Here is a 121,896-nt window from a genome sequence, read left to right as displayed (position 1 = left end):
GTTGCTCACATGTAGTTCAAATTTTCCCTATTGGTGACACAGCTCAAGAGGCTCATGTGTTTTGTTTAGTCCATAATTTAGTTTGGAATAACCTATATTTGGGAATGTATTTCCAATCCAGTCATTGAGTCTGCAGAACATAAATAACTCAGCAGCTTTTTGTTATTTTGAAGATACCACATTTGATCTGTTGAAGATTTTTGGAGGTCCTTAGTGCACAAATGCAGTAAAGAACTAATGGTTTTGTAGTCCTTCTTCAGGTGTGTGTGGTTTTGTGTTTTTCTGTTGAATACCAAGTTCTTATGGAACCATAGTTCATTATATATTCCTGTTGGCCTTTTGGATGCACAGATCATTATGTCCTGGAGCAATATGCTTCTCACAAAGGTTAGACCTTTTGGGTGACAAAATACACCTGCAGTGCAGTTATGTAGTGAAAGGACAGATGTGTATTTTGTGCAATTATATACCATAAAAATATGAATTCCAGATGGTTAACTAAAGAACTTTGTCTCTTGCAACAGTAGTAACTTTTCGCCTGTGGTGTTCTTTTTTGTTTGTGTGGGTTTTGTTGTTTTGTTTTGTTTTGTTTTGCTTTGTTTTGTTTTTTTGGTTGGTTTTAGTCTTTCTTGTTTGTTTGTGTTTATTTGGTTTTGTGGTTTTTTTATGGTCACTTACATTTCTTTAATTTTACTAACTTTTACCATGTGTGTTTTTAATATATGATGCACCTCTATTACAGGAACCAAAGGTGAGAGACCTTGTAAAAGAACTAATTAAGGTAAAACCACAGTTTTCAGTATCTTGTGTGTAGTGAAGAATGATGTTTTGGCTGTCATCACACCTGATGTGTATTCATTGCAGAGAACAAATATTTATTTGAATATAATGGAGAAAAAAAATGCCCCTTTATTAATCTGATATACACTAAATAGCTTTGCATTTGTTACAAGGATGATAAATATTTGGCAGATAAATTTATAAACACTTCCACATTTTATAGATTTATACTTTACACAGTCCTCCTACACAAAGCATGCCCTTTGACAAGTATACAGACAGTTTTCCTCAGGGGACTTAATCAAAACACTTGGTCAAACATTTTGGAAGTTGGCAATCTGACACAGAGGAGCATACTGGAAAGAGGATTTCACAATAGTACCAGCTGGACTTGAAAAGAAAAATTCAGAACTCCAAACCAGAGAATTTATCAAGGCACACACATGCAAACACATGTATACGATAGTGATGACTGTAACCCGCTTTACAGGAGATCACACACAGCAGTAAAGAAAACAAAGAAAGAAAGGAACAGAGAGGTAAGGACCATTGCCAAGATCTTGTTGTAGATTAGCAGATCTGGAAGTAAATACGTATAAATGGGAATTTGACTTCAAAGTAGCTCATTACTGTATATATAATATGTACATGTTTCCTTGCATTAAGAAATGCAGACTGTCAGAATGGTTATGATTTTCTCAACAACACATGCGCACTAATACACGTGTACTTTTGTACACTAAAGACGGTTTGAAGAAAATGTGCTCCCAGTTGACTCATACCAGTTGGCAATCTGAGTAGAAGTTTAGCAGGAGAAATTTGGAACAGAAAATAGCTCACAAAAAACCAGGAAAGAATATTTGCTTCCCTTTTGTTGATCAATATTAGAAGACGCTAACAAGTTTTTAAGAAAATCAGTAACCTGAAAACACCAATAAATTACAGTGAAGGCAAAGAGCCCTACTGTTAGTAGGCCTTGAAACTTGACTTCTGCACGTATGTCATTACATTGCAAAGGAAACTGTCTACTTAAAACAAAAAAATCTAATTATGTACAGTGCACTGTCACTGGTGTTTGAGACCAAGCACCAGATACAATTCTACTGTCACAATGTTACACAGCTGAAGGTAATACAGCAAATTTTTTGAAAGCTTTCATTAGGATTTTTAATACAATATTCTGTAGAAAATGGCTAAAATAACCTGTCAGTTTATTAATTAGACTTGCAGCATGGGATACTATTAAAATCCCTTTTACTGCTTGTGGAACATTGCATTCATAGGAAATAGCCAGTTTAAAATTAACATCAAAAAGAAGGGCTAAACGAGCACCTTTTTCTCACAAGAGCAATTCCAGTGTGACAGTATACACAACCACATATTTAATATTGTTGACCTAGAGAGCTAATATCCTGATCCTGCAAATTGCTCCACTGATTTAAACAGGAATCAGCTTACCCACACAATACTAGTTCCATATAACATTTTGTAGAATCCTAAACCACTACGAAAGATAATAAGAGCAGCCACTAGCAGGTTGGTGCATTTTTCTTTAACTCTTTGTAAATGAGCTAGCTTTCCTACAGTGCTGATTTTATGCCTGCTCTCATCTTTGTTGCTAATGTCAGTAAAACCTTTTATTTCACTAGTGAAGTGCTGATGAAATCAGTCACCATGTCAGAAGAGATCTGTGGAACAAAGAAACTGGGAAAAAACTGTAGGATTTGTCTAAAAAAGGTGGTGGGAGGTTGTTTTTTGTAAGATCACTCTCAAGATTTTAATATTATCTTTTTCCTTCTAAGCCATTGTTTTTAATCTCTGTTTAAAAATTTCTTCATAGAATGTAGTATTATCTACTGCTACTTTGAATCTGAATGGCAATTTTCTACTTAAGACTGTCAATTTGTGATCACAGTTAGAAACTATATGCTATAGTCTCACTCAGTGAGTATGTCTTCCTTTTGGAAAGACCCACTACTTTCCAAAAGTACTATCAAGTGAGCATTGCTACCCTTTCATAGTCTTCTCCCAAAGGTTTGGTATAAATTGATAGTCAGTATATCAACTCATGGAACACATGGGGAAAAAAATAATTAAAAAAAAAATTGCAAGCTGCTTAGGTGGGTTGGTTGGTTGGTGTGATTGTTTGTAATTATCTTAATATAGAGTTGACACTCCCATAGCAAATACACATTCTTAAGTTTTGTGGAAAGAATATACCCTTTCTTCTACTGCTTTCTTCACCTGTAGCATGTATGCATGCCACCCACCAGAGGAAGCACACTGCAAAGTGCGAACACCCTGCAAAGAGCGAAGAAGAAACGTAGTAGATGCCAGAGCTTTTGAAAGAACTCTCTCCACCCTCACCGCTCTGTGTGCATGTGCTGCTCTTTACACCCTGGACTTGCTTGAATTATAGACACAATTACTTTATACAGCACTAATTACTTTAGAAGATCTTCATGGGTGTTAATCATTAACAGACATCCTGGCAATGGCTCTGTTTCAGGCTGGTCAAAGGACGCTGATAAGAACAGCAGCAAACAATTGTTTAGGCACATTACTAGAACAACAGCAGCTATGTATACAGTAACAGTGAAAAACATACAATACAGGAAGACACAGACATTTTCTCATATATACATATGTACATACACAGCAGTAAAACTGCTGAGATCCCCATGAAATATTTTGAAGGACTTCTAATTGAATAAGACAAAATTAATAGCTTTTAGGATTTTATGTATCTGAGAGTGCTTTGTCTCCTAGTCACTGGAATATGACCAGTGCCTTTGCATGATGTGCTGTTTTGCTGTTTGGCACAGTGTGGCAGAGTGAAGGATACAGCTAAGTCAGAGCTGATTTTTCAGACCATTTCAGGATTTCCCTTCCAGTGATTGAAAGCTAATGGTCAGCTAAGAGGAATCTTGTCATCCCAACAATTTTGTACATTAATAAGTAAAGAGTTCTGCATAAGACCTGGAGCAGGATGTTTTTTGTGTTCAATTAATAATGCATAGTGCAAAAAGTAACAGTGACATAAAGAATGAGATAAGAATATGGTTCGTAAGTCTTATATACACCTGTGTTATAAGAAGGTGTGTGTGTGTGTGTATATGTGTGTATTACTTACCCACACATGTCTCTATATGTGTTCACCTCTAACCATGCAGTACTTCTTTACAGTGTACAGTATTATATCACTGCAGGCTACGATTTAAGGAAAACAGCTGACAAAAATAAAATTGATGCCTAGGTCTTGAAATCCTTATCTTCATGGTTTGCATTCAGTTTGATCCTATCTGATCCTCGCCCTCTTCTTGTGAAGGATCACATTTATCTGGGTGAGACAGGCCTACACAAGATCCACAAATGTATTTTTTTAAAGAGCCAGTGGGGGACAGGCATATATTTACAAAGCAGACATTAAGAGGATAGAAAACATATATTACAGATTAGAAAAGATGCAGAAAAGATTAGAAAAGATGCAGAGAGAAACGCTAGGTGTCAAATCTAGCTCTAGACAGCAGATGAAACTGAAAGAACACATCAAACTCAAAGAGTACTGTGTTTGGGATGAGTTATGGGTGCTGCCCAAGTAAGTAAGTAGCTTCAACCTACTTGGTCAAGATTACTGGTGAAAACTGAGTGGCAGGTGGTAGATGTCCAAAATTAGAAAGTAAGAGGCTGAGCAAAAAAGCAGATCCTTAGGATCCCAGAGAAATGAGCTTAGGTGGCTAGCTGTGGAGAGAGTGACGAAAACCAGCCTGCCAGCAATTTCTCTGTCTTTCTTGCAGACTGATGTGTCTGGTTACAGCTCAGAAATGTTGATGGCCAGAGTGGGGGCAAAATCTCTACAAATCTTCTTGTTATGTGACGTTAAAATATGCATTCATTAATACCCTGGGGGGAAAGGACAATACTTTTGTGTCGGGTCATCTTCATCCAAATGCTTTTGCTAAATAATCTCCAATCTTTAGTTATTGGACTCTGTACTGGTCAGAAGTGAGCAATATGTTCTAGACCTTTGTCAAACATGGAAGATGATTAAAACTGCAACCCTAGAAAAATATTACACCTGTGTTTTTCCCCATTCTTTTCCTAAGCCTTTTGGTCCTAGTAAACATAGTGTTTGTGTATGTTGTAGGAGAAGCATGCCAATAGTTACTGCTTTATTATTTTTCAGTTGGACGGGATGTAGTCTGAGGGCTAGAAAGCATGCCTACTTATTACAGGCCAAACTCTTTGGAAATAATTTAACCTGCTATTGAAAAAGAAAAGTTAAGCAATCGGGACCATTTTGTCTTTTTTTCCTGTTTCTGACATGCTAAACCACTGCACCAAAGAAAAGTCCTGAATGAGGATGAAGTTCGATATAACACTACACATCTAGAGCAGAAATTAATATTGAACGATCTTTACTTTGCAGGAAGAAGTTGGGTATTCATCATTGCAACAAAAACAAAAAATGTAGATAATGGATCAAAAAATATTTTGCATAACTGGGTTGAAATTATCAACGTTAGAAGAAAGCAAATGAGGCTGATTTCAGCCTCTGGGACTGGTTGTAGACTGGATGAGGGGACATCTGCAAATAGCATTGCAAATTGGTGCTTTCGGTGTAATTCAGGTTCTGAACTGAGTTCCAGATTTTGTGGCTATCATGTCTCTGCTAATTCTACATCACTATCTGATCCCTGTCTTTCTTCCATACTGCAGGCAAAAGTCTGTCTTTTTATGATGCATTTGCTGAACTAGGATCATTACAAAGAATTAATTCAGGCAAATACTTAATATTTTACAGTGAGTTTAATGAACAAGAAGGCAGGAAGCGCAGAGGAAAAGCAGTCTCTTGGATATGTTTTCTTCTGGAATATGATTACCCAACACGTGTTTTCTTTCAGGACTCCACAGGAAGTGGAGTGTTTCCACTTCTTGAGTCTTTGACCCCATGAGTGCAAGGATTCATTTTTTAACATTGTGATGGAAATTTCAATTGCATTTCCAGGTTATTAAACAGGAAATATGGCTTGTAGGTTGTATTAGCATGATATCATCTTGTTTAGGTAAAGAGGTTTGACTGGATGTAAACATCTTTCTCTGACTAATGAAGATTGTTTCAAAACTCACAGTGGGGAAGCCCAGCACACAGAAACTGTCTATATGGGGTGTTGAGGATTATATTATGTTGTTAAGAATGTGAATCATCGGTTGTGCCTCAAAAGCAGTTGCACAAAGATAAGGCTCCATAGTGGTAGAAGAAGAAAACAAGAATAGAGAATAACATCTCCTCAAAACGGAGCTGAGCTGGGTACACAGACAATAAGATTCCCACATACCTGTACCCAGAGCAGAGGGACCCCAACAAGGGCCATTCTGAGAGGAGACCACTACTTGCATCTGTTCAGCCTTCTGGATATGTAGGAAATGTGGAGTCTGGCTGCCTTAAAAGGGTGAGATTCTCTGCAAGACTTTTGAATTCACTTTCCATCTTGGTTTAAAAAGGCATGACCAAGTTAAGAAAAATATGTGGCAAACCTTATTACTGAGTATAAGTCAGAAGCAAGTGAAAGCACAAGCAGTGGGTTTTAACACTGGCCCTCTGGTGAGAAAAGCAATTTGGGATGGCACGAATGGAATGGCACAAAGAGAAACAGAGCAGAGCTTGAGTTAGCAGACTTACTCTGCCCCACTTTGCTAAGTTGATGAACAAAGAGTAGACTACTGGAGCCATCAGGAAGGAGAGCTAATGTTTTTCCACCTGTGTCGCAGTTTTGTTGTATACATTTCTGGAAGGGCACTGGCTAAAATGAAGCATAGAGGAAGAAGACTTCCTAATACACCATTCATTAGCCATCCCCTTCATCACTCCAGAAATCTTGAACACCTAGGCCTGACTCCCTTGCTAGGAGTCCACACTCAGCAATCAATGCAATGCATATGACATGTTGTAATGTATGCTTCCAACCAAGAAGGGACTAACATGAACATAGCAAATCTGGTTAAAATGTGCAAACACCATGGATAAGATTCTTTCAAGAAACAGGAGTCTGCTAAGTCAAGCTCTACTATCAGACAACCTGTAATGAGTAAAACTAATTAAAATAAGATTTCTTTGGCAAATTTTAAATTTTACAATAGTTGACCATCATTGTTAATACTATTCTAATAGTTGTTGGTCTTCTCTGTCTTCAGGGGCTATTGTACTTCTTGTCATTGCTGCCATTGGGATGAGCCTTTCAGCTTTACTGAATGGCACTAGACCCTAAATCCTGCTTCAATTTAGACTGAAAAGAGTTTCTGATAAGTGGTCAGTCAGTTCAGTGACCCAAACAGATAAACAAGCAGTATTGATTATATCAGTTTGATAGCTCTGACACACACATGTTATCAAGTTGTGTTCCTTGTGGTGTATAAGAGATCTAAACCGGCCACTAAGTGACTCTCTGTGTTAGATATGAGTAGATGCAGAAAGGAAGTGCAATTCCTACTGGGAATTTTGTTTGTCTTTACCAATTCCTGTTGTTTCTATATTCCACTTCATCCAAATTTAATGACATGATTTAGGATAAGAACCAGCATTAAAATTCACATAATTTTACATGTGACGAGATTTTAGTGTGTTAGCCTTGAACCATAGCCTGCAAAAGTTGAACCTTATTTTTCTGTTGCCCATTTCTTCCACACTGGCCAGGTGGTGTGAAGTGTTGGATCTGGATGTTCTTCAGAATTACATACAGAGATGGACAGAATATACTACTTTTAAGTGGATAGTGCATAGCAAGACAATGTAAAATATTACCATTGCTGTTTATGTTTACTCCAAACACATACAGAGGCTTCAGATTTCAAAATAAGTTGTGCAGTACATACAAGGAGGTGGACACAAGCTACTAATGAATGGCACAGAGAAACAGGGCTCAGATATTATTGGAGAAAAGAGCCTTGAAATAATATTAAGCCTATGACAAAAGCCACAGATGCAAAACTAAGGCCAGTATTTTGCTCTTAACTTGGAACTTGCTGAAAAATAATTATTTGTCTTTTTTTTCTTTTTTTTAAAAATTTTTTAAACATAGTTTAGAAATTTAAAAGTCATGTTTAAGTCAGATTTAAATATAAAATATTTCATCTCAAATATCTTGACTGCTTATATCACAAAATAAACACACTTCCTAAATTTTTTTTCTAACTATATCATATTTAAATTACCAACATCAAAAAAATCCCCACTAGTTTTCCATACTCATGGAATTCAGTCACTTATCTCATTTGTAAATAGTAGCAAACCACATCTTGGGCTAACATTTTGGTGCTGCAATGCATAGCACAGGCATTTGTTAATAACTGAAAAATGTAACTTCTAGAATTGTTAAACTAAACAATGAACTTTAAATTTCATGAATTGTCTTCTTATGTGTACTTTTACTGACTCTTTCAATACCACTAAGATGATGACTGACACAGAATGTAGTGATAGATATTACTACCCAAGCTAAGTTCATATATATGAGCAAGAGAAAAATTCATGAAAAAAACCTATCCTACTACATAACGACCTTATCTGAAATCACAATTTCTTTGGCAATGATTCAATCACTTAATAAATGTTGTCAGACATAATTAGGAAAAAATACTGATAAATTTTCCCTTATGTTTTATACCAAATTTTTTCTTTGAAACTTGAAACTTCAGACAGCTCATCAGCTGATACAAGCTGTCTTAGTTCCACTGAAAGCAATGCCAGTTTCTGTCATCAAAGTATCTGCCCCTTTTGTCTGCTAATTTTATAGGTGTATTTCTGTTTAATTTTTAATGCTAACATTTTAAAGACATCCCATAACCTTTTGCACAACAGTAGGACTGGTGAGGAACTCTTTACTGTAATCCAAAACAGTCCACAGCATATGGCTTAGAAGAAATATATTTACTACCATTTACTCTCCATCCTTGCACTTGGTCTAATAAAGACATTACCACTCCCTGCAGCCTTGGCATGGCTTCATTCTTAATGGCTTTCAGAGAGATATTTTGAAAGTCTTAAATGGTGATACATCCCTGGAACTGTTAAAAATCTGAGAACAACAGTTAAATAAAGTATAAACTGTGAGAATAATGAAATCGATTTTGATTATTGCTTTTCTTTGTTTTGATATTATTAAAAAACAAAAACAAACCAAACCACTTTTGAGATGTTTTAATTACATTATAGCCTATATTGAAGTTTTGACCTGACTAAATCTACTAGGTGGCATTCTACAGCCACATGTGTTTATAACCATTCTGTGACAAAGAAAAATGTATTACAAACATACATATAAACCAAACTTTTCTGGAAGTATTTTATTTTTCACATAGTATGCTGTCCTGATTCTTGCTTTATTCTTACTTGCAACAGCATAAACATTTGTATTAATTCAGACCTGCATTAAGAAAAATTCACTGTTTTAAAATGGCAAAGATATTCCAGATGCCCCAGATGAGAATAAAACATTTTTTTTACGGAGTGTCAGCACCAAAGAGTAAAAATACTTATTTTGTTATTCTCTTTGCTGCCCACCCATATGGGCTTTTTATCTTCCTGTAATAGCTGCTACCTTCTCCTCAGCAAATATAGGTTATAGTTAGTAATCTTAAGATTCAATCTACCTAAAAATGTTTCCCAAGAAAGAGGCATTGCCACAAGTTTTTACCATCTAAGCACATCTGCCAAAGGTCAGTATTCTCAGTAATGATGTGGTCTGCAGAGTTTCTTGATTAATGCTGCATGCATTATTATGTTAAGATTAACATTCTCTGCGTCAATACTGCTAAGTAATTGATTTGCGTGTCTGTACTGTTACAAAAGCTCACAATGCCATGGCCAAATTTAGCATGTAGTTTTGAATAATATGACTGCTTGCATTTTAAATATATAATTATCAGTATGGTTTTAACCTTCCTGGACATGCCACTGAAAGTGTTTTAAGAGGTAGCTTAGCAGTTTGAAGTTGTGGTTTTGAGTAGCAATGTATGCAAGCAAACAAAAGTGAAATTTAAAACTTTCATAGAGAAGTTTCTAAATCTCTGCCACTCCAAAGTATCTTTTGAGTTTGATTTTTGACATCTGAGCACTCTACTAAGTGTTGAGAATCTGAAGCCTTTGCACCATCAGTCAGGAGAGTTGACATTTGTACAAAGAAGGAAATAAAATGGCTTTTTCCAGTTACATCAACACCTGGGTTCTTGTGTCAGGAAGCCGAAGTCCTACCAGACCTCCACATACTAGAACAGTAGAAGCAAGGAGAATAGGGATTGCTTTGGTGATACCAACAAGAGAACCGAATATTAAGTTTCCAAGTACAGCTGCTGCTTTGCATAGTGCATTCAAAAATCCAAAACCTGTTGCCCTAGAAGAGAAAACACAAGAAAGTTTAAAAAATTGGTCAAAGAGAGAGAGAGACAAATCCTCAGTGGGAATAAATCACTATAGCCCCAATATCCTACATTGAATGAATCTATGCAAAAAAGAATTCTGTCCTTGTCTTTATCAAAAAAAAAAAAAGAAAAAAAAAATCAAAGCTCAGCTGCTACAGCATTTTATTGAGGCAAATTCATTTGACTGCCTGAGGAACCAAAATGTGAAATGAATGACTGAACAGATAACTTTAGACCTCTATAGTAGAACAAAGGACTTGCAAATAGAAATTCAGTAACACTTAAAATGCGGGACTGGGACTCAGGAGGTGGGAAATCTTTTGAGAGCTACTTGGTGATTTGGGAAAGAAGTCACCAGAATAAAGGATGATCATCTTCAGATACTGGATAGAAATTGATTTCTTACAGGTAGTGCACATGTGGAACCAGTGCTTTTTCAAATGGCTAACGAGATCTCCAATAATAATTAATGTTTGTCTCTTAGAGCTAAAGATACTTTAAAAAAACCCTAGTTGGTGCAGAAGAGAAATCTGAGAAACTGTTGTGGTTTAACACCAGCTGGCAACTAAGTACCACACAGCCACTTGCTCACTCTCCCACTGTGGGACTAAGAGGCCAGTTGGAAAATAAAACAACAACAACAAACCCCAACAAAACAAAACGAAAACCAAACCACAAAAATTCCCCACAAAACCTAAAAAAATGATGACAACAACAAACAAAGACCATTCAATAAGACAGCAAAAAGAGTGGAAGCAACAATAATATTAGAATATACAAAACCAGTGATACACAGTGCAAGTGCTCATTACCCATTAATCAATGCCCAGCCTGTCTGTGAGCAGTGATCCTCTGATTAACTTCTTTCCTAATTTATATACTGAGCCTGACATCATATGTTATGGAATATCCTGTGCTCAGCTGGGGTAGCTGTCCTGGCTGTGACCCCTCCCAGCCTCCTGTGCATCCACAGCCTTCAGCTGGGAAGTCCTTGGCTTGGTATAAACATCACTTGGCAACAGCCAAGCCATCAGTGTATTATCAACATCCTTCTCACTCTAAATCCAAAACACATCACTATACCAGCTACTAGGAGGAAAATTAGCTCCATCCCAGCCAGAACCAGGACAAAAATTTTGGAAAAAAAGGGAAGATAAATAAGTTACTCAGAGGGGTTTTTGCATTGCAGTGGTGTGATTTTAGTAGTCTGAATTAAGTATTTTGGATGTTTGGTAACCCATGCATAGGTGTGTTATGCAAACTGGCATCACTTTAATAATTTGTGTTTTGATATGAGTCTGTAATTCATAGTTGCAGGAATAACCTTGTCCTACAAAAAACATCAGTATAATAACAGATTCTCTAACATTTCTCAAATCTCTTAGAAGCAAAAGAGGGAAGGACTATGTCGAGGTGACTGGGATAAAATAAGAAGAATCAGGAGGTTAGAAACTTTCTTTCAGAACAAAATGTTTATTGTTAATGTGAAATATTTCTATGAGAAGGAAAAAGCCCCCAGTCTAAACAGCATGGATTAACAAAAATGCTAATGGCCTGAGTGACTGAAAAGAGCCCTAGTTGTTGTATTGAAGTAAATGGGAAGGAAAGGGAGAAGCCCTGTACTCAGATGTAGCCTAAATTCCTGGGAAGTATGAAAAATTTCTACTGGAGCTCCTAATGAGCAACCCAGAGAATCAACTTGAAGTAAGCAGAATTGATCCCAGCTGAGAGCACGGATAGAAACTCCTGATGTTCTTCATAGAACAATTTTCTTATTTTGCTGATGGCAAACTATGGTATCAAAGGAGAAGCAACTGATGGAAATGGCCACAGCCCAGAGTGTCACTAGCTCATCTCTTTTGCTGTTCTGCAAACCTGGCCTCTAGATCTCAATAGTGTTGTGCAATCAGGCTCTTTGGTGTCCTACATCCAAGGCTTATACAGGGTGAGAGGTAAAAGCTTCTGTCTAGTGTAGCTGACCAGGATACCAGGAGTTTCATCCTTGTTCATGACCTATCTGACATGATGTGCTTCAGAATTATTCCAGTCCTGTTATATATGAGGACCTGCAGCAAAACAATGATGAAGGCATGTCCAGATCCTTCTCACATATTTCTAAATCATTATAGTTTGCTCTAAGAAGCAGAACTCTAGTTGACCTGCAGAGTAAACTCCAGAACCTGAACAAGATTCAGATATGTGCTAATTTTAAATAATGGTACTTTGACTATCAAAGCCTTTAATTAGTTAAAAGGATGTTTGCGGAACAGAATTAAGACAGGTTAGTCAATTATGTTAATTAGTTAAGTTAATTAAGACAGGCTAGTTTATATACCTCCAAAAGTTGTTTTGTTTTTTTTTTTTCTGTTAATGTTAAATACTTCATGGTTGCAGACCAAACTCCAACCTCTTTGACTAAAATATTATGAAAGTAAGATCAGAAGAGTTGACACTTTGTTCCAGTGCCATCTCTGTGTACTACACACCTTTTCTGACTCCATGATGAGACACAAGTTAAAATCTTTTGCTGCGTGATTATAATCATAATACAGTTATTATTAGTTTGGCTATATGTCTCTCACAGTTGACAGCAATGTTTCTGTCTTTTTAGAATAGCTGAGATTTAACAAAGTAATTATTATTTTGCCGGAAGTGATAATAATTCCTCCCTGTGCAAAACATGGCAACCATCCAGGTATCGCATGACAATAAGTATCAGCGATATCTAAGGAAGAAGATACAGGACATTCTGATGGCAGAACAGAAACTACCCAAAAACTACTACTGAAAAAATAAGCAGAAGAGACACAGGTGCACATCCTGAATGTTCCAAGCCCTTACATTTTGTTTGGTCGTTTCATTGTTTTGTTTTATTTTAATTTCATAAAATCTGCAGTACTTTTACATAAAACTTTGTGCCAAGAAAAGCTAAACGTCCTGGAGATAACCATCTCCAAAATGACATGCTCTGCTGTCCAACAGTGCAGACAACCGAGGGCTGCCTGAGAGCACAATGCTGAGAGCAGATGTGGAAACTTCAGAAGTGTTGCTTGTGAAGCTTTCTGACAGAGAAACATTTGCAGCAGATCCTTGAAAATGCCCTTCTCAGAGGAGGAATGAGAAAGTTAAAATTCACCCATTTTAAGGAAGACTTTTGGAGGAATCAGTCCAAAGGAAGACTGGGGGGATACACTGAAGGAAGAAGCAAAGAGCCACCCTACTGGAGTAATTTTTCAAAGGTTATGAGAAGAAAATAAAATTTCTACCATAGAAACATCTATAACACAAGGGCAGATAGAGTGGAGCATAAGAATAATATCTGGAGGAAGCTGACTGGAACAGTGAGAATCTCCCGAGAGGGAAGGAGCTCCAGACTCCCACGTCTTCTAGGGTGAACAAAAGTGCAGATAGGGTGGAGGAGCATGAAGAGGAAAGACTGTGGTAAAACAGACTTTTTCATAAACTGGTAGGAACATGTTAAAGACAACACAGCCAATCTGGAAAACAGAGTTTATGTGATAGGATAATAACAGGCTGCAGGTATTTTGAATGAGTCAGGGGAAGAAGGAGAAGAAAAGTCTCAGAACTGTTGTAATTTTGGCCTCGTTTATGCACAGAAAGTATTTATAAAGTTGTGGTGGTGACTGGTTGTGATCAGTGTCTGCATAGGTAAACACAGTATCTTTGACTGCCAGTACTGATGTAAAACCAAACTTGCCTCCAAATAACGGGAACATGAAAAATGAGCGTTCACATAGGGAAAACAGATACTTAGTCATCAACAGCCTCAATATATTCAGAGACATATCAGAATTCCCTAAAGAATACATAGATCTAGCTAAAGTAAATTCAGATAGATACAGCCAGGAAATCTTTGGAAAGGCAATAGCACAAAACATATGGGGATGCTTTACTGATATTCAGTGTTTTATAATGCCTTATAAAGTTAAGCTGTTTCACAGATGTTATTTGCTTATATTAACTAGATATAACAGGGGTCTGAACATAATTTTCTGAGCAATTTGGACCGTTTCTTTTCATGTGCTGGGGTCTACAGATAGCACCTTCAGGGCTTCCACTGTGATCTAGTTCTGTTATAGATTATGTATCCGATACTGTCCTACTAAGGTTTAAAGTAATTTTGTAATACAATATATCTTATATCTGAGCAAAATTAGGTGTTTCTTTGGCACTGAAACACTGTTTCTCTTTTATAAAATGGACTTATTCAATTTTCCCAATTGAAAGGGGTCATTATTACACTGAACCCATTAATGTTATCATATTATCAACAAAGAAGAGTAAAACAAAGTAAGCCCATTTTTACAGCCTTTAGCTGTCCTGATGATATAAAATGAACAACACAGCAGAAGTTCAATCTCTTGATTCTTAAGCAGTTTTCAGGCACATCCTTTTGCCTAAAATATGCACATCCTCGGCAGGACCACTAAGATTTTTATAGGCTTAAGCTGTTACAACCTGTACCTAAGAAGCATTGTCACTGTTCAACTTTCTGCCTTCATATCCTTCAATTTTAATACTTTGTTTGAATGTGAATTCATTGTGTGCTAATAGTCAGAATGAAGTCATTGACCAAATTGTTGAGCTGCAGGGATAGCAAATTCAGACTTGTTCTTTTAAACAAGCTAAAATCTGTATTAATTCATATCTTTGTAATTAATTCCACTGAATCCAGGGGAGAAAAAATAGCAGGTAATAACATACTGCAATTCACACACATGTACAAGCATAGTTTTCTCTTGCAGTCTTTGCTACAGTGTTTCAGGAAAGTGCTAGAGTGTACGGAAAGTCTGCAAATGATCAAAGATATTTGATGTTCCTTCTCAGCATCATTAATGAAGTTAAAAAAATCCAAAGGCATAAGGCCATTAATATATACACCAATTTCCATTATGTCATCAGTTACTGGGTGAAGCACTAGTACAAAAATGTCTTTCTGACTTCGTGAGCAATTCTTATTACTGGTCAAGGGAATCTGGTAGCAAGAATCCCTTGTCCAGCTAGAGAACGTCCTTAAGGCACATCAGTAGGATAATGCTGGTGAATCAATTTGGGATTGCCTTAAAAAAAAAGAAAAAAAAAAGTTACAGATTTTAGTATTGATAGGAGAAAAATGCAGAAGTCCTATAAAGTTATCAGATCTGAGAGAAAGCTGGATGTTAGAGAAAAGGAATTTTCCCTGAAGTACTTTTCTTCTGTTGCTAGGAAAGCTGTGACAAAGAAAAACAGTTAGATCCCTTTCACCCAAGCCCCACATAAAAATGGCAAGAGTCCAAAGAGTTAAAAATAGAGGGATTATCCAAGTCTTTAGATTAAAGGAGCTTGTTTCCTGGTTGCCACATATGGTCCTTCTTGCACCAGGTGCTTGTATTCCTATATAAACTACTTCAGGCCCACATCTCAATTTCTGACAGCCAGAGCACCTGAAAACTTCATTGTCGTGCACTGGAGTGCTGCTGGATGTGTAGCACCGATATTTGACCACCCTCTTACCAGAGTAAGTGCTAAACCTGTCCAATACTTTACAAAAACCTCTGAATATAACTTCTCTGGGTGTTGATGATAGGCAAAGGCAGAAACAGAGTTTCTGTATGTACTGCAGAAACCAGACCTTTTAAGATCTTTTTAAAAATAAGTACACAGATGCCTGTAACAGCCTGGCCAATTACATCACTTAGTGTGCAAGTAAAGCTGTGGAATTTGTCTTCCTGCCTTGAACTACTGCCTAAGGCATTGCATAGGTTAGGTGTGTCATGCCTTAAAAACATAAACATGGAATTTCAGCAAAATGCTTTTGAACAACATCCACAGGGTGGCAGCAGAAAATAGGTGTCAGGAAGTCTAAGTTGATGGCTGCTGTTATGACTCAAAAAAACAGAAAACTCCTCCTCTGACAGCCACAACAATAAAAAGTCAGACTTAAGATATTGTGTGAATGATGTTTTTGTTACTCTGAGGATAGATTTGCAAGGCTCAAGAAGAACAGAAAGATATAAATACCATGAACTGAAGATAAGTTACTTATTTCTTAATTATGACCAAACACTTATGAACTTATTGCTGAGATATTAAAAATAGGCAAAACAGGATGACTTCACTTCTACAGCACACCTTAAATTCTAAATATTCCTGGCCAAGATTCAAACCCAAATGTAGTAAAACTGATGAATTGTTGGTTATCTGATGCAATCTGACCTTGATTTACTGTGCATGAGATGAACTATTTTTATTCCATTTTCTGTTTAGTTTTGGCTTATGTGTTGTATCCACTACTTGACAAGAATCTTGGCTTATAAAGTTGGCACTTCCCAAGTTAGTTCATAAGAAGATATTTATCATTTATGTGAAAGTAACGATTGCATTTTAAAGTCATTAAAATCTCCTGTTACTTCTTCAGAGAATTTTAGCTTTCTTCTATTCATATTTACACTACAGGCAGAGCTAGGAAACTGTGCAATGTTATTGCAAGACCCTTGGGTACACACATTACAGTACAAGCCATAATTACCTCATAACACAATATTTTTTTCCATTTCACTCTGCTGACGAACAGAACAAAAAGAGCTTGAGGGGTAAAACATAAATGTAGTGAAGAAAACTTGGTTTCCCTCATCTGCTGTCAAAGTTGGAAGGTGCAGTGTGAATAAGGTAAGTGACTGTAAGATGAAAAAGCAGAGTCCTGTGGTTAAGGTACTTGAGTGCTGTCCAGAGAAAGGATATAAGCCCTGACCCTGCCACAGAACTCCTATATGCTGCTAGCAAGTCACTTAAAGTGAATTAAGCAGTCATTAAGTATACATTTGATATTTTCTGGGTGTTCAACTTAGCACCTTCAGGTTTGTGTTGGTGAAGTGCTGAGGACTTTTTACTGCAGTGGAAGTCGTACTTTCAGCCCATGCCCTCTTCTAAAATACGCTTGCCTTAATTTCTACATCACCTCCTTTCAAAGCAGTGTTTGGAAAATATGCAAAGTTTCTAAAAGAGAAAAAAAGCAACTAGAAGCACCCAAAACCATTCTCTCCTTCAGAGCAGAGCTTCCACAGCTATGGAATAGTTTGGTTTGGCTCCCAAGACCAGTCAAAGACTTGTCAGGACCTGCTGACTGCTGAGCAGTTCAGGATACCACAAGCCATCAGGAAGATAAGACAAGAGACAAGAGAACAGACAAAACAAATCATGAGTTAATACAAGTTCTTTACATTATGGAGTTGGTTTAATTTAGTAGTTTATTGGAAACAAGCTAATTGATAGCTAGCCATCATGAGTGTCCTTTAAAATCTGTGTATTTGAAAGCAAAAAAAACCCCAATTAATTAAACAATTATTCCTCACCACCGTATGTGTCATCTGGAAGACAGAAACCTACCTACGGCTAGGACTGGTAGCATAGCTTCACCTTTTAACACAACTTTGTGAACTTTTTGAAATCTATATGGTCCCTGACATCTATATGGTCCCTCCCATCTCTTATCTTAGCAGCTGTACAAATCAGCTGAGATTGTATTAAGAATATGCAGGCAAAAGCTATGCTATAATGGCACATAATTTGAAAATACTCATCAAGAATTTAGGACAAACTACTGAATTACTTCAAACCCAGGAATTAGTAAATTAAGATGTAAACAGGTAGATGAATGTGATTACATGCAGAATCCAAATCTGTTAAGATTTTGAAGCAAATTTAACTCTGCCCTGTGGGCAACTGATGAAAAAGAAACTGAAATGTGTCTTGTGTATCATATATGCTGCACATTTCCAAATTGCTTACAACACCCCTACCTGGCAAAAAGCCAGTATGATCCCTAAATAACCTGCAGTACGATTTATGAAACACCTTTTGTATTTCTCTGCATGACACTGGCACAGACCCAGCGGTTTGGCAACTGGCTGGTCTCCAAAAGGAATCATGCAGGAGGAAAAGGAGGGGCTGTGCAGCCTGGTCTCTTGTGTGGGGTAGCATGAACTGGCCTCCTTCCATACATTTTTCTTCCAGCCCAACCTCCAGCTGCACTTTGTTGCTAGTTTGTGGTCACTTACCTGGTTGGGAATAAGAAAAAGGTGCATATTGGAATGGTAAAATAGTGACAAAGTGGGGAAGTTGTGCCTAGATTGCCTTTTGAGGAAAAACTGGGAGCTGTTTTCAGGACCAGATTCACTCTGAATGCAGCTTTAAAATGAAAGAAGAGATCATCTTAAGTTTGAAGGACCTTGTATGCAAAAACAAATCAGGCAGCTTCCTGTACCATATATGCCTGGAAAGGCTGTTCAGCCCTACAGTCTCCTGCAGAACCTGGAAATTCCTGGTAAACTGTGGCAAGTCATGACAGGCCATGGAGATCAAAGGGGTCTTAGAAGGAAAGACAGGACAGTCACACATGGTCAGCTGTAGGTGCTAAATTGTAACTGCTCTAGACTAAAAAAAAAAAATCAGATAAAAAAGTGTGGGATACAAATTGAGTCTCTGCAGGTATTAATTTTCAAATAGTTCTATGAAACATGAAGAAGCCATGTCCCAGTCTAAAAACCAAATGTCTAGGAAGTGACTTCTAGTGTAGTCCATTTCTTTATAACCCAGTTCTCAAAAAACTGGCAGTGATGTTTCCATCAACTTCAGAAAAAGAAATCTCATCTACAGTATATTTCAGCAATGTCTTTCCTGACACAGGCATATTTGGCCTATCAGACTTTTTATACTGATAGTATAAAGTGACAAGTTTTCTATCTGAGTTTTTGCAAAAAACTCTAACAACTCAGCTGCAAGTAAATTTCTGAGGTGGAATTCAGATAACTGTTATTGCACATATAAGCTTTTTAGAAAAGAAAAACTGGGAAGAATTTACTACAACCCCAAAACTAGCAGAAACGATTTTTGCTTCCATTAACCTCCATGGCTTTTTCTATTGTTTTTCTTTACTTAATTTTAAGAGAATATTTGTGGCTGCTACATTCAGGAATACCAAAAGACAGGCATTTCTAGAGAATATTTATTAGAATCATATAATAGAGTTTTGCTGATGGAATCATTCTTGCCCAAACAGCAATTTCCTGAGGTGTAATAAAAACAGTAGTACTTAATACTAAAGCTTACTGCTTTGGATTCATAACTCCGTGGTGAGTGAGGTTATTGGACACAACCAAAAGAACGGACATCAATTTCTCGTGTAAGTAAGAATACATTTTTTTAAAATGCCAGTGTAAAGAAAACAGAGAAACCAGTCTAGAGTCTTCCTCTCCTGATGAACAATAACAAAGTCAGTTCACCTCTGTCTGAAAACTTATACTTGCCAACAAGGCATCATGCACTTATAAACTAGAAATCTTTTTCACCATATTTGAAAATTCTAGTGAATGACATAGTGAATAGCGCTGTGACAGGATAAAGGACACACTGGAATGTGGGTAATTTTAGATCAAATTTATTTAAGGGAAGGAAGGACAAGAAATATCCTAGTCTATTGAAGAAAATATGGCTTTCACATTTTTACACTCAACATAAAACAGAGTATGACTGGAGTGTTCTTCCTTCAGTTCATTAAGTGACATAAGATCAATATTAAAAAGTATCCTGTATCTCAAAAAAAAAAAAAAAAACCCACACAAAAAAACCCCACGTTGTTGTCTAGCAGCAATGCTTGCAAGACATGAAAATTGTCCTGATCTTTTCTGTGAGAGCCCTGAAGAGTCAGGAGCAGTGCCTGAGACATTTTTGTATCTGTTCTGAGTATGTACAGTCCTAGTGACCCTGCACACATGTTTTTAGCAGACTGATTAACAGCTCAGCATAGTTCAAGTTCACAGTCTCCTTCAGAAAATGCTGTTCAGATCCAGACAGTGATTTTTATTATCATCCCCACCATTTCACAGCAAATAGACGAATGCACTTATATTGCTATTTTGGACCAACTACTGCCTTCATAGCCAGTTGCACTAGGGGAAACCCAGAAATATTCCATTACTGTTTTCAGAATTCCTAGTCATTAGATGTGTTTTAAATGAGATTAGGAGTTAGACGTTCTTTTTCATATGAAAATACATTAGTTATATGTTCCTGATTAAGTGATAATTGATGCAAAATACGTACCAAATAGCTCAAAAAGTATCTTTTTTCCCTTTACCATTCACAAAAAAAATATTTGTTGAGCCCGCTCAAGATATCGCTACTGCTGTAAAGCTCATACTGAATCATTTCTATTTACCATTTCTGCTGGTACATTTAGTGCCAGTGAGGCTAGGGAAGGTGTATCTGCACGTACCTTCTGTCCGTAGGATACAGCTCCACAGTAATGACATCTAGAGAGTTCCATGCTGAGATGGTGAGGCCATTGTAGAGGCATAGCATACCTATCATCATGGATTCACTGGTCCCAAACCACAGGAAAAAACAGCTGATGCCAGACAGAACCATAGAACCACCTAGGTATGAGACAGTTGAAATGAACACTAATTTGAGCTGTATTTAAAGAATGGTCTTTGCTTTGTCGAATGTTTCTGTTCATACAGTGTAGATAAATAACTGACCTATATATTTGCATTAAAAACTAGAGAGACCTCCTTGGCTGGTAAGACTGGCCAGGCAGACAATTGTAAGTGGCTTATTAAAAAACCAAACAAATACACAAACAAAAAGAACCAAACCACCGCCCCTGCACCCCTCCCCTCAGTAGCAAACACCTAACTCCTCAAATACTGGGATATATCATGAAGTATCATGCTGGAACCCTCTCTGAACTCCCAAAACAAGCTGCTAGGGGAAAACTACCCACATTCTTCCTTGTTCATCCTTTTCTGCAATTGCATGAATCTTATTCATATATTGTAGCAATAAAAACAGTGAGTGGGAATTGCATTTATATTCTCCTAGCTATTCTCCTAGAAAATTACCACAATGAACTACCACATAGTTATTTAAGCAAATTGAAAACAGATTTGTCATTGCAGATAATCCAGAGGAAATAGTTTTCAACTATGTCACTTTGCAAAACAGATAACAGGGAAAGGACTGCTGAATTTTCTGAGGAGATGCTCCACTACTTGAGTGTCATTTCTATACATCTCACTTTCTTTTCAGCTGGAGCAAAGACAAGTAAATGGTCAGCACTCTCAAAAATCTCATCCCAAATGCCTAAATATGTATTGGTCTTGTAGTATCAGTGCAAAACAGCAATGACTTATAATGTGGCATAGCAGAATCATTTTTGCCTAGGATTTCTGAATCTGAGGCTTTTTAAAACTGCACTTCAGATACTGCATAAATAACATATCTGCAGAAGAATGTTTTGCACCTTTCTGAACCAAATAGTTTAAAAAGAAAACATGTTACTTTATTGGGAAAGCTTTAGGTTTTTATGTTCTTCTGCATTTTAAAGCTAAGCCCCTACCTAGCATCGTTAAACGTCCAATTCTATCCATGAGGAGAGCAGACACAATATTCCCTGGTAAGACTGCAAGCGTTCCAAGGAAATTAACAAAGTAGATCCAGTAGGCACTGTAGTCATCATCGAAAGAAATCTGACATCCTGTTCTGATATGGAAAAACGTGCAATTTATCAATTCACTGTCAACAAATTTATATTGTTCAAGATCTGTGGAAAGAAGAAGAGGAAACATTTCAGCTAACAGCCATCTCCATGTGCAGCTTTTGATTAAAAGCATTTCAAGTTAAGGCAACTTTAATGACAAATCATGGCTTTCACTGCTTCGTAAAATGGGATTAGTTATTGCTATTAATTTTGATACATTTTTATCTTAATAGAAAAATTTTCAAAGCTCATGGAAAAGAGAAAGTAAGACTTGCAACCAGGCACATTATATAAATATATATCAGCTCTAATTGGACTGTATTTGGTTAGGATTTTTCAGCACTAGCTGGTCTTGCATAAAAAGCACTGGGTATCTGCAATTTTCTATCACTTGGTCTTGCTTGGTATGAGGCCTTCTATTTCCACACCAGACATCCTTTCAGATGAGACTGTCGATCATACCCACTTTGGTTTGACTTCTTTCAAAGGTAAATACTCCTACAGAATTCAGTTTAAACTAATTTTCATTTCCGAGAAGGTATCTTGGTCTTTAGCTTGAACATGGATGAGTTACTACATGCAAACATTGAGGCCATTCTTCTTTGAATACCATTTTAGAGATCTCTTGTTATACTTTCACTTTCTTTCTGTTCCTGTCAGCCTTATAACCCTGAATCAAGAATATCTTCCTTCCAGGCAAAGAAAGATAGGCACTGCTTCCTCTGAATCCTAACTCTCTTACTATTAATATTATGATTGCTGGTGCTAGAGGAAAGCAATAAGAAGCACCCCATCTTTCCAACAAACTTAGTTGGCCATGTTCTACTTTCATTTATGTTTTATTAAACTAAGAAAAAAAAGAAAAAAAGAAAAAAAAAAAAAAGAGTCTTCTGTTTAAACATACAAAAACATGCATGCCTGTTTTTGCTAGAATACTTTGGGGACAAGGAACGATTACAAATTAGGTAGTTTGAATCCCACACTCAGATTCTCATGACACAGCAAGTACAACGAACAAAGAATTTAACAAGTCTCATTTAGACTAAATAAAAATGCACTAGTTAAAGTTACCAGTAAAGCAGTAAATATATTTTCTCCTCTTCAGACTGAATCTCTTTAGAGATTATTAAAATCAAAGTCATGTTGACTATTTGAGTCAATATTAGGCCTGCAGCCTCATGTGTGTGTGGGTATGATCCTTTCACTTTTCTGCTATAACATCACTGAGGTCTATTGTTTTTTAAAACTTTAATGCTCTACAAGAGAGATTCTTGTATGCCTTATTAGAAATCCAGAAATTATAAATGTAAGATGAGAACATGCAGCTGAACAACGGATGTTCAGAGTTTTTTTACTTTTATTACCTGTGTTGTAGAAGGTGGTATTCACAAAAGTACAGTTCCTGAAGTATGTGTTCAGTGAAGTAATGTCTTCAAACACACAATTCTTAAAAAGGGAATCTTCAAAGGTCACTGATTTAAACTTCATCATAATAAACCTGCCCAATACAAATATTTTTTGTCAGTCTGCCTTCATAGGTTAGAAAGAGCAACAGGTGAAGCTGATGTAGCATCACAGGTCTAAAAAATTTCAACCCCAGAAAAAGTGATTCCTTAAAGGCATTCTTCAGTCACAATTAACAATTAGGTGATTCTAGAACACTATCATTCAGAAAAAGCATTAATAAGATGAATATCTCTACATAACTTCCTGCCACAGCCAGTAATATAATTTCTTTGACAGTATTTCAGTTATTACTTGTTCTTGATCATAAACTAAAACCAACGTCATGACATCCATAGAAAAGCCTTGCAAAATCACTATTGCAATTTGACATTACAGTCAGAAATTGGGAGGTCAGGCTCCAGAAACTCAGTCTCTTGGCACAATCAATCACCTGCTGGTATCAACAAGCTAGAAAGAAAGAATTTTTCAAAGAACCTTTATTTCTCCAGATGAATACACTGGGCTCTGTGTCAGGCTCAAATCCAAAACATACCAATCCAAGTGTTTAAAAAGGGTTTCACAAAATGGTTTAGTGCGAACACAAGAATTACGTTAGTAGTTAGATATATAGATATCTAACTGTAAGTATGTGTCTGTTACTCCTGTGTCTTTGGATGAAATGGTAATTAGTGTGTTCATAACAGGCATAAAAAAACTGTCAATAGCTTTTCTTATTTCTGAACATAGAATCACAGAACAGTTTGAGTTGGAAGGGACTATCAAAGGTCACCTAGTCCAATCCCCCTGCAATGACCAGGGACATCTTCAGCTAGTTCCGAGCTCAGAACCCCATCCAGCCTGGCCTTGAATGTTTCCAGGGATGGGGCATCTACCACCCCTCTGGGCAACCTGTTCCAGTATTTTACCAGCCTCACTGTAAAAAATTTCTTCCTCATGTCTGTCCTGAATCTCCCCTCTTTTAGAGAGGGAGAGGGAGAGGGAGAGGGAGAGGGAGAGGGAGAGGGAGAGGGAGAGGGAGAGGGAGAGGGAGAGGGAGAGGGAGAGGGAGAGGGAGAGGGAGAGGGAAGGGAAGGGAAGGGAAGGGAAGGGAAGGGAAGGGAAGGGAAGGGAAGGGAAGGGAAGGGAAGGGAAGGGAAGGGAAGGGAAGGGAAGGGAAGGGAAGGGAAGGGAAGGGAAGGGAAGGGAAGGGAAGGGAAGGGAAGGGAAGGGAAGGGAAGGGAAGGGTAATGGTATTCACAGGAAAAGACCTATTACCTAATGAATTGCCTTGTGTATTGGTCAGAAGAATGGTGTTTTAACACATTGGTTTTTAGTTACTATATAATTTCTCATTTGCCACAGACTCCAATTAAAATAAGACTGGAATTCTGTGTCAACTCATTAACATTTTTCATATAGCACTTTCCATTTTAAAATGTTGCTTAATTCCAGAGGAGAATAGAGAGAATTTAGCCATTAAACTAGTTAGTTGGAACAGAAATTATAGAGTATGTGTGCTACATACTTCTGGTGCACTTTTTACCTTTGGACAGGAAATATATTTTGACTATATTAAAACTGGTGTTGCAATGATTTGAATTAAAACCCAACAGAAATGTAATTAAATAAAACGTCGAGTATTTCTGGATCTTCTAGTTAAGAAAGAACATGAAGAAAACACTGACCTTAAGTGTGAGTGGAGTACTGAAATGTTTGTGGAGGAAAAATATCAAATGAGGTCATACTTCCATGGAAAATGCTTTGTGAATCTCAAATATCTGACACAAGTCTATTTAATTTGCACGTTTCAAAGAGTAAATTAGTGGTTTAGAGTATAATACATTAATGCTAGATTTAGAGTTCTACAAGAATTTTCAGGTCAAATTGAGAAGACCTCAGCTGACAGAATTCTGTTGGTTACTAGCAGTAAATGGTTCTTTCTTCTTAGGAGAATATCTGCCTCCTGGTAAGAAGCAGAACTGGGAAGCTATGACTAGTTTAAAAATGGCATAACTCCTTGTTTTCATCTGTAATGCATAAATCTTAACTGTGTAAAAACTTTTATGAAAATAACAAAAAACCCTTATGAAAATAATTTTAAACCCCAATATTACCAAAATAATTAATTTTATGCACTTAGATACAAATTTTCCTATGGAAATAATAGTTACTTAGCACCATGACATCCACAAGACCATTAACATGGTTGTTCTACATATTTCTTAAAAAAAACCAGATACCTAAACCAGCTCTGTTTAATTTCTCCCTAAGTTATCTTGTTAGCTGTCAAGTTCAGATACAGCATTAATATGTTTGGATTCAGTTAAAAAACATGAAAGGCATTGCCAATGTGTTGATTCCTGGTTTCGAGCTGTTCATACTATTTATTGATTTATGGCAACATTTAGCTTTTATTTTCCTGTGCTAAGATCCTAACCTCTCTATGCACAGCATTTTCACCGAAGCATCTTTCATCGATATAAAAAAAGAACCAACAACAGAGATGAAAGTATGTCCTTCCCCACCTCCCTGCAACAAGCCACATGCCTTGAGTCTGAAAACCTTTGAATCACACTGTGAAAGGAAGTATCATTAACTTATGCTTTTTGATCTGTTTTTCAGGGGGGCAAGGAAGCATGGGAAATCTTCACACAAGACACACTAGGTCATGTACAGGTTCACTTCTCCCCATGTTCCTCAAGTCATAAGAAATAAAGAACTGAAATAAATTTCCATTAAAAAGTATCAAGACCATATATTATTAGCTAATGGACAAAATATTAGATTATTAGGACATGCTTTAAAATGATGTGTTTGTTTATTCCAACAAAATCAGAATGTTAGGAGGTCTCTAAACCTGTCGTTGATGTATTCTCCATTGCTGTGAATCTGATTTTCCAATGTGAAGTTGAAGACAAAATGGGAAACCTCCTCATTGCGGAAATGTTTCACTCGTGATGCATAGTCATCTGATTGCAGGTGTTTAATGACATCAGGAAACCAGACAGATAAGCCATAGTAGCTGTGGAAAACAGAAAAATCTCAGTCACCAATCTCACTTATTTGGAAATCTGTGCTAGATGAGGATGAGCAGCTTTTTTGGCCACATATGTGATGGAGCAGTTGCTCCATCATAATAAAATCCTCTATAAAATGAAAATATTGAAAGATGTTGCCCCTAGAATATTACAGTTTTCTGTAATCTTGGTGAGTCAGGCTTGCAAGCAAGAACAAACTAACCGATAAATACAATGTTTTGTGCAAAGATACTGAATAAAACCTTTCCAAATAAAAAAGATAATCATAGTGGCAGAGATTTGCATGCATATGATCTGTCTGTCAAGTCTGTCAAAAATGGTTTAACATCTCAACCGCTCTTACCCAAAAGACAGGGTGAACCATACAGCAGTAAGTTTGATTGTATTATCCTTCACTGGATAGTTGAAGCACCTCATAAACGTCAACCAAATCTGTAAATCATTAGGAAATACATTTATTTTAAATCATATTTGAACTATTTTCTTAAATTATAGAGCTTTTTGATTCTGATTTGCTTGCTTTTTTAGGACATCAGGAGAGCTGATCAGCTCTTTGACAGGTCATACCTGTACTTCTCATACAAGAATGTTAATCTTCAGCTATAGCCAGTTTGTTCTCTTTCTGTTTTTTTCCAGCTTTTTTTCATAGAATCACAGAATAGTTTGGATTGGAAGACATCTTTAAAAATCATCTAATCCAGCCTTCTTGTGATGGGCAGGGACATCTTACACTAGACCAGGTTGCTCATCCAATGTGACCTCAAACACTACCAGGGACAGGGCATTCATAGCCTCTGGGCAACCTGTTCCAATGTCTCACCACCCTCATCATAAAAGATTTCTTCGTAATGTTCAATCTAAATCTATCCTCCTTCAGTTTAAAACCATTCTCACTTCTGTCACTACAGGCCTTGGTAAAAAGATTCTCTCCAACTTTCTTTTACCTCTCCTTTATATATTGAAAGGCTGCAACAAGGTGTCTTTGGAGCTTTCTCTTCTCCAGCCCGAACAACCCCAGCTCTCTCAGTCTTTCCTCATAGAAGAAGTGTTCTAGCCCTCTGATCATTCTTGTGGCCTCCTCTGGACCCACGTCTTTCCTGTACTGGGGACCCCAGAGCTGGATGCAGAGCTCCAGGTGTCTCACAAGATCCTGTATCTCACAAGTGCTGAGTACAGGAGCAGAATCACCATGCTTCTTTTTATGGATGGCCTTCTGGGCTGTGAGCACACATTGATGGCTCAGATTCTTTATCCACCAGCGTAGACCGTGTCCATTTATTCACTTCTCCTCTGATCAGCACAAATTTTCCTAATCTCTAGGCAGCTTCATTTCACTATCTCAAACAAACCTGAGATCTTGTCAGAGAAGTTTTCTTCTCACTTCCTTTCTGGCAGATTTCTAACAGCTGTCAAAAGTTATTTTTTGACATTTGCAGTGTTCGTGTTGTTTTTTTTTCTTTAATTAATGAGGCTTTTCTGTATCTTCATTACAAGTTTAAATGGTTCTGCATAATTTTGATTTTACAAAAAAGAAGAAAAGGACATGGAACACAGACCAGTTAGCTTCTATTGAACTCTCTGAAACAGGTCTGAAGTGATGATCTTGTAAAACATTTTACATTATTAAAAATACATGCAGATACAAAGCCTTATAAAGGTTTTATTATCACTCATTTACACCATTCATTCATTACTTTACCATTTGTAAGTAATATGGCTGCCTCAAGAGATAATTTTTTCATCTCATCATGTGTCATCTCTTCCCATAGGTATGCGCATATAATGCATATATTTGCATTCCCAGTGCGTATTGTATTGTGGCTGGGTAACTACTTGCCAACATTTGTGTGAAAACCAATGCAGGTTTTTCCTCCTCAGAAGCTGGGACCATCCTCTCTGATTCACCTGCCCCTCTTCTGGGCCAGGAAACCAGAACACTAACTGGGTTCCCAGCCTCCTCATTGCACAGAAAACATAGCATTGCAGTTGTCACCAGGTCAATCAACCCATCCTATTTTGGAAGGCTAATCAAAAATAAGAAAGGTAACTGAAGAATGAACAGATATGTTGTTACTTACACCGTATAGCTCTGTGCGAATTCTAACAATACATCTCCTGTACCAGGTTCCTGTATCACTCTCTATTTCTATGAGCTCATCTATCTGCTTTGGAGTTTTGATTCTGTTAACCTAGAAATAAAAACAGAACAGCAAATATTTGCATTTTCTTGAATCATTGACTGCCTGTCAAGGAGTATTGGAAAGTTTTAGTAAATTCTATAAACTAAAAACAAGCAGATACTAAACTTGTGTCTACACTTGGAATGTTTTGGAAATACTATATAAAGGAATAGTAGTACACTATCATGTCTTATGGATGCAACTGTTTTGGAAAAGTTCTACCTTCAAAGCATGCAGGAAATCCACTTCCTCTGACGTAAACAGGCTGTTACTGTCAGATTTTGCTAGAGTGTTGCTGTACATACCTCTAATGTCAGAAAGGATAAAACATTATTGAAACCCCCAGTTAAGCATGTCCAGAATTTGCTGTCAACTGGTTTCTGACTTGCTATCACAACATTGTTGAAAGTCTATTGCTTAAAGACACAGTAATGAAAACAGAAGTATGTGAAACGTCAAGAATTAATAGCTGAATAATATTTTTCTTTTGGTCTTATTTCCTGTAGTGCAAGACAGAGAACTCTCTTTGGCTTTGGATGTTGACTTTAACCATCCTTTTTAACGAAGAGAGGAAAAGTTAGGTGAAATGATTTGGAACCATGCATGTTATTGCTGTTATGTGCAATCATCTACTCGATCTAAAGTGGAATGAGATAAACAGATATCAAGGAAAAATACTGAATTACTAGTGACAATGAATGTAATTATTATTATTATTATTATTATTATTATTATTATTATTATTATTATTATTATTATTATTATTATTAAACTAGCATTATATGCTAATTTTCATTTTCATTGTCCTGTGTAGTAGAACAAGAATGTGTTATATGGTCTTCTCAGCCACAGGACCTGAGAAATATATACCATTGTATGTTTTTGGTTTCAGCTTCCACTCTGGTCCCAGGTTCATACCAATATCACAAAATCAGTGTATGCACCCACAGTTTATTTAAATAGAACACAAATAGAAAGAGAATGGAAATAAAATAAACAAAATGGGAGAAGAGACTGACTTATAAGGAGGAAGGGAACAACAGACCGCGTTTTCAATGGTTGGCTGCACTTTCTGCAGGTAGCAATAGTTTGTGTTTCTTTTTAACAGAATTAGGACACCAACATCCACAGACATATTGTATCATAGTGGATTACAGGACATCAGGGAATAGCAGTACTGATGTTAAAGCTCTAGTTTTCAGCCCACTGCTTTTACAGATGTAGATTGTTTAAGATGCACCAGCAGTCTCATCTCATGAACAAAAACAAAGAAAAGCCCACTAAGTGGTTTCTGTAATGACTTTCATTTCTGAAATACTGTAGCTCAGTGTTTTGCTAAACCATGACTGTATCAAAAGCCTGTACCCTTCTTGCCATGCTTCTTCTAGTAGCAATAATCCTGTCTGCATCATTCTATTTTCTTAAACTACTTTTATGAAGCATTTTCTACCAAAGACTGAGTTGAGTCCTCCAAGATTATTTAAGATCTCATACACACAGATATCCTCAAATGTCACACCACCAGGCACAAATAGCATGCCTTTTGAATCACACTATGTAAGTCAGTACTATGTAAGTCAGTACAACTCTTGTAGGCTCAAGGGCAACCCTTTCACTGCCCTGGCCACCTGACTTGTTTGGAGCTGTGGAGGTTCAAGGAAACATAAATATACCCTAGGACGATTGTGTGTGACTGGGAACAAAAAGCACCTGGCCTTGATGTTTTTTAATGTAAGAAAGTCCTACTGAATCAAGACAGTGGTCCACTGAACCATGCAAATTCAGCTGTCAGTATATGAAGAATGAAAGAAAACACAGTAAAGAATACCTATTTCAATGAAAATGGAACTTCTGATTAAAAATAATCGCTAGAAATAGGCATTGTTTTAAATTTTACAAAATCAAGACAAGCTGCAAAGGAAAACATTTGCAGATAAATTATTAATTGATATGTAGCAATGAAGGAGTAGAAAGAATTTTTTTTAAGGGGTACAAAGTATTTTTTTTTTTTACTTAAAAATTGAAATGAACTTATCTAATGAAAGTGCATTTTAAGGACCCAGCAAGTTAACTAAGGTTGAAAAAACCTATTAACTTGGATAGTCCTATTAACAGAAGATACTATTAAAATCAACGTACTACCAGTTCTGTTACTGTCACTGCTCTCAGGAGAGGTTTTCAAAAGCATTAGAAGTCACCACCTCCTCAAATTCCATGGTCAGTAACTAGAATACATCAATTTTAGAGTTTCTGACTCTAAAACCAACTGTTCATCTATTGATTCCTTCTGTGTTCTAAAGGTTTGAAGATGAAATCCTCAATAAAGTGAATAACAAGAACAAAAGTGACTTTTGAAAAAAATTTCTAGGAAAAGATGACATCAATATAATTAGGAAAATATATAAAAGAAAAAAACACTAGAACTAGAGCAGCAATAGAGATTAAGTTGCATCAGCTAGAAGATCTAGAAAACATACTATCAAAGTTTTTCTGTTGTGACTAGTGGCATGAAGTAAAGGAAAACAGTAATGCATAAGTAAGAGAATGGTACTGGATGAAGGAATAGGGCTTAGGAGAACTGTGTGTATAAACTACTGAGACAAAACATCACAATATCCAGGACTAACCTAGAATTAAAAAAAAGGAGAGAGAGACTAAAAGGATGTCCCAAACAGATAACACATAAGCTCTTTGCTTTCTGGGTTTTATAAGATGAAGTGCTAATGTTTTTCAATTAAGAGACAGTGCATTTTCTAGTAGTGCTAAAGCAAGGTAAAATTAGGGACTTCTGTTAATATGTAACCTTGACATACAGTATAGTGTTTTTAATCCTTCAACTCCTTGATATCAGCAGCTCACCTTTCCCAATGTTCATTGCAGAAACTGGCCAAAATCCCAGGAGAGTGCTATTTTTTTCCTTATTTATGCCTTATTCATGGCTGACCAATTAACAAAAATATCTATAAATAAACCTTTCAGTTTAAAATGGTTCAGCATAACATTTTGACAACCATAAGAGGAAGACTTTTTAGATCACAAGAAACAAGAAGTACATGTTTTGTTTCCTTCTCCATGGCTGCTGAGGACATGATAATGATTATGTCAATCTGATGTGAGACTGTAGATGATCCTTCCTCTCACCTTTTGTCCCAGCACATTTCTGCCTTCTTCCTCATGCCTAAACTAGCACTGTATGCTGACAGGGTCTGTGCTATGGCTGACTGTTCAATCAGTCAATGAATAACAATGCTGGTAGAAGAAAAAACAAAAAGTGACCAGGGGCAGGCATGCTCCATCTGAAAGCAGCTCAGATCTGCAAGATCCAATTGTGAAACCACACACTAGCTGTATGATGTCAGGCAAATCTCTTTACTCATAAATTAAATCAGAAAATAAATTATTAGGCTAGGTGGGATTAGAGGTAGGTCAACCATGTATCAATAAATGTGGATTCAACATAATAGATATGCTAACCAGCCTTCTTTCAGACTACATATAGGTGTTCTTGAGGCTCTTTGTGGAAAAAAAAAAAATAAATGGAGGCAATAGAAACTACAGCCAAAGCAACAAACAACAAGTCTCAATGGCATAAAGTTATATGGTCAGATGGTTCCTCCCTTGAGACTGCCTCCAAATACAGAACCTTTGAGAGGATTTCTTAATTGAGTTATACGTGCATTAAAGTAAGAAGAAAGCCTCTGGATGAGGAAAACATCCCACATGTGGCTCTGAGAGAAAGCAGAGTGCCAGCACTCCCACAGCACAAACTGGAAAGGCAGACTGGATATCAAAGTAAGAAAATGCCTTTGGCTGTTTGGTTCTATTGTATCCAGGATGAAAAACTAGTGTATTTTCTTCACAAATAAGGAAGATACCATAAAAAAAGCTCCACATCTGAACTGCTAGTTTCTCCACCAAATAGAAACAATCTATCAATTTTTTTAATATGGCCTGCAAGTCAACAAGATGCAGTTGGATATTTCTGAAAGTTAAATATCTGATATTACCGTTTCACAGAAGTGAGATTATTGTTAAAAAATTATTATTTTAGCTGATAGAAATGGAAAAAAAATCATTTCAAAAGCTTCAAAGACAGCAACCAACTAATTTGGACCTCTACTATGTGATTACTGTCATTATTAAGGGTGGAGTAAACTTAGTAAATAAAACAAAGATGGAGTCTATTAAGTAACTTGGTACACCAGAGAAAATTATAACACCAGGTGTTCATGTACTCAAGAATATGCTAGCCGAGGGCTGGTATCTTCACATCTGCTTTATATATAACAATTTCAGTAGGAATTAAGTTCTTACACTGAGATATTTAGAGTGCAAATGATTGATTTTTGTCATGCAGAGTATTAATATTGATTGCTTAAGCACTCCAGACCTTGCCAGTCAGCAAGCTCTCTGTTGTGCTAAGCTGTGAGCTTTAAACATAATACTCACTGTGAAGACTTTCTCAGGCTGACCACGAGCTCGCATGTTTGTGTCATGAATTTGCTTGAGTATCATCCAGGCTTCATCATGTTTTCCAACCTAAATGTGTGATTGAAACATTTAAACAAAACATACAGTCAGATTAAGATATGCACTGTAGTCACTGAAGAACCTAAATGCCTGTTAAGCAGACTTAATGATGTATTATAAACACAGAAAAAATTTTGAGTGGAATCTAAAAACCATTTGGAAAGCTATACCTCCAGCAAGAACCGTGGGCTTTCTGGCATAAAGGTGAGGGCTACTACAGAAGAGACGCATGGCAGAGCACAGACGATCACAAATACTCGCCAACTGTGGAACTGGTAGGCAGAGCCCATGCTGAAACTCCATCCTATGAAAGAAGGAATTCACAAAATGAAGAGAAATAGCGGGCATTGTACAAGGAAGTCTACAGCTTCTCGGAGGTACAAAACAGTACTTGTATTTAAATGGAGTTTGATTAATTTTTTCTATTTCCACAAATATTCATGATTTCACAAATAATCATAGAATCATAGAATAATTTTGATTTGAACGGATCCTGAAGATCATAGAGTCCAACCATTAACCTAACACTGGCATGAAACCATGTCCCTAAAAGCCTCATCTACATGCCTGTAAACATCTCCAGGGATGGTGATTCAGCCACGTTGCTGTGCACCCTATTCCAATGCCTGACAATCTTTTCCATGAAAAAATTTTTCCTACTATCCAATCTGTACCTCCCCTGGTGCCATTTGAGACCATTTCCTCACATCCTATCACTTAATACTTGGGTGGAGAGACCAAGACCCTTCATGCTAAAACCGCCTTTCAGTTAGTTGTAAAGAATGATAAGGTCTCCCCTCAGCCTCCTTTTCTTCAGGCTAAACAGCCCCAGTTCCCTCAGATGCTCCTCATAAGACTTGTGCTCAATGTCTCTCTTGTAGTGAGGGGCCAAAACTGAACACAATGTTTGAGGTGCAGCCTCACTGGCGCCACCACTACAGGGGGAAGGTCACTTTTGTAGTCCTTCTGGCCACACTATTCTTCATGCACACCAGGATGCTGTTGGCCTTTTTGGCCACCTGGGCACACTGCTCATAGAATCATAGAATATCCTGAATTGGAAGGGACCCACAAGGATCATCGAATCCAGCTCCTGTTCATGCAAAGAGCAAGTCCAAAATGCACACCATGTGTCTGAGGGCATTCAATTGCTTCTTGAATACTGTCAGGCCTGGGGCCATGACTACCTCCCTGAGGAGCCCATTCCAGTGCTCCACCACCCTCTGGGTGAAGACTCTTTTCCTAATGTCCAACCTAAACCTCCCCTGGCACATCTTCCTGCCATTCCCTTGGGTCCTGTCATTGGTAGCTGAAGAGATCAGTGCCTGCCCCCTTCCTCCCCTTGTGAGGAAGCCGTAGCTGTGATGAGGTCTCCCTTAGTATCTTCTCCTCCAGGCTGAATGAACGAAGTGACTTTAGCTGCTCCTCATATGGCTTCCCCTCCAAATCCTTCTCAACTTTGTAGCCCTCCAGTAGCTTTCCACTCTCCAGTAGCTTTATATCCTTTTTATCCTGTGTTACCCAGACCTGCACATAGTGCTCCAGGTGAGGCCGCACCAGTGCAGAACAGAGAAGGACAATCACCTCCCTGCCCAGCTGGCAATGCTGTGCTGGATGCACCCAGGACACAGTTGGCTCTCTTGACTGCCAGGGCACACTGTTGGCTCATGTTCAGCTTGCCAATAACCAGAAAACCCAGATCGCTCTCTACAGAGCTGCTCTTCAGCCTCTCGTTCCCCATGCTGTACGTACAGTCAGGGCTGCCACGTCCCAGGTGCAAAATCTGTCATTTTCCCTTGTTAAACTTCATGCAGCTGGTGATTACCCAGTTCTCTAAGTGCTGACTCATGTTCAGCTGGCTGTTGACCCACACCCATAGGTCCTTTTCTACCAGGCAGGTTTCCAGCCACTCTTCCCCAAGCCTGTAGCGCTGCATGAGATTATTGTGACCCAAGTGCAGGACCTGGTATTTGGCCTTGTTGAAACTCATACAGCTGGCCTCAGCCCATTGATCCAGATGGTCCAGATCCCTCTGTAGAGCCTTCCTACCTACCCTCCAGCAGGTCAACACTTCCACCCAATTTGGTGTCATCTACAAACTTAGTGAGGGTGTACTCAATCCCCTCATCAAGATCATTGATAAAGAGATTAAACAGAACTGGCCCCAACACTGAGCTCTAGGGAACATCACTTGTGACCAGCTGTCAACTGTCTGCTCTCATCTGAAAAACTGATCCTGAGATATATTTGAGTGCTGACTAATAAAATACTGTAGAAACTATTGTAAAAACATACAGAGAAAAATGCAAAAAGAAATACTGGAATACCTATATGCAAAACTGCAGAGCTGGTACTTCAGCTTTTTAACATAGCATCTGAATTTTTGGTATATTATAATTGGACTACTGAAATGCTAGAATTGTAAGAAATCTAACAATTTCTCTTAGGAAATACATTATTTGGGTATCTATCTTGCCTTTTAGTCTGGCTTCAATACAGGAGAATTTCTCAAGTAAAGTTTTCGAGGATAACTTATTAAAAAGTGAATGTAAGATAAGAATAACAATAAATGACAGAAGCAGTTACTGGAAGAAAATGGAATCATGGCTAATGAAAGAGCTGACGCCAGATTAATCTGATATATTTCTTTGCTAACTGATTTTCCTAGATAAAAGACATAGTAAATTAAATCTGTCTGGATGTCAGTAAGCAACTAGTACAAGATGGTACAAAGTGGCCTGTTAAATAGTTTTTCAAATGAGATATTTACCTGCTAAATACATAGTGTATTTTGGAACTTAAAGATCTTGTAGTATGGATCACAAATACGTTATTGGAAAAAAAATCCTTTCCCATATTAAAGTACTAACATGTTACCATATGAAAAATACAGTCAACCAATGATTTATTTTTGCCCTTTATCAATAACTTGCTGAAATATTTGATCTGCAGATTTGGGAAACTTTTTTTCTGTTCTCTGACAAAATGTTGTGTTTCTGAAATGTGTCACTTTGTTCTACAGTCTCATTTAGCCCTGCCATCTTTACCCCAGGAAGACAGAAGTAAAATCAGTGACAGCATTGTCATTGACCTTAGAATGACATGTTAGTTTTTTTTAAATAAGGCTCCAGATAAACATACCTCCCCCCTCCAAAGTACCCTCCAACGAAAAAAAACAGGCTGTCTAAAACGTAATGTTAAATTTTATTCCAAAGTGGAACTTGGGATGAAAAGATAAGATAAAAGAAAAACTAAACAAACAAAGAAAAACCCCAATAACAACAACAAAAACACAAACCCACACCACAGTAAAAAAGGATGTTACAGTATATTAAAAATTTACTTTTTATGGATTTTTAGAAAATGTTACCTTTTATCCTTACAGAATTTCAGATCTTAAATAATATGAGCATAGTTTACATCTAAATTGGGAAGCAAAAGAAATGCAAAGCGAAAAGTTTATGGTGAGTTAATGAGGCAATTAGAAACCATTCCTGTGTTTGAGGTATTGTGTACACATTCTATTAGAATCATTAGAATAATATTCTTTGTTTTATATTTTAAACTATAGTACAAGAACACCTGATACAGGACTCACAAAACTATTTCCTTTCAGTTAAGCTGATTTTGGTCAGAGCAGTGGGCTGATGTGACTCACTGGGCAGCCATGCATCTTCTAGTGCCATGGTAAAGGTGACAAAAGACAGGGGTTTTCATTTCTCAGAACAGCACGGTAAGGGTACTGGCTCTTGTTGTCATCAGGATCTGGCCCAGAAATACATAGAGCCACTAATATATTTAGACAATCTGCCTTTCATCACTCTGGTTTATGTTTCATAAGACTGAGCTGCACAAAGGGCAATTCTGCAGTAAATGAAATCAACCTGGTTTTATACTTGTTATAAAACAACAGCATCATCTTGTGCTCTGTAGCCTGTCCTGGAAAATGCTTATGATATTTTATTTTAACATGTCATTTCTTAGTGTAAGTGAATCACACTACAAAATTAAAAGCAATGGGTGTACCGTTCATCCTGCTGTCATCCCAACAACCTGCAAAACATGCTTTTTAATCCTCAAAATAGGTAAGAAGCTTGTCAAGAGAAATATTTGGTACAGTTTTATTCCTCTTATTCATTCTTATTCTCTATGTATCATATTAGTTGCTGCAATTTTCTTGTGATTTAACACATCTGCTGAATTCAGGATAATGTCAGGATTATAAGAAGCAAATGGTAGAAACAAAAGCCAGCTGCAATACAGCTTCCTTGAGACTGCTCACCTGTCTATTCCAGCACCAGCACTGGAACAGCAAAACAAATATATATTTTAAATGTAGAGCAAGTTTAGATTTATTCCTATGGTTAATGCATCACATTTCCCTAGGTCATGAGCTAATCTGGAAAATGGAGCCATTAGTGTAACTCTGAATTTAGCTCACAAAGTGGCTTTCATTCCTACTGTACGTAAGTCTTGAAATCAAATGGGAGTGTGTTCTTGGCTGTAATTCAATTTGCTTCTCCTTTCCTTGATTTATGATACAATAGCAAAGACAGAGAAGCTCTGCATGGCTGCATTCAGAGCACTGCACAGTGACCTAGAGGTAAACTTCACCCTTGCTTCCTGGTTATGCTGTATTCCAGAGTCATTAATCTTGAAAATGGCGGCAAGTCCCAACGTTTTATGAATTGCTAAAACACTTGCTCCAAATGCATCTTGGGAATGACTTGCTGTAGAGCAATGTAAAGTCTGCAATGACCGAATCCGTACCTGCTGCAGCAACCTTTGTGCCGAATAACACCCCCTCACTCTACTGAGTGCTGGAAAAGATCAAGTGAATCAGAGAGATATGGATGCCAATTACTGATTACAGAAACACAGCAACATGCAGCAGAGCAAAAGCAAAATGTACCAAGATGCTAATCTATATCTAATCACCAATTTATATGATGAAGTCAATGTCAACAAAATCTTCCCTCCCAACACAGTGTTTTATCTGCTCCATAGTATTAATAAACAAAAAGGATATTACAAATAAAAAAAAAAAAAAAAGAAAAAAGTTATTGCTCCAAATGAAAGAAAATATTATTCTTGTAGATTTTTGGAATAAATATAGAGGCAAAACCAACCATATTAAACTGAATTTTATAAATATACATTGCATGAGAAACAGCAGGTACCTTGAAGAACAAGGATCATATTTTACAGTGGCTAGGTGAGTACAGAGCAGATTAATGGGAATGATTTGCTTAACTTTCAAAAATGAGGATTGAAAGGGAACGTGATAGTTCTGTACAAATCCATAAGGGTTACACTGAAGTGCGATGTTGACAGTGAAAAACCAGTAGTATTATAATGGCAAGACTATCCCTACAATTAGGGGCAGAGGAGAAGCATAGCCAAGATATGAGTAAGAATTAATGTACTGTATAGATTCTTCTTAAAAATCCTTTATATGATTTTATTACTTTATTTATTTCTGTTTTAAAACATAATGTTTGGTCAGAACTCAGCTTTCTAGTCTCACTTTTTAATGTTTTGTGTTTGAAAAATTTCCAGAACACGTGTGATTGCTGCAAACTGCCACGTGGTGGCACTGTTATCGCATTTAAGACAAATAATACTTGTTTAAAATTTCTGCAGAAAGAGTTCTGCTACGACATGTTGTCATTTCGTTGGGTATTTCCCAAATCTAAGCAAAATCAAAATTATAAAGAGGACCGGAAATATTTTTCAGCTGACAGCACCGAAATACATTATTATTGCATTCATAGTCTGTCCTGTCTTTATCAAGTTTAACTGTGAGTGACATGTAGGATTTGAGCACATATATTTTAGTGGTACTGGCTAGAATAACGGTAAATATCATTGAAACAGAAGAAAAAAGTCTTCAGGGAAGTTTTATAAATGAGGAAACTCTGCTAGTAGTTTTTATGATACTAGGTGAAATACATTGTTTCCAACAAATAGAGAAACACCCTTTTCAGAATTAGTCTGTAATTATATTAACATGAAATTCTGGTGACACAAAGTATAACTCTTGCCTTTCCTGTGATTAGATTATTAATATCACATGGGAACGGCAGTGATATTTTTAGCCTATATAAATAGTTAGATACCTTACAAACCAGCTGGCTCAGCAGGTCAGGTGCTGTTACATTCTGCAGAAGTAATCTTGAAATAAAATAGCTGAAGTGTGGCAGGCCATGATGGAGGTTTCTTAACAAAAGTGCCTGTAGAAGCCTCTCTAACTCTCATTTGCATCTAGCTGACTCTCTAGCTGATGCTATTAGTCCCTGAGAGCCATGAGCCATCAATAAAAGAAGGTAATAGTGTTAGACAGATGTATTTTACAAATATGTTAAACCCAGAGTTTGTGTGCTAACACTTAAAACTGTGACTAAAAGGAACAAGACATTTTTCTAATGACACATTTCCTCGCCTGCAGAGAGAGGGGTTGTCAACCCCTGACACTCATTACTTGCCATTGATCTTCATCTGAAAACCCGAATTATCAGGTTTCTCGTCACTCCAGTAACATTATAACTGCCATGCCCCAGGACAGCTGCAATAGGGATGACATTGCACCGAAAATAATTTGCTTTCTAATAACATTGTACACAATTCCTCTATCCAGTGCATGGTGCTGTTGTCTGGGTAAGGTCTCCAGCTGTATTACATCTGAATGGCGACATCAAAAATCCACTTTTAAAACATTTCTAATACTTGTTGTAGTACTTCCCAGCTTTACTTTTAATTGAGGAGGAAGTTTGTGCATAACCACACTTCAGACAACTGATATACTATGATACATGCCCAAAATTTGAGGTTTAGCAATTTTATGTCAGACTTTCACTTACTTGTACATACACTCTGCACAGCATATAGAGCTGTTAGGTTTGTTTCCTTGCTATGGAAATGCTAACATATCTGTGATAGGCCTGATAGAAAAGTCATTAAAATTAGTTTAAAGTCAGAATACCTAACAATGCTGGGTGAAACAAGACGGGAGAAGCTTGGAAGTCATTGCATGTGTGGATTGCAATGGTCTGTCTGGAGTCTGACTTTCATTCAGCCCTAAAATATGGCTGTATCAAGATGATGTGATGCACAAAAGCCAATACAGACAATAAGTTAATCTCTGAAATGGCAGAGGAGATGAACAGATGCAATCATATATAAGAATTAAAGCAGCAGTTCCTAATAAGAGAACAGCAGGTACCCAACAGCCTGGTCCTGTAATCTGTCTAATCTTGGCAGATGCTAGAGGTGGCAAAGGATATTTAATTAGAAGTCTATTTATGATTAGGAAACACTGGATCTCACTTGCTTTCCTAGCTACATAGAAACATAAATACATGTAGGAACTTGAAGCAGGCCATTGTCATAACTGAGCATAATGGGAATGACATGCCTGTACCTTGACTTCAGCAAAGGAGGCTATTCTTGCCCTTCAATTTTCTTTACTGGGTGTGGTGGTTCCAACCATGCTTCCTCTCCTGGGCCACTTGACCACCTGGATACCAGGGCAGGTCAGGCATTATTTGGGAAGAACAATTCCTGTTTTGCAAGTGCAGTGAGAAAGGACATGGAGCCACCACCCATGCTCCTAAACCTGCTGTCAAGAGTAACTCCTCATTGTGTAATGCAGTTGGGAAACTGAAGCACAAGTGTGGTGAGTCAAGACATGAAGGCATGCCCTCCAAGATTATGCCATATGGGAAAAGACCTTGTTTCTACCTGGGAAATACAGTGACCATCAGTCACTTTTGAGTTTGGTACACCTGCTTTGTGGGACTCTGCCTAAGTGAATGTTACCAGAACTATGTGATCTGGGGAGTCCTGGACCTTGCCAGAATATTACCTCTTCCCAAGAGTAGCTACAGTGGAAAAATACTGACTGAAGCCAACACTCTTGTGACCCTATAAATAGTGATCCTAAAGTGAGGCCTTTTGAGCTCTCTGGGATCAGAGTGGGCTGTGACTCTGCATCTCCCTCTAGGTTGTACATCTCACAGAGACATTTAATGATGAACTGAAGCCATAAAGCTGTTGGCAAGGACAGATTTCTCAAGCCTCAACGAATCGCCTGTTTAGAAATGCTCATGCATTGAGGTGAGTAATGCACATAACTTGAGAGGGAAATTTTGGCTATAGGTATACTTCCACTTATATTCCACATACATATGCACAAATCTATAGGTCAGTGTGTGCAAATATATTCAAATATCCATGGATTAATGCATGTGAGTATATGTGTGTTTATAGATTTGTACTTAGCTTTTCAATGATATATCTCTGTGTGTGTCTATATGTGATTTAACTTCATTTTCTAAGTACAGTGTGACCCTTGACAGCATCAAATTTTTAATCAAATCACTGTTTTAATTAAAACAAATCCCACTGAATTGCTTTAAATAGTTTTCTTAATCAGTTGTTGATTGAGCATTATTAAAAATCATATATTTAACTTGTGATCTACCTTAAGAAAACCTAAATTGCTCCTAAACCAAAACAGTGTTAACATTCCATTCTGCTTGCTGGGAAGGATACTAGGTCAACTAAATAAAACAGAGACATTAATATGGCAAAATAACTCATTAGTAGTTCACCTTTTATGAAGTCTTACAGGGCAGATGGGAAGTTATACAAAACCAGAGAGAAAGGGCTTGCAAACCAAGTTGACCATTATGGATTTTATACATATTCACCCTTATTCTCCCCTTCAGAGGACTGGTCCAAAGATTCGGTAAGTGAAAACAAGCAGGGGAAAAAGAGTAGAAGAGTCTTCACAAGACAGGAGAGAATTTAAGGGGAGAGGTGATGTCAGAAAGAGGGGAGGGGAGGGGAGGGGAGGGGAGGGGAGGGGAGGGGAGGGGAGGGGAGGGGAGGGGAGGGGAGGGGAGGGGAGGGGAGGGGAGGGGAGGGGAGGGGAGGGGAGGGGAGGGGAGGGGAGGGGAGGGGAGGGGAGGGGAGGGGAGGGGAGTGGTACACTGGACCCCAGGGAGAAGAGATCAGCACCTCCATCTTCACTCACAGTCCTCAGGGAGCTGTGGAGAGCCATGAGGTTGCCCCTCAGCCTCCTTCTCTCCAACACAGATAATATCGAAGTCCTTAGCTCCTCATAGGACATACCTTCTAGCCCTTCCACCTTTTGTTGCCCTTCTCTGAACACACTCAGGCACCTCCACATCCTTCTTAAATTGTGGGGCCCAGAACAGCACACAGTGCTCAAGGTGAGGCCACATCAACACTGAACTTTGTGACCCTTTCCTAGATTGATTCCCTGATTTAAACTACGCGTTTCTCCCATTGACTTGATACTGCATTAAAAAAAAAAAGTGTGTGTGTGTGGGGGCGGGACAACTAGGAGCAAAGTGTTTGGCTTACAGGAAAGGAACAAAGGATTCCACTGATGGCGAGTGTAGACCCTGCAGTCCTCTACTTCTGTTCGTTTAACTTTGGCCACTTAGAATTTTACATTCACAAAACAGGGAGAAACAATAGAAATGCACTTTGCTAAGATCACAGAATCACAGAATCGACTCGGTTGGAAAAGACCTCAGAGATCATCGAGTCCAGTCCTTGGTCCAACTCTAGTCCATTTACTAGATCATGGCACTAAGTGCCATGTCCAATCTCAGTTTCAAAACCTCCAGGGACGGTGAGTCCACCACCTCCCTGGGCAGGCCATTCCAATGCCTGACCACTCTCTCTGTAAAGAATTTCTTTCTAATATCCAGCCTAAATTTCCCCTGGCAGAGTTTAAGCCCATGCCCCCTTGTCCTATTGCTAACTGCCTGGGAGAAGAGACCAATCCCCACCTGGCTATAATTTCCCTTCAGGTAGTTATGAGGTGATGAGGTCACCTCTAAGCCTCCTCTTCTCTAGACTAAACAACCCCAGCTCCCTCAGCCTCTCCCCATAGGTCTTATGTTCAAGTCCCTTCACCAGTCGTGTTGCTCTTCTCTGGATCCGCTCCAGCACTTCAACGTCTTTCCTGAACTGAGGGGCCCAGAACTGAACACAATACTCCAGATGTGGCCTCACCAATGCAGAGTACAGGGGAAGAATCACTTCCCTTGTCCTGCTGACCATGCTATTTTTGACACAGGACAGGATACCGTTAGCCTTCTTGGCCACCTGGGCACACTGATGGCTCATGTTGAGCTTCCTGTCAATTAGTACCCCCAGGTCCCTTGTCTGACTGCTCTCCAGCCACTCTGCGCCCAGCCTGGAGCGCTGCAAGGGGTTGTTGTGACCAAAGTGCAGCACCTGGCACTTGGCCTTATTGAACTTCATTCCATTGGAATCAGCCCATTTTTCCAGTCTATCCAGATCCCTCTGCAGAGCCCTCCTGCCTTCCAGCAGGTTGACACTCCCTCCCAACTTGGTGTCATCAGCAAATTTGCTGATGATGGTCTCAATCCCCTCATCTAAATCGTCAATAAAGATGTTAAACAGGACTGGACCCAACACTGACCCCTGGGGAACACCACTAGTGACTGGCCACCAGCTGGATGCAGCCCCATTCACCAGCACTCTCTGGGCCCGGCCCTCCAGCCAGTTCTTAACCCAGCGTAGAGTACACTTGTCCAAGCCATGGGCTACCAGTTTGTCACGTTGACGTATATGTCTTCACCTGGCCATCACCATGCAGGATCCAATTTTGCACCTTAGCTATTCTGAACACAAACCATAAGCAATTATTCTATTGGGCTGTAAACAAAATCTCAAAGTACTCCAACATCAAATCGCAATGTCTTGATTTCATCACCATTACGGGTTTCATCTCTGTCCTGAGTCATTTTGCCAGACTTCAGATGCTGGTTGCCAGGAATCAAACCTGAATAAACTCTATGTGGCTTTATTCTGCATGCAAATATCATTATACTCCTTGGAAAGTGGGTATATCCTCACTCCCTACAGTTCCTGGGTAACGAACATAGTTTTTGAAACTTTTCCAGGGCAAACTTGCGATTTCCTGCTTAGATCTTATATCGGTGTTTCTACAACATTCTCCTCATCTGTCTTCAAAACAGCTTTCTTCCTCTCTACCACTTACTTTATAAATCCAAATCAGTACAAGAACTCTCTTAAAACTTAAGTTAATTGCCTATTTCTGAAGTTTAAAATGAGAAACACCATGTTCCAACTGAAGATATTAAGTAAGTAAATAAACGTATTCCAGACTAGAATGTATACTCATGATCCTTTTCCAGAAAAAGTTGAAATTAATGTACACAGGTCAAATTTCATCCAAGGTTCAGATGGAAAACTTGAAAAGAACTGTGATTTGTAATCAAAATCTCAGATGCTTAATTTCCCTATAACTGACTGCTTTTTTAAAATATTTCTGTATCTAAATTTGATTTGGAAAATTTTATCATTTCTGTTAAAGATCGGATCTAGATCTAAACACACTTGTAAGCAGAGATATTAAGACTCACATGACACCCTCCTCAGTCTTGTGGAAACCAATGCTTGCTGTAAGTGCTTGGATGTAAGATTCTTTTATACATACACTTGAAATCTTCCCAATACCCTTGTAATACTATGGAGTTAGAAAACCAGAAAACATCAAAAATAATGCTGGTATGCAATAGGTCAGTGGTTTGTGACCTTCCTGAATTTATGGACTAATAGAAATTTTTCAAATGGATATATAGAGTCCTATGTGGCTAGCTCACACCTACAGATGAAGGATTTCTTTGTCTTAATTATCCTTATGGGCATATAGCCTAGAAGCATTTTATTAAATTCCTGGTGTTGAAAACCCCAGCAGTAGTTGGCAGTACCTAGAAAGAAAACTAAATCAAAGAATGGTCTAAGAATTTTCTGAGCTTAACAACCAGATTAAAAAGTGAACATAAAAAACAAAATATATCTTTCCAATACAAGGAAGTTCTATTCAATTATAACACTGAGTTTATGCTATAGTTCAAAGCAGAGTGTAGACTGAAGAACTGGAAAGAAACTAGAAACTAACAAAAAAACAACTACCCTGCAGAACAGGACACTAAGGGTTAATATTTAGGTGATACCACCAAAAATCTCATTACAAGCACTGCGGTACATAATTGATCTGACTTCAGCTGACAGAGTCAGTTGCCCCAGAGATTACTGTATTTGTGCAGCTCTGTAAAGTCCTCACTTGGGTCTGGTTCTGTGCAGCTGTTCAGTGAATGCACTTCACAATTCACGAAACAAAGAGGTAAAATCTGGTAGCCATGACTCTGAAAACATCATAACTTACAGGCTTGTCAGTCTAAGATGAAAAGGCCATGTCATGTTTTCCAGAGATGATGGATCAAGTGAATGCAACTGACGTCAAAAGGAGCATGGGACAGCTCATGTTAAAAGATGCTGTTGTCAGAGCTTAAAAATATCACAGTCAGTGACAATGTTGAGACCCTGCAATCAAATGTCACTAGAATGTGCTTCAGATTTTGTTTTTATGACCTTATTTTTCATTTCTTGTTAAGATTTCTACCTCTGTTCTCCTACATGTACTTAGTGGTTTCGACTACTTTATGTTACTACACCTAATTAAGAATTGAAAAATGGTTTGTGTATGAAGTTTGAAACATCTATTCGGACAGTCCAAAAGAGTACAATAAGAGCAAATCATCAACAACACGCAAAATCTGCTTTTATAACTAGAGAGTGTAGAATTGCCAAATGCCCTGTGCAGTATTCATTATGAAATCTGAAAGAAAACACTTATCTGCAACAAAATCTGTTTAGGCTGTTGTCCTACCAATATGCAAAACACAATGATCTCTGCATATTTTTGTGTAGTGCCCACCACTGCCTACCCACAGCTGTGTGCTCACAAATTGAGAGTGAAATTGTAATGGGTTCAAACATGTACTAGGTCTACATGTGCAATCTCACCAAAAGCATAATTAAAACCTTACAATTATTTTGCTGGGGGCTTGTAAAAATGTCATGAAACTAGGCATTTTATTTGGCACGACAAGTTGTGGTAGACTCTACTAAGAGCAGATGTTAAATGTGGAAGCTAATTGAAAATGTTGAGTGTTCCTGTCCTGGTCTGGTACTTCCAGCAGTTTATGTGCATCTGGACAAAGGATATTTAAATGATGGGCTCACAGTGAAGAAGACAAGAGAAGCAATTAATCAGAGAAGTCAATGGGAAAAAAGGCACAACAAACACTGAGGTTTACGAAAAGAAAATAGGCCTTATCTATCTAGCCTAACTTTTACAAACAAAACAATCATTGAAATGCTGGAACATTTTCTGAAGAATACAGAGATGTGTCTTTTACCAGTGATGTGCATTTTACCATTCACATACTGCTGCAATGCAACAACAGAACATTATGCAATTCAAGAAACTCTTTCAAAATTTAACTTTATTATATTTTATTCATTTGAAAGTTTTTGCAAGAAAAAATATTTTTAATTATCATTTCAGTGCTGTGATTTCAGTCTGATTTTCTTTTTTTGCTATTTAATCTACTTCTGTTTTCTAAAAAAAGAAGCAATATCTTAAAAGATAGACAGAATAACAGATAGCCTATGTCATCAGATAATTAGACCAAATATGTATTCTAAGAATTATCTTCTAACCCAACAAAGGTCAATTAAAGAAACCCAGTCAGCTGAATACATGTAGCCTCTCTATTCATACCGTGAATCATGTGTCAGAAGTCCTGAATTCAAACTTTGGTCAGGCACTTTCAACACAAGTATTATTTGCACTCACAAATCAATTACTAATGATCCTCAGTTACAATCTGTCATAGCTATCCAAGGGGGAAGGATTTTCCCTACAGAGAGACAGTCACAGTGCTTGAAATGTAATTATCAAAGGTAACAAAGAAAATGCAATATATTAAAGAAACAGAGCATTATATTAAATTTTTCCTTTTATACAGCTTCATGATTTCCTTACAAAGTCTAGAATATCCAGATAACACGAAGGAATCAGATGTTTATATCAGAATTGAATTACCTAAGATTCCCATGGGAAAATAAAACAATCTGAAAGCCTTACCTTGATCTCCTTAGCTGTGATTTCACACTTTTTTATTATGTGGCAATGTTACCTCCAGGAAACAACTAGGGTGAGGGCCAAAACTTTCAATGCCCCACAACAAATAGCCCCTGTACTAGAAATGAAACAATATAATACAGACTCAACAGCAAGAGAGGAACAGGGAGTGGTAGAAAGCAGCATCTCCTCGCCTTGGCCAGCATCAAAGCTGAGGAAATCAGGAACTGAAATCTAAGCTCAGAGCTACCAAATCTTGCTCTTTCTCTTTGCCTGTTTTATCTTGTTTTCTACTTGCATCTTTGGAAAGCATAAAAATGTTGAGAATAATACGTGCAAAAACACTATAGGGGAGGCAGATCAGTTTTTTGCATGTATTTGTGCAGGTCCCTCCATTATAACTATGAGCAGAAAGAAGAGAGTTAGATGCTATACTCAGATATCCATGCATAATTGAATATATCTTGATGGAAGTACTTTCACTGAAGTAGGCATAATTCTCAAAAATAACATTTAATATTTTTCTCAGAGGAAAAGTATAAATAAACTTCCTGAAAAAGAAACGCGATGCCATTCTGCAACTGATTATGTTAATTTTATATTAAAGGCAACTGGACTGCAAATTGAAAAAAAAAAAGATATTCCAGTTGTATATCCAAGCCATACAGAAAACATAAACTTAGTAAAAGGACAACCACTAATACCTTCAGAGCAGACCATTTTATAAGCCAGACAAAGAATATGAAACTATGGTCGACAAATTTGTAATCCCACACTGTGTTCCAGAGAAAATTCATATATTTATGTATCTAAATAATCATACTGTAAGACCAGCCACCTCCCCTTTTGCCCATCTATAGAAATGACCTTGATTTTTCACCTATTACAGAATAGTCAAAAACAAACCAAAAAAAAATTGCCTTTTCAACATTAAAAAATTGACCAAAGAAAAATCTCATCAGATTAGAATCTTGTTTGTTTCTAGAAGTGAAAAGCAAGGGTTATGTCTGCCACTGCAGACATTTCTGATGGCCACTGGCCAGACTTCTAAGGCAGCTTCATGAACTTGGATGGAATTTTTCTTAATTTTATACTCAAGGTCTATTCATTGTGTGAAACTGAGTTTTCATTAAAACTAAGGGTAAGGAGTTGCCATTATTGTACTGCTATATATTGAATGACTATTACTATGGTTTCTGTGGAAAATGATGTTTATGGCAGTGGACAGTGATGTTACGGCAACAGTCTGTTCGCCTGTCTGTGAGTACCTCTGTCATCATCCCTTAGTCATTGACCTACTTCAATCAAATCTGACAGGCAGAAATAGTCTGAGAGATAATCATGTTCCCCAAATTGTTATGAAATGCACTACCCAGACAGAGGGGAGAGAACCCATCAGAGGATGAAGGAAAAGGCAGGAGAGGCCAGCAGTCTCTCAGGGATGCTGCAGCCAGCCTGGGGGCTTGGGCTGCACCATGGCCATGCCATCCATCGACTCTGGCATCGATCCAACCCATGTCAAAATGTGTTGCCTCCTCTCTGGCAGCATCCAGATCAGAGAAGAGCTGTAATACAGCAGGGACCACGGTGAGGTTGTGGGAAAATGTGTTTTTCTTGTTGCAAAAACAGCAGCTCTGGAGTCTATTGCAGAAAAGTTCTGGAAAAAGCAAGGAGAAACTAAAAGTACTGACATGGTAACTTGTAAGGGATATAGCGGAAGGCTGTGAGAGAAAGCAGTTAGCCAGAACCACAGGGACATTGACAGAAACTCCCAAGAAAGTGGGTCTTATTTCTTCTCTGCTCACAAACCAACTTCTTAGTTTTTCCACTGCATCTGTCAATAAACCAATTTCTTTTTCACAGTCACCCTAAAGAGCCCAGAAGAAAGTTATAGTTGAAGCTCACTAATGAACATCTTTAGTGCTCATTAACTAGATGTTCTAAAAGCTACTTAAGCTTCTAATATTTGTGAATATAATTTAAATGACCACATCAAACCCTGTATTGGTATACAGAAAATAGCAAACTGATAAAGTTATTTGTTTTGCTTTCTTAGCTGTATTTGCATAAGCAACTCTTCTAAATTCTGCTGTGTTCTGTCATTCCTGTTGTTCCTAAAGACGAAGACTTTTTAAAAGTATATGCATTCTAATATAATCTAATTTCACAGGATTGTTTCAAACTAAGAACAACTCATGAGCAGGAGTTTATAACTCAAGTTAACATTAAAACTGCCTCATACCCACTTTAATTAACTCAGAATTCAAAAGTATGTATATGGCTTCAGCCTGCAGGATACCAGACTAATGAAAGGGCCCTAAGTGTGGGGGGAAGCACAGCACGCTGAGGATCATTTTGCCTCTTAGTGGAATGCAGAACAGATCAATAGATGTTGCATTGTGTATTAGATGCCTTTACATCTGATCTATTCCATTTGTTCAACACAACACAGTCTCATAGCAAACGCAGACGCAACATCAACGAAGCTCCAACTTCCTTTAAATCTCAAACAGTAATTTTTATTGGTTGAAGTATCCATAGATTCCTGGATTCTGAAGACAGAAGAGGTATCAGAAAGACAATTGTATGGAGAAGGCAAAACTGCAGAGCTGCTCTTGGTTTTAAAATTTGGATAAAATGTTTCCTCCAAGTTCAAAACAAAACAAAACAAAACAAAAACCCAACAAACAAAACCAAATCAAACCAAACCACGCAATCAAACAAAAAGAAATAAAAAATATATTGATTTAAAATTCCACAAATTTATTAGTGCATTCACAGACTATTATAAACTGAGAAAAGACATGTAGCTCTTCCCCGGGCCATCTTCTTTGGCATTTCTGATCTGGACTACTAAGAGAATTTAAAGATCTTCCTCGAAGAACAGAAGCTACTGTGTAATAGAAAATGGGACTCAGCTTTTTCCAAAACATCTGCTGCCATGATTTGGACTTATTTTTAACCACCAAAAAAAAAGCAGTGTGGTAGGAAAAGGTTTGAGAAAAATAATATTTTTAAAATTGAGAATCCAGAATTTTCAGGATTAGAGAAGGACAGATTTTTTCATTTATCTTTCTACCAGTGCAGGGTTATTTATTATTTTCTGTCTTCCCTTTGGAGCTACCAGCTAGAATACCTTCTACATGCGATGGGAATATCCAATGCTGTTGTCTACCATCTCCCCTTCCTCCCCTTCCTCCCCCCACCCCCCATTTCAGAAGTTCTCTCCTAATTTAATTTTCTTAATTTGCTCTTTTCTGGCATATCCCAGCACTGTCAGGAGCAACACCATCTGTTTGATAGTTCTCTGAGAACAAGGGTGAATAAGACCTTGAGGGGGCATCTGGTGCATTCACTTGCTCCAAATCAGCATTAATGGTGTCCCCTACAATATCTCAAAACTTGTTAATGTAATCTTTTCTTAAAGACTTACAGTCACTGAGATTTCACTACTTCCATAGCAATTTTATTCAGATGCTTAACTAACACACCATTAGAAAGTCTTTTTAGTCATCTATACTACCTCCTCTTCACAGGAATTTCAGCTCATTATATTAGTCTTATCCCCAATAAGCAGTTTATTCCTTTTCTTTCTGCAGCTAATCATGCTTTTCTCTTATTTGCCTTCTACAAGATCAGAAAAGATGTCCCTGATGCACCTCTTGCATGTCCAAATCAGTGATGGCATCCTACTTCAGCATGTTCCAACTTTGAATAAGGAACCCAAACAACTGTGACCAAAAAAAATCTGTCTTCTAGTCCTTCATCTTAGTAACAAAGACACTCATTAATCATTTAATTTCTACCAAAAAAAAAAAAAAAAAAAAAAAGCTGACAAACAGAAAAAGCCTCACTTTTCCCTTATATTGTCTAAAACATATAACATATAACATTTATATACTAGAGAACAACTGTTTCACAGCATTAATCTTGGAATAATTACGATGAGAGAGGGATGCAACCTTTGGACTCCACTTAGCTGATGCAATAAACTCTTGTCTCCTTGTAATGGGAGAAGAACTGCAGATTAGACTGAGATCTCTGTACATCCATTCTTGCAGCTCCTACCACTCAAAAGGAGCTAGTTCTGCTCATCAAAAGTTGTGGAAGATGGATGGCAGCTAAGATCCTTCTGCTTGTATGTATTGCTAATCAAGTAGTCACCATGTCCTGTAACCCCACTGACAATGCGTAACATTGGCACAGGATTTTTTATGCCAATATTGCTGCTGCCATTTGCCAATGAGAAACCTTTTAGCCCAACAACAACAAAAATAGAATAAGTGAGCTTCAAGTTTTTTTTTTTCACTTCATTGCCACCGAACAGTTTTAGTCCATTGCATTCTTTGTTTAGTCTGCTGCAGACCAAGATTAACTCTTCCATTAACACTGCCTGGTGCTGTACATGCTATGAGTTGCACAATGAGCCAATACCTCTGTATCTCCTCATTTTCACAGCAGCTCTGCTTACCTCCTTGCTTATTTTATTACAGTATAGTTCACAATGGTTTCATACAGAAGGGGAATTTATTGTAGTTTTGAAGGTGAATTTGTCTTTTTTATCTCCAACAGACTGACACAAGAACAAAGCCAATGTGACTACAGAAAGTACTATCCAAAGTGCTCTTGAGCCACATATCAAGAAGGTGATAAACAGACCTGTTTGATTGCCAATTAATTTATTCAGGGAAATTGATCTGCTTTGCCTCAACGATCTTATACTGTAAACTGAGAAATGTTTTTCAGGCCACTTTGCAAGCCACTTACTCAAAATAAAAACAGATTTGTCCACTCTAACGTAAATTACACTCGTTTAGAAATAGAAATCATTTATGGTCCCCTGTGCCTAGGAAGAGACTTATGGAAAGTAGAATTAAGAATGGGCAACAGGTGTCCGGTAATAAATTTGGTGATTGTAGTGTGGTCCTAAATTACTGAGGAAATGCTGTGGTTTAATTTGCCCTTATAAACCTCCAGTAATGGAGATTCTGTAATTACATTTGAGAGTTTATGTTAGTACTTTATCTATATTTTAAACTTCTTTCCTGTTTCAACTAAATCCCAGTTTCTGTCATTTACACTCATTTGGGGATATTGGCAGAGGAAGAGTAAAAGGTGAAGATCTCCAGAGAGAAGTAGGAGCAAATATATTTTTCAAACCAGGAAAAGAATTTACAAAATTTACAGTTAGAGACATAATTAAACATTTTTAAGACAGAAGTTGCCATTATCTTTTAAATACAGTGTTTTGCAAGTCAGGTTTGGGTCCATTCTTTGAACACTTCTATATATGCACTTTTAAGTTCAGTGTTATTGTAAAAAAGCTATTATCTTCAAAAAAATTCTGAAAAAGGAAGGTCATTCTTTAGTAAATCTTAATGACTGGGGCAGAAATATCACTTGTAACTTGTCCTCTTCCAATCACAGGATGAAATACCCGTTGTTTGCAGATGCAACGGAAAAATCTGCTTAAACAGCAAGCATCTTTATACTTTCTTACTTATACCTATACAGACATATTATTGCTCGACAAGAAATCTTCTATTCTGAAATTGAATGCTTCTTCCTTACATTTCTTATTCCACTTCTTTCTTCTTCAAGTTTGTATTCTCTGAATGGTGCTAAATACCCCTTTCAAGAATACAAGTAGATAGTCCTCAGTTAAGTGGAAAGAAGATGCTACTGATGAAAAGGGAACAGTTTAGATGAAGATCTGTTATGTAATATGTGTACACCAGTCTGAATAAAATGTTTAGATAAAGACTTAAAGCTGCTTTTTGTATTGAGTGTGTTGGAAAGTAGTATGTTTTTTGTTTCCTTGATTCTGTATTATTAATTTTGTAGTCTTTTAGTGAATGATCTAGCCTAATTTAGCTGGAATTTGTTGGATATATAAGGAATTAATGTCTCTGCCTCTGAAAGCTTCAGAGTTCCGTTGCAGCTTAGGCTATAGCAGCCTTGACAGCTGCATCCTCCTCGTCATATTCCCCAGCACCTCCAGTTCTCTGCCTTGCAATCTAATTTCTTTTCAGCCATGTATTCCCCTTCTTGTTCAGGAATAAGATTTACAAATCAATTAGGTGAGTATTTGTTCATCACTAAACAAAAATCTTTAGGGAATGTTTCAAATTTTAAAAGTGTTTTTTTTTTTTTTTTAGTTTATGAAGCCAGAAAAGGCTTGTATACATCACATATGCAGAACAGAAAACTACACAGAATACCAAAGCTGATAGGTTAAATATAATGAAATCTTTATGCAGCTACCCCTGTTTTTTAGTTTGGAGATATGGCACAATAAAAAAACAGACTGATTTTTAAAATACTGCATCTGTGTGTCATGCAACTTTTGTTGTTGTTGTTGTTGTTGTTGCTGTAGAACTGATAATCTTACAACTTTATTTTGTTGTGGGTTTTTTTTGTGTTTTGTGTGTGTGTGTTTGGTTTGTGGTTTTATGTTTGTTTCTGTTGTTGTTGTTTGTTTGTTTATATTAAAGGGATAAAATGGCTCAAACAACTTGCATGATTCTTTTTGGTTCCTATCACCAAACTAACACATAAACTTGGTGCAACAAAATGGTAATATATCACTATCTGGATTTTAGACTGAAATGTAATTTCTCACTCTTGAGATCCTTCGTTATTTGAAAAATGAACCTTTTAATGAATATTGTAATACACATTTGATGCATCTGACAGCCCTTGAACTAGTCTACCTTGAAACACTATGCTAAATTTAAAGTTGCACTTGCAAAATGATTTATAAAATGGTAATTATCCTTCCTATCAAGCTTGACCTAGGCAGTGCATAAAGCAATTTATTTGTAGCAGCCTAATCTGGGACTTTGTTAATTGGCAGCAATTGGAAGCATTTCTCTGCAGATGGTCCTTCGAATAGCTTCTCCATGATCTGAACTTCTCTTTCAGAGACCCTGAACACGACTACATCCATTTTCAATTTTTAAACAAAACCAACAGCTATAGACTTCAAGAAGCTCCGAGACAGACACACTTGTCTTCCAGATGATATTAGCTTTTCTGTATGCGGTCACTGAAGAACTACATCACACTGGCTCCTTTCTTAACACGTTGATGCCAAGGTAACTGTTAGCTTCCCTTTATTTGTGTTTCAGAGTATCACTCAGGTTTCAGACACTCCTGTGCTTGCTTAAACAGAAACAGAGATAAGCTGTTACATGTAAAGAACACCATCTTTGTAGCTACACGTTCAACTGGTAAACTTGTATAGCTTCATTGGCTGCCTTGGGCTAGATAATGTATAGCAGCTGTAAAAATAGGACTTTTTAAAGTGGGTTATATAAGAGGCAGTACAAATAAAAGGAATATACATGTAAGAAAGGGAGGAAAAAATCTACAAAATTATTCTGCTCTGTTGGCCTCGCATTTTTCTATTAATTTAAGAATGATTCCACTGTGCTTAATGGAAGTTTATTGCTTTTCAACAGTTGCAACTTCATTCACTGTCATTGAGTAACTTCTGAGTTCAGCTGGGAAAAATCAACTGTTTACTTCTCATATGAGAAGCAGAGAACTTAGAAATCCCTATGCAGTATATAAATGAGGCTTAGAAGTGGTGGGCTGACTTGGTTATAAGTGTGTTTTGCTTCCTGCTTAGTGAAGATGTGAATGATAACAACCTTTTGGCTGCTATGACTTTTCTTAGTAAACTACAAGGAGTGATTTATATGGCTAACATTGAAGAATACTGTCTTTCTAAATTGTCTTTAATTTTTTTTTGTCTTAAATTATTTCATAAATATTTTTTCAGAAGGACACGCAAAAAAATCAGTGTGGCACAGCTTTTTGTTGCTAATACACTTCCACTGCTAAAGAAAGAATAAAACTATTCCCCCTAGTGACAATCCTTTTGTATGAGGAAGTGTGTTATTGTTTATTGAGATATACTGCCATGCGATGTTTTAAAAGCACCTCAGTAAAGGTTACTGTTTTATTTCTAAAAACTACAATTAAATTAGATAACCTATGTGAATCAGTCTTTCATAATGTTTGTATTTCCCACTGAAAGATGAAGAAACTAAAAATACATAGGAAGGTCAAAAGTACTTGGCATCCAAAGCAATTTATTAATTGGAAAAAAAATTAATTATCCACATTGTGCATTTTCAGCAAAAATTCCTCACTTCGATTCCAGCAATTCAAAGCCAAAAATAAGGTTGAAGACATAGGTTCAGGTTGCATGTACTGGACTCTGAAATGAACTTTAATGCAACAGTCTAGATATTGGATTATTCTGCATAATTGTAATTTATTTCTGGGCATTACCACTTGCTAAATGTTCCAATCACTTTGGGCAAACCTTATGAAGTTGTCCTTTCTTTCACAATCCAACTGTGATAAACCTCATTGCTTGGCTAAAGAAAGCTGCTTTGGATGTCAGCTAACTCACAACATTGCTTTTTTTTCTTGAAGAGTGCCAGGGAGAAGTGCTTGCAGAGGCTGATTTTGAAGAACCCCTGAGCAGTCTCAGCAAACCTGGAGACTCAGGAGTACTTAACTCTTCTAAAAGGCAAGAACAAGAGACTAAGAGTTTAATCTGTACCTCCATATACTGTTTAACAATGTCAAGGTGGTGAAGAGCTTTTTCACAAAGTAGCTTATATTGCATGTTTGTATAACTTCAGCCATTGCAAGCTTTCCATCTCATTTGCCCTCATTCACTCCTACAGCATTTAGGTGCACTCTGCTCAATTTCTCTATTTCTACACCACTAAAAAGATATACTAAGGATGAAATATTCTGCACACCTTTATATTCAGAGCTAATACTGCAAACATGAGGATACTCCTTACTCTTCTTTCTCAAGAATATACAATTGACATTTTATCTCTGTATCAAACAAACAAAAAAGGAAGCATCAATTTGGCATCTGGCATTTAAAAAGTTATTTTCCCTGATGCAAGTGTCCACATCACCTATTTTCTCAAAATTAAACAATAAGAGCAATTATATTTTCATGTGTCCAAGTTTCCAGTAATATAAAGAATCTGTCTAAGTGTGGGTATTGACTAAATTTTGCCCCTTTTAATATATTATTTGTTATTTAGGGTAAAATCTATTCTTACTTCCACCAGAAGGAAATTATTTTTTCTTAACAGCAGGGTCAATATTTTGAGAACAGACACAGAGTCTTCTCTTTAAACTGTACTTCAAGAGCTTTACTATAATACTAGATGAGCTACAAATCACAAGGAGATGTTTTTCCTACCATAATGAGGAATTATTGCCCAAGCCATTGCAGAAGCATAGATGCCACCAATCATCCAAAACATACAGAGCCAACTGAGGTGTTCGCCTCGTTTCTCCCGAGCAAGCACTTCCGAAAAGTAGGAGAAGACTGTTGGCACTGCTCCACCAATCCTAAAAGGAGATACAGATAATGGATTAAGTGAGAGAGCAACAGCTATTTGAAGTTTGAACAAGCCCATAACTGCATTAATTGAAAACTCAAACTACAAGGAGCTTGTATTGGGGAATGTTTGAGGAAACTTTCACTAATTCGTAATTTTTGTCAGATTTCCTTGAAAGCTCTGTGTACAACTTGTTGCATTCAATGACTCAAGGGAATTGTCAACATGCTGGTTGCTTGAACAAAAACCAGCACAAAGCATTTACTTTGACCATTTCAAAAATCCTGTAATCACGGCAGTCTACTGACAAGTGTCAAAATACATTGCTGAAGATATTAGTCATTTTCCCAACAAGTAATAGATAGTAATAGATATTTCTCTTAGACTTACCTCCCAAACGTTAAGCAATCAGAACTGAGTCAATGTCCACCATGCAATGAATACATTTTATTTCATGTATATTTTAAAAGACCTTCTATTCAGTTGCACTACATAATTTGCTAAGCATTAACTTTTTAATGAAAGCCCATATATTCTTATAATATTCACAGGTTTTCATATGGTAAAAATAAATGCTGTCTGAAGGTAAGCTAGACACACACACACACAAAAATGTTCAACTTGGTTTTACAAAACTTAGTATAACTCAAAATATGTGCCATTTTCAGTGTCAGTGTCTGTGTCTGGATCATCTTTAACTGCTGTTTACCTCTGTGCTACCAATGCGAGCTGTCAAATACTTCACAACAGAAGAAGTCCTTGTGGATTTTATTTTTCCTGCTGGAGAAAATACCTATGAAGCTTGAAGAGATACTCTCACATACTAGATTACATATTTAAAGCATTTATTTAAAATATTTATTATTTAAAGTATTTTTGCTGTCATCTCAATGACTGTCCAACTGGGAGCTATAAGAAAGAAGCTTGAAACAGATCTCTTTAAAATGAATAAATAAATAAGTAAATAAATAATGAATACAGCAATGGTACTTCACTTGTAAGAAAATCCAGTGCTATAGTAATACAGTTTATTTTAAGAGATCTTCATGTACAGTGATGAAATATTGGACTGAGCTGGTAAACTTGTTTGGGAATTTGATGTTTTGTCAGTTGCTTCTATACAGTCCTTCATGAAGTATCTCTGGCCAGCTCTTAGCTTCACAATGAATAGTGGAGCCTGCTAGTTCTTACACTATCTGCCAGTTCTGCAAAGGTTCATAACTTCATGAATTCTCATTAGATATACAGCTAACAAGGGCTACATCTCGTTTCTTCTCATGGGTGAAAACACTAGAAGACTTTGCTAATGAACTGCCCCATCCACAGGCAACAGAAGAGACAGTCCTCAAATGTTCTCCCGTGGAAGGGGCATGGCCAAGGGTGTGATCACAGCTCATTTTGCTGCGATGAGGAAGCCCTACTTCCTCAGTGGTGCTATGGACTCTAGGCTCTCCAGTTCCCAAAGTGTAAGTGGTTAAAAACTACTATTTCTTACCCTCCAGGACTCAGGCACAGCTTTGGATTGCATTCCCACAATATTCCCTGGATATGGTATTCATGGATCTAATTAGAGTTCCTTTTCTAATGTTGAAAATTTACTTCTAGAAACAAAGTCTTCCTTTTTCCTGCCTAAGGTGGAAAGTGCTGATGAGGACTTCGGTAAGTCAGTGCTTTTTTCGCTGGTTGCTTCTGTCCATTAAGAAAAATATACAGAATAGTAGGCAAATATATATTTGGTAATTTTCCTGTTCTATTACCCAACCTGTTCTTCTAAATTTACAATTTTATTCATTTCATACATTTTTCATGCAGTGCAGAATCTCATCTTTACTTTATAATGCAGTTACTATGGTAGTAAATGTAGCCTGAAACCATCTGTGTTATAGAGCACAATCAATAAGAAGTCACATTTAACACTTTAATAGTTTTCCTACTGCTAAGTACTTGAAAACACTCTCTGTAAAGGGTTCATTTTAGGCAAACACTGTTTTATGCTCATGAAATTCAAGACTTCACATACAATCTTCTTGAAATCTCCCTAAAATCTCCTCGTCTGGACTGCCAATTAAATGTGGCTTGTGGAGAGTTCCCAATGTGTGGAGTGTGTCATGCATCTGTAGGTCATACAAATGTTCGTGGAACGGTGGTGTAGGAAATGGGTGGACACTTAAAGTGGAAAGAACATATCCTATCTTAATACCATAAAATGTGCGGAGATCCTGGCCAAAGACAGAAAAAAAGGCATCTCGTACCTGTCAGTATGAACCCATTGTACCATGGAGGACAGGACATTGATGTTGCTTTAGCATTTAAAATTGATCCCCGTGTGTTGCCTCATATGCTGTTTCCTAAAGATACTCCAAGGCTACAGAAGAAGCATTGTCTGTACTAACCAATATAAAAAAGCAATTTTGCTAACAAATAGACTTTTTAGGCACGTAAGAGGAATTTTGGAATGAGTAAACCAATATTTTTTTAGGGTATGCAAATAGACAGAAAAAATTAATCCACTTTGAAAAAAAGAAAACAGTTTTTCTGTTTCATCTGATATGATTAAGCTGACATTTCCAGTGTACACCAATAGGCTATGAAAAGCTTAAGAGTCCAGACTGTGTTCCTATTGATTAAACAGTGACAATAATTTGTCTACTGTCTAAAGCTCCTAAAGGAGAAATAAAGAATGTATTTTCATCACACAGACAACAGCTGCTATTTAGAGTTCAGGTGTCTGTTTCGTAGCAACTGTATAGTAACTGTGGTGTGTATTTTTTGCATCTTAACCATATGAATGGAAAACTTCTGTGCTGGTGCAACTCTTCCTTTTGGTCTCATCTAAGTGCTGGGTGATACTGCTACGAATTTTGTCTACGCTGGTACCTAAAAAGCTCTTCCCATATCACTAACTCAAAACTATTACAATCACACAAACAAACAAACAAACCAAAACCAACCAACCAACCAAAGAAAACACAAAACCAAACTATTACAAAAATCTTACAGAGGCTAATTAACAGCTGAATTGGAGGAGAGGAATGAGATGCAGACGCACCCCACTGCAGAAGACTGTTAATTTGCTCTTATGCCAGACAATCTGAGGGTGGCATTAGCCATGACTCCACTCCCTAAAACTTCCTTCCAAATCCAGACCAAGTGGCAGCAGAAAGGGAGAGCAGGAAGAGCTTCAGGTGTTACCATAACAAACAACACTGATCAAACTCCTTAAAAACTTTGTGAACCCAGAGAATGTTTTTAAGAAGCAAATACACTTCTGTTTGATTCTTGCGGAAATTTTGATCTGTGCTTGGTACCACGGCCATTTACTGTTATAGAACTGATGTGGTAGCTGGTATACTGCATGTGGCTAGCACAAGCATAAACTACTTCTCAAAGGCTTGGGCAAGAGAAGATCGGAGCAAATCTGACTTCTTCCATCAGTCTCTTCTGAGAGTCTTTCACATACTTCAGCAGATATTGCACATTATGAATTCATCAAATATTTATATTAAAAATAACCCACCATATCACCCAATAGCTGCAAGGAAGAATGTGCTTTCTGTAGCAAAAAAATAAAATCTAGGCTAGATCCCACCTTCACTTACACCCATGTAAGCCCTTAATAATTCAGTGACTCCAGTTGGGCCATTCCATATTTACATGGAAGGAACAGAATTTGATCCTCAACATTTTTTCTACTATGAGTTTGTAAGCAGACTCTTTGTTTGGTATCCCATCAACATTGTGTGGAATGGATGGTGGTGTGCATAGGAGAGAAATCCTAATAAAATCAAAAGCAGAGTTGCCATTGATTTTGATGTAGGAAGACTTCATCTTTTGTTTTATGGGAAATGCAAACACTTTTCCCACAGGATACAGTATTAAGTATCCTTCTTGCAATTAATTAGTTTGATACAATGTGCTGTTTGTCCTTAATGTGTTTAAAAATTATATGGCTTAACATCATTTGTAGAAAAAAATTGATACATGAAACTACATTCTTCCCATTTTCCTCATGTGCAGGTGAAAAAGACTGTGAAAACCATGCTGACTTGAGAAGAATGTGTATTCTAAAAGATAGGAAGGATTTTAGCTTTCTTAAATAAAAATTATTCAAGCAAACTGAAGATTTTTGTATCTTATCAGTTATTAATGTATGTTGTTTCTTCAAGTCATCATAGTCAAAGCAGTGGACATAAACTTGCTATCCACAGACCATGGAGAGTAGTTCATGCAGTGCTTCCTAAAGAGTCACAAAAAGTATCTAAGAGGTGCAAATGTATTGTGAGTATGTGTAAATTAACTACACAGGGCTTTTCCACTAGAAAACTGTGTAGAGTCCTAAACTTTTTTATTAATATTATAAAAACTCTGGTCTGAAGCTCTGGGTTGAGAATAATGAGTGCTAACTGTCTCTAGAATAACACATTCATTCTGTAATTAGGAACAGTCTAATATCAGCAGGAGGCAAGACTATTTAACCTGGCTCAAGACCACAAAATAAACTCTCCCGCTCTATAAGGACCTGTCTCTGTGCCTAAAGCAAGAGAGTGTATTCTTTCAGTCTTGCTTTTTTTTTTTTTTTTAATAATAATGTAGGAATATATGCAAGACCAGGACTTAAACAGTAGGAGCCTTTTTCTACTGCACATACTGCTGCAAATGTGGAAAGAATGGTATAAATATCAGTCAAAAGAATGACAAATGTCAGTCATGACCTTTTTTCAGTTATATTTCATCTTCTGTAATAAACCCTATCAGAAGTCAGCAGAGCAAGATCAGAATGCATAATTTTTTGTATTTTCTCAGAAAAACATCAGTCAATTGGAAGTAAATATCAACTAATCAGCATATTGTTACTCTTTTTGATGCAGAAGATGAGTCAGTTCTGGAGCCTTACGGGCTACTTCTGTTTGGAGCAAAAATTAATGACTGAACATGTTATTTGATGCCATCCTGATTATACAGAATGTATACATTCTGCCCCCAAAGTCTTATTTTACTTCTTACTTTATTTTTTTTAGGATTATGTTCCCAAAAATCTTTCTAGCTACATTTTTAGTTCTTAGCTACATTTGTCTATCTGCTTTTGACCATATGCAGACTCATACACACAGAGTCCAGCCCTGTCTGGTAGCTATGCCCAGCAGCTGTGTATCTCCTGTGCAGTTGAGCTTCCACCCAGCATGCATATGGGTGGTAGGTCGCATTTACTCAGTTCTGTTACTTCAGGAAAAAAGAAAAGAGATGTAGTGCTTCTTCTATTGATTCACAGAGGAGAGTTTCTCCTTATGCATTTAAAAAATTCATTATAGATCTTAAAAGAGTAACAGTTATTTAGGGTGAAATAACAATATAGAAATAAGCAGAAATTCAGAAATAATAATTCAGAAATTTGGAAATAAGCAACTGATCTAATCCCACTTTTTGGCAAAAGAAAGTTTAATTTCTGACCTCAGGAAATCATCCAAACTGAAAGCTATGCTTTCATAATGTTATTTCTGTACACTCTCTGTTCATGTTTGTTCTATGAAATTATGGGGAGAGAGAAATCAAAAGGAGATTTAGATGGTGCACCCTCGGGGAGTAGGATTTAGTGAAACAAACAATGAACTAAGGTACATCTGCATTTTATTTGTCACAAACAAACATGATAAATGTCTGCTAATCTACCTTCAGAGCTGTGATAAGTCACAACAGATTCTGGCAACTGCACAGCATGACAGCTGGGATGAAAACACTTCAGTGAGGCATTCAGAAACCTCTGGCTTCAGATAGAAGCATTTGTTTATTTGTAGATTCACTAGCCAAAGGGGCCTGAATTGCAAAACCGTACAAAGAATTGAGATAATTAGGAAAAAATTCCTTGCAGAATACTAAATGTGAAAATGTGAAAGGCAGGATGGTGTTTTGAATATCATCTTGCTCTTTTTCAAACGAGCCCCAAACTAAAAATATAGTGTCTGTGTGAGACGATATTTGCAGATGGTACCTTGTTATCTATCATTTGTTAGGTGATAGAGCTCAAAACACAGATTTGCTAATTTGCTCCTAAGATTTGGATATGGTCCACCATCCTTTTTTCTTCTGTTCAATTGCATCTACTCTTCCTTCATTTTGTTAACAGTTCTTTACTCCTGCTACCACAAGCCTCATTAAAATAAAATAAAATAAAATAAAATAAAATAAAATAAAATAAAATAAAATAATATAAATAAAACAAAATCAAATCAAATCTTATCTTAGTGGTTTTCCTTTCAGAACTGCTGTTAGACTGGCAAAATAGCTGAGTGAGGACAGACAGAAAGTCTGTCCCAAACAAATAGAAGAAAATATTTTTTTACCATACTGCTGGTCCAATATTTGGACAGGAGCTGACAGAAGTTGTGGAATCTCCATCCTAGGATATATTGATAGCTCAACCAGACATAGCCCTGAGGAACCTGAATGAACTGCCATTAGACTGGCAAAATAACTAAGAGTGAGCAGCCAAATTAACTGGTTCACCTTCAGAACTGCTAGATAAAGGCCTACAAAACTGCAGCATGTTATAAGCATTGTTGATCATATTACCCATGTTTAATTGAAAGTTCCTCTTCAGACTATGCATACCGGCAAAGTTGTCTTTGAGGTACACACACAGCCTGTATGCTATTAATAGCATGAGCATCCCTGTGATAAAGGCTCCTAAGATTATTTACTGAACTCTGCAGTACTGTCAGTTCTGATAGAAGCTGAACTGATGAGTAAATAATTCATTCCCCAAATTTACTCAACACAGTTAAAAAAAATCAAGTCAGATTTGATGTCAAATTCAAGCAAATAATTGCAAAGACTTTAGCTGCACTACTTGTTCAGCTAGATATGTTAGATAAACTGCTTTCAAATCTGCCAGTATTGGTAATCACAAAATCATTGTTTCTGAATGCTTTCTTTTGCAGATCTTCTTCCTTTTCATTTCTCTTTTCAAATTTTTACCTTCTTTTTTGATTGTTTTCAACATGTAGGCTCTCTACCTTATTTACTTGTTTCCCTCTTCTAGTCTTTCTCTCACTTTTGTATAATCTTCCTTTCCTCGTAAGAATTGTCCTCTTCTCCTAACAGTCTTAGGACAGACTAGTTCTCTAGCAGCTATCCCAGGTTTACATTAGTCAACCTTTATCCACAGCTGCAGCTAAAAGCACTGGATCAACAATATTTGGAAAGCTCGGGCCTTGCCAGCTGCTTCCTCCCTTTGACTGAGAAACATATCTACCGTTTTGGCATACACTATCAGCTTTGAAGCCAGTCACCTGCAGAGCTATTCATTAGCTCGCAGTGTAAAAACACGGATAGCCATGGGTGGGAGACAGATAGGAGTTGGAGAGGAATTTGAGGCAGTAAGATTACAACCCTTTAAGGATGAGAGGACATGAGGTATTTTATGAGAAAGAACTGGAGCGAGTGGGTATGAAGAGGTAAAAAGTAAGTACAGCATATCAGATACTAATGACACATAATTGTAAAACTAGCCTGTTGGTCTAGAACTTAAGTTCCTGAAGACAACTGCTTGTGTAGGTCAGTCATCTTGTCCTGTGTCCACATGGTCCATGTCTCTGCTGGAACACTTTTACAGTTGTTACGCATATGGATTGCTTGTAGGTCCTTCCTGTCTTGGCCATTAAGAGACAGGGGATATACAAAATGAAGAGTTTCCTGCCACTACACCTAATGTACAAAAGTGGTGGTTAAAGTTGTCTTGGGTGGATTCGCACAGGCAATCACCTCAAAACTGCTAATGACAAGAAATTTCATCCACAGTTTTTTACTTCTGCTAACTGTTGATTCCTCACAAGACTGTGAAGAATTTGAGATATCTAAATCACAGAATCACAGAATGTCCTGAGTTGGAAGGATCCACAAGGATCATCGAGTCCAGCTCCTTTCTCTGCATATGACAACTGCACAGTGATGTGTTTAGTGCTACTACATTGACACCTGTACTCTGGTAGATCCCAGTAATGTGGAAGTACTGCAGGTAGCTTTAGAGATATTTTTTAAGGAAGGGTTAAGAAAAATGTCTGAAGGTGAGATTCAGATTTAATGAAGTATAATCTAACTTCTTCTGGAAAAGAAACACTCACTATATGATAGTACAACTCAAGACTCTTATTCACGGGGCACAACAGGCAGGAAAAAGGTTTCTTTATATCTTTTACTTACATAAGTTAACAAGATCTAAGCTGTATTTCCAAATATTTCTGTGGATTTGAAGAAATTTGGTCAACCTGGCACTTTGGGCAAATAAAATGAAATCTCTGTAGTCTAGACATATTGCCTGGTTTGCAAAATATGACACATTTAGTTAACCTTTTTTACTTTGCTCAGAAAAAATAATCACTTTCATCTGGGAGCAAACACATCAGATTGTCTGAAGAATTTATAAACCGTAGTTCATCTCAGAATATTTATTTCAACCATCTTTTTACTGCAGGAGAACTTTCATTACTTTTAGAAGTAATATTTGGACTGGAGAAGCAAGATACAGTTTCTCAAATTGTATTGTCCTTGGTAATTTCAAAGCAACCCAAATGAAATTTGCTGGGATAATACGAATATATAATTTACTTTTAAGCACTTTGTTCTAAATTTAGTTGTTGTACTTAAAATATCTGCATCTAGAAGTATCAAAACCAGTAAACTATCAGCTTAGATTACATACATTGTTTTGTAATAGAGGTCAGACAAAATACTGTACCTGAGAAAAATACTTCATAGTGGCAGTGTTGAATAAGCAACAACTCCAGTTCCATTCAAGTTAACAGCAATATTATGAGTTGTGTTCTCGTATTAGTGAAACCTTCCTTTTACAATTTCAAAGGCAGATCTAACAAGGTGCTTTTTGATTATTAATCTTTGCACATTTCCCCAATGCATAATGATGAATACAGCTCCCAGTTTCTTGTCTAGGTCTTTTTACTTTGTAGGAAGCCATGTCTAAAACCCTTTTAGACCTTTAGCAGGTTTTTGAATTCAATTTCTTTATGAGTTTTGATTTTGGATTAATCAATGGAAGAATCATAGTTATGATATTCTTTTCTGTAAAAATAAATTGTTTTGCAGGCTGTCCAACATTTCTTTATTCTTTTCACTATCTCAGCTTCACCTTTCAGACTTTCATGTCCCTCAATGTCCTTTGCCCAGCAACATCTTAAAAATATTTATAGTGTTTTGAGTGCAAGAGAATCTGAGGATAATCTATTTTAGAGCATCTTTTATAAATAAAATCTTCTATCAAACAGTATTTTTATTCTTCATGCCTCTTAATCTATTTTACATTTTCTGGAAGATAACAGATCCATTTAAACTCTATATACCTAAATGATTTTATAACTTTTGAATACTTCTTAGTATTTTGTTGACTTTTAATTATATGGAATAATCCAGATAACTCTATGCCCTTTCAGAAAGCTCTTCTCCCATCTGAGTAGCAATTCTATTTTGCTTTTAAAACATATAATTAAGTTCTCTGCTTAAAATTATTCGTATTTCATATTTGGGCTCTTTGATTCACACAAAATTACTGGAACAATGTAATTTGTTCCTCCCTTGGCAACAGAGACATATATTCAGTGTCTTTCACTAAGAAAGGGGAACTGACATCTGCTGTCCACAGACAGGACCTCTAAAAGGAGGAGAGGTTATAAAGAGAAATTAAGTTGAATGTCTATTCTCATTCAACTGACACAACTTTTTCATTTGAGCAAGGTGTGGGATGTAGCAAGGAGAGAAATAAATGCTCAAGTTTTAATTCAAACACTTGAAATTTTTGTCATACTGCAAGAAGAAATCACTTTAAAGCTGGTGCAAATGTCTCAGAGTTCCTCATTGAGGAATAACAAGAAGGACAATCTAGGTGAAAACCAACAGTGTCACAAACCCTTCTGCCAAAGGACAAGCCTTTGTGGTACAAAGATCCAGTACTGCCCCATGAAATGTGAAGACTAAGCAGGAATACAAGCTTCTGGAGTGTGTTCTCATGGAAGAGTGAAAATGCCATGTAACATGACTGATGTTTCTCTATGGAGAGTCAGGACAGAACCTGCACTGATAGTGACCTATGAAATGAAAAACATGTAAAGAAGCTGGATGGGATTGTTCTGTTTTGTTTTTCTATGATTTTTTACACATTAGAAGAGCTGCCATTTCCTCTTGATCTATTTAGAGTCTCATCTGATAATATGATGACAGAATAAGGAGATTCTTCTAGCACAAGGACTCCTCACATCTCCTTCATCTTCCCCTTTGCCCTTCCATTCCCCTTCCTAAATCAGTTTAATTGTACTTAGTGCTATGGCAATTTAATTTTTGTCTGGCCTTACCCTCCTTCAGACTAGTTCAAGGGATTTCTAAAACCACAAACATCACACAACAGTAGTGGTGCACTCTGGCTGTATAAACTACAGCCTACAAACCATCCAAGGAGTGGACTTCCTGTGCATGGCTTTAAGACACAGTGTTCTCACCAGCTCCTGCCTGTATAGCATCCTAAAGACTGATTGTGGCCTGAAACTGAAATATAATTGGGAGTTTTTATGTGAATCAAGCAAATACTAACAGTGCTAAACTAACTGCTCTACAGAACAGAGCTCTTGATGATCCAAAAATGTAGTAAAGGTAGAAGCTCTCATAGCAATTTACTTGTGTATCTCAATCTCTGCTCCTGTAAATTTAAAATGATAATCTTAATTGACCATCACCAATATCTTAAACTTTTCCAACAACTGAGAAGTAATTTAAATGAAAAGTAAAGCAAACACAGGTTCAAAAGCATCATTTTTCTGGAGAAAGCAAAATCATTTGGCACATTCTAGGGCCCCATTTTAAATTTCACAGTCTTACTGCAGTGGCAGTATAAGCAACATTATGCACACAGAGACATTAGAAACTTTACAAATATTACTAAAATATTACAGTACACCAGTGAGGAAGGTATTATTTTGCTGACTGAACAAACAATAGCAATACATAGAGAAGCTAAGGCATAAAAGAGTTAAGTAAGTTGATTAAGTTCACAAAACAAGTCCATTGCAAAATAAGAACAGAACTCAATCTTACAGTTTGCAGTCTGTGTCTTTCCCCTGAAATCATTATTCTTCTCCTTCAGTTTGTTATTTAGGAGTGTAGTAGTTACCTTGTTTAATTCTCTCACCCCTGACACAGACTGTATTTCTACATTAAATAATGTACTTTTGCAAACAAGAATATTTTATTAACACACAGAACTGTGGAAACAAACAAAACCAGAGAAGCTTACCCAAATCCAGAAAACAAGCGACAGAAGAGGAAGAAGCCATACCCCTGGACAAATGATGAAAGGAAGGCAAAGAATCCATTGACAGACATGCATATCAGGAGTGACTGTCTCCTTCCCACCTTGTCTGCCAAGCCTCCCCAGAAGAATGCCCCCACCATCATCCCAAGGTACACTATGCTACCTGCAATACACAAAAAAAAAAAAAAAGAAAAAAGAAAAAAGAAAAAGATATTGTTTCATGAGCTACATAACTGACCAAAACAGACCACACCAAAAATAGTTGATGTTCTATATTTACAAAACAACCAGTATAGAAATTAATGTCTTGTTTCTGAATGAACAGAAATTATATGCATAGCTTTGCAAATGTATCTAGGGAGAACAGATTTCCGACTATGTCCATGTCATGTTATCAGACACACTGAAGCTTCATATAATTATTAAACAAGGTGCCTTTAGCTAAAACAATTTAAATACAGGCAAATAAGACTGAATGGGAGAAAGAATGTCACTATTTCCTCAGTAATAAGCTGCATGGATGTTAAATACTGGGAAAACTAAAACTTTCCCTACAGAAACAAATTGTCTGCATGTTTCTAGAATATAAGCAGTCCTGTAGGGGATTAATCATTGGGACTGAGACGTGTAAGTCTAAAGGAAGCTCCTTGCAATATAGACATTTTCCATTTGGGATCTATAGAATCAAAGACATCCAGCCTGATTTTTCTCTTTTTTTTTTTTTCTTTTCCTCCCTCCTACTTCAGCATACTGCTTTATTTAAAAAGGTACTGTCCCAACATTTGGGGTTTCTCTTTTTTCCCCAAAGAGTTTTGGACAGATACATTACAGTTTAGCTATACACACTAAATGAGATAGGGAAAAACATTTGGGGGTGATTTTCTTTTAAAGGTAATGATGTTTTCAAAGCGAAGTACTTTCCCACAGAAAAATAAGTTGAAATATTTAGCACTCTGACCATTCATATCTCAGCAATTTGTACATTAATTCCTTTCCAGAGACAAACGCTCTGTGGGACACTTGGCAAAGATGCACAACACATTGAGCAGACTGTCAGAAACAAAAGCAGTTCCCAAGCTCTGGACAGAACCAATTAGATTTGTATTTTATTTGATAGATGTATTATTCTTTTTCCACCTATTTTCTTATTGAGCTTGACATATTGGGTTTTACTCAGCAGTTACACATCTACTACGGAGTAGGAATTAAACATAGAGTAGTTGGAAGCAGCTAAAATACTAGCAATTCTTCTCCTATGTCTCTTTTCAATCAGCCACAAGAAGTGATAAATCCTGTGGCAATTCTGCTGGGCTTTAATTGCTGTTGTGTAAAATTCTGGCATCCAAAATAATCACCTCTGCCCTGCAGAAGGTAATTGGAAGGGAAAGAAACCTTTAAAAATGAACACCTAAGTGCCTTGGCTTGGTTAACTGCACATTAATGTACCAGTCACTCTTCAGTATTTCCATGCTTGGAACCTGGAATTTCCATACCTTAACATCTGAAGCGCTGACATTTGCAGGGTCCCATGGGCCCCAAAATGTCCCTGTTTCCCCTCATGTTTTGTACAAATAGTTTCCACTGCTGTTTCCTTATGAGACATTGTTTTAAAATACTTGACAGAAAACACATTGTGTTAAAGATATATTAGCAAGATGCAGAGTTATGTTTTAGTTAGATGAGTTTCTATTACATTGATCACAACCATACACCTGTGTATATTTTCACATTGAATGACTCAGTGATATACAGATGTTGGACCACAACCCCTGAAGGCTTTCTTACATTTTAGAAATTTTTACTAAAAATGATATTATTTATTTTTCAAATATTGGAAACAATAGTATGAAAAAGATCAGTATCCACCAGTTGTTTCTAAATTCAGCATCCCTACAGAGTAAACACCATCAGATGTTGTCTCTGAAATTTTACAATTTAAGCTGTCCCTTACTATGAAAGATTTGTAAAACCACATAGGAAAAACTCTTTGAAACATAACCAGTAAAATATTCATGCACCCCATCAAGTCAAGAAAACATATTGAAAATTTTATTCTTTTGAGAAGCAGTGAGGCACAGTAATTCAGAAATACGAATGAGCATGGAACAGTCACAATATATCACAAAAGAAACACACATAATACTTAAAAACACAGACCAAATTTATATCTTCTGTATTTTTTATTTGCTGCATGATTCAGGCATCTTCTGAAACCAAAGAGCAGTGCTTCTACCAGGTCCAATGTAAAACCACATATTATGTATTTATACACCTTGCATACAGAAGATGTACACAGAGCTGATTATTCTTGTTGGTCCATTCCTATTTCAACTTCTTATTGAAAAGAAAGTGGGCTGTAACAACCTTATGTTTCAAATAATGAATTCCACATGCTTCAGTTATCTGGACCAAAAAAATATGTCAGTCCTCAACGTGGGCAATCTGAAGCAGAGGAAACAAGCCACTGATTGTGACCAATACCAGCAAAACAGTCTTTTCTGCAGCTGCCTTTTTAGTCAACATAAAATGAGAACAGGATATTTCTAGACTGTCTGTCTTCTCCATGAGTCCCTGAGGATAGAATGACAGATTCATTGCTGCTCATCAGAGGAGCACTGTCTCTTTACCTAAGCAAGACCAACAAGCTTTTATTTTCTAACTATTACTGGGGTTTTAGTCTTTCACCAAAGGATATTGATGAAGAATGCAGGTAAATCCAAAATTTGCAGAATTCCTAAGACAACTTTGTTCTCTTTCCTCTTAGCCTGAGAAGGACACAGCTGCTACAGTATTCCTTTGGTTTAGAGTCGTTTGGCAACAGAATTTTAACAGATAGCTCCTACATTCCCATGAAAAATTTTTACTCCAGTAATTGAGCTGTTTCCGAGAATGCACACATGGCTCATACATTTTCTGGGTCTAAAGACATAAATCATGGTGAGTGGCTTGGCATATTTTCTCAGCTGTTTTAAGATGTCTCTTGTGGACAAGGTTACCATACCGTAAGTACTCATAAGCAGTTTAGAGACTCCACCCATCAGAGCCGGGATTTGCTTGTCAATTAGTTGAAAGAACTGAGCAAAAATAGTTCAATAGCTGCATTGCCAGAAGACTGATTTCAAAAAGGCAAATAAAATGGCTGATTTTAACTCTTAAAACGAAATTCCTTACATTCTTTCATACCTAACCACTGTTAGCATTTCCCTATTGGCACTCTAATATTAGAAATACTCAGAGAAGGCCAGTCAAATATTTTCATAATTCTTTACATAAATATTTTTGAAATATTTTATGCAAATAATTTTGATTTTACCAAGTAACTAATTTCCCTGTCATGTACAGAAATATCAAAACACTATGAATTATAAAATAAATAAGTTTCCAAGTCTTGAGAATTTAAAAATGTTAACCTTTCTTTTTGATGTCAAGTCCTTTGGTCTTTGTACTGCGCTTTGGCCTCTCTTATACCCATGTATTTCTCCCAAAGAACATTCAAAAGATGCTGCTAAAAATAACTTATCCTCCTATCAATAAACTGCCATAAACAAGCTGCTCTCTAAGCTACACCATTAGCACATTCTTTCCCACCATATTAACTTTGATTTTTTTCCTAATTGCTTTGCAGATTCTCCACAATTCCTCTCCCCCATCAAAGATCTGTATCCTTTCTATCCTGAGCCTACTGCAGATACCAATGATACCGGTTTTAGTGTATTTTCCTATCTTTCTTCTTTTTTCTGTCTGTCATTATACAGAGCATAACGTTGCCTGCAGTCCATAAAGGTGGACCCGTTCCTCTCAGCTTTCAAGTAATTCTTTAAGATCTTTTTCCCCCCAGCAATATTCACAATAAGCCATAAAAGCGACATATTGCAAAGCAGAACTCTAACTATGAACAGTCAAAATAGCTGATCAACCACCTAATAGTGCAAGTAACCAATGACATCAGATTATCATTTTACCTTTCACCATCCCTTCCTTTTCAACCTTTGTAGCTTTCATTTATCATGTCATGTCACTGGTCAGAACATAAATCTTACAGGGAAAACCACTATATTTCTTGGTAAACATTTCATAAATCACATATGACATTTTCATAACATTACATAGGTAAAAATTAAATATCCTGCCATTGATCAGAACTTGCTTCATTTTCTCATTACCTTTAAACACTGGTCATCAATATAATAATTGTGTGAGTGTACATGTACGTATATAGATTTTAATCTAATATGTGATCCTGAAGTTGATACTCCCTTTAGGAGCAGCTACTACTCATCACAAAACTGGCTGCTTTTCTTTTCTTTCTGGTACAACACACTGGTGCTTCTAATGAAGCTGGGTTATGAAGCACAAGATACACACTAATTTGACATCCAGCATGATTCCAGAAACATACTTCTTAAAATTACAGTTTATTCTATAATACAAAGACTACAAATCATATCTGCAATGTAAGACTTTGATTTTTTCCACAAAGCAAAGTATAATCTCAAACTCTTTCATTAGGTGGAAAGGCACTGAGAAGAGGCAAGTGGCAGCTGAAAAGAAACTCATGCCATGCTAAAATGAGTGTTTTTTTCTGTTGTTCTTTTACCAAGTTTTAACAACCTGTATTTTCTTTCCACATCAGAAATTCTACATACCTCAATGATTTTTCCCATTGTGCAAATATACAAAACAGGTGCCTTTATCCTCCTCAGATGACGGGACCTGAGTTTGGAATTGGTTTACACCATGCATACACTTTGGCTATCACGTGGCTAGATATTTTTTAAAAGGATGAGCACACAGCATCTTTCAGGTTGCGAACAAAAGCTTAATATTACAAAGCAGCTAACCAATAATGCCCTCAGTATCCAAATGCTACTTACAGGCAATTTAAGCAATGGGATAAGAATACATGCATGATCAGTCACTGAAGTTTCAGTATTTTACTCTTCTGTGCTGCCATAACTTCATTACTTTCCACTGTTCATTGCAATTCATAGCCTAGTATCTAAATAATAGCCAGACCTTTCTGAGGAATCAATCTGTAAGCATGCACTTCACTGGGAGAAAAACAAAAACAAAACAAACAAACAAAACAATGCAAGACAGGCTTCTTTGTAACACAGAGACTTGAGTTATGGGACCCACTGATGGTCACCTTTTGCTTTAACACACATATTATAAGGTAGATATAAAACCAGCCTGAATTTGATTTTTTCCTGTTGTGTGGTTTAGGCCACTTGTCCGAGTGAGGAATGCACTTCAAAAAGTACTCTTATTAATAAACAAACAAAAACCACTGTAAACAAAATTTAATTATTTATATTTTGGAAAATGAGATTATAAATATGGTCCAAGAGGAAAAAAAAAAAAAACCCTCTCATAAGAATTCTACTGTACTTTAGTCAGTGTTTTATTTACTTGTACTAAGATCTTTGTGTGTGCTATTGTTTAGAATATAGCAATTCATAGTAAAAAACTACAACGCCTCTAAGTAGCACAATGAGTAATAATATCCATATACATCTTTACTTTGACCCCCATACACAGGATATTCAAATTATAATCTTCCAGAACTATACTTAATTAGTATCTGTCATTAGTTTCTTTCATCAGAAAATGCTTTGAAAAGAAAGCAACCCATGCAGCAACTAACTTCAGTGAAACATAATGACTTATTAATTTTTCATAATAGGAGATAATTAAAGCAAACACTTTTCTATTAAGATGACAAATATAAGATAGCTACAATAACTCTAGAACTGGCAGAAGAAATCCATTTTCTAACCCACTGTCTCTGGATGTCTAAAACTATCTGTGTAGTCAGAATATTAGATCTTAATTTCTTACTTGTTATGTCATTTACCTCCTCAGATGTACTAACACTCCAACATTCTTAGACAAGAAGTGCCACAAACTAATATTTCTCCATAACAACTATTTCTCCCCTTCTCTAAAGAGGAGAAAGTAGTGGAACAACAAGCTATATATTAATATTTATGGAATGGTAAAATTTGAGGTATATATCTAGATGGCTAAAAGAACAAAATATTAATTTTAATCTATCTGAAAAATATGATGGGTATTGCTTTCCAACAAATATGTGAGCCAGCCATCATATTAACTAAAATTAAATTTTGTCTTGACGTTTTGCAAGTTCAAGACTTCTCAAGCCATAGATTTCCTTTAACCAGATGCTACCTCTTTCCTACAGCAACCATTTTGTTTTAACTTCAGATATTAAATGATCACTTTTACCTAATAATATGCAATGTATGCAAATCCCCAAGTGCCACAGCATATCAGGCTCTCTATTACTACTCTTCAGATTAATTCACTCCTCCTTCATTCCCTTTCAGGACAGCTGCAGGCAGACTTCAATCTGCAATTTCATACTCTTTAGTGTAGATTCTTAATTACACATTCATGTTGAAGCTTTTGGCTCTTGTACTTAACATATATTTACAAACAGTCACGTTTTACTTACTATTACATTACTAGAATTAGTTTCAGCAATGATGGCAGTGGGGTTTGTCTGTCTAAATACATGAAAGGTATAAAGCTGTTTCAAAATGAATGCTGAAGCTCTTTGGTCTCTACATAAAAGTCAGTACAGTGTCTATCACACTGAAGTGATTCTTGGACCTTCAAGCGTGACTTGCAGCTGAGTAACCTATACGCTTAGTTCTCTAATAGTAACAGTTCCAAAGTGACAAGTCCTCACATGGCAGACCATTTGGCTTTTGCATAGTTTTTTAGCTGCTTAGTGCACAAGAAATTCTGGATATCCTCCACAGTCAGTAAAAAAAGGACAACTTTGTCTCCATAATAATTAAAGATATAAATTCACACTCATTTAGAGGGAGGAAAATACTGAATTCCAGTAAGATCTGTGAAAAAAAAAAAAAAGACAACCTCATCTACTCTTCTGAAACATGCTGAGCAGTACAGAAACGTTAATGTTTTCATGAATGAAAGAAGAATTTTTTTTTTTCAATGCAAAACAAGATTTTAAAATATTTATTAATTTCTAGTGGTCTGTTTCTCTAGTATTTACACAAAAAAACAATGCAAGGAAATGCTCTGATATGAAGGCTACCAAAAATACATAGTATATAATCCATAGCTCAAGTCAGTCAAATAAAACCCATACAACAAATAGCCCCTCTGTTTCACCAACAACAACAAATGAAAAAGAAAACAAGTGTCTCCTGACACCACTTTCAAAAATGCCTACAAAACACCTGGAGACATTCAATCTGATACCAACCCAGAAACTTCACATGAATAGAAATCAAGTTAACTGTATCTGGTTCTCAGACAAAATGAACCTGTTTTCAGACAATACTGATGAACTGCAATATTTGACAGAGGAACTCAACCATGAAAGTCAGGAAAATGGAATTGAAAGCAAAGCCAAGCTAAAGAAGATCACACTCAGTTGACCACAGTAGATAGGAAAATGAAAGAGCAAGTAACTCAATAGTTCTGCATGAAAACCTATTTGCAGTCTTTAAGATAATAGGGAAAAAAACGTGATCAGCAACACAGATAACTCAAGCAGGACAGGTTTGTAATAGTGTGACAGGCAGTCTGATGTTTGATTTAAAAAAAGGAAAACTGTGATGAGGTAGCCTAGTGCTGTACTTCTAAAGAGAAGCCTCACAAATACAAAACAAAGTCTAAAAAATGTACAAAATATTAAATTTTTAAAAAAACAAACCCTACTATCACAGTTTTTCCATATTTATTCCAGATTTAGTCCAATTTTTCCGGAGAAACGAACTTGAAAAGGGAGATAGATGTTGAAGCCCAGTATGGAATCTCCAAGGTAACTGGAAGACAACTGAAAATAGGTGAATAGGACTTCCGGCATACTCAGAAAGCAGAAGGCACCTAGTGTAAGATAAAAATTGACAATATAAACTCTTAAAATTTTAGACCGGTAAATATCCACAACATATTTTCTTGATTTGCCATAGAGACTGAAGTGAAAATGGTCTGAGAGCATGGCTACCCAAACTTGTCACCCAGCTGTGCTCTTACAAAGGTCAAAGATGACCCAGAAAGACAGATTTTTTTGTTTGGGGGCAGGAGAAGTAAGAACAGTTCTGTAATGTCCACAAAATTAAAACAAACAGACAAACAAATCTGTCTCTTCCAGGAAAACAACTTGCATGTATTTCCAAATCATTAATCTAATCCAGTGTGTGCCCACCCTGAGGGATATTCTAGAGATGAAGGCCCGTAGGTGGAAAGGATTGACCAAAGCTTTTCCAGTGCTGTACCAGAAAGACTATTCATCTGAAAGTCAAAGGGTCCTGCACCAATCGTTCATGCTTTTTTGTGTTTCCTCTGGCATGCTTAAATTAAATTTATGTGCCTAACATATCTACTTTTGATTTGTTTCCTGTATGTCAGGTGTGAGTTTACAACATGAAGTGTTTGTAAGACTAAATTGAATTCCAACAGGAAAAAAATGGCATTGTGCCTCCATCATTCCTCTCATTGGGCTAATGAGACTAATTCTGGTTGATGCATTAAGTGCAGAACAAGGTGATCTAGATCTGAACCTTTACATTATCTGCTAATTTTGAAAAACAAAGTATTTTCTTACTCTAAGTGTCTGGATGCTATTAATTCTCCTTACAGTTCTAGGGAGATTCACCTTGTAATATATCTGAAATTTACACAAGCAGGTGTGCTGATACATGTTTTTTTAATAATGAAATAATTATCTTAACAGATTACTTTCCTGTGTAGTCAGATATTATTTTAATTAAAATGTTGAAATAACAAAAGGAATAACTTCTGCTTTTCCTCAGATCCAAATTAGATAAATTAATAAACCCACAGAAGAAGCCCAGTAACTGCAGAGATTGTGACAGGTAATAGATCACTTGGGGCATTTTTTTCACAACTGTATTTTCTGATAAGGCAGCAAAATAGAGAATATGGTAAACCAGTATCTTTGCAGTACATTGTCATCATCACTTCCCCTTTAAGAATGTTACCATGTCAATAACTAAGTCTGTTTTAAAAAGTGCAGTCTTCTACCAGATGCTATTCTGTAACAGTTTTCTCAGAATAAAAGAAATTAATAAGACCTATTCCTTTCTCTTCATTAGAATCATTTACAGACCGAATACTGGTAGTGATTATTGCAGCAAGCAGCACCATGCTGTGATTTCATACTGCTATTGCTTAGCTAGCTAAATCAACAATGCATTATGGTGAAAAAGACCAAAGCACTGCTTCCTTGGTACTCACAAAACAAATAATCTATCAGCATTCCAATTTAGGTACATTGAGCTCTCAGCACCAACCAATATGCGGTATTTTTCTTCCTATATGGACAATATTATTGCAAGATGTTTGTTACCAATATGCAATATATCGAGCAGAGACTTTATCAAAAACTCAGTTAATCCCAGGTGATGATGTGAAGCTGTTGACAGATTCCCTAGGTGCTATCACTGAACATATTACTTTCATGATATCTTCTCTTTTCATCCAACAGTTCCCTCTGGCATTAGTGAGAAAATCCTAACAGACAAGCTCCGGATAAAACACACCAAGTTAAGCTGTCCTAATACCCCTAATTCCTGTTTTCTTCCACTGCAACTGCAGAGATTCCTCTGGACTTTTCTCCTTGCAGATCTCGATGCTAAATTCAATGCTCTCTTTGCCCAGCTCTGAATTGACCCTGTCATGCTAGAAATTGCTTTGACTTTGCAATTTGAAATGCACTTTCATGGCAATCGTAAGAATCAGAATGATTATAAATGTTGCATACGATCAACCAGTGCACAGTACTGTACAATATGTTAGGATTAATTAAATTTCAAAGCAAAAACATATATTTCTCTAAAGCTTTAAATCGCCCATGCAGTCATCTACATTAATCATCTAATTTCATACCAAAACCATTCATTTTAGCTACATGGTTTATTGCCTGAATGTTAATTTATTCTCTGCCCAGTCCTGCTTCTGACTCAAAGCAGAGTCCGTGAATATCACTAACTTTTAGTGCTGAATTAAACCAAAAAGCCTGAAGTATATACAGCTACATTAATACATTAATAACAGATGCCTCCAACTCAGCAAATCAAAGCATGTGACACTAAGAACTAAGGAATAAAACTGTGCTTCTAGAGAAGGTGTCTGTACAATGTTAAAGCTAACGATTGGTTATTCATTCAGTGCTTTTTCAGCCATTAACTCTCCTTACTGTAACTATATTCCAGCACTGTGCTAGCTTATTTCCTTGTAAATGGGAGGATTTGTAAATTTTATTTTATTTTTTTTTATTTTGGGGGGCAGGGGAATGAAACTCAAAAACCAAAACCAAAGACCTTCCACTACTTTCAGAAAAAGACATTGACTAACGTCATCAGGAGTACATCCCCAAAATCAATAACAGTCTGAAACTCACACCCATCTCCCCAAGTGCCAAAGAAGAGACCTGGTCTATCTCACCTAGCACAGAACAGTAAAGTGAAAAAGGAAATTCCCTTTGCTAATGGTCCCACATCTTCTTTCTGATTTCCTATTTAGAGTCAGTGAAATAGATTAATCCAATGTCAGAATGAAGAATAATGGATCAGAATAATCCTCTGTATGGTGTCAATACACCTGCAGGTGCTAGTGATGCTAAACAGGCTTTTTAATTATGTATTCACAATAGTGCCAGGAGGCACTGTTATCATGTCTAAATGGAAAATTGTTTAGATTACTGTATCTATCAGTTCATGATCTCTGTTTAGCAAGACTTGCTAGTGGCAACTTCAGAACCAACCTTGAAAATCACCCTGAATTGTAGCAGATTAGGAAAATATTTATGCTTGTCCATCACATGTTTATCCTAAGAAAAGCTTACTTGTTAAAAGAAGCTAGAATAACTTGTCATATGTCATGTGTCATCAAAAACTCTTGGTTTTGTTTCCACTAGATCGAAGCAAGACTGGTAGATGTCAGATAAAAGGGTCATTGGTTTAAGAGAACTAAGGAACAACATTTTACAGTTAGTGGTAGGAAAGAAGAATAGTTTATTCTCTTGCCCATCAAGAAGTCTGAGTAGTAAGTACAATTGGCCTGGATGTAAAATCTTAGATTCTGCAATGAAAAAAATTATGAACAGAACTTTCCTAAATTGCTTACAGTTCCAGTCACATAGTAAATCTGTGATTAATTCCTCCCAGACTCCTGTGGCCTGTTAGTTTGTTGTAGTATGTGAAACTGCAAAGGCTTACGTTTATATCATCCCATCCTACCAAGACTTACCATTCTGTAGAGGGCTGACTAAGTATTGAAAAATGGGTAGGACTAAATGAAAAATAAACTTTTATAAATGTTGGTAAATATCACTGTCCTGGACAAAGTGATGGCTGTCACTATAGCTGTTAAACAAGTTTTTGCATAAATGATTTGAAAATGTTATTTATATCTTAATCTTGTATCTATTCTAGCAGTAACTCAGTATCATTCCTTCATTTAAGTATTTATACTTGTATAGTATTGTCGCTTTGATTCTGCATCAAATATGACAGTAGTGATATTCCATACATTTGAAACAATACCAAATGGATACTTCAAACAAGGGAACTAGGTGTGTACAGTGAGAATAGATGTACCCATCACAAGGAAAGGAGTACATCCACAGTAAAGTGCAGCCACAGTAGATTAAAAAATTGTGTTCTGTACTTTTCAGCACTGCCATTCCCATAAACAAGTCAAATATCTGGAATAAGTAACTAGTGCAAACCATATCTATCACAATATACAGTTTGACTCCAAGTCCTAGAAATACTGATAGTATTAAAAAAGTCAAACCTTGAAAGTTTCTAAAATCCTTGATTGATTAAATCCATGGATAAATTGCATAGGAAGAAATTTACTCAGCTGTGACAAAGAGTCATTAAATTGTGTTTGTTCCATGTCTTAATGAAGTTCATTAACATGATTTCAAGACTCATTTCTCTGTGAAAATATTTCTTCTTCTTGCCCAGGAGCTCCTACATCCTCTCTTTCATTTCATAGCTCAACTTTTGATGCAAGATGCAAAATTCAGAGCTACAAATACATCAATAATGAAGATCAACAATTCTATAAATGAAATCTTGCAGATCACAACTTCATTGCAGAATTAGTCAAACAGGACTTGGTGGAGAGTGCATTATCATATTTAAAATGTTTGGTTTGATTAAAAAATTAGTTTGACACATTGATTTAAGAAGTGATAAATCATCAGCCAGAGATCCCATGGCAGTTGAGAGAGGGAGGAAAAAGTAGAGGTGACAGCCAAATTAAATGTGTAAAATCACTGTGGCCCTCAGGCTTTTCCCTTGGGAGGCATTTCCTTCTTTTGGCCACTTTTGTAAGACTGTAAATTAAATCACTGATCTGTGATGGGACACGCAGAGCCAGAAAATCAGCTGCAGTGCGTAAAAAAGCAGCCCAGTGATTTTTAACTGCTCTAGACACAATCAATCTTTGAGACAGAGTTTTGAAGATAACTGCAAACCCACAATGATTTCACTTTATTTTTATGTGCAAATAAATGGTACAGGCATATTGCATATGGCGGTAATGCATGTTTGTAACTGGTTAAATGTACAAGCATCTTACTGGCTACACACGCAATCCTCACAAGTACATGTTATCCCTGTTGCAGGCTGTACTCCTCGAATTCAGCTGAAGGCTGCATAGCTTAAACGTTGAAGAAATGTTACATTCTGGCAACAAATGTCTTGCTCAGAAAGTGTCCATACATACAGTGATTGATATTCCAAGCTACACACGTGTAGTTGTGTCCATTTAACTAGTTAATTAAAAAATAAATAAAGTAATATAGAAGTATTGTTTTACTTAATAGAGCTCTCAAAAGATAAGCTGGTTAAAACAGCATTTGGCTGTGCTGAAAATGCATATGAACACCAAGACTCTCAGTTACGAACTGCAAGACAGCCATCTCATGTTGGTGTGGATTGAATGTGTTACTCAGGTCGAAACTACATGACTGAAACTGGGTATTGAGGCAGCAAAACATTATCTTTAACCCCAGGCTAAATGGTGAATTTCTTAAAACAAAGAGTGAACATATAAATTAGTGTTGTCTGATAGCCTGTAGTCCTCAGTAAAGCTGCATGCAGGAACAGCATGAAAGAGGAAAAACATTTGACACGGTGCTATTGAGCTCCCTGTTAGCACCAACTTCAACAAGGTGGTTTGGGTACAACATCATCCTCAGAAAAGAAAGGCAGCTGTGAGCCTCTTAAATACTGGCTTATAATGGGAGCTTGCAACAGGGCAGAGGACTGAACACACTACATTTCACTAATGGTTCCAATCTGTGCTCCCAGTTCCTGTCGTGTGACAAGCTCATGATATTCTGTGTGATACGAGCTTAGTCCAGCTCATAACAGACAAAAATTACACGCATACTCTTCCCACTATCCCTTTTTTTCTCTTGTAAAAGAAAAACATACGTAACCATCTCCACTGGTCCACGTAATGTAGCTGCTTAGAACAGGTAAGGATTTGCCTCTTAATTTTTCTCCCTCAAATAATTGTGTTTGGAAGGCAAGCAGAGAAAGCACTGCAGTAGGAATACTTTAATAATATCACTGCAAGGGAACTGAACTGTGCCAAAGGTGAACAGCATGCATGATGGCATTTATATTTCTGGCATATCCTTCTAAAGAAATAAGACATTAATCCTACAGGCCAGTTTTCACCTTGATCTGGAATATTTAGTGCACATTTCAATGACTGCAGCTCTTTTTCTAGATCTTTCTACCACTGCTAAAGATTTATTACTACTAATAACTGTAAGTGCAATGGACTTTCTCTGTTATTTCAATGAGATTCCTCACACTCAAAGGACTGCTATACTTTCAGTAAGTATGCTTAACCTAGATGCATTTCTTGTGAATACAGTAATTTTCAAACCCATATATAAGTACCTAGCATTTTGACATCTGTGCTCTCTTCAATAACATTTACATCATGGCCAAGAGCCCACTCTAAAAAAATTAGTTCTGAACTTCTTTCTCTATTCCTGAAGCCTAAAATAATTAAAAAAAAAAAAAAGAACTTCAATGTGCTGTCTGTAATAAAAGTATGGATCTTCCCTTGGAAGTTTCAGCTCTATGGAAGCATAACTACTAGCTGCAGATAACAGTAAAATACAGAGTAACAAAACCTGCGTTTCCTTTATTTTAGATCAATTGTGATCTATTATGTCACCACAAGTCTGGTACCCTGCTAATAACTGGAATATCTCCAGTAGACTCTAATTTTCTCGTACTGTATTATATGTGGTAACATACAATAAATCTCACCTGTATCTAATGACTTACAATCATATTTTACAATGGAATAGAGCAATGCCATATATAGATGCCTACTTACAGCAGCAGGAAGGAATTTACTCACTGCCATGTGAGGATGGTTTTGTGACAATCTACAAAAATTCAGGAATTTTGAAATTATTCCTTAAAATTCAAGACTAAAATTTACAAGTAAAGAGGTGTCAAATATATGGTTTACTGTTCTTGTCTTCTATATGACAGTACGTGGAAGAACCATGGTGTCTAAACTAAGTATTACTGGAATTGACTAGAGACAACCATAATGCTTGAAGTAGATTTTTTTTGAAAGAAAATCTTACATGTCTGAATTCTAAGAAGAAATGCAAAACAGAAAATCAGCTACTCAGTATTATACTTCCATGGTTTTCAGTCACTGAATTTTGGACTTGTCCCTGAGGACAGAATTTCATTGAAGTCATAAGTGTAACATAACCTAACATAAACAAGGCTGGTTAAAAACAGTTTTAATGAAATCACAAATAGGAGTAATATTAATTGATCATTAAGATAAATATATTTATTTTTCATGGCCTTTTTCCAAGCTTTAGAAGTACTATTATTTACAACCGGCAAAAAGAATTCGTGATAAAATGTTTACTTAACCAACAATTAGCAAAGATAAAATCCTTAGCTTGAGTATTAAATCATAGTTCTCAAAAAAGATTAGCAATTCCAAGAAAGCTCCTCCTCCCCTCCAAATCATGATGTCTCTAGGTATCTGGCCTACACAGAGAATTTATAGCTACTTAATAGGTGCGAAAACAAAGGAATATCACAAGTACTGAATATGAAAGAGAACTGAACATAAATTTTTGCTTAAGTTACTTCTATTTTGAACTTCCAAAACGAGAGAAATCTCTTTAAAATGGAAGTTGCTTAAGCAATAAATTACATGAAGAAAACTTATCCAAATGCGCAAAGGAGAAACCACAGTATGAGAACAACAATTTAATTCCAGATTTGTCCACATATTTGTGCCTCTAAGGATATGTGGCCTGTGTCTAGCGATGTAGTGAGGTACCTAGACGCATTAGAGAATCACAACTATGCATGCAGATGCCTGAATATTTACAAAATGGTCCTCTCAGACTCAGGTCCTGTAGTCCTTTATTCACTGACATTTTGTCACATGCTGCCAGATTCTTGCCAGATCCAAAGAAAATACATACAGTCTCAGGAAAAAAAAACAAATAACTCAAGCCATTTGATCTTGCCCAAGCAAATATACACCCTAATTTGAGTTAAAACCAGCAAGTCTGTGTACAACCCGTAAGTTCAAGTTTAGTCAAGTGTAACACCTGCAATATCTCTTTTAGTTACAGCAAACAAGGTGGAAGTGTTATGTATTTATAGGCAGCCATTTTTAAATTTGTGGACTCAGAAAAATTTGGATTGGGAGGCACCTTTGGAGACCTGTAGTCTGCATTCCTGCTAAAAGCAGAGTTACCTTCAGAGCTTGATCACATTGCTCCTGGCCTTTTTCAGTCAACTTTTGAAAACCTCCAAAAGATTCCAAAAGTTCCTCTGTACAATGTCTCCTTCTGGTTTCCAACCTCATAGCGAACTTTCTTAGTTACACCAGAACTTCCCTTGTTACAACTTCTGATCACTTGCACTCCTCTGAGAAAAACTTTACTCCACCTTTTCTGTAGCCCTCCTCAATTATGTCACCAAACAGTACAGGCAAATCCCCTCTTAGGTCTCCTTTTTCCAAGATAAACAAGCCCAGTGTTTTTTGCTCCTTTTTATATGCCATGTATTCCAGCCCTCCAATCACCTTGCCTGTCCTTTACTGGACTAGGGCTAATTTGTTAATCTCCTTGGGTGGTTCCACAACAGGACAGAGAATCCCAGGTGCAGCCTCACTAGTGTAGACAAAGGAAAAGAATGACCCTCCTCTACTTACTGGCCACTTTTGCCAATGCAGCCCTGAAAGCGGTAAGCTTTCTTTGCTGCAAAGCATTGCTGATCCAGGTTCTACTTGTTCCTTACTAGGAGCCCTGATCCTCTTCTGCAGAGCTGTTTGCTACCCGGCAGGTCAGTGCCTAGCCTGTACCAGTGATTTGAGCCATTCTGTCCCAAGGGAAGGACTTGCATTTGTTATTGATAAGATTCATGGAATGTGTTTGTTGTTGAATAAAAAGAGGTTGCAAAAGATCAGTGCAAAATCTGAATGAAAATAAGTAGGAAAGATCTGGCAAGCCAGTAGTTTTTAAACTATGGGGGGAAAAATTTAGTAATCATCTGGTGTTAGCAGTTTTTAAGCACTTTGCATCAACTACTGAGCCTCTGGGGAGCGCTTCTTCCCATGGAAGAGCAAGGACTGTCTGGGTTGGAAGTATGCTGGGTTACATTTAGTAGGTTTTAAGAGAGAGCAGGTGTAGGAAGCATTGCATTAAACCAGCTAATATGTAAATTGGGAAATCAATGCAGAAGTGGTAGGCACATGCCTGTTGTCTCAGACTTCAGCCCAAGAGGCATAGCTAATGTCTCTGATACTCTTCTTCATACAAATGTTATACAAAATGTGATTATTATATTCTGATAATATCAGGGAAAACTCTTACCTCAAGGCATTATTTGACACTAAACATGAGGTTTCAGAAAAACCTTTCATTTTCAAAGAAAGCTCTTTGTTGCTATTCATATTTACAATACCTGCTTACCAGTAGAGTGATTTACCATTATATTGAATTTATTAGATAGAAGAAACTGTCTTTATGGCTAATCAATAGGAGTATCTTTTAGATATAAGGATTATTGCTGGTTTTGTTACTGTACTACGAGGCCTTATGAAGGACTTGGATAACACACTGCTTAACAGAATAGTAACACAGATAAGAAAAGAATATTCATGATCAAGAGATCATTCATCTAAACTTCATACAGCAAATGATCTAGGGACTCAAAACAGGCCAGGAAGAACATGAGAAAGCAATGAAGAACCACTGACCTCTGGAAAGGATGGCAGGCAGAGCATACAAGTGACTATCCAGTTGTCAGGTTTTGTTGGCATGAATGAAGATAAAAAAAAGGTTTACAGAAGAAAATAATGTAATCTTGGGACCTTTTTGTAATTTTTTTCTAGTGCTAAGGTGATAAAGCACAAAAAAGGGATGGAGGTATCTGTGTGAGAAAAGTACCAACTGGGGCTATGAAGACTGGCATCATGTACCAGTCAAGCAGGAGTGAGCCTCTATCCACTGCTAGCAGTGATGACTGCAGTGCAGTTGTCCAGAAACTTGTACATGAAGGTGAGCACTTAGAGATGCCATGGGAGAACCAGTGAGGTCAGCAGCGACATGGCGTCCCGAACAAATATAGCTGGGAAAGGCTACTGTTGCCTAGCTTAGGGAAAAGATGTCCTGATTTCAGATAAAACAAGACCAATTCTCTTTTTAGGGTATTTTCATTTCAGCTAAGTTCTTCTAATTAACTGCACTTCTCTGAAATTGGCTGCGTGTTTTCCAGACACTGTTTACTTTGGAGCTGATAACGATAGCAATGGTACGCAGAAGAGGCCCAGGTTTACTAATAAATTTTGTATATCCTGTGAGAGAGGTGTACTTGCAAGGACGGGTGGACAGAACAGGTGACCAAAATTGACCAAGTAGGTATTCCATCCCATCCATGTCATATACAATATAAAAGTAGGAGATCATGAGGGTCTCGTGTTCTTGGTCCATGGCTGGCATCTGAAGAGGAGCCTGCCTGTCGTCCCTGCAATCCAAGGCCTGGTTCCAGACCGTGTATCCCTGAATCCAGTTCTAGTTTACTGCGGAGTCCAGCCCAGGACTTCTGGGTGCCTGCCCTGCAGCATCTGGGCCAGCTCCACCAGGCAGTGCTGTGCTACCCTGGGAAATTCAAGATTGGTTTTGTATATTTTGCATTATTTTCTCTGATTATTAGTAGTATTAGTAAAGCATTTTAAATTTTTCAACTTGTCCCTCTCCCTTTTCCTCTTATTACCTTTATTTAGTGAGGAGGGCAGGGGTTTAACCAGGAGTATCTGCCATGGTTTGTCATTGTCCTGTGATAAACAGTCACAAAGAATATTTCATGATTTCAGATGCAGAGATTCTAAGGAAAGAAAAGGCCATAATTTCAATTTTATAGGAAAAACAATCTATAAAATTGAAGAACAATCTGCATGCAAAGACTTAGAAACAAAGTTATGTAGAAAAGTTCACCCAAATAAGAGCCCAGAGAATTAACCTAAAATCAGTCCAGTCTGAGCTGTATGTAAAACCAAAGGCACAAGATGGAGTCACGAAGAGTTAAAAACAACATCTTCAAGCCTGGGCCTACAGCCTGCCTCATGAAGGTAAAGTCCTGTCTCAGCAGAGCCAGAACTCAAGAGGTTCTGCATCAATCCGTATGCTTACAGGGACTGACAGGTACAGCCTGGTTGTACGGCAGGGAAAGGAGACCTTTCCCTCATGCTAAGCGACATGTCACTATAATCTTGGAAGAGCTTGCGGAACTCAGCTTCCCTATATTTAATAAATCAGCTACTTGGAGATGAAGACACGTATTTTGTTACGTGACTCAGAAGGCAATGAGACAGTAGTTCATTATTCGGATCAGCACTTTTACCACGTAACCTTGTGGTCGCTGAAATGCTGCTGCTGACCAATGAACAATGATCCCAAGCTCATATAATGGTCAATAGGGAGAGAATTTGGAAAACTGCCCTCATGCAAGTAAATGAAAGAAAAATGCTTCTAAGAATATTGTCACATGCTTTTAATTATTTCATGTTCCCTAGTAAACTACCACAGCATGATGTATGAGAAGGCAGTTTCTACAACAGAGTCAATACATGCTTTCTCAGTGACAAATTAACATGTTCTTAGTATGTTTCTTAACAGTCTAGAAAATTTCCTAGAAAATAAATATTATGTATGTGTACCAGTTCCACCTTATAACTCCAAGCACTGGTCCCATGACTTCAATATTCTAACAACATTAAAGCCCTCTGGATTATGGAATTATAATCATGAAAAAAAATTATGCGTGTCTGCAAGACCCCAGTTAGGATGTAATTATGATGTGAAATCACAATGGCAAAATAATTGAAATGCATGGCTGCGAGGGCTTAGTTATGATCATATAAAAATGCTTTCACTAGGCATTCACTGCCCTGGTGATTATTTTGTATTACTGGAATTCAGGTTGTGCTGTCTGCAAAGTCTGTATATCTACACTGATTATAAGCAATATTTTCATCAGTTTACTGACAGATTGCAGCCTATGATATATTTCTAATAGCAATGGGCAAGCAATATAATTTTTGTGAAATTATTGATAAAACGATCACGTGTTTACAATGCCTTCGATACACATTTGGAAAGAAACTGCTTATCTCTGTTTTTTCCTAATTTTGCATATTAATCTTATAGCATAGAATTATTTGTTTGTTAATACCACAACATAGAGGCTAGTGATATATTATTACAAAAGGAAAATATAGGAATATTCATTACAACTTCTATATTTTAGGCATGAGAATAGATTGCTTGCACACCTGAGCCTTCCAGAGTGATTTCCTTAATTTTGTCAGCAAGCATCATTTATATTGGGTTGCTGCAAAAGGAATTGAGTTTTTTTGCATTGTTGAAATTTACCATTTAATATTGAAATACATTCTTAAATAAATGTGGTTATGTTATACATCATTATAATGAGCTTTTATTGCTTCACGTTTTTGCTACTGACTTTAACTTGCTGTTTATTTTATACCTATTATAGACTATGGGAATGATGTTAGACAAAAAGCAAATCCGAGTGATTTTCTTATTCAAGTTCAAAATGGGTCATAAAGCAGCAGAAACAACTCATAGCATCAACATGTATTTGGCCCATGAACTGCTAATGAACCTACAGTGCAATGGTGGTGCAAGAAGTTTCTCAAAGGAGGCAAGAGCCTTGAAGATGAGGAATGTAGTGGCCAGACATCAGAATTTGACAATGACCAATTGAGAGCAGTCATCACAACTGATCCTCTTACAACTATGTGAGAAATTGCTGAAGAACACAACATTGACTATTCTACAGCCATCATTCTACAGCTGTTTGGCATTTGAAGCTAATTGGGAAGGTGAGAAAGCTCGATAAATAGGTGCCTCATAAGCTGACTGAAAATCAAGAAAATAATTGCTTTGAAGTGTTGTCTTCTCTTATTCTATGCAATGACAATGAACAATGGTGACGTGTGACAAAAAGTGGATTTTATATGACAACTGGCCACAACCAGTTCAGTGATTGGACTGAGAAGAACCTCCAAAGCACTTCCCAAGCCAAACTTGCACCAAAAAAAGGTCATGGTCACTGTTTGGTGGTCTGCTGCCAGACAGATCCACTACAGCTTTCTGAATCCCAGCAAAACCATTCCGTCTGAGAAGTCTGCTCAGTAAATCGATGAGATGCACCAAAAACTGCAATGCCTGCAGCTGGCATTTACGCTACAGAAATAAACAAAATTGTTTCTCATCGGCAAAAAATGTGTTGACTGTAACGGTTCTTATTTTGATTAATAAAGATGTGTTTGAGCCTAGTTACAATGGTTTAAAATTGATGGTCCAAAACTGCTATTACATTTGCACGAACCTATGTATATTCACTCACACATATATAACTATGAGGTATTTAAGAGAATCTGTACTGAGTTTTAGCTAAATATTGATGGAATCATTTCAGTATATTTCAAGACGGCATCATAAAAGTCTAGTGACAGGGAAATCCTCAAGCCTTTTCTTGATGTGAGTAAGACCTTAAAATCTGGCTTTTAATCCTCGTATCCACCTGCTACTTTGGGGACAATACCCCCCACTCCCAATTCCACACACCTCCATAATGCTTACAGCAACTCTTGAAATTACACACTATTTTTAGAAAATATTTGCCTCCAAATTTCAATTCTGTATAGCAGATGTAACAAAGAAAAAACATTACAGCCATGTTCTCCACACTTGTAACTTGACAACCAGAGAAGCAAGGAGGAACAATGTGTTCAGAATGTCTTAATTATTAAAAGATCCATTTCCCAGTTTAACATTTAATGTAAGTGGAAGGAACTGCATATGTGGATCAGCTAGCTACTACTCAATGTGTAAGCATCATGAATCTCCCTCTTAACGTTACATAACCTTGTTCTTTACCTTAACCTCGTATGAACTATTTGCAGAGAGATTTGGTGGCTGCTTTTATATTATTATCATCCTGGAGAACAAAAACAACTTTGAACATCCAGTTTATTGGGAGGGTGCATGTGGTAAAACAAACAGGGTTGTCAGTGATTAAAAAATGAAGTTGAGATCGACTTTTTTTTTTTGTTGTTCCAGCAACAGAGAAGACTTACAAAAATTGATTAGTAGAGTTTAAAGACGTCCATAACTGCAAAATACTGGGTAACAAAAACACATTAAAAGTAAAATCACATTTATAAAATGTATTCTGTGTTGCTATCTGGACTGACACAGTAACATTAATTGAGAGATACATTTTTGGCTTGTTTTGGTTTATCTTCTTTCTCTCTACTCTTTGAATTATTTACAGAGCTTCACAATGGCTATAAATAGACATGTTTATGCACTTTCTTTCTGTAAGAAGTAGATCTGAAAACTCACAAGTCCAAGCACTACAAATATAATGTTCGTAAATTTGTGTAAACAAGCTGTACCAAACAGATTACTTCATGCAGCCTCTTTAAACATAAAAATAATTTAAAGAATTTAAATTATTTTTTTAGAAGTTTAATCACTGCACTATACAAATAGGCAGAGTAGTTCATCTCTAAGAACAAATGATCAAAGGCAAGGCATACCTCATAAGACCAGCCGTCTGAGAACTCGGCTCCTGTTTTCACTTATGATCCTCTGACACAGGGGGATGCATAGAGATATGAATGAGGGTAACCACGATCCACTCAACAAAACCTGCAGAGCCAAACTGCTAGTATCGATATGTCAGGAATCCAACCTGACATGGGCTTAGTGGCCTGCTGAGAAAGCTACTGTATTATTTAAATAACACACATAGGTTTGTGCTGTTTAAAATTCTGAATCTAATTTTCATGCGGTTGATACCTTAGGATCTTTCTAAATGGCAGTGAGCAAAGAAATAAAGATCAGGAAATGGAGGTAAAGTTAAAATGAGACCGTTGCAGCAGAACCATGCACTGTATAGAACAAGCAGTACGTCTGCTAGAAGACAAAGTTTCCTAAATATTTTATAAGCCCTTCTTTACTGTAATAGCTCAGGTCCTTCAGGCCCAAGCCCGTTGTTTATACAAATATACTCAATTTTCTCACATATCCCAAGCTCCCATATGTCCCCTCTTCCTTTGAGAACCATTTCTACAACCTTTCTCCACAGCCCCACCCCATGAGAGCCTTGCTTTGTCCACTGTGCCCTGACATACCAAGGGAGGACAAGCACAGACCTGCTTGCACACCAAGTCACAAAGGGCTGGCTCAGCCTGTCTGTTTGCCACACTGCAGAGGGAAGAGGCAACAGGATGAGATACCACCGATCCCCATTAGCTGAACGGACACAAAAGACATACCCCGAGCTCATCTTTGGCCATTTGTCATGCTGACTCGTGTCCCTCACAACTCAAAATAAACATTTTACATTTTGGAAAGCTAGAGAACAGTTGTTTGGATAAAAGGAATAAAGGATAAAAGGAGTAAAAGAAAAAAAGGAGGGAAAAGGCTAGACAGCATTTTCCCTGCATTTCCTGCATTTCACAGATTGCATTCCACCTCACCCTTGGGAAGGCTCCCATGCCATATGACAATATTGCTGGACAGTTTTGTCATCCAGTCTTTATTAAATATGTATAAACCTAGCAGAACACCAACACTCCACCTATGATTTGGTTTGGCTTGTTTTTTGTTTTTTTTTTAATTATTTTATCTTGGTGTCTACTCTTGTATGTGAGAATAAAATGTAACTCTCTGTTCTTAGAGTTTTACTCTCCACTCTTCTGCTTTTGTGATTAATTTATACTTACTGACTGAAAAAAGACAACAGTTATATAAAAAATAAAATTACAATATTCATTAAATTCATATTACCTGTTAATGCACTTTGTGTCTTGCTTATTTATCTTTAATATAAACATATTTTTATATGAAAATTGGTGTCGACAAATACTTTTTAGGCATACTGTAAGCAACACTTGTAATAGCACAAAGACAGAGCAGAGGCTTTACTTACCAAGCCATCCTGATCCAGAATTGGGAATACACATGTCTGTTTCAGCACTGGGCAACACAAATCCAACTACAAAAACTTCAACTCCATCAGCCATTAGAGCCATTCCCAACACAAAGAAGAGGGCCCACTGGAAACGACCATGGCCACATTCTTGTATTATCAGTTCATATTGCTGTGCTAGCTCTTCTTCATCAGCTTTTCTCTCTGTTTCCAGTTCATGACGATCTTTATATTCATCACGTATAGGCTGACCTAAGGCCACCATGCCGTCCTTGCCCTGACTCATGTTGGGGATTCCCTGATATTCTCCTTCATAAATTTCATCATCTTCATCATGCCCTTCAGTTGCTTCACTTGATCCTTCATCATCATTAGCTTCTACACCATAATTTCCTCCTTGGACATAGTAATCATCATCATCTTCCTCATCCTGGAATCGGTTGTAGGACCTCTGTGTGTAGCCATCCTGAGCTTTGTCAACAGCTTTATTAACTTTTTTCACTGCTTGCCTCTTCACCTCTTTGGCAATATCTTTTGCCCCTTTCATTAATGAAGTCCTGTCTTTGTATGTTTCCTCCATCTTGTATCAAAGAAGGATTCCTGTTAGGCTGCAGAGGGACCTGCTGAATACGTTTACAATATCTGTTGTGTGTTGGACGTCAATAGACAAAAGACAAGTACATGCGAAGCTCTAATATTCAACCTGCAAAATATGAAAGAAAAACAAGTTTATACTTTGTTCTTTCTTATCTGCTTCTTCACACTGATATGATATGATATGATATGATATGATATGATATGATATGATATGATAACAACCTTCATCTAGGCACTGGACACCACAGTTCAGGGCTTCAAACACACAAACTTGGATTATCTTGAGAGACACGAACACACCAGATTACCAGGAAAATACCGTGAAGAGAAATCTAATATCTCTATTGTTTTTCACAATGAAATTTCTTACACTCTAGTCTTGCAATTAATACCAAATTTTATTCTGAAAGAAAACAAGCAGTCCCACACACTGTGCATTTTATTGACTGTGTCTCCAGTGACCTTCCTCATTTCAACTCACTGTAATGCAATGAAAGACTACAAATATTAGCTTTTATCTCAATGAGTTTACCATTAAATATATGTCCTATGTCCAGCCTTCCACACACATAAATTTTGCAGGGAGTAAATATTCCTGAGATCTGTACCAGACTTTCAAAGTTGACTCGACCAATGCACTCACAGTGCATCCACACTGACTTTTACCGATATGTAGCCTCATCCTAAAAAAATCAGTGCAAGGAGCTGGGTGGATGGAAGTGGTGGCACTTTCACACTCTGGAGATTTCCAATACCTAAAAGATGAACACATCTCCTTCTCCTCTGTCCATAGTGACAGCAGAGGCAGCCTGGAGCAACTGTGTATCAGCTAATTCACCCTAGGGTGCGTTGGTCCAGCACGAGTTCACACCAATCTAGCTGCATGAAAGCATGAAGATGTTTCATCCCAGTCTTCCTGCTCCCCTGCTGTACGTTTCCATCTCTTCCTTTATGTGGCCCCAGGATCACAAATGCTGACACAATTAGTCAAGAGCAGCTTGCTTATTTGATTGAAGACTAACCATTCTCTTTTATGGGCAGCTTTCAGGCATATGAGCAAGCTAATTTGCTCATCATACATCTGCACAATCACTAGAGGTAGTAGAAAGAAATGGCAGCAGTGTGCAAGCAGAGGGAAAGAAGAAAAGCAGGATCCTTCTTTGGCAACAATCCATAGTTAGACAGCTGAAATCAATTACAAAATTGCACCATTACTCATGTGTCTAAAGTTAAGAGAGGGTGCATCTGGACACTGCAACAGGACTGCAGAAGCCTCACCTCTGGAAGAAAGCAGACTAAAATTTCTGTAGCTGTGCTTCCAAGAAAACACTGCCTGCTTCTAGATTGGGGAAAAGGTTATTTTTAACCATGATCATTTTAATGATCTATTTTCCAGCATAACCTCAGAAAAAGCTGTGGTAGCACAGCTAAGGAGGCAGTGAGATGTAATGCAGGAGTAAGAACAAATGGCTGGAAATTTCTGAAGCAAATCCTATTCCCCTTGCTAAACTTTTATGAATTGTCCACCAAGCTCCATGGAAGAAGACCTGGGCAGTGCTTTGAGAAGCTGTCCTTCACTTATTCAGTTGTGAACACTGTCCCCAGAACTACATTCCAGACATCAATTTTAAGACCGATAATGTTTTGAGGGATAGAAAGAATTACAAACTGCATTGGAGAAACAAAGAACATGATGTACTTCTGATAAAAGAAAACCTACTCTCAAATCATACAGACATGCAGGCAATACAGCTAAAGAATCTAAAAGATAATTCCCCAGCTTTTTTTTATCGTGACTATAGAAATTTACCCATAGTAGAAAATGTCTTTATTTTAGTCTGAATGTTTCTTAAAGAAACCAGATATGATGGCACTATTCAAGTATTCAATGCAAACTGAAGCATTTACTGGAAGAGAAATGCAGACTTAAAAGCCCCATGATGTAATATTTATGACTGAAAACTGTAACCTGATTTTAGGTACACGGTGATCCTTCTAAGTAGGTCATCCTGGTGAATCTTTTATGCTAAGGTAGTTTCTCTAATTACAGCTTTTCAGTTTTCATGGCACTCCTCAGAAGTTATTCCCTGTGTGCTGATTTAGGCATCTAATCCCTACTGTTACCTGTGTGTAGAGTACAGTATCTCCTATTGTTATTGAACATATAATGCATAAAAATATTCACTGGGTCTGCTGTAGCCTTCATCAAATACTTTCAAGAACTTCATCAACGCGTAACAGGTACTATTCTGAGGGTTAATAATTATGAAATATTCCTAGATTTTACCATTTTAGATTATTTTAGAGTGTGTGTGCACCCTATTAAACCTAAACTCTGAATTCCTCTAATCCTTAGATTACTGAGGATTTTTTGTTGTTTTGTACGTTGTTGTTGGTTTTCAGCTAGTTGGTTTGGTTGGTTGGTTGGTTGTTTTTATTGTTTTTTTCTCAGTGAGTACAATCTTCTTTTAAAGATTTTTAGTGGTATTACTATTGTAAAATTCAATTTTACCCTAGGGTGTGGCTATGGAGGGAAGACTGTGGGAGTTTAGGAATACTGAATGAAACTAAAGTGTAAATGCCAACACGGCAAAAACATTATTTGCACACCTATAGTACACCTACCTTATGAGTCCAAAAGACTCTAACAGCACAGATTTGCAAAAGCAACTTAGCTTACAGTGCAGTTCATGGTAGACCAGGTATGTCAATAAGAAATTACACCTGTTCAAACTCATTAACAGCATAACTTTGCCAGCAAAAACCTGCACATAGATCAAGTCAAATTTCTGTCTTTGGCAGAATATGTACTAAGGATGAAATCAGAAATTTCTCTTTATCTTGCCTAGGTTTCCAAGCAGCTCACCTAGTTTGAACATTGTTCTTTTAAACAGCTTTTCTTTCTCAATGAACTGAAATCCCTGTCTTAAGGATGATAAGTACAAAGAGGAATTACTCACAGGCCATGCATGATAGCTCCCCTCCCTTTTAATTATGTTCAACTGATTGACAACAAGTAAGCAACTGGAAAGTCTGAAAGAATGAGGATTAATGACTACCTGAGTAGCATACAACAGCTAAAGGACTGATGAGATTCTAGCTGTATACTCTTGTTTGTTCCAACTGTCTTACTCAACAAGCCTGCCCGCTTTCATTGAACACCACGTTTCCATTCAATTGCTTTAATAATCATTTTTTAAAAATACACCACAAACTAAAAATAATATTTTCTCAGGAAAACAGTGATTTCACCTGAAACAAAAACACTGTTTCAAAAAATACCTACAAGTAATTGTTTCCAAAACACTCACAGGTGCATGCACAAAAAATTAAAATTATTTGTTGCCTCTAATGTTTATTCTTTTTCCATTCTATTATATTCACAAATTTCAGTATAGTTACCACGTCATATATTGTGCTACATCTAAAATAAAGGTTGGACATTACAAACTAAATCAATGAGGTCCCCAGTCTCTGGGAAGTCAGAAAATTCATTCTTTGTGACTTACATCTTCGTTTAACACAAGTCATGGGAGGACTCACCAAAGACTAATGTCACATGATATTAACTATATGCATATCTTCAGATAATAAATTTTTCAGAATAGATCAGGAAGTCACACTCAAATGGAGCTATGGCATTTCAGATACACTTGGGGACCTAATACAGCATCTTTCCTACTTTCCTTTTTATTCTGTAACTGCTTTTCAAAGAAAAAGAAAATACTTAAAACCACTTCTTATTTAAGATGATGCCTTTTTAAATGCATGTTTTACCAGACATTTTGAATCTGGTTTGATTTCTGTTTTCTTGCCTTTATTTTTTATTATCAATGACTTTGAACAGATACAAATATTCTGTTTCTTCTGAGTTTATCTGTTGCTCCAAGTTAGTCTTCATCTGAAGATACAATCTTCTGTTAGATTCTAGCTACCTCAAACTATAGTACTCTGATGTGTCAATTTTTTTTTTTCCAGGTGAAATATAAACACCTGAGCTATATAAACTCACAAAAAGAAGATTTTTTTTTTTTTTGCATGTGGTCTCAGTTATTTAAAAAATAAGTAAGAAAAAATAGAAAATAATTATGCATTGTTGCATCGTGGCAAAGAACAATGTTATTCAAAAGTTACTAAAGTTCTCCAACAATTTTTACATGGTATAGTTCAAATAACACAAACGATGCAGTTCTACAAGTCACCAAAGACCTAAGCCATATGTAGAGGTACAACCCACACTTCAATTTACTGGGATACCTGCAAACCTTCTCCCTATCTCTTGGTGCACAAAACTGATCTAGAAGGTTGTACTTTTATTGTTCAAGGGTAGAACTTGCTCCAGTATGCCTGGATAAAAAAATAGATATCTCAATAAGAAGTATTTATTTATAGTGGTGTTATACATATTTATTTATAGGAGTCTTTATACCAAATGGGAGCCGGCACAAGAGCTAGTGAGAGTGGGATTCTTTTGGGTTAATGTTAGTGGATGAAAAGACAAACTTCCGTAGGGTAAGCAGATTTTCTTTCTCTTATGCCAGCAAGACCACTTACCCAGGCTGTGCTCTTTTGGTTTGGGCTGCAGTTGCCAAAGCTGTGTAAATTGCTGTAAGGCTGCAGTGCCACCAACACTGGTGGTCCCCAACCCTCTTCCAGTTTGGATGGCATTCTCACGATTTGTCCTGTACCAGTACTTTTCACTATTCGACCTTCGTGAAGCCACAAAACATTTACACAAGGTAAGCCTGGAAATTCATTAGTCTAGTACACATCAAAGATCATGAGCTCAGCAGAGACGAGGGCTTCATGATACACACCGATCTCTCCCTTCCTGTTTTATTCCTTTCATTCCTCATTTAACCAGCAGAGATAACTGTTTCTCTCTGTGAACTATATGCTCTATCTGCTCAGCTTCTTTTAAACTGTTTAACTATTTACCTGATTAGAATAAAACCATAGGAGATAGTTCTAATTTGTTTTTGCTTGAAATTTGATAACCTTTATCAGCAAAATTAAAGGGACATTTTTGACTAAAAGTGTGTTCATTTTTTTTCTCTGTACATCAATGATTTACCAAAAATACTATCTTTATCTGCTTCTTGGGTCCTTGAAGTAACAAAACAAACAAACAAACAAACAAACACACCCCAAAACCCCTCTACTAATTTTTTTTATTACAGTGCTTTTGATCACATGCCTAATTCTTCCTCATAAGTATAGAAACAGGATTCGCAAAAGCTCTGTTTAAATCAATACAAACCCAAAATGTTAATGGCACAAAGAAATCAGACCAGGTGCATATGTAACGTGGAAAAGGAAAAAGTCTGTCCAGTGAAAATTAGGAAATCTTAACTGAATATGTGTTAAAAATCCAATAATATTGCAAAAATTAATTCTCCTTTAACCAAGGGAGCCAGAGTAGAAAATGATAGGTGCAAAGTTAGGACATGGGCCATTCTTCATGTTATACTTGCACTATATTACTCCTTCCTGTATTAGTTCTATGCTCTAAGTATCTTCCAAAGAATATCCTGAAGGAGGGTGCGACAATGCCTGTAAGCTTTCTCAGCATCATCATCCTTTTAAACAGTGACATAGATACGTCTAATTCAGCTAGTTATCATTAAATACACTCAGGCTTCTAAAATCCTCTGAAACACATTTCCACCTAACGTCAGAATCCAGACCGCGGATTCATCTTTGGTCTACCTTCTTTTATTAAGCTCTTTTCATGCTTTCTTTTGACCTACAAAATAGCTGTATTATTGAGAGCAAGGAAAGATGCTCTCTACTCTCTGGTTGTAATACTTACTAACCCACCTAATTCCTTAGAAGAAGTAGACTCATCTCAGTGCCCCCCTGCAACACTAGGGCTACCCAGTGTTACAAAATGGAAATAGTTGTATCTATTAATTAAATTATAACAGCAAAACTGTAAAGACTCTACAGAGGAGTGATCCTTTCCTTTGACTTTTTCTTTTTTTAATAAAAGCTTACTTTTCTAGGAAAAGGTGATTGAAAAAAAATAGGACATCTTTTGAAATTTCTTTTGATTTTTTTACACAGTAAACTAATAACTCAGTAAACTAATAACTGTTTTTTAAAAATCTAATGTGAATTACTTGCTTTGCCTTCTTATACTCAAACACCAGAGTTTTAATTGTTTTTGTTGGTTTTGCAATCAGTCTGATCTCTATCTGGCTACTTGACGATGCTGTTTGTTTTCACATGGCAAACACTGAAAAATTCATTCTCATTAAAGGAAAGGTAGGACCATCAGAATGCTTTTCCAAAATTGTGGGTTTAGTTTGCACTTTGAGCAATCTTCCATGCTTCCTGTGGACTCCTTGAAAGAGCATTTCCAGGATATGTGTAGAGTGGTGGTTACTAAAATGAATCAACTTGTTCAATAAGTATTTACAAGAATCAAGCAAGGGCAAATTTCAGTCAGACTGGATGACATAAGCCAAGTCTCTTCAGTGAAGGTTAACAAGATTTCATACTGCACCCGCACTGCCTGCAATGACTACCCAAATCTCAAGGAAGCTACAATTTCATTATTTCTAAAACTTCCATTTTAACCAAACATATTTAAACATATTTCTGCACTTTTCAGACTGCCACAGCAAAGGAAAATTATATTTCCCACAGAAGCCAAGAACTATCCCCCTTCTCATACCTACTTCTCCTGAAAATTTACTTTCTTCATCAGGTTATGTGCATCCAATATGTTTTGTATTTGTCAGTTGTCAGAACCACAGTGAAAACAATTATCCTGCATTTCAGTAGTGAGGGAATAGCACAAAGCAGGTGGACAAGCAAGTTTTCATTGCTCAGTATTGCAATTAGAAAAACAAACAAACAAACAAAACAAAACAAAACACACACACACCAAAAACACATCAACCAGCACTTTCTTTCTTGTATCTCTCATGGTGATGTTTGCTGCACAGAAAGCAGACAAGAGTCTCCCCTGAAAGCAAAGGCCTGCCAGCTGTCAAGAATGGCCCAATGTGTAAAGATGACAGAAATATAATTCCCCTCACAATGGAAAAGACAGAAAATAGATGTCTAGATAAATGGATAGATATCTACAAAAATTTATTTTGAAAGTGCTAAAGTGAAGTTCTAAGAACAATAGCCTAGGAGTCCTACCCTGGAAGGAAAATAATAAAATAATGCATTGTAGAAAGTCTCCAGGGAATAAAATCTGCAAATACAACAGAATGGGCCTCAACCACTCATGTAGCTGTTTCTGGAATTACTCTACAATCTGTGGTGTGCAGGTACTATGAAACAGCAGCCATGCAAAAACTAGATTGACAGATGCCACAGAACAGCACTGGAGCTTAGGGAAAAGACAGGAAGATTGAAGGGCATCCTGTAAGGCAAGCTATATTACAAATTGGAATTAAGCACCTTTTTTCTTTCCTCCTGGAATAAAACATGCATGTGTTCTTTACATTTCAGGAGAAAATAAAAGGGTCACAGTCTTTGCTCCCACTGGGAAAAAAATTTTGGAAAGAATAAGGTTTCCATGCTGCTGGCTTTCTGCTGGGGCACATCATCCCTGGCCCTGCAGAACTGGAGTCCCAAGACTCTTCTCAGTTCTGAACTAGTATGATCTGCCAGCTCCTTCATTCTCTGTTGCTGGTTTATATTGTACTCCTCATGGGGAGTCAGCTGTTGCAGCCAATAAACCTTGGTAAGAGACTAGTGGTTTCTTAGCATAATGTTAAAAGATACTTTAACACCCTGTTTATAAACTCACCCTGCCTTCCAGGCATTTTGCTATTCAGTCAAAGCACATATTCTTTCTCTTTTATCTCTAACACCTGCTACTTTTTATTGTTTGTAATAGGATATAAAAACTTGGAAAACAAAATCAATTTATGGAATTCCATAGTTCCCATTTCCTATCTATTTTATTTTGCTACATTTTCAGCACATCAGCAGCTAGATCTGCTACTTTAATTTTATTTCTCTATTTCACAAGCTTGACATCAAACTGATGCTAGTTCTGAGAATCCCAAGCACTCACATTAACCTGCTCCTCCTTCAGTGAAAGATGTTTTCATTGCCTCTCCTGAGCAAAAAGTTACAAACTATATATAGTGCTTTCTGTGATGGTCTCCTCATTAGCATTCACCCAGCATCCTTGCCAAAATATCTCATGAAAATAGATAAAAAATAAAAATAAGGATGACATATTAAGCTTTTTCTGGTGAGTGACTGCTTCAGCTGTGGGAATTTGAGAAGAAATTGAACATTCTTAAATTTGACTTAAATAGTGGGGGGGGGAGGAATAATTCCAGGTGTATAGTACAATGAAATGAGTCTGGGTAGAGAACATGAGATACATCAGTGAGTCTAGCTTAAAAAAAAAAAAAAAAAAGTATAGATATGTATATCTCTATAAATATATACATATAATTATATATTAATATATGTTATGTGTACGTATGCATATATATAATGAAATTATTCTCTATAAACAAATCATCAGTAATAACTAACTTTGGATGGTAGGAATTCACAGGTTCAATCAAAAAAGAAACACTTGGTTTTGGTAGCATAGACTGGTTTGTTTGGAGTTTGTTAACCCACTAGACGTAGAAATTAGTGAAGGAAATGAACAAATAAAGTGTTCTCTGATAACTATTTTAATATAGATGCATGTTATTGCTATATCTCATTAAGCTGGTTACATAAAAATGCAAATTTAAGATGGGGGATGTATTCCCTGAATTGAATCAATATTTACAGAGGTTAGCTTAAGTCACTGCATTAAGTCTGCAGAAATGGACCTGAGGGTGAACAACAGGCTGAACGTGAGCCTGCAGAGTCCCCTTTCCCCATGACAGGTGGGTCATGTCATGGGTTGCGCTAGCCAGAGCACTGCCAGCTGCTTGAAAGTTTTTCCCCTTTGCTTGTCTAGTTACACCTAGACTATCACATCCTATTTCACCCCCCTCAGCATCAGCACAATCTAAAATAGACAATGACAAACTGAAGGGGGAGGGGATCACCAAGATGGTTAGAGGCCTAGGATGCCTGATACACAAGGAAAGGGAGCTGTGTTTGCTCAGCCTCCAGAGAAGAAAGCTTAAGGAGGAATCTAATCCCTGTCTTCCATTACTTAATGAGGGATTATAAAGACAATGGGATCAAGCTGTTTTCACAGGTAAAGAACAAAAAGTAAAGAGGAAAAGCTGCAAGCTGCAGCAAGGGAAATTCCACACAGTTCTAAAGAATAAATTCTTCACAATGAGGCTGGAATATTTGCACAAAGGAGCTCTGAGGTCCCCAACCTTGGAGGTATTCAAAACTCAATTGGACAAGACTCTGTGTCCAGGTGTGAACCTAGATGACCTCCAGAGGTCCTTCCCCACCTAAATCATTCTATCACTCTAATACATTTTTTTTTTTTAATTCAGTTGTCCCTTATTAAATGAAGACCTCATTTTTATAAATGAAAATGAAGTGTCAAGTGCTGACTATGACAGTGTACAAATATATCTTTCACAGAATAACTGAAGAAGTTCAGAATTCAGTCTGGAAAACTAGAGAGAGAGTTAAGGACACCTCAGTAGATTCTGGGGGAGAGGTGGCATGTACAAACCACAAGTTAACAATGCCTAAATGGTTAGCCAAAACTGGTTAAACAACCATTGCCCACATAAGAAAAGGAAAACAGCCTTCTGATTTCAAACAAATTAGATCCTGGAAAAGCAACTGGCAAAGATGTTAGATCTGAGTAGTAACTAAACATGGATTGGATATTTGTCACATCCCTGTCTTGTGCCATAAAAATGGCAAAATTGTTATGATTTTGCTCTAGTCTAAAATGTCTGATTTCTAGTAATTTTGAAACACACAATAAAAGTCACTTTGGTGAACATGCCTGCTATTTTAGCAGTTTTTGAAAAGCAAAACTAGATGGTATATAGCCTCTATGTTTCTTGTTGCAAATGAATTAGGGTATACAGGAAATACAAAAGAGGGCAGGTACAGGTGGCATTATAGTGGATCTGCTACAGCCTGTTCCAGTGCTCTGTCACCCTCAAAGTAAAGAATTTTTCCCTCATATTCAGATGGAACCTCCTGTGCTTCAGTCTGTGCCTGTTGCACCCCATCCTGTCAGGGGGCACCACTGAAAAGAGTCTGGTCCCATCCTCTTGACATCCACCCTTGAGATATTTATAAGGCCTTGAGATACTTATAAGTGCAAGGTCCCAGGTCAGGGAAATCCCAAGCACAAACACAGGCTGGACAGAGAATGAATTGAGAGCAGTCCTAAGAAGAAAGACTTGGGGGTGCTGGTTGATGAGGAGCTCAACATGACCTGGCAATGTGAACTGCAGCCCAGAAAGCCAACCATATCCTGGGCTGCATCAAAAGAAGCATGGCCAGCAGGTCAAGGGAGGTGATTCTCCTCCTCTACTCCAGTCTCAGGGTGAGACCCCACCTGGAGTACTGCATCCAGCTCTGGGGCCCCCTACATAAGAAGGACATGGTTCTGTTGAAGCCAGTCCAGAGGACAGCTACAAAGATGATTAGATGGCTGGAGCACCTCTACTATCAGGACAGGCTGAGAGAGTTTGGGTTGTTTAGCCTGGGGAATAGAAGGCTCCAGGGACACCTTACAGCAGCCTTCCACTACCAAAAAGAGACCAACAAGAAAGCTGGAAAGGGACATTTAACAAGAGCATGTGGTGATAAGACAAGGGTTAATGGGTTTAAACGGAAAGATGGTAGATTTAGATGAGATCTAAGGAAGCAATTCTTCACCACGAGGGTGTGAGGCACTGGCACAGGCTGCCCAGAGAAGCTGTGGATGCTTCATCCCTGGGAGTGTTCAAGGCCAGGCTGGATGGGGCTTTGAGCAACGTGGTCCAGTGAAAGGTGTCCCTGCCCATGGCAGGAGGGTTGGAACTAGATTACCCTTAAGGTCCCTTTCAACTCAAACCATTCTATGATTCTATGAATATATAACAAGTGCTTCAGAATATAAATGTTAAAAAGCACAAAAATTTGGTTTTAGACAAATCCCTTAGATAAACTTTTTAATCACAGGCAGGGTATTTAATAATTTTCTCTTTCTTACTTTGAAATAGTGGCAACTGAAGTGCAGAAAAGTTAGATCACTTGCCCGACTTGACATAAGCAGATATCAATATAGGTCTTAATATTTGCTAATTCCAACACATTGCTTTCCAAATTGTAGATATTTTTTTCTTTGTGTTTTTCCATAAACTTGCTCCTTCTGAGAGAAAAAAACTCAAAAAAACACTGAAGTCAAAATAGAAATCTCACTACCTACAGAAGTATAGATCATGATGCAGAATAAGGTACATAAGAAGTAACAATGATTTTCAGAGTTTGTGACATGGAAATTCATCAATATAGGAACTCAGCTATGACCAAGAATGACAGGAAGAACATTCATAGAGAGCTATAATAAAAACAGTCTGATAATACAGAGATACCAGATACCTTGGCAAAACGTATTTTCAGTGGTTTTAAAGTAGACTTATAAATATATATTAAAAAACTCCTGTATATCTAAGTATTTAGAAGCTTTATAGAGTTTTACTTTATTTTTCATTCCAAAATAATTAGAAGTTGATGATCCGTCTTAAAACATCTTGGCATTTCCTTTGCCATTCTCTTACCATTTTTTATTTTAATTCTCACATGCTGCTGGGAGCATCAGACTTATATTAATCCTAATAAGAAAGATTCTTGTTATTGATCTAAAAGGGCAGGTATATGTGGGGGAAAAAAAGGACAAAGGAGGTTAATGAACAGTTTATTGTATTTTAAAACTAGCCTGCAAACCTAATTTTTTCTCAAAAGATTTTGTGCAAGTGAAACCAAGACTGATAGGGCCTTTCTTGCAAAGAAAGTGATTTGGTTTTACATCTGCCTTAGCTTTTCACTGCTATCCATAAAGACTTTCTAAATTATTTGGCTGAAAAATCTGTATACTGTATATTCCAGATGATGTACACCAATCTTACTTATTTAATCCTGCTCCTTTTAGGGCTTTCCTAGGACTGTTTTCTGCACCATGTCAGCTATGTTGTTTTTAATGGGAGCCTGTGATCACTGTAATATATCTCTCTGCTGCAGGCATTTCTCAACTATTAAAGATTATGGAACATGATATCCAAACAGAGTGTTACTTCGGCTGAATTAAAAAAAGTGATTGTGCACATTCATAAAGTCTTACCTCTCCCTGGGGAAAAATTAAATGGTTTCAAGTGGAAATTACTTTTTTTCACAATTAAGGCTGACTCATTGGCTCCTGGGCCTCAAATGGGTAAGAAAGGAAATAATGTGCATTCTAACCTCCCCAAAATTTCAGCCCTAAAGTAAATAAATCCAAGTGACTGTAGGTCTATCACTTCCATTAAGTTACAAATTTAATATTTCAGCAGCTTATATTTTATATTCCTACCTGGTTCACTAAACTTCATAAGCCTTTATTTTGTAGATTCAAAAACATAGGTGAGAAGGGACTGCAGAAAGAGACTAAAATAATGGACTGACGAACAGTCTGCACTGAAAAGGCAGCGGCCCCCTACTTTTCAGATCCTGCAACTTGACCTCTGATAAAATGGGATTTATCTGTATCTCACTGTGTATTATGCAATCTGTGCACTACCTCAGTGTGGCTTTCTTCTCTTGGATTGAATACGTAGAGGTGGATAGCACAAATGAACGGAGTGCTCTGTCATTGAAAGCACAAAATAGGCAGCAAAATGAAGATAGAAGAGCTAGTGAACTTTATTTATTTATTTTTTTTTTTTCATTTTCAGTAAGCTTCCTGCAGCTTATTTTGAAAACAATCTACTTGCCAACCGGAAAAATGTTCTGTTCCCTGCACAGCAACAAGTTGTGCTGAGCTGAAACATCTCAGAAATAAATTCTGCCGTGTGAAGCTATTTCTATTTTATAGTAAAACAGAATGACACATGACAGCCTTTTTTCTCTATATTGCTTTATGGATATGCACAGTACACTAATCCTCCAAGATCCTCAGTCTTCCCACTTATTCTTAGCCTAATTCTTTTTCTGGTTCTTAAAATGCTTAACACCTAGCACTAGAGTTGACCATCTGCCTGCAGTTTCCTGCTTTGAAATTGTTTTTTTCTCTTGTGCACAGTTTTGACTGTCAGGGCCCCAAGTCCCTCAACACACCTTGATCACCCTGACCAGCCTCACATGGGACACCTCCCAGGCACTCATATCATTTACCATGGACATGAGCTCCCTTTAAGTTCAGACATGGGCATCTCAACCGTGCCTGAGCTACACCATAAGGTACTTGTCTTCTGTCCCCTGCTCTTCCTGCATCTCAGACTGAATTTCCCCGACTGATCTTGGATGTAACACTGGCCACCAGGCTGATGATAATAAGCTGTTACTCCCCTGATGTCTCTGCATCCTGCCTGGACACTGTGCTCCATTAGCAAAGGCACTACCCTGCCTGCACCATACTCTCCCTCGGCTGCTGCCATCTCTTCCCTCCTAGAGCCACCTCATGGTTGTTACTCCTGGCAGCTCTCATGAAGACTGATGCCTGAGCTTAAATGGAGCTCATGGACCAGCAGGCAGAAGGTGCCTGGGTGAGGGATGCAGGTGAGGGTTGTCAGGGCAAAGTCTGTTAGGGCACAGAGCCTGAGGCTATGTGCCTGACTTGTAGACTACTCTTAGGACTAAGAAGCCTCACTAAAAGCAGTGAGACTACTGCCAGCAGGCTGAAATTCTCTACACATGGTTCCTTAGCTTCACTGGAAAATCTGTAGGCTTCTCTAAAGTCCAGAAGATTGAGAAATCTTGTATGCATACAGAATGATATACCAAAAACCATGAAGTGTGTTGTGACCAAAACTACTGTCTAGAAGAACTCCAGTAGCAGCCAGAGAAAGACATAAATTGGAAAATGTCGCAATATTTTTCATTAGCAATCACTGATCATAGCTGTTATCAGCATGGCTAATAGAAAGCTCACTTCTGGCATATGTAGGAGGTCTAATTTACAAACAAGTCGTGGCTTAGTTCTCCTTTCTGGCAAGACACAGGGAACACACACTGCACTTAGGTGCTGAACTGCCAGTTTAAGCATCAAGTCCCTGTTACCTGTTTGTGATCTCATTTTTCTGTTCTACCACATGAAGCACCAACACACTCTTCAAGTCTGAAGAGGCTGTTTGCAAGGGACACTAAGGATGAACTTCTGGGACTAGATTAAAATTAATTAAAATGCTCATGCTAAAGCCAGTGGGATTTGGAATGAACATGTATCACTTTTTACTGAGTGATTATCTTCAGCAGTTCACTAGGAGTGCATGCCAAAACCACAGAAGAAACAACTCAAAATTCTGCACAACTTTTAACATTAACTGGGATTATGAATCTATAGCAATTCAGCATTTTTTTACATCATGAGTGAACATGCAACAAGAAAATCATTGAAATAAATCCTCGAAGGGACAGAAGGCTAAAAAAACAGGATCTTTGTGACATGGCTGTTCTCAGAAGCCATGGGTTTGATTTCCTGTGCTGCCACTCAAATAGCATATTAGAAACACTATCAAAGCAGTATCTATAGTATATAAAGACAGGAGCAATTAGACATTTTCTGGAAGGGACAGTGTGTCAAAAGTCTTAAGCTGGTTGAGTCTTAGGTTTGGAGCACACTAAGAAAAGCTGTTAATCCCATGGTTCTTAAGGGAAGACAACATATACTAGTGCTGCCAACTGCTGAGACCAAACTTATGAATTCCTTTCCTTTCTTAAACCGCTTTTAGAAGGTTTTCATGAAAAGCAACTGGAATAAAAAACGTGGAAAAAAGTAAAAATTATTCTTCACAGATTGAAAAATGAACAATAGTTGCTTAGTAATGAAAAAATCCTTTTTTCTTATTGTATATCTTCCTGATAAAAGAAGTACTTGTTTATTATAACTATGTGGCCTGTAACACATAGGAGCTACAGTCATATTAATGGCTTTCTTCTAAACCCCAAGGTTCCATATAATTTGACAAATCAAACACAGAGCAGCCTTATTTAATTTTACATGTTATCTTCATGTATTAGAAGTTGGAATATCGGTGATATTTAGAGTATTTAATGTGACAGGAAGGAAAGCAAAAAAAACATGTCAATAATGTATTTTACAAAATAAGAAGTATCTGGTAATTTCCTGAAGTCTAACCTCAGAGTGGCTTAAACCCTAAAACCCATACATTCCCCAAGAGATAAGATTTGTTCTAAAGTTTTCACCAACACAACAATGCTCTTGCTCTCTGACACTGGAAAGGTCAATAAGGTATCATCCCAGCCTGGCTGTGTCCCTTGAATATCTGTCTTCAACGTGAGTAATCATTACCCCTATTTTGCACCATGGGTCTTTTCTGATACTGCCCTTAAATAAACCAAATCCTGGCTCTTCAGATGGCAATCCAGTACAAAGGCCTGTGGTACCATGTTCAAATGTGCTTTTTGTGTAAAGATATTGCTAGGATTAGTGCACCAGCGAAAAAATGCCACATCAATAATGTCCCCTGAATGCCACACGTAAGTGGACCATCCCCTTATTGGCACCTCAATTACACACACTTGCAAAGCAGGTTGAGGGACCACTTTTTACACTTGGCAGGCTCCTCCACTGGGTTCTCATTTACCCTCATGCTTGGGCAGCAAACTCTTCAAATATTCCACATTACTAATAGGCACTTGCATGTATTTCCTTTGTTTTTTTTCTTCCTCTTCAGACTTGGCCTATTATCACAACTTTTCTTATTCAAAAGAAATACTAAGACTCTCCACCCACAAAGGAGGCCCTGGACAACTCATATCAGATATTATTTTTTATTCAAAAACAGAAAATTATCTGTACACTACCAGTGCCAGCTGACTAATGAAAGAAACGTGTTTTATGCTCCAAGCAGGTCTCTTGCCTAATCTGTGCCTGGGGGTGTCTGAAGAGACTATAAGAATAAACAACTCACTCATGTGTGTGTGTAGAGGCATAGCTCCAAAGTAGCAAAATAAACAACAAATTAAGTCCCAGTAAAACACAGCAGCCAAGCTCTAAAAGTAATTTTCCTCTTCTAGGAAAAAAAAAAAAAAAGAAAAAAAAGAAAAAATGAGATGTCATAAATGTTTAAATTTAATAAGTAAAGCAATTCTAAAAGATAAATTCTTGCTTCATCAGCCAATTAGTTCTCGATTATAGCTTACAATTAGCTTTTTAAATGCATCACATTGTGGTGGCCTCAGGATATACACCACAGTGATTAAGTGCTTAGTTCCTTGAATGCATGTGTATCAGCTTTCATTGAAAATTGCATTTCAGATTGTATAGCTGACTTAATGTTCAATGCTTGCATCCCTAGAGCAAGGAATACTCCTGTTAAGGAAAAGCAGGTTTTAATTTAATCCAAAATCTCACAGGAATTTGAATCAGTACATCTTTTCTGTCTGCTGCATGTGCTCTTCCTCTCCTGACCCCTACACAGCTTTCAGTGGTACAGTTCACATGGACAGTATATAACACTTGCATTCTATGCTGCTATAGAACTGTTAAACCAGCAGGTAACAGGTTTTCTTACTTGTATTTTTAACATTTAATTAGATCTTTTAAAAAACCTTCATATGTTTACAGAGCCCTAACAAGGTACAGTAACAGTTCTCTTTGTATCAACTTTATTTTAGTTGTGCCATACACTTTCTCAGGAAGCTTTATTGAATAAAAAAAAATCTTCCTAATTTAAAACTCATTTTGCTGAAATATTAAAGACCAAAGCCATCACAGAACTATTACTTCCACTGTTTTAGAATATGAAAAAAAAAAATTAATATTATAACAAAAGCCACAGTTAAAGAAAATTGCTAGCATAGAGTTCAGCCAATCACAGAATACTTCTGCTCAGAGAAATTAGTTTTCCCAGTCACAGAAGTGGAGGAAAGCAGTGTATCAGAACCTGTAGCTCACTCCTGTTACTAGATATTGAAACACAGACGTACATAATGGTTTCCATTTATTTTATATAGAAGAAGCACAACATAAAACAATTTCTCCCAACTAGGAAAAAATACACTTTTACCCAATAACCAGAAATAAAATGAACTAAAAACACATTACACATTTAACAAAGAATGATCAACATTTGACTGAAAAAGTTTTAATGGGTAATTCAGTTCCATTTCCTAGCTGTCTCCTGGCCAGGACATACACTGTCCAAACTTATTTGCAACAAGATTTTCACTTTATCAGCTAAGTGGTATTACTCTGCAAGAATTATGCCCTTAAGTAAAATAATTAATATAAACAACCCTATTGCAACAAACTAGATCATATATATATAAATATTTGTAAGAACAGCAATGTATTCTGCTACCCTCCTCTGGGATAGGAACTAAGTGCAAAAAATACAAGAAAGCACTCCTGTAAATCACCCAGCCCCAGGGGAGAACAAGGAGGCGGGGACAACATCCACAAGATGTTCCTCAGGAACAATATTTCTGGGTTTTGAATTCTCACAATCTGCTACTGTACAATACTGGCCATAGAGCTAGCAAAAGTGAATATTGGTGAAAATTTAAAAGTGGATCTGACCAGATTATTTTTAAGTTAGACTATGTAAGAAAATATCAAGGAAACTATGTCAGAGATCTTGTGTCCCTTCAAGTCAGAAAAAAACTCAGGAGCCCAGCATGCTAAAACCCTTATGCCTTTCCAAGACAAAAGAAAAATTAACTATGCCTGTGAGATGTGAACTTGGATATTTGCAAGTAAACTCTGTATCTTGTGAGCAAGCACCAGCATAGAGCAGCTTAGGCTGATTAAAAAATTAAAAAAAAAAAAAAAAAAATTAGTTTTCTTGTTTTCTCGTCCCATGCAATGAGATTTGTTCAAAATATTTTATTATTTCAGCCTTAGAATATCTGTATTTAACTATACATTGCAAGAACTTTTACTCAAATCCTCTCTGTGTACTCACAAGTACAGTTCCATAGGAAAAGTAACCAGTAAGTCAAATCATAGCACTATGAGCTGCTGCATCACCATAAATAAATAATTAAGTGATTCAGCAGTTCTACAATTTGGCCTTTTAAGAAGAGAACAAATAACCTCATTTATCAGGTAAACCAATTTTTTAATCAAGGTAATTATCTTGATTTTACCACTCAGTCTGTGCCAATACAAGAATTTCTAGCCAAATAAGAGAGATTTTGCAGCATTCAGTTTAACAGGTTAGAGTATTTTGCTGTGAGAAATCAAATTATTTCTCAGATTATAAATTCTTCACTCCAAGGTGTATATCTTCTAAATTTGCAAGCAATTGTAAAAAGAGTTCCTGATCTTAACCAGGTACTACTATGACAGTAGTGGAACGGCTCACAGGAGAGGGAGACTGAATTCTGTGATTTACCAACTTTCAGTAGTACATGGTCTTTATATCAATAGTCACTTATATCAGTAGAATCATAGAATAACAAAGCTGTTAAAGAACTTCTGGAGGTCTTCTACTCCAGTTTCCTACTGAAAACCAGGCTAGCTTCAAAATCGGATCAGGCTGCCCAGGGCCATGTCCAGGCAAGTTTTGAACATGTCCAAGGACAGAGATGCCACAGCGTTCTTGTATACCTACTCTAGTACTTTGCCACCCACATAATGAAGGATTTCTTCCTTCTATCTGGCTGAAATTTCCTTTCCCTTTTTCTGATTCCATCTTCTCTCTAATCACTCATTAGATGATGGAAGACAGTAATTAGATCCTCCCATTTTCCTTTGACCTTCCCTTCACAGATGAGCAAACCCACAGCGTCTCCTTGTGCATCGTGTGCTCCAACCATCGGCCAGATTGTCAGTATATCAGTGTCTTTCTTTGCTGGATGGAGACTGTAGTTGCTTTATTCTGAAAGCCTGTACGTGGACTACGCACTAGGGAATGATAAGCATTTACTAAGCATAAAAAAAAATATATATTAAAACTAATTCTGTGACTTTCAACAGTTTTCTGCCATGAAGCTGTAGCTGGACTGAAACAGAAACTTAAAAACTAAGGAAGAAAGAGTAAAGGTGGGACACAAACACCAGGTGCCGAGTTGGTCATCTGTATTACTAAGATGTGATCTGTGATTTGTACAAAAATCTTCACCATATATCAAATGGTAAGATTATCGAAGTACTGTGTAGATGATACCTAGTATTTATACGTTATATGGGAGAGTGAACATCACACAGGAGGAAATTCTGTCAGCTTCCTAGGCAAGAGGGTGAGCCAATTATGAGAAATAATGACATGTACTGAATTTTCACAAATTGAAGAACACTAGTATTATAAAAGATGATTAATTAGCAAAGAATGGCTTTGACACAATAAAAGAAAGCACCTTGAAATGGCTTACTCTTGAGTTTGTCCTTAGTCATTTCAGTTAAAAGATGTCTCAAAGAAATTCTCAGTATTTTTGTAATCAAAACTGTAATGTTGTTTTACATCAGAAAAACAAACAAACAAACAAACAAACAAACAAAACAAAACACATCACTGTTTTAAGTATTGAAAAATGTGAACTGAAAGAGAATTTTCCAGGAGTCTCTGTGTTTCCACAAAGGAAGCTACTCCAAATTAAGCAGCACTCCAGGTAAAACTGCCTGTACCAGTACCAAAGTGTTAGGGTTGCTTCTAGACTGATAATGAGTATTGCCACACCTTGGATGACTACTTTCTCCATGGACAAACATGGTCAGAGACAGAATGGTGAGCTAATACCATATGAGATGTTTCTGTTTTCTTCTTTTTTATTTTAGCTATTAAGTTTCTTAAAGTAGGAGCAAGTTTAGCTATTAAATCATGGTCTTTGACAAGAACTCATTTTAGCTAATTAACATCCATTTTCTACACATCAATTTGCTAAAATTAGTTTGGACAGTCGGCTAGAAGGTTTTTATTTTTCCTGTGGCCTTGTAGTTTTTCCAAGCAAATACACAGAGCCACCCTGATGCCATTATATTTTAATATCTCTGAGTTTTATATTGTTTGATTCTTCAGTGTATACAAGGACTGATATCTCATATTTTTTTAATACAGGGATCTGAATCTACTGCTTTCAACTGGAATATGTCTTCTAGTGAGAGAAATTCCAGAGTCTCTGAAAATCAGGCTACGATAATTATGATTATAAATATAAGCCTAAATATTTCTGGTTAGATATTCAAAATTTAAGCAGTGCACCTATGGAGTAGAAGAGGGCTCAGATTCTTAGGATCATGTATAAGCAAAACTTTCAGGAGCTTGAAAATTAATACGTCTTGGACTCCTGCCAAGTTTAGATGTGAGCTGAGCACGGAATATTATTTGAAGGAAAAAATTAAACAATATTGAATTCATTTTATCAGACAACTGCTAGATGTTCCTATATGATGTGTAAAACCTTTTTTGTGTTTTTTGTGAAAATCATCCTGATTTCTCCATGTCCAATTTTTTTCTGTTTTTCTTTTGAGGACTTCACTTAAAGGCAAGAAAAAGACTGGAAAGGAATTAGTATTCCAGCTAAATGGACCAAAGAAGTTATCAACGACTAACATACAAGGTTTTTCCAGTTTTCCCTATAAGCAGGCTGAATTTTTGCTGCATCAGTCTTGGCCTACCCAACTTGGAAATCTCTATAAAATATGTGAAACTTAGGAAACTATTAGATAGTTTAGAACACCAAATAATGCATTTTAAGTGTACACTGGCTGTTGCCCATAGGGACTAACCCTTCAATATGCAAATGTAGTAATAAAAATTTATTTAGAAATCCAAATGTTGTACAGATACAGGAGGTGCATATCTTTTAAGTCAAAGTGTGATTTGGTTTGATATTTTTTCTGTTCTTTACACAATAAGTGTGCATATACATTTACAAAAACAAATAATAGTTCTCACTTACATTGGGTATACTAACATTTATAAAACCAGAATACTATAATACAAAATTTTTAATCTACTGACTACTCACTCCATATAGAGGTTATGCTATAAGGAAAAGCTTTTTCTGAATTTTACATGTAAATAGTCAAATTATGCAACCAATAGTAGCAATACTTCCTAAACTCTTAATGAGGCTAGATGAGATCATGATAAGTTTTTGTGACATTACTGCCACCATATATGTAGCTTCAGTTTATCATGCTCTCTCCTGCTTTTGCTTCAAATCTGTGCGAGTGCACAACCCTTCTAAATGACAAGGTACATGGGGGAAATCTGTGACAGCAGCTATATACAAAATAATGTGCAATATGTAAAATTTATAGGAAAAAGCATTTAATTCCATTAAAAGTAATTTTTCCTGTGGTCATTTGCAACTTCATTCCTTTTAGGCATAATAAACAACTACGAAAGGATTAAAAGGTACATACAGTGAATATAGGGTTTTTTCTCTTTAAAGTTGAAGGTATGCCTGCATAACCTTTATAGGGTTTTATAAGGTAGTCATAAACACATAAAGATGTGATTTTTTTTTTTTTTAATTTATGGTACTGACAAACACAACCATCTGAGTTTTTCCACACTAATTAACATTAGACTATCTGCCACAGCTAACCACTGAGTTTCTATTTAAATACAAGTTTTAGATACATTTGGATACATGGAATCTTAGGAGGATACACATTTTCTGGTCAAAAGCTTGTCAATTTGTCAATGTAGCTGACACAATTTAAAATCAAAGAGAAAATATTTATCGGAGAAAAAAAATGGTCAACATAAAACCCCTTTTCTCCATGAAAACCTCTGCCAGATTTTGAGCCAAATTCCCATTGCAGGCAGTTCCATTCATCTCATGTGAACTAAATCGGGGTGTACTGGGACTAAACTAGTCAATATATATATGCACATAGAAGGGTAATAATTTGATATAGTGTGCCTCCTCTCACAAATGAGGTGAAGCCACTTGCAGAGGACATGTTTGTTAACTGGCCCTTGAGCCCCTACATAATACTTGATAGTTCAGTGGGACACTTACCTTCATGTTGTTTGTAGAAAGTCATGTCTCAAAGTATCTTTCATGGATTACCACACTCCAAAAATTATGAACAGTAACATTCTTCTGAGAGATAATGAGAAATGTTTTGTAGAAGAATAATCAAGCCCTCTGTACCAACATCAGTATTATGGCAGATGGATCCCATTTTTACTTACGTTGCTATACACTCAGTGTTCCCTGTGATTATAAAGATTAATCACATCTTGGGTTGCATTAGCAAGACTTTTAACTGCAGTAAATATTCGTCTCCTAGATTAGTATGTCTAATTTTGCTCCTCTTACCACTAGCACCTAGTTATAAGGAAGAAATTCTCCATGATGAGGCCAGAGAAGCACAGGAATGGTTCCACAGAGAACCTCTGCACTCCCCACCACTGGAGGCATTCAAACCTTGACTGGACAAGGCCCTGAGCAACCCAACTGAACTATAAAAGTTGGCCTTGCTTTTAGAAGAGGACTGGATGAAATTACTTCGAGTCCCTTCAGATACAAATTATTCCATTACTCTTGTATTGCAGCAGTGTCATACAGAAACGTTCTTGCAAATCATAAACTAGCTAGCTTTGAATAGAGGGCAATCCATCTGCATCACGGTCCACACTGTAGGATAACCTCAAGCATGTTTGCCATTTGTTCAAAGCATCAGACTGCATCAGAAACTAGCTATTTAAATGAAAAAAAAAAGTCTTCATTATGCCTATGGTATACTGCAGCTAGTGATGAGATGGCATATGGAGGGAAAGACAGAGTCTATCTGCACACCGGAAACTGTCACAAGCCTTAATACTATTTTTTTTCTGCCTTTTTTTTTATTATTTTTTTCTTTTCCTTGAACAGATGACCCTTACAAGATTTCCGGGCACAATAATGAGTTTGTTAGTTACATGTCTTATGCCACTAAGTGTGTTTTTCTCTTACACTCTCCCTATTGCCAGAACTTGATGTGTTTAAGAAAGCTGAGAGGACATAACAGTTGAGTTATTTGCAAGTAAGGTGCTACTCGCATGCTGAGAAAGAATGTTAGAAGGATAATGAACATGATGGCAGCAGCAGCCAGTGCAGCAGCTACACATGATGAAAGATAGTGAGTACTCATGAGAGGTGACACCTTGACACCAAGAATACTGTCCAAAAGCAAAAGCCATCATCAACTCCACAGCTATATATGAGCACGAAAAGTAGGAGGCCAAGACATGTGAAATGTTAACATTTTGTAAATTTACCTTCTGCATTTAGAATTATCTTCTTTTAACTTGTTGATTAAATGAGATCAAACCAGAAAAAAATGAGAATCAAGAATACACACTTTTTAGACTCATAGGAGACCATAGTAACATTTGGTCTTACTCTTTGTTTCAGGACCAGCCTCACATGACACATGAAGAAGCACCCCAGTCATTCACAGATCCATATATCCCCTCAAAAAGCGCTAACAAGCCATCACTATAAGATCTTCTATAGTCTGTACCAACCAATTTACTTTGTTAGCTTGAGAGTTCGAAAGAAAAATGCCAAGTAGTATCTGGTGCCTTCATATCAGTACAAGAAAGATACCACAAGTGCACTGCACAGAGCTTTCAACATGATCAGGAAATGGAAAAATACACTGTTGATCTTATCTTTATTGTTGTTGGTGCTTGAATCTATTTTGTGATAGAATTTTAAGGTGTGCTGGTTTTTAATGAAAATGAATATGTATTCTGTCCTATTTTTATATAAAGCAAGAATTTGAGACATACCATCAGCTGTCCAAGAGGCAGGATTTCAAAAATGCACACAGGAAAAAGAGAAACAACAAAAAGCTACCTGTTAGATAGCCGTCACTTTCAAGTGCTCCTTCAAGGAATCACTCATTTCTCAGCCTTAGGAGCAGCTCAGAGGACCACTTCAGTTGTAAGGCTGCAGCAATGGCTGGGATTCCCAGAGAAAAAAAGCAAAATCTGCCAAGGGCAGGGTGTCAGGGGATGGAAAGAAGGGAAACCAGTTCACAAAACCAGCTTCTTGGGCTCAGCACTGTCACTCTTACAGAAAGCGAAGTTTATCTTCTAGCTCTATAGGCTGCCCAGGGAAGTGGTGGAGTCACCATCCTGGAGGTGTTTAAAAGGTGTTTAGACGAGGCTCTTAGGGACATGGGTTAGTGTTAGAGTTAGGTCTGATGGTCTCTTGGTGGTGATGATCCTGATGGTCTCTTCCAACCAAAACAATTCTGTGATTCTATGATGCTATGAAAATGGTGCCACCTAAAGACCCAGAGGCCCTATGAGATACTACGGGCAAAGTCACCTCTCAGTTCCATGGTTACCTGTATTTCTAAATAATTATTTTCCATTATGTATTTCCCAATGCTTTTTCCTATACAAAAACTCATATGATCATTGAAGGAAAAAAAATCCTGCAGGATGCTTTAATGCTGCTACAAACTGCATCCACTCTAACTTGGATTTTCAGTCAAAAATCTAGATGTGATTGAGAGATACAGACTATAATCCCAAAACAAGGCTCACACAGCCATGATCGCAAAAATGACCCACTGAGAAGAGCGCCAGCTACAGGCATACCGTTTTATCTTAAAAAAAATCTGGCTGCTGGCAAAGAAACACAAAGCTGCAGCAACATCATGTTTTTATGAGTCTCAGATCAATATAGATCTATGCCTTGTGTGCTGAAACAGCTACATAACACAGTATGTGCTGTTCATATTTTTAATATGGTGTATTTTTAGTTGAATTAGAAATATTTGGATGGAATGCCCACCTCATCATGAAAGTCTCTCATGTTTCGTTGATGCATGGCAAGTATTTACTGTTAGCAGTCAGACAGTGGAAATGCAGACAAGCGGAGGTAAGTATTCAGTCTTAAAAATGAAAGGACCTTACAATACCCTAATCAATACACTATATTACACTTTAAGCAATGTGTTTGTTGTGTCTGCAGCGTTTAAACTTTTATTAGCCTCTCTGGGTGGGAAAGTGACTGAGAATTCAAACCACAGAAAAGGAAAGGATTAACTCGATGTTGCTTTGCCTGCTCTGTTTGTTTTTTTAATAAGAGGACAACAGTGTCAATAATAATCATGTTAAAGAAATCTACATTTGATTATATTTAATGCACACGTATGTACCTCTAGCTGACATAAAAATGGTAATTTGAAACCAAACCTGACTAACATATCGGAGACTGGCAACATTTATATTTACCCGACAATAGATACTATGCATGTTTAGAATGTCTTTAGAAGTACCCCATAGCCATACACAAAACCACAGAAAAATTAAAAGCCCGTGAGGCTCATTTTTGTAGCTATCAACCAGCGTTTTACGGAAAAAAGGCCCACCATGTTTTGTGACATATTTACTACATATTTAACTTAAAACTGAAACAGTTTGCTAATTTAAAAGAAAAATTTAACTACCTTTTTCTTCCCAGAGTTCATACATTGAGCACACTTTCAATTAATTTTCCCATTTAACTGCTTACTAACACTTAAAACAAAACAAGCTCTACACCCAGCCCTCAGAATAATTTTTAAAAGGATTCCATTCTGTTTTAAGAGGAAAACGTTATGCACTACATAATACGAAGGCGGTGGCAGCAGCTGTTCATTCCCTATTGCAGGTTTGCAAACACATTTAATTTAATTGATGAGCTTTTGTTTAAGCAGGCATTGATATGCATCCTGTGATGCATATGGGTTGCAAATATTCGCAGCAACATACAGCCCAAGCGATCTGCCTGTGAGGATGAACCAACTTCTATATGACCAAGAATGTGAAATATCTTCATTAATACCATTGTCATTAAAAATATACAAATCATTATATGGCTGGATTCATTCTGGTTCTCACTGAAATGTACAATACAATTCACACTGATTTTAATGAGATTATAAGGACCACTGTGGATAAACATTTGTCCTCTGTGCTTTAGAACACATAATTTAAAAAATTAATTTGAAATCTGCCATTTCAGCAAGCAACTTATACAAGCTTATACACTCGGGTATATATAAACTCAATTATAGATTTCAAATTGTCATCTGCGCTAGCACTATATATTGCAAACATAATCAAAGACTTCATGCGATCTTTCTTTATTGAAAACCTCTTTCTCACATGTTGCTCCGAGAAAAAAATCTAACTCCTTTGGTTTACTATTACTAAAAATGAATTTGATTTCTCAAGTATATAATCAGAAAACACTTGGCTTGATCTCATTCAGCCAAATACAAATCTATTTTTCCACAATGTAATGACATGGGATTTTACATGAAGTTGCCATAACAGAAAGTCTATATCTAGTCTGTACCACTGATATTTAGGGTCATCTTTATTGAATTAACAATAGGAATACAGCTTCAAGAATACAGACATTAAAACATTGTTTCTTCTTTTTCTTTGAGTATCGTTTGAAGATGTCTGGAACCACAATGTGTGTCAACATTTTTAATTGACAGATTTTTTGTCAATATTTGGCTTATGCAAAGATTTTCCCAAAATATATAAAAAAGTCCACTTGAAACTTACAGTGACCATATTTTAGTGGATGATGCCTTTTTTTTTTTTTTTTTTTTTTGCGATCCAGAAAAGCAATACTTCCCATTCTCACATTATGGAAACAGACAAAACAATATAATACAAAATAGGCACTGAAATGGTAAGATTTAATGCGGGTAAAATTCATTTAAATTGCAGAAAATGGCTAGCTGAGGAGGAAAGAATGGGATCTCCAGTTTACCACGGTGCCTTATTCTCTACGAAAACACTGAATTGATTACAGGGAAAACTATGAATACTGCATGAAACTGTGCAATGGTAGTTTTCATTCCCATAAGAATCTCAACTCATGAAAAGAAAATCCATGTAAAACTTGAGTAATTCAGGAGGACATATGGCACAGTAAAAATAAGGTCCTTTCCCACTGAAAACTCAGAAGAAAACAACTTCCAACTGAAGTATACCTCTTAAAATTATTCTAATTGGAGAACTTTATTTGGTTTGAGTATTGTTTGTTTGTTTTGTTTTTTGTGTTTTTTTTCCCCCTAAAATCCTTTATTGTTAATTGTAAATTAATGAGGAAGTTCTTTCCAAATTTCCGTACTTCTCTCCTTCCAGTTGCCTCACAAAGCATTATTTTTTGGCACAGTTTGTGCCACCTCTACAGATCAATCCAGCATCTACCTCTTTCTCCTAAGGCAGAAGTTGCTGTGAGCTCCCTGCACTGCAGTGCAATGCAGCCCAAGTACCAGCAGTACCAATTGTGTTTGTCTGGGTAGGTTTCCCTTGTGTTGTACTAACCTCTGCAATCCACCCCCCCACTCCCCCTTCCAGAAGAGATACATTCATCAGCCTCCTAACCCTTTACGGGAAGGAGAGCAGGATACTATCAATCACAGAGGATCCTCTGGATGATCTCAGCATCTTTCAATGAGACGATGTCCCTCCTCCCAGCCTATCTTTATGTGCTTCTTCCTCATTTCTTCCTTCTCTCCTTGGCCTTTCTGCACAGATGTGCTTATAGCGGCCCCAGCCAGCATGATGCAGCTCCCACCCTCACCCCTCACTCTCATTGCCCACCGTGCTTTACAGGGTTAGGCTCCCCAGACTCATCAGTGACCTCCATGCTCAATTACCCCTCATTGCCACCCAGCCCTCAGGTCCCTTGGGTGTCCTGCCTCCACTCAGGACTGCCATACTAGCTCCTCTGCTTCTTTACATCCCTCAGGCTCTTCTGCCTTCTTTAAATTAGGCTGGGGTCTCCTCAAAAAAACTCATCATCCCATGGCTCTTCCTGACACTGGGACTTGGACCATAATTTTCCCCACTGTGACTTCTCCACACTCCCGTCCAATATGCTGCTGGAGGCACCTCGGGATTAAAATCCTCAAAGCACCAGGAAAGCAGTAATTTAGCGTGTTTTGGAGAAGTCCTTTCCTGAGGCTGTTGAGAAAGGGAGTCGCCCCTCCCCCTTATGGGTCATGAATGCTAAACTATTCTCCCCACGTAATCAATGTGAGTTATGATCCTTGAAGGCAACCTATAGTGAGAAAAACAATATAGTTTTCAAAAGCACTTATATTGTTCGTTTTCTTTCTTTTTTTCTTTCTCGCTCTTTTTTTTTTCCTTTTTTTTTTTTTTTTCTTTTCTGTTGCAGGGTCTGAAACCCTGTCTGTTCCTTCTACACGCAGTTTAGAAAAGGTCGATTCCCTAATCTTGACACTCTTCCCACAGCTTTGATTTTCCTTGCCATCCTTACCCCTAGAACATCTTGGAAGCTTGTTTTCTTCAAACATCTGGAGTCTCTGCGAACTTCAACACCCCTGGTTTTTGCTCCCCTAGCGTGCGAAAGTTCTGCCAGCCTTCATATGCCAGTCAGCTTCAAAAGCAGAGATTACACATTCACACCGCCTCAGATATATAGAACCTGGTCTCTGAGAAAAAGAGCGAGCGAGCTCCTGATAGAGCTGGAAACGAGCAGCTACCGAGCAGGCTCCCGCTCACCGCCGAGATGCGAGGGAACCCCCTGATTCCTCTAACGCTCGACCTACCCCGAAGAGAGCTCTCCTCGCCGTCTTCCCCGGCAAGCAAACCCTCTATAAGTCCCGTGGAAAAGTTGAAGGCGTCCTCCGCCAAAAGCATGAAAAAAATAAAATAAAGCGGGAGGAAAAGTTGCCCTGGAGCAGCAGCAGCCGCCCGACTGCCGGGAGCATCACTTACCGGCGGGGCAGGTGGCGGAGAAGGCTCGGCGCGGCTGGGCTGCGGGGCGTTCCCGGTTCCCTCCGCTGCCGCCTGCTTGCAGCGTCGGGCTGCGGGAGGGAGCGAGGAGCCTCCCGGAGGAGCCGCCAAGCGTGACAGACCAGAGGAGGGGCGGACCCGAGTGGCTGTGTGGGCTTCGCGTTGCGGCGAAGCCTCTGCTGCAGTGCCGGGGAGAGAGAGGGGGAGCGGGCGGGCGGGCGAGGCGCGGCGGGAGGCACGGCACGGCACGGCACAGCACGGGCGGCGGCCGCCACCGGCAGTAATTGAGGTTTGGGAGTGCGGCGAGGGCGATGCCCGCTGCAGGCGGCGGCCAGAGACGCCCCCCCCGCTCAAGCCCTCCGCCCCGCCTGCAAGGCTGAGAAGTCTCTGCGAAAACAAGCCCCTTTTTCCCGGTAGAAGGGAAAAATAAAAATAGTGATACCTACGCAAGACACTTTATTTCAGAAGACAGTGGTTTATGAGGCGAAGACGGGAGAGCTTATGAAGTACCTTTTTCCAGAACTGGTTGCAACAGGCCGTATGACCACTGAAGATCACATCCTTCCTCCTTAATTTTTCCCCCCGAGTGTGGGCCATGGGCGCTTTGCAGCAACAGTGAGAAGCTGCCTATACTCCACACGCAAAGACTGCAAGTGAAGATCAGGGTGAGAAGAAGTGAAGTTAGTGTAGGGAGTCCCACAAACGATATTGACTTTCCTGAGTGGAAAAATTCCTGATTTAGGAGAAGAGTGAAGCATTAGAACAGGTTGCCTTGAATGATGGTGGAATCCCCACCACCCATGGCTTTTAAGAAACCATCAGAAAAAACTGTGTTTAAAGATGATTGATTTCTTTTGGGACAAATAGATAAACTAGATTATCTTGTAAAGTCTTTTTTTTTTTTTTTTTTTACTTAGGTTCTATAAACAGTAGGAGGATCTTATGTTTATTATCATTATCAACAGGATTTTTGATGCAGTGGCATCAAGGCTCGGAAGTGATATGATACTGTTGTTACACTAGGTGTTATTAGCCACTGTAGAACAAAGAACATTAAGACAGTTCCTCCTTTATGATTATATACATTTACCTGCAATTACACTGGCAAAGTGTGTAATGTGACAAACACAGTGGTATCACCAAAGTGAAGATATGAGAGAAAGTGAAGAGAGTAGGTAGGATCCCATATTAAAACTTTTTTTAAAAAACAGCAAATATTCCACCAGATTTATTGACAAACATGAGGCTTGGATTCACCTCTTAAAAATGTGTTAAACAATGAATTATAC

General features: G+C 37.3%; 1 protein-coding gene across 2 annotated transcripts; it reads right to left on the bottom strand.

Annotated features, from left to right (window-relative positions):
* Window positions 1-852: 852 nt before the first annotated feature.
* Window positions 853-120,879, bottom strand: SV2C (synaptic vesicle glycoprotein 2C). 2 transcript variants are annotated; one of them, XM_065047366.1, is made up of 13 exons: window positions 120,421-120,879; window positions 91,230-91,932; window positions 67,627-67,807; window positions 56,195-56,346; window positions 33,101-33,234; window positions 32,850-32,939; window positions 28,299-28,409; window positions 26,564-26,652; window positions 26,040-26,204; window positions 23,101-23,234; window positions 21,596-21,799; window positions 20,471-20,630; window positions 853-10,169 (listed from the first exon to the last, which is right to left on the bottom strand). In XM_065047366.1, the coding sequence occupies exons 2-13, from the start codon at window positions 91,807-91,809 to the stop codon at window positions 9,986-9,988; spliced, it is 2,184 nt and encodes a 727-aa protein (XP_064903438.1). In that variant the 5' UTR covers window positions 91,810-91,932; window positions 120,421-120,879; the 3' UTR covers window positions 853-9,985. The 2 variants fall into 2 exon arrangements, with proteins under 2 accessions (XP_064903438.1, XP_064903437.1); XM_065047365.1 differs by having other exon boundaries at window positions 20,471-20,634; window positions 21,600-21,799; window positions 120,590-120,877.
* Window positions 120,880-121,896: the final 1,017 nt, after the last annotated feature.

The sequence above is a fragment of the Columba livia genome, chromosome Z, assembly GCF_036013475.1.
Source record: "Columba livia isolate bColLiv1 breed racing homer chromosome Z, bColLiv1.pat.W.v2, whole genome shotgun sequence".
Taxonomy (NCBI): Eukaryota; Metazoa; Chordata; class Aves; order Columbiformes; family Columbidae; genus Columba; species Columba livia.
Note: the sequence above shows the minus strand (reverse complement) of the source record. Positions and strands in the feature narration are given on the sequence as shown.

Excerpts from the sequence above, each read along its gene's own strand:
- SV2C (XM_065047366.1), bottom strand. The coding sequence starts at position 91,809 with ATGGAGGAAACATACAAAGACAGGACTTCATTAATGAAAGGGGCAAAA. Across the intron at positions 32,940-33,100 it reads GCCCACGGTTCTTGCTGGAG|GTTGGAAAACATGATGAAGC; the intron begins GTATAGCTTTCC and ends TCACACATTTAG. Across the intron at positions 23,235-26,039 it reads GGAGAATACATCAACGACAG|GTTTATTATGATGAAGTTTA; the intron begins GTTTAGAGACCT and ends TGTATTGGGCAG.